The sequence below is a fragment of the Neophocaena asiaeorientalis genome, unplaced genomic scaffold, assembly GCF_003031525.2.
Source record: "Neophocaena asiaeorientalis asiaeorientalis breed wild unplaced genomic scaffold, Neophocaena_asiaeorientalis_V1.1 scaffold567, whole genome shotgun sequence".
Taxonomy (NCBI): Eukaryota; Metazoa; Chordata; class Mammalia; order Artiodactyla; family Phocoenidae; genus Neophocaena; species Neophocaena asiaeorientalis.
In genome coordinates, this window is record NW_020173728.1 from 20592 (window position 1) to 126762 (window position 106171).

The window sequence follows — 106171 nt, forward strand, 5'->3', positions numbered from 1 at the left end:
TTTTTTGCAGTACGCGGGCCTCTCACTGTTGTGGCCTCTCCCGTTGCGGAGCACAGGGCTCCGGACGCGCAGGCTCAGCGGCCACGGCTCACGGGCCCGGCCGCTCAGCGGCATGTGGGATCTTCCCGGACCAGGGCACGAACCCGTGTCCCCTGCATCGGCAGGCGGACTCTCAACCACTGCACCACCAGGGAAGCCCTCTGCTTTTTATTTGTGTTTTCTTTATTCTCCCTGTGAGTTTCTTGAACGCTTTTTTAAGAATTCCCCTTGCACGGATCTGTACTGTTTTTGAGTGTATCTCTGCATAGCCTTTTTAGTGGTTGCCTAGATATTACACTATGTATATATAATTTGGTCTACTGGTGTCAGTATTCTACCAGTTTGAGAGAAAGTTTACCTTCCTTTACATTCCATTTCTAGAAGTTCAGGCAATAGGCCAGCCTCAGCTGGGATGTTAGGATCTGGACAGTTTCCTTTGGAGGCTCCTGGCCTGGGATGTGGGGATAAGCTGCCACTTTATAGGGCTGTCAAGTAAGGTAGCGAGGGCAGCAGGCAGCACCAGGGCCCCAGGCAGCCCCCAGTGACGTCAGATTTGCAAAACCAGATGCTTCCAGCTTCCCTCGTTTTTGCACAAGAATTTTACCACCTTTAACCCTTCACCTCCATCCTCTGCTTTGCCTCAGGCCCCTCTGGCAAATGTGAGTTTCTGGTTTGTGTGTTTACTCTTCCCCCTCAGGAAACATTCTCTCGAGTTGCCAGTGTTACTGATGGTGGGACTGCTCCCTGGGGAGGAGGCCAGCTGGTCTGGGGGCACATCTCAGCCCACAGCCACTCCCTGGGTGTGGTCCAGGGCACACCTTCTCTGCTTGACTGTGAGTCACATGACAGAAGACACCGTGGGCCTCACTCCACCAGCAGTGAGCCCGTGAGCGGCTCGAGAACTCTGTCAGGAAGACCATCCCACGGCCAGCCCAAGACACAGGGTCCTTGGAAAGGCCTGCTTGCAAAGTCAGCCTTGGCTGGAGTCTGGGAACTAGGACGGTAAACCATTCCCGATATAAAACTTTCCCTAAGTGATAAGAGGGCCTCACTAGGTCTACAATGTTTATACAAACAATGGGATTTATGCTGAGCACCTGCTTTCTTTCCAGAAATCTGAAATTTCGGTACATGCTGGGCAGAGGCTGCCTATGTGAGCAGCTCCAGTGAAATCCTGGGGCACTGAGTCCCTGGGGAGTTTCCCTGGCACACACTTTATCTAATTCCTGGAGGAATGAGGCATGTCCTGTGTGGCTGCCCCCGGAGGGGACCCTGGTTTCAGGGACTTCTCCCCACGAGCCTCTTCCCTTGGCTAATTTGGTCCTGTATCCTTCACTGTAAAATTCACAGCCCTGAGTACGACTGTACACCTGCCAGGTCCTGGGAATCCTCCTAGTGAATTCCTGAGCCAGAGGGTGGGCGTGGGGACCCCTGACACACTCACAAAGACAGGTGTCAGTCACAGAGCTGTACGTGCGTGGGACAGAACCTGGGCTCTCCAAGCTCAGGCCAGAGTCAAGATGTGCCTGACTCGTGAAAAGCCTCAGAGATGTGGACTGGAGGTAGAAACTAAGTGATGAGCTTCCCCCAAAGGATTAACAACCTTCTGCTCCAACCACATCAGCCGCCTAAAGACCATTGGCTGTGGGCGTGAGTGCACACGTGTGAGGTTTGGGTGGCTGTGAGTGTGCATGCACGTGTGAGCGTGTACCGAGATCCTGATGAGGGATTCAAGGGCCTTTCAGATTCTACAATGCAAAGCACACAGCACGACCGTCCAACGTTTCTTCAAGGACCTTTGCACATATGCACCTAGGCATCCAGACAGGAGTTGTTCCACAGCTGGTAATGGTTCATCCAGGGCACAGTATATACCAGAAAATCACAAATGAAACTCTGTGGAAGGAGAAAGAAAACGGACAATCAGCTTTCAGGGAGATATTCTTTTTGAAGGCAACAAAAATTCCTGCCTCCACCACCAGCCCCTGCCTGGGGAGTCTGGACCCGGGCTGACACGTGGGCAAGGCCAGATCTACTCACTGACACATGCTGGGGGTGAGAGGGTCAGCCGAGCCAGCACAGGAATGTCACCCTGGGCCCCACCCTGCCCAGTCCTCCTGCACCTGCCAGCTTGCAGGAGGTGCTGCCAGGAGGGACCAGAAAGAGGACATAGGTTGGAAGGCAAGGAGGTGACTGGACAACCCACAGGGACCCAGCGGTGCAGCCCAGACAGAGCAAGGTCCCCGAGGAAGGTAAAGCCGCTTCCACCTAAGGGCCGGGGAGTGTGCCAGGTGGGTGAGGCATCCAGCAGCTGGGAGGCCTGGGGCCAGGGCTGTGCCAGTGCAGGGTGGGGAGACACCCAGTCAGAGGGCTTCCCTTCCCCCTCTCCCAGTCCCAGGCGCCACCGGTGGCATCAGGCAGCCCTGGGGCTGCGTCCTCGCTCTGTCCCAGCCACGCGGCTGCCAGAGCTTCCGACATCCTGTCCATGTTTCCTTGTGAAACGTTTATTCCCCCCTTGGCTGGAGAGCCTTCTCAGACAGCTGCCGGCACATACCTTCTGCAGTTTCTTCTTGCTCTGAATGGGGCACCAGGAGTTGTTCGTGCTGTTCCTCTTACACTTGGTCCGGCTAATTTTCACGGTGACTAGGTACTCCACGCCTGTCGTCAGCTACCAAGAAGCAAAGGCTATTAGGTTTGTTTGTTTGTTTTTGAAATATTTCTTTTGGCTGTGCCAGGTCTTAGTTGTGGCACATGGGATCTTTAGTTGTGTCATGTGGACTCAGTTGTGGCATGCACCCGGGATCTAGTTCCCTGACCAGGGATCGAACCTGGGACCCCTGCATTGGGAGCACAGAGTCTTACCTACCGACCACCAGGGAAGTCCCAAACGGCTGTTAGTTTTGACTCCAAGCATTGCTGATGCTCCCCAGGAGGAGCTGGGTTGGAGAGTGAAGTCCCAGGAGCCTCTGTCCCCATTCCCTCCTCCCCTCCTGGCTGGAGAATGCCCAGCGGTCCCCGGTCAGCACCCAGCATGTGCAGAGCCCGGTCCCTGCTCTGCACCGGCTCCACCGCTGCAGCCACAGGTCACCTGTCTCCCTCGCATCCTTGGGACCAGGGAGGCAGCTTGGCTGCAGCCCCATCGTACACCCTAGTCTGCAGAAGCGTCCTCAGAATGCATGGATGGAGCCTCATCGGTTCCCTGGGCTCTGCCTCTGTCCTCTTCCTCCCTCCCCACTGCCTTGTCCCAAAGTCAGTGGTCAAGCCAGTGAGAAGGCTGGGCACTCTCTGGGGTGGTCTCCGGGAGGACAGCTCCCCAGAAAACCTCAGGGCAGAGCAGCAGGGGAAGGGGCCTGGGGCAGGACCACTGCCCTGGTCCCAGCAGCCACTGGAAGGATCTCAGGATGCAGGGCTTCTGGCTCTCCATCGAAGGACGGCTGTATCCAGCTTGCAGGGCTGGTGCCAAGAGGTTTCACACTGACCCTCAGCACAGCCCGCATGTGTGAAGAAATTAAAACACTGGTGACAAATTTAACTAACATTTCAGAGTGCAGAGTGTTTTCTTATTCATTGTTAGGCTCGTTAGTTAAATAATAATAGGAATAATCGTGATGATACAAATGTTTTCACAGGTGCCGCTTCACTCTTATTCTGCCCACTTTGCAGGTCAGGAAACTGAGGCCTGGAGAGTATGGATGGTGCTTGACCAAGACTCCACGATTAGGAGGAGCTGGGTGTCAAACCCAGAAGGGGGACCGGGAGCCCAGCAGAGACGGCCACCGCATCCCCTCCCTGCCCTCTGTGAGGTACAGATGGACACAATCACGTGGCAGCAGGCGATTGTCACCCAGCTACCCAGGGGTGCACTCGCTCTGTCCACTAATCCAGCTGTATGACATCAAAAGTTTGCTTATAAACAATGATTTCTGTTAACTGTTAGTGACAACGGACCAACTCCACATGACTGGCCTCCTTGGGTTCCAGCTTCACCCCAAAGACTGATGGGGGAGAAAATGCCAACTTGGGCAGAATTTGGTGGATGGCCGCCACCTTGTGGCCATGTCACCTCAATGTCCTTGGTGCCGCGAGCCGCCGTCTTGCACCAAGAGTGTGTGACTCAGGCAGACAGGCTGCTGTCCACGCCCTGTGAGGCCCCTTAGTGTCACACTAGCACTGCCCGCCTGCCCTGCCCCACCCTGGCTGGTTTCTGTGTTCCTGCCATCCCTCTCTCTGGCCAGAACCCTTTTCTCCTAGTCAGTTTTTTTTCCAAATCCAGTTAATTGAACAAAGATGCATTATTGCCTCTTTCCTAACTCATATAGTTTACTATCTAAACTTGAGGGCAGGTTGGACCAACAAAAGTGGTTTTTTAACAACTTTTCTTTCCTCTATTATCCTTCAACTGATGTATTTCAGAGAAACTTTATATGTAAAACAGAATGAGAGATGACGTGTACCTCCAGGTTCCTACAGGACCCTGCTAGAGGTCTTCTGTGTCATTCCAGCTTTCTGAAGGACACGGCTAGAACATCGAGACTCAGAGTTTACACCCCTGGACATGGAAAAACTATCGCTGAGGGGAACCTACAGAGAACACTTACGTTTTGCCAAACGAGAGGAATAATAAAGGAGACGAGACCATCCTCATTTGCTGTCCTTCTGGCAAATTTCTGAATGAAAGCGATTCTTCCCTCGGAAGAGCAGCTGAGGAGCTCGGGGACATTTCCGTTCAAATGAGAGTAACCTCGGTGCTCAGGCGGCTCTGGGTCTGAACGACCCTGCTCCCAGGAAGGCGCCCCCTGGTCCTCTCTGGGAGACACACCTGTGCCCACGAGGCCCTGCTCACCCGCTCTCACCTGCACCTGGCTTCAGAGCAGCTGGTCCATGCGGAACAGGTAGGAGTCATCGCTGTTGTTGTTGTACGTCTCCATGAAGAAGGCGACGGTGGAGTTCACATTCTTCGGGCTCGTGGACTCCTGGAAGCCGCTCCACTGTTGCAATTGACCCAGCCTGGCCACCAGGGCCAGGGCCGCCAGCAACAGCAGAGGGTTCCCCCAGGGTCCAGCTCCCATCTCTGTGGCCTCAGAAGCCTCCTCTCCACCAGGCCTTCCAGGTAGAAAGGTGCCAGCCTCGTCCACTCACCCTCTCTCCCCGCAGCCGTCGCCACACAGGCTTCCCCAGGAGATGCCCGCCTGCCATAAAACAGAGACTGAGGCCCCAACCCCTTCCTTCAGGTCCTGCCCATGACTCGAGTGGAGGACCCGCCGGGGAGGTCTTCCCACGCGGCTGCCCAACCTGCCGTCAGCTCGTTCACCTTTCTTGCCCCTTGGGTTCTTCAGTGATTGAGGCAAGTGTGATTTCTAAACACCCACCAAGGCTGGGAAGACCCTCTCGTTACCTTCACACCCAGTGAGGACAAAAGCCCCCAGAACAGACCCCACAGGCAAGAAGAGCTGGTGTATCAGACAGAGAAGGCCCATCTGTGGGACTCAGGGAAGGCCATGGAGAAGGTAATGTTTGAACTGGGATGCAAGGAATCAGGGACACTGAACAGGATACATTCCACATTACCTACAGTGGGTTCCAGCCGTCCAGCCCGGCCATCCACTATTCCATACTTCCTCTAGACACTGGATCTCTGCCACCCACTCACCACAGAATTCAGCCTGCTGGATCCCACTGTGCCTGCACCCCAGCACTAGCTCTTACCATCTTGGTGTGACCCCAGTGGAGCTTTGTGAGGTAACCCCAGCCTCTCTGTGAGGGAGGAATGAGCTGTGGGCCTTATTCAGAGATTAATCCTGCAGACCCCTGAAGGTTAGGTGTTGCCCATACAGGGAAGGGAAATGTCCTCTCCCCTCTTTGGGTCTCTGGCTAAGCCTAAGACTTAAACTGACAGAAGGCAGGTGAACGGGAGACAAGTATACAAACTTTACTGGCTTTGATATGTACGTGGGAGACTTCACAAGAGAATGAAGACCCAGAGAAGTGACCAGAACAGGGAGCTTTCATACTTTGTAGATAGGGACACAATAAATCTGTGAAGTTGCCAAGACAAAGGGGTTGGGCTCGGGGTGCCCAGTGGGGAAGGGTTAACAAGTTAGTTTAAGCAGCCTCCTTGGCCCTGCCTTCCCGTCTCTGGTTACCAGGACATCCTCTATCTTCATGTGCAGAGAGGGGACCTTTCACTTGGGACATTTATCTCCTGCTTCAGGGAAGAAGGGCCAGTGGGAGGTCAGAGTGACCTTCCTGCTTCTGCCACTTTTTCAGACTCCTCCAGCTTAAGACAGTCCATAAGCCAAGGTGCCATATTTGGGGGTAGCATGTCCTGAACCCCATCACCTGCACCCAGAAGCCTGTAAGAGCTCCCTATTTTTAAGACAATCATTAAGGTGGGATCTTGAATGGGGTTCTACTCCAGAAAAAGAACATTAGTGGGACAATTGATGAAATGTGGATAAAGTCTGTAGATTAGTAGCATAATAAGAGAAAATGGGACCCTGGTGATTTCCATGGAATGAGAGGAAAATATAGACCCTGGCTATGTCTGTAGAATAAAACTAAAAGAAGCCTTGTCGTGTCACTCCCGGAGTTCTTGGGCTCGTGGCAGTGTCACTCCAATCCGTGCCTCCATCTTCACATGGCTTCCCCTGCCTCCCTTGGTCTCAAATCTGTCTCATCTTTCTCTTATAAGAACATCAGTCTTGGGGCTTCCCTGGTGGCACAGTGGTTAAGACTCCACCTGCCAATGCAGGGGACACAGGTTTGAGCCCTGGTCCAGGAAGATCCCACCTGCCACAGAGCAACCAAGCCTGCATGCCACAACTACTGAGCCCGCACTCTAGAGCCCGTGAGCCACAATGACTGAGCCTGCCTGCCACAACTACTAAAGCCCATGCGCCTGGAGCCTGTGCTCCGCAATGAGAGAAGCCACTGAAATGAGAAGCTCACGCACCGCAATGAAGAGTAGCCCCCGCTTGCCACAACTAGAGAAAGCCCACGCAGCAATGAAGACCCAATGTAGCCATAAATAAATAAATAAATTATATATATAAAAAAAAAGAACATCAGTCTTATATAATCTCATCTTAACATCCTTCACTTCATTAGATCTGTAAAGACTCTGTATCCAAGTCAGTTCCCATTCAAAGGTACTAGGGGTCAGGACATGGTCATATATTTGGGGGGTAACACACTTCTACCCACTGAAGCGCCCATGGTATAAGAGGAAAATTAAGAGCACAGGGTCATGTGTATTCGTTTCTGTGCCTACTATAACACAGCGCCACCAACTTGATGCCTTAAAACTATTGGGCTTCCCTGGTGGCGCAGTGGCTGGGGGTCCGCCTGCCGATGCAGGGGACGCGGGTTCGTGCCCCGGTCCAGGAGGATCCCATGTGCCGCAAAGTGGCTGGGCCCGTGAGCCATGGCCGCTGGGCCTGCGCGTCCGGAGCCTGTGCTCCGCAACAGGAGAGGCCGTGGCGGTTAGAGGCCCGCGTACCGCAAAAAAAATAAAAAAATAGAAACAACAACAAAAAACTATAGAAGTATATTCTCTTGCAGTTCTGGAGGCCAGAAGTCTGAAGTCATTTTCACTGGACCAGAATCAAGGTGCCGGCGGGGCCTGTCCTCCCCGAGAGGCTCCAGGGGAGAATCTGTTCCCTGGCTCCTCCAGCTTCTGGGGGCTGCCAGCGTCCTTGGCTCGTGGCCTCATCACGCCAATTTCTGCCCCTGTGGTCACGTGGCCTCCCTGCTCCTGTCTGCCTCCCTCTTAATGAGGATAGAGGGGAGACCCTCAGAGCCTGACTGGAGAATCCAGGATGTCTGCCCACCTCAAGATCTGGAGCTTCATCACTTCTGCAAAGTCCTTCTTTACCATTTAAGATTATGTTCACAGGTTCCTGAGGTTAGGATGTGAATATCTTGTGGAGGGACGTTATTTAGCCTATCACACTATGACTAGGGGAAAATCGGAGGCTGATTATATCCATGGAACAAGGGGAGGACAGGGGCCCTGGTCATGTCCCAGGAAAGGGAGAAGGGGAATGAACACATCTGAGGAAACAGGAGGAAATGGGAGGAAATAGGACACCCCATCAGTTCTATACCTAAGGGAAAAGTAGGAGTCCCGGTCATGCCTGTGCAATGAGGAAAAAGCAGGGCTACGGTTCTCCCCAGGAGTAATGATGCAGCAGGGCATGATCACGGACTAAGGGGGAAATGGCATCCTGGTCCCGTCCGTGGAAAGGGAAGAATAGGGGCTGGATGACATCCATGGGACAAAGATGAATCAGGCAGCAGTGCTGCGTCCATGAATCAGAGGGAAAATACAGAGGACGGATTGTTTCCATAGTTGAGGGGGAGACTGGGGTCTTGGTCATGTCCACGGTAGAAGGGGAAACAGGGGCTTGGTTAAGGTCATGGAATAAGGGAAATAGCTGGAACACGCTGCGGGGGAAGGCAACAACTTAATGTCCATAAAATAAAGGGAAACCGTGGGCCTGTCATGTCCATGAAACACGGTGGGAATAGGGGCCTCTGTCCACAAATTAAGAGAAAAATATTGAGACTGATAAAATCCATAGAAAGGGAGAGTATGAGGCCTGATTGCTTCATGGAGTCATGGGACAGTGGAGCCCTTGGTGTCCAGCAGTGAGAAGAAAAGGGAAGACACGGCTGTGTCCAGGGAACCCACGGCCTGGGCAAGTCCATGAAGTCAGAGGAAGTGGCCTGATCACATCCATTAACAGGGCAAACAGGGAACCTGGGCATACCCACGGGATTAGGAAAAGGAGGGTCTCTGGACGTTTCTACGGGAAAGGGGAAAAACGGTATAAAGGAAAAACTCAGCTTTCCACCTGTGTAGGAAAAACCCATTTCTCCCCGACTATGTCTTTGTTTCCCATGAATCTCCTTTATTACTCCCACTAAACACACCTTCTGACACTTCTGGTTCCCAAATAGGTGGGTGTTTTCCCCACAATAAGCAACTCCCTGTGACACTGCCTGGATGTCCTACAATTCAACTCCATTCCGACACCATCTACCTGGAGAAGGCATCAGACCCCACAGGGTAAGGGTTCAGGCCTGCAAGATGCCTCCCGCCCCACACTTCTAGGACACTTCTAGGGCCTGCACAGATCACCCTGGTCAAAACCTCTGCTCGTCATGTTACGCTCTGACTAGACATCTGAAGTGGGGTGCCATTGTTCCCCAAAGTGGCGGGGGCACCTGGAGGTCATGTAGCAGGTGGGAACCCATGCCCTAGGGTGCCCGGCATGCTCCAGGACAGGTAGCCAGGTACAGCATCCCCTGCCCAGCCAGGCTGGGTCCAGACATCCAGGCTGGTCAGTGGTCAGTCTGGTCTCACTGTGTGTCCTGGGCTGCTGTGAAGGGGGGCATTGCCCAGCAGGGGCCAAGGTGGGGCAGCCTTGCCACTGTGGCTCGGCCATTGCTTTACCTCCTGAGTCTCTTTCCGGGCCTGTAAAATTGGTGTCATAGGAAGCTGACTGTGAAAGTTAAATGATAAAAGGTACAGAAGTGCCAGCATGGTGCCTGGGGCAGGGCTTCAGCTGTTTTAATAAGAAGGAGGAGGTGAGGCAGGTGGACTGGCCCTGGGCTTCTGGCCATTCCCTCCCTCCATCCCTCTGCGACTGCCGGCCTGGGCCTGGGACACGGGTCACAGTGTCACACTCTTAGGGACCTGCGTCTGCTCCCAAGCCTCTTCTCCTCTATCTGCGGGAACAACTGAGCCCTTGCAAACAGCAGGCTGGCTTCCTCTGGGCTCTTCTCTCCACTGTCTTTCCGTTTTGTTTTGTTTGTGTTTGTGTTTGATAAGCTCCTCCTTTTCCCCTATATAGTCCTGATTTGGCCTGGCTGCTGACCTGGATGTAACCCAGGCAGGATGCCAATCTATTTGAGGCTCACCCTGCCACCAGAAACCCTTCAAAGAGAGCCCAGCAAGGAGCAGCCCCAGGATGGAGGGATGGCTGCCTCGCACGCTCCCGGCAGAGGCTGCAGGGGACACTGCCAGCCGCCAGCGGCAGCCCTGATCCCTGCGCTGTAGCAGAAGGACGTGGCTGACCCTGGCTGGAGAGGCCTGCTGGTCCCGGGGAGCAGGCCAGCAGCAGAAAGCCAGCCATGACGAGGCAGAGCTCCAGATGGCTTGAAGCTGGCACCACCTCCAAAGGCCCAGAGGACGTTTGCTTTTTCCAGACTAGGACAGCTGAGAAACCATGGGACTCAGAAGGTAACAGGGGCTGGCATTCTGTCTCCATGGGACTTCTACGTGGGGACCGAGGGTGGCAGGTTTGTCACACGCCATTGTCCTTTGTCACATTGCTTTTCTGCAGACGGTGTCCATAATCAATGTTGGTTTACCAGTTCCTAAGCACTTAAACAGCCATCAGGCCCCATCGTGAAAGCAAAGAAAAGGCACCCAGGCCCCGCAGGCCTCTGGCTACTTCCCTGCTGTCTTTCTGGTTTTCTATGAACAAACCGCTGTCCTCCTGAGGCAATGAGCAGCAAAAGCTGAAGAGGACCCAGACTTTGCTGTACCTTCAGTCCTTCAAGTCCTTTGCCCATGTTTTCTATTTGGTTGTTGGTCTTCCATTGATTTGTAGAATTTCTTTACCCTTAATAATAATTATCTGAGGGCAAATGTGCTGCAAATATCTTTTACTGGGTTGTGGTTTTGTCTTTTCATTGGAGTCAAAGTTGGTGAAAATAAATCTTTAATCTTAAGGGAGTGAATGTATCGATTTTTTCTCTTACGGTTTGCAGTTTTGATGTCTATTTAGGAAATCAAGGTCATAAATCTTCTTTCCTGTATTTTCACTTAAAACTTCTTAAAGTTTTAAAGTTTAGCATTTCACATTTATGTCCATAACCATCAAGATTTTTTTGCATGGCGTGTTTGCTAATGTTTGTTTAAAATTTTTGTGTTCATGTTCCTAAGTGAGACTGGCCTAAAATTGTCCTTTCTCACACTGACCTTTTCTGGTCTGGGTTTCAAGGTTATACTGTCTTCAGACAATGAGTTGGGGAGTGTGTCTGTCAGGGTTCCAGTAGTAAATAGGATACACTAGCAATAGGAGGGCTTATTTATGGGGTTATCTACAATGCTGCAGGGGCAAGGGAGCCCAGGGCATAGGGCCATCATTTGCTACGGGATAAGGGGAGCCTCAGCTGGCCGCCTGGTCAGGGGATGTCCCTTACCTTCTGCCCTCTACCACAGGCTGGGCACCTTTTTGGCCGACACAACAGGAAGTCAGAGGTCAGGGCCCCATTGATGGAGTCCGTACAGGTCAGCACCACAGGACAGACATCTCATAGATGGGTGGTGAGTGGAGCTGGGGGCAATGTGATCTGACACAGGGAGATTTCTCTGTCTTAATTCTCAGGAAGAGTTGCTAGATTTTTACTTTATCCATTTCTTTTAAGGAGTGGGAAAGAGAGATTCCCTGATCTGACTTCATTTCATTGTCTTTACCAGATACCCTCCTAATGTAGTCGATTCTCATCACTCGAGGTAGTTCCGTTCTGTAAAGTCAGCACAAATCCCTAAATTAACAAAGACCGAACCATCGCCATCCCAGGGCAACATAGGTTTGCTTCCCGTGAGTGTCTGGTCACCCATCAGTATGTCACCATCTTGTATATGAAATATATCGTTTTATTTGACATCTCGTTGACTCATTAACAGGGACTCACAGCCAACAGCCCTGTAACTCGTGCCTAAACAAAGCTTATCCAACAGACGTGTTTCCTCTGGAGGGCATGGCCCGCCTTCTCCCCTGAGGACGCTAGATAGCACTTCAGCACCATGCTCGGGGGCCAGTTTAAATAGGAAAATCGCCAACAGAAAGTACCAAATGTGAAAAACGTGGCACTAAATAGACTATGAGAAGGACAGTCATTTACAACATGAGACCAGCATGTGGACTTATCCTCGTGTGCATCGAGCACGCCAGTATCTTCTGCTCTGCACACGTCTGCAAATGACTGCAAACATGCCCTGGGTGTTGCTTTTGGTTACAAATAAATGTTAGGGAATAGGCACAGTTGCAGGCACAGAATCCGTGGACAACAAACATCACCAGTGTTTCCCGATGTCACCAGTACAGAGGGGCGGAGTGTGAAGAGCGGCCGGCACCACACCCTAGAGAAGCTGAGTCCACGTGACCGCTGCTGGGAAAACCCTTCTTGTATTCTGGGATGGCCCTGAGCGTTTTGGTAATAGCCAAATGTGACAAAACCCAACTATGCCACAATGGGGAACGGATATGTCAAATTCAGTGCAGTGAACTATTAGCCATGAGCAATCAATTACAAAGACTTGTAGCAATGTAGAAAATGCTTCTTTCCCAAACGAAATACAAATATACACCCTAATAATTCCTGCATATTTGTAGGTTTAAAAGATAAAGATTTTAAATATTTATTTTATTTATTTTTTTAACTCTTAGAGTATAGTTGAGTAATAATGTCATGATAGTTTCAGGTGTACAGCAAAGTGATTTAGTTATATATTTTCCCATTTAAGTTGTTACATACTATCGAACAGAGGTCCCTGTGCTATACGGTAGGTCCTTGTTGGTCATCCATTTTAAATATAGCAGTGTAAAAGACAAAGATTTGATAGGAAAACATATTTGTGAAAAAGAAAGTCTCAGGTAGGTAGAAATATGGGTGGAAATTTTCTTCCTAAAATTTCCTTTATTGTAGCATTAAATAATAATGTGAAAGGAGGGACTTCCCTGGTGGTCCAGTGGTTAAGACTGCACTCCCAACGCAGGGGTCACGGGTTCAATCCCTGGTTAGGGAACTAAGACTCTACAGCCAAATAAATAAATAAATATTAAAATAAACAAATTCCATTTAAAAAATAATGTGAAAGGATATCAGAACAGTCCAGGAAATAAACTATTTTTTCCCTTTAAGTCATTGTGCCTGTAGCTCAGAAGCATACTTTGAAAAGAATGATATTAAGCCGAGAGAAAAGAGAGGTCCTTGAACATATCATATGAATAAAAGTTGTGTCATCTTTGTTTTTATGCCTATTTGCCATATTTAAAAGCATCACACGTTTTAGAGTTTCATATAGATTAATTAGAAGAATAACATTAACAGTACTATTATTTCATGAGTATTTATTTTAACTTAAGATTTTCTGTTTCCTATAACAGACATTGTGCGTTAAATTAATTTTACCTTTTCTAATTCTTTGTTCTAAATTTTATAAAATAATTTCTTAAGGAAATGTTAAATAATATTAACAAAGCTGCCTTTGGGAATATTTCTAGAAATTTTGACATGGTGTGAAATGTCTCAAACATATACATACCCAAATGTTGTTTCGAAAAGTAAAAACAATTGTAATAAAAAACACAGATCCGACGATTCCTCTGAAGCTCCCCATTCAATTGCTCTTGCGTTTTGCAAGTCCTTGAGGAAAATGAAAAGAACCACTGGAAATAAAGTAATTAAACTGTATCCTAATGCTGCAAAAAGTACAGAAGCCCAACCTCATCAACAAGAATGGAGAATATTCCTTGTCCTGAATTTGTTACTTTGATGCTTTTGGAGGAAGGGCCTTCTGGAATGGCTTCCTTTTTCCCTCTTTCTAAAGGGGAGCAGTGGATGGGGCCTGGCTTTGACTGGCTACCAATGAGCCACTCATGCTGCAGATGGAAGCGAGGCCGAGATGTCCTTGGAGGAGGCAGCTGAAGACGGGGCAGAGCCTCTCAGGGCTCCAGGGCCCTTGGAGGAAAGGGCGGCTCCCAGCTTGGGGGCTCCTGGTTCCCAGCTTTGTCAGCACAACCAGAGGGGACCAGGGTGGGGACTGGCTCCCTGGAACTTAACTGTGGAGGTTTTAACATGTCTGCAAAGCCTTTGAGACCCTCCCCTTGAACACAGGTGAGTGATTTCCTTCCGGGAAACGGAAATGATGCCTGGAAACTTTGGAGACTAGGTTAAAGGTGATGGGGCTGTTGCCTGGGTGCCGGCCCCCAGCACCTTTGGCTCTTTGGCCGCCACGTGAGTCCAGAGAGAGCCTGCGAGGGGCCACATGAGTCTTCCCACCCCCGGCACCAGGAGAGTGGGAAGAGTCAACCCCAGCTCCAGCTACACCCTCACTGAGAGACCCCGAGTGAGACGCCAGGCAACCCAGGCAGCGCCTCGACCACGGGGGATGACAGTGACATATGGCTGTTGTGGTTTTATACCACGTTGGAAGTGGGAACCAGAGCCCTGCGTCTGCAGTGACCCACAGGTGAGAAGCTCGGCTGATGAACTTGCAATGAGCATGGGGGCTGGAACGCACCTACTGGTCCTCAGCGCACACTCTCCCTGTCCAGGCTGGTGTCCTCCCAGAAGCAGACCTCGAGACAAGGATTGTAGTGAGAGCAGTTTGTGGGCAGGTGACACCACTAGGCAGCACCAGTAGGGGTGTGGGGACAGGGCGGGGAAGGAAGCCAATGCAGGGCGCCGAACAAGCTACCTTCTCCTTTTGGCAACAGGGGCTCATTCCCACTCCCTCGGGGGAGAGTGTAGAACATTCCTCAGCTGTCCGACCAGAGGGGTATTTATCCTCCAACTTCTAACAGTCATTGATTGAGGGCTGCTCCCAAGGAGGCAAAGGGGCGTGAATTCCCCTGTTCATGAAGTTAATTACCTCCCCCTTGCCTCCCACAGCATCCAATCAGAGCAGGCTGGAAGGCCAGAGAGAACCGGCAGGAGAATTGCAGGTGCTGGCAGTCGGGAGCAGCAGGGACAGGAAGATTAAGTGCTAGTCACCGTCAGAAGTTTCCTACTGACTTTGGAACCAGAGGGTGACACTAGGTGAGCTGTACCTGGCAGCTGCCGCCTGGCCACTGAGCAGTCAGAGGCACCCTGAGGCAGGCCGCAAGGGCGCCCGCTGCCCCCGCAGGTGCCGGCTCCACACGGGACCCCCATGCTGCAGCCCCTCTGCGAGCACATGCAGACACCACACCTAGATTCCCACGTGGGTCGCATCCTGACCCGCCTTTCCTAGAGCTGCAGCTGTCACAGGGCCTGTGGCTGCCTTTGCAGACCACCTCTCAGGTGGGTGGGTGGACACGACATTCCATCTACTCCTGTGTGTCCGTCACCTGACCTGCTCACAGGCATAGGCCTGCAGCTTCTGCCTGGTTCTGTCTCGTTCAGGGTGAGGCTCCTCTTTCCCAACTCCATCTTCTCAGAAGCTCTGAAGCCGTCTTCCTCTTTTCTTCAAAGTGTCCAGAGCTGCCAAAACGCAAGGTATGCACAGGCCGGTGCTGTCCACTAGAACTCTGTACAGTGATATAACGGCAGCCACTAGCTACATGTGGCTGCTCAGCGGTTGAAATGTGGTGTGACTGAGGGGTGAAATTTACATTTCATTTCATATTATCTGATCTAAATTTAAGTGGCCACCATCCTGGCTGGCACAGGTGTGGGCCATGGCTCCTTCGGATCTACTCCAGGGCCTCGCCCCCTCCCTGGTCCACTACAGCTCCTCCTCCCTCCTGCTTTGAGGATCCCTCCTCCATCCCTCCGGTCAGTGTTCATTCTGAGAGGTCTGTCCCTCTGCCCTGCTACCTCCCCTCACTCAGCCACCAGGAGAAGAAAACACACACTTGACACAACAATGAAGGTTTGAAGTTTTTTCCCACAGGGGTGTGGTCTGGGGGGAAGGCTGGGAGTGCCCGTGAGAGAGGAGACTGAGCGAAATACCCAGAAACATCAAAACTGTCCCGATGTCCCCCTGCCACCCATCACTGCAAGTTCTGGTTTAGAGAAGGCAGTCCATCCTGCCTCCTTCTCCGCTGACTACAGATTTGAGAGTCTAGAATTGCATGCTTCAAAACAGTGGTGTTCTTCCTTAAACGCACACTTCCTAGACTCCAGCCCCACGCGATGCCAATACAAAGAGCGAGGAGCTCAGGGATCAGTATCTCTTGAACATCCTTTGGGAACTGCTTTAATCAACACATTCACGCTGCACTTGGAGTTGTCGAGTTGGACCCTCCACCAAATCCCTACAGACTGCTCTGCTCCCCGACTGCTCGTGTCCACTTTTTGCAGCTTTTCTGTTTACTCCTGCATTTACTTCCTCTAGTTTCCTGCTTCCTTCTTCACCAATACTGCTCCAGGTTAGCTTTTTGAAATTAGAATAATGCATGTAGTAAAAGTTAATAAACTCTGCCTGAGGCTCTGAGGCTTCCTTCCGTCTCTAGAGTGGCTGCACTGTAGGGACTCTGTGACATACGCTTTAGTGACCTTTCTTTTTAGGAGTTTCGCCCTTCTTACCTTGCTCTCTCAGTTCAGGCTTCATTGGCTTAGATGTATTTTGTGTGCCAGTGCCCACAGTGTATTTATTAATAGTTTGAAACTGTCACAAGTTCTCATTTGGCAGTGATTTTCATATTTGCTTCACCACCTCTGCTTTAGCATTACCAAATGTAAATGGCCTAGACTTTGCGTTAAAAAATAACTCCCCCTGTCCTTCCAGGACAGGCCTGGAAATCGTTGGCACAGGGTAGCGTCTATCTACGGATACTTCTCCTAGGAGATTATAAGTTCCTGGCAGGCAGAACTGTGTCCCAGGAGACCCACTGCACACTATGGCCAGCATTATGTAAAGAATAAGAGAGCTCAATGGCTCACATCCATTGAAAAGAATTCAGTCAGTAAAAACAGAGGATTATGCGCATATCCCGTATATGCAAGTCTTCTTTAACCAAGGAGGAGGACCGACAGAAAGTTACAATATGCAGAGACTGAAAAACAACTCTGAATTTTTTAAAAAATAAATTTATTTTTGGCTGCGTTGGGTCTTTGCTGCGTGCGGGCTTTCTCTAGTTGCGGCTAGTGGGGGCTACTCTTCCTTGTGGTGCACAGGCTTCTCATTGCGGTGGCTTCTCTTGTTGCGGAGCATGGGCTCTAGGCACGGGGGCTCCAGTAGTTGTGGCTCGCGGGCTCGAGAGCACAGGCTCAGTAGTTGTGGTCCACAGGTTTAGATGCTCCACAGCATGTGGGATCTTCCCAGACCAGGGCTTGAACCCGTGCGCCCTGCATTGGCTGAGCAGATTCTTAACCACTGCGCCACCAGGGAAGCCCCGACTTTGAATTTATATTGGGGCAACCGTTTCCCTCTTAAATGCCTTGCTCTGAAGATAAACGTGGTTCCTCCTCCTGCTGGAGCTGGAGGGTGGATGGGCGGGGCATCGCAAGGTTATTGCAGCTGCGTCCCTGGCCGCCTTACATCACGCTCGCGGAATTCGCGTGCAGTGAAGCTTTCCAGCCTGCCACCCGCCGTGTCCTCATCCACCCCGTTGTCCCCGCGTCCCCGTCCATCCCTCGGCCACGGTCGTGCTGGGCAGAGACTCCTGATCCAACGTGATGCTTGAGTTTGAGGCGGTCTTCTCTGGAAGACACGGGCTCCTTTCCGTTCCCCACATCCTTAAAAGATTAACGTTCTCCTTCGCAGAGGGCCCTACAGAGGGTCAGGACCCCCGCCTCGAGGCCCCCGACGCCCGCGGACTCTGCGGCCTTCTGGGTATGGTAGTGGACGCCTCGCTCGCTCCCGCCGCAGAGTGCGGCCTGGACTACAACTCCCGACAGGTTGCACGCTGCGCCTCCGCGCCCCGCAGCTGCGAGAGGACAGCCCGGGCGCGGCCTGGACTGCAACTCCCGACAGGCTGCGCGGCCCGCTGCTGCGAGAGGCGCGGGAGGCGCGGGAGGCGCGTCCGACTCGTAGAGAAGGTTGTGGCGGCGGTCTCGGCTGGCGACATGGACAACGCGGGGAAGGAGCGAGAGGCGGTGCAACTGATGGCGGAGGCCGAGAAGCGAGTCAAGGCCTCCCACTCCTTCCTCCGAGGGCTCTTTGGGTGAGCGCCGGACCGCGCGTGCCCTGATCGGGGGTCTCCGTCCCTGGTTGGCGGCCCCCCCCACTTTCATTGGGGGCCCCCAGAACGCCCCAGGGGCCCTCAACCTTCACACGCCCTCCAGAGATTTCCCTAGGGCCCCTCGGCGCCCCCTGGAGTCCCCAGAACGCCCATCCCCCGCCTGCCCTCCAGGGATCCCCTGGAACCCACGTAGCCCTCCCCACGCACCCCCTGGAACCCCACGGCGCTCCAGGGGCCCCCATGCGCCCTCCAGGGATCCCCTATGACCCCCGGAGGCCCCCCCCAACGCGGATGCGGTGTCCCACCGGCCGCGCGGGTGTGCGTGACCCTCGCCGCGGCGGCCACACCGGTTTGTTATTTCGCCACGAGTGAACCCACGCAGCTCGGGAGACCCGTGTGGGCGTGAGGCGCCGGGTCCCGGACCCCCAGCCCCAGCGCCTGGCCTGCGGTCTTTTGGGGGCGTCGGGCTGGCGGTGGGGCCGCGGCAGCCGCATTCCACCACCCGGTGCTCGTGCGCCTTGCGCCAAGTACAGGTTTAATAAATATCCGTGGGAGGAATGAGTACGTTTTCTCAAACTGGTGTCTTTTCTTCACTGGAGATTGATGTGATACCCAGGGCCTCCTGTTGGATTAGGGATAACGCAACTCCTCGAAGTCTGCGTCATTTGGGAATCCCGTTCATTTCCTATAATTCTTCTGTGCTCTCCTAGGGAAGGTCTTAAATTCGGATTTCCCAAGAAGCAGAGCCTGCATTGACAGTCCTTGGAAGAATTCTGGTCGGTTGAATATGTGAATGATTCAGCTGTTTAGGATGAGAGAGGCAGAAAGTTCGTGGTGGTTTACTCTTTTTCCTTTTGGAAGTGAAAGGTCCTCGGCCAACACCCAGAGCATGTTTTTATTCTGAGAAGGACCGGGGGTCCGTATTTAACTGTTGCATTATTAGATGCAGTTTTATTTCTGTACAAAATCGGTTTGGAATCTGCTAGTCTTGCCACCTTCGTTCTTTTGGTAATACTTTACCGTTGTTGATAATCTCCAGGAAATGCTCATATGCAGGTTTCATGCAGCGCACGTAGTGCAGGGTGCAAAGATGCAGAAAGGTAAGGGTTCCTGTCCTCAAAAATCTCTCGGGGCATTTATCCCAGCTGGTTTCTAAATTTCTCATGTGATGTGTGGTCTGCATTGTAGCAGTGAATTATAAATTTGTTCCCCTTTGAAAGTTATGGCAAGACATAAGGAGCACTGCCTAATACTTGATGCTAACACCAAACAATAGCTCCTTTCTCTGGTTGTTCACAAAACAATTACAGTTTATTTATATAAAATTTAATGTCATAGCACCTCACACTGGGAGGTGATCGTAAAGGCACAGCATTTCAAGTCCAGATGTGCTTCCCTGGAAGAGAATCTGTAATTGGCAGAGGAAAAAAGCCGGAGAGCACTTGATGCTTCTCAGGGGCGTGCTCCTTTCTGTGAAGAGGTGTTGCGTTATTGTTTTCGTGAAAGTATGCCAGATCTTGAATCAGTAATCCTTAAGGGATTTTAAAAAGGCCTTTTGTCTTTTTTCTCCTTGGCTTTTGATCACCTGTTTCATTGGCAGGCTGTGTAGGAAGACTTCATCCTCACCATTCACACTCAGTTTGCTTGAAAGTCATTGCATCCTAGGTCTGACCTGGATCCAGCAGGTCAGTTTATTATCCTCGCTTTGGGACCTCGGGCAAGTTCCTTAGCCCCTCTGTGCCTCAGTTTCCTCGGCTATGAAATGAGGGTAAGAGAAGTATATCTCATAGTGAGTGAGGGTTTTGTGAGTATATGTTTGTAAAACATTTAGTCATTGAAGATGGGGATTATGAAATATTAATTAGTATCTTCATCAAAATTTTCAGGCCCAGTTATTTATCAAGGAAGCAGCCAGACAGATCAAGTGACTTTGCCAGGATTTCGGAGCCGGAGACCTTTTGGACTGTATCATTGGTCTTTTAATGAAATAAAGTATTTGAAAGAGCTTTGCACCATGTAAGGGTTATTTATACTATGGAAGACTGTGTTTTTAGTAATACTTGGCTCCAGAAAAACTTGGGGAAGAGGGTACTCAGAGTTCTGTGAGGTTTAATAGCATTACATAATTCTTTGAAGCCAAAAACCAGGCCTAGTTTCTCTCTCAGTGACAGTGAGAAGACAGATTCTGTATCAGTTTCAGTTGTTCAGAATCTGATGTTACATCTAGCATCACTTGCCCCTGTCATCACCCTTATAAGCTGGGATATATGTTACTCCACCCTACCCCCACCCCCTTAGCCTGAGAATTTTCCCATCTACTTGTTTTCCTTTATTTAAACCACAGTGTAATCTGTCTTCATGTCAGGCTCCTTAATTAACAAAACGTACCTGCATGAGTATCACCAGTACCACCGAGCCCATCTGTTTAAGAGCTGACAGTGCTTTAAAGGGGCACGTGATGCTGTTTGGGGCTGTGGCAGCCATCACAAGGTGCTCAGTGTACTTTACTGCAGATGTTCCACACCACGGACTCATTAACCCAGCTGCAGGTTAAAACCTGTTAGAAGTTGGTCCCCTTCACTCAGTGTTGATCCACCACCCACGCTAGATTTGTGGCAATACTGTATTCTCACTACTGTTCTGTAGCTCTTCCTTTTTTGTTGCTTTCAGTAAAATTAGATGAAAATATGCATTGTGTATTCCCGAGAAAAAGTCAGTCATGCGTTCTTCTGTGTGTAAGGCACAAGTCTAGGCTTGTCTGCAAGATGTCAGTGTTCCTTCCCCGCGTCCCCCTGCAGGAAAGGAGCTGCTGAGGGATGCAGCCATCACAAGAAGCCCCTGTCGTGGTGGTCTGTCTTTCTGTTTGGCTGCCAGTTAAACAGTGATGTGTTTTTGTAGTTGTGGAATGAAATTAAAACTTATTCTTTTGCTGACCGAGCTTAGTATAGCAAAATTACCACCGAAAGAGTTGTGTTTTGGTTTCATTTGTTTCCAGAGATGAGCTATTGAACTTTGTAGTTAATTTCAAATTTTAATTTAGCATCTTAACTACTGGTATGATGGTTAGCCGACCTGGCTCTGACAGCAAGATAGCTTTGCATTTCTCTTGTTATAGGAGACCACACTGGGTACACTGCCCAGCGCACATGGAGAAAGTGGCTTAAGACAGACTGTGGGAAGATGTTCTGGATGGTTAATGCTTCCTTCTCGTGCTCTTGAATGTTCCCCAGTCTCAAAGCTTATAAGGAGCTGTAAATCTGGCAGTGTTGAAGTATATTTAATGAAAGGCCCTGTAGGGTTATCTTGAAATAACTATAAGTTTATAATTTCTTAGCTAGTTGTAAAAATTGGGAATATTTCTTAAGCATTATAGGCCATTATCAGTATTCTTCACTTAGCTTTATTTTGTCAAAGATTGTGTTTAAATTTTGCCAAAATATGGTGGGGGCATGTGAAAGCATTTATAAAGTATTTAGGTCTGCCTCAGTTACAGTAGATATTCAAATGCAGATTAAACTTTTAAAAAAAAGCATTAAGCTCAGATTTACTCAGAGACAGGTAGTATAGTATAAGAAATATATATGTATATTTACTCTTTATTTCCTATGTAATAAGAAATAAGAGGACTTTTTGGTGGCACAGTGGTGAAGAATCCGCCTGCCAATGCAGGGGACACGGGTTCGAGCCCTGGTCCGGGAAGATCCCACATGCTGCGGAGCAACTAAGCCCATGTGCCACAACTACTGAGCCTGTGCTGTGCTCTAGGGCCCTCAAGCCACAACTACTGAGCCCGCACGCCACAGCTACTGAAGCCCATGCACCTAGAGCCCATGCTCTGCAACAAGAGAAACCACCACAATGAGAAGCCCACACATGCAACGAAGAGTAGCCCCCGCTCGCCGCAATTAGAGAAAGCCTGTGCGCAGCAACAAAGACCCAACACAGCCCCAAAAAAAGAAAAAAATAGAATAACCTATATATTGAATAATTATATATTATATAAGGTATATTATGTATGAACTATGATAATATATACTATTATATGTAAGAAGACCAAATATAGATTCTAGTTTACTAGCTTGGTGACCCTGGCCAAGTAAATAATATTCGCAGCTTCTGTTTTTTCGGCTTTTGAATGAATGGGCAGAGGGAAAGAATTTACTTGTCAGAGTTGTAAGGATTGAATGAGGTGTCAGAATGCTTATTAAGCTGCACAGAGCTATATTACTGCTACTTATAATCATTTGGTTTCCTAATTTGAGTGTCAATGTCAAGTTACAGTTTGTATATCAAGTGATAAACTCTCACAAGATTGGCCTTTTTCTGTCTGCATTTTTGCAGTGTTCACCATATATTTTCTCATTCTTGTGAGCCCTGCGAGGTGCAGAGTCCTTTACAAGAAGTAGGGAGGACTGTGGTGGCCTGTGGCTCTAGGATGTAAGGTCCTGGGCCGTCTGCCTTAGTTGGTGGCTTTGGCCCAGCACCTCCCGCAGCACGTGGCTTTGGCAGGCACGCGTGGACTACGGTGAATGCGGTTACAGATGTTGATTTGTTTTCTTGTACACTTTTGTCTAGTTTCAAGAGCAAAGGTAACAAAGAGCAGGGGAGTTCATGTCACTTTCTTCTGTTTTCTTAAATATGTGTTTGTAGTAAATCCATATATGGTAGGAAAATGCAAGGAGTACAGAAGGGTTTCAGTTGAAAAGTAAAATTTTCCCTGAGTCCTCACTCTCCCAAATCTTACTCAGCATAAGTAACCATTTAACTTTCTTTTTGATTCTTTTGATGGTTATTGCCATAAGTCTAAGTAGTTTTAGAATACTTCTACTACCAGATTGATTAATTTTAGATAATATTTGTCGACCCTGCCACATAGCTTATGTGGCAGTGCATTTTCTCTTTCACCTCTTAATTTTAGTTAATTCTCAATCTCCAAATATTATCTTTTATATGTAAGTAACATTTAAATTTATAATTCTACTTAAAAATTTTTTCAGCTATTTCCCTATTTCTGTGAGTTATAGAGTGGCCGTGAGTATCATGTCCAAACTGGGATATTTTTGAGTTGCCAAGAAAACGGGTATAACGTAGGAGTGTCCCCGCAGCCAGGACGGAGGATCATCGTAGTTAAAGGCGACTCTATAATCTATTTTTATGCTTTCACTTTACATTCATTTGATTAGATGATAAAGTGGGTAAAACTTCCGTACCTTAAGCAGTTAGTGATGCTTGTGAGCGCACAGTAAGGAGCCTCTGAAAATAGAATCTCAGAGTGTTAATCACGTCTGTATTTGAATAGAGCTTATCGTAAGTAATGGTAATTTAATTAAAATCTAACAAAGTAATAGATCAGTTCTTTCTTGGGTTACAATATGTTTTCCACCGTAAGGAAGTATCTTCCAATTCGTTTTTTTTTCTTTTTCGCATAGGACCGAAAGGGCAGCGTTTATTGTGAGGCGCCATACAAGGAGTCCAGGACAGCCGATGCTCAGAAAGCCTGAACTCCTCCGTACAGTTCAGCACAGCCTTTTTATTTATTTTTATTTTTGCTGTGTTGGGTCTCCGTTTCTGTGCGAGGGCTTTCTCTAGTTGTGGCAAGTGGGGGCCACTCTTCATCGCGGTGCGCGGGCCTCTCGCTATCGCGGCCTCTCTTGTTGCGAGGCACAGGCTCCAGATGCGCAGGCTCGGTAGTTGTGGCTCACGGGCCTAGTTGCTCCGCGGCGTGTGGGATCCTCCCAGACCAGGGCTCGAACCCGTGTCCCCTGCATTAGCAGGCAGATTCTCAACTTCTGTGCCACCAGGGAAGCCCCCCAATTCGGTTTTAATGGGTGTTTTCATTAGGGATTGAATGAGGGCCTTTTCAATAGCTGTCAGGTAAGCGTGACTTTTTTTCTTAGTTATTAGTATATTAACTAATGGATAGCCTCGTATTGAACTCTGCTTGCATCCCTTGAATAACCCCTCTGGATTGCAATGTATTATTTTTACTATGGGATTCTGTTTTTAAATATTTTACTTCAAATTCCTTTATTTACAATTCTTTTGTGTATAGTCTTTCTCAGATTGAAGTATTGATGTCACGGCACTCATGTCAGAGGTACTGTCATAAAAAGAATTTGTAAGTTTTTCTTTTTTCCCATGCCCTGGTCTTTGGATTTTTAAATAGAATCCTCTTACAGTGAAATCATCTTGGGCTTTTTGGTGGGTATTTCTTTGATAACTTTCTCTTTTTTCCCTCTGGAATTTATAATGTTTAAACTTTCTATCTCTGCTGAGGTCAGTTTTGGTAAATTGTATTTTACAAGGAAATTATTCATTTCATCCAAGTTTTAAAATTTATTTGCAGAGTTGTGCAAAGGAGTCTTTTATGACTTTTAAAACGTTATTTCAGCAGTTATTTCCCTCTTTTTACTTCTTACTTATGTGTTAGGGCTTGTCCCCGTTTTGTCTTGATTCTTTTTCTTTAAACAACTGATATTTTGACTTATGCGTTTTACTAGTTTCCTGTTTTCTACCTTATTAATTTCTCTTTTGCCTTTATTACTTTCTTTTGTTTTTTTCCCTTGGCTTTTTTGGAGGGTGAGGGGTGGTATTTAATTCATTATTTCTGTTTTATTTATATGGATCCAAATATTCATGGATGACTTTTCCTTTAAAACTGTATTACTGTTTTAATTGCATCCCATAGATACTGATATATAGTATTTTTATTTTAATTTGTTTCACCTTTGACCCAGGAGTTCTTTGAGGGTTTTGTACCAGGTAGAAGGGCCTTTTTTGTATCTTATTAATTTCTAGCTTTATTTCATTATGATCAGAGAACGTACTGAGGTTTTCTTTGCCATCTAATGTGTGATTGGTGTTCATGAGTGGTCCATGTGCCCTTAAGAAGCAGTGGGTTTTCTCTTTTCAGAATGTATGACTTGCTAGAGATCCCTGAGATCTGGTTACTGATTATGTTGTCTAGGTCTTTCATGTCTATATTTTTTGTCCACTTCACCTGTTTTGGACTAAAAGGTTATATTAATATCTCCTTTTATGAGTGTATTTCTGTCTTCTTGGATCTATTGTAATTTTTTAAATTCTTTTTTTATTGTAAAATACACATAACATTTACCATCTTAACCATTTTTCAGTGTAGAGTTCAGTAGTATTAAAGTACATTCATATTGCCGTGCAGCCATCACCACCATCCCATAACTCTTGTCGTCTTGTAAAACTGAAGCTCTATACCCATTAATGACTACCCATTCTCTGCTCCCCCAGCCCCTGGAAACCACCGTATACTTTCTTCATGATTTCAGCTATGCTGACTACTTCATATAAGTGGAATCATACAGTATTTGTGTTTTTGTGATTGGCTTATTTCATCTAGCGTAATGTCCTCAAGATTCATCCATATTGTAGCATATTTCAGAATTTCTTTCCTTTGTAAGGCTGAATAATCTATCGTATGTATATACCACATTTTGCTAATCCATTCATTCACTAATGGACACTAGGGTTGCCTCCACATTTTAGCTATTGTGAATAATGCTGCTATGAACATGATTGTACAAATCTCTCTTCAAGACCCTGCTTTTCATTCTCTTGGGTTTATACCCCAAAATGAAATTGCTGGATTATATGGTAATTCTACTTTTAATTTTTTGAGGAACTGCTATACTGTTTTTCCACAGTAGCTGTACCGTTTTACATTCCCACCAACAATGCACACACAGGTTCTAATTTCTGAACATGCTTGCCAGCATTTGTTGTTTTCTGGTTTGTTTTTTTTTTTTAATGGCCATTCTAACAGGTGTGAGATGATATCTCATTGTGGCTTTGATTTGCATTTCCCTAATGATTAGTGATGTTGAGCATCTTTTCATATGCCTATTGGCCATTCATATATCTTCTTTGGAGAAATGTCTATTCAAGTCCTTTGCACATTTTTGAATTGGTTTGTTTTTTTTGTTATTGTTGAGTTTTAGGAGTTCTCTTTATATTCTGGATATTAATCCCTTATCAGGTATGTGATTTGCAGGTATTTTCTCCCATTCTGTATGGTGCCTTTTCACTCTGTGAATAGTGTCTGTGATGCATAAATTTTTTTTAATTTTCATGAAATGCAATTTGTCTATTTTTCTTTTCTAACCTGTGCCTTTAGTGTCATATCCAAGATATCATTGACAAATCCAGTGTCATGAAGCTTTTGCTGTTTTCTTCTAAGATTTTTTTGTTGTTTTAAGTATCACATTTAGGTCCTTGATCCATTTTGAGTTAATTTTTGTATAAGGTGATAGGTAAGGGTCCAGCTTTATTCTTTTGCAAGTCAGTATCCGGTTTTCCCAGCACCGTTTGTTGTAAAGACTGTCTTTTCCCTGTTGAATATTTTGGCACCCTTGTCAAAAATCATTTGCCCATATATGCAAAGATTTATTCATGCGTTCTCTATTCTAGTCCATTGGTCTATATGTCTTTTTGTATGCCTGTATCACATAGTTTTGATTACTGTAGCTTTGTAGTAAGTTTTGAAATCAGGAAGTATGGGCCCTCCAGTTTTGTTCTTCCTTCTCAAGATTATTTTGGCATTTAGGATTCCTGTAATTTCTGCTGTAGGAAGGTGGCTGCCAGGTTTTGGTACATAGATATTCACAATTAATATAATTTCATTTGAATTGTATCTTTAGCATTATGAAGTGAATTTCTTTATTTCATTTGATACTTTTGAGCCCAAATTTTACCTTGTCTGATGCCAGCAATCCCTGCTTTCTTGTTACTTGCATTTGCCTGTTTTACAGCTGTGTTAGGTAAGAGGATTATACCTGATGCCTGTTGCCATGTGGCCTGTGCTGCCTCGCCCCAGGGAGAGGGCACCTCCCCTCTCCGTTGAGTCCAGGCGCAGTGCCAGGCAAGGTGGCCGGGACTGACTTTGAGGTAGGAAGTGAGAGCAGAAGCTGCAGGGGTCATTTGTGCTTCCGTCATGAGAGGAGTACACCCGATGGGGCCGCATTCCAGAACAGAGAGAAGACCCACGGAGAAAGAGCCAGCAAAGTCACAACCAGCACAAGGTAGAGTGAGAGAGAGAGAGAAGCTTTGGGAAGACACGGGGATATTTCTTGTTGCAACAAATCTAACAAACGCAGGTTGACATATTTGGCAAACTCCCGACCAGCTCTTTATCTTGATGCTTTCAGAATAGCTTTATTTTAGTTGCGTCTGTCATACTGAGCACAGAGTTGGGCTTTGTTTGTATAGATTTGTGAGCAAATCTAAAAATCCTCAGCACATTTATATTATTGGTATGACTGGCATATGGTTGATTTTTAATTCTGCCATTTTGTTATATTTGTTATGTACAGCTGACCCTTGAACAACATGGGTTGGAACTGCGTGGGTCCACTTACACGCGGGTGTTTTTCAGTAGTAGGTACTGCGGTGCTGCCCGATCTGTGGAACGCGAGGGTGCGGGCGGGGGACTGCGTGTTTGGAGGGCTGGCTGCACCAGGGTCAGCGCACTGACCCCCCGCACTGATCAAGGGTCAACCGTATTGTGTTTTATTTGCAGTTTTTCTTCATGTGATCTCTTTTCTTTGCTTTTTATTTAGGAAATTTCGTAATTTTATTTTACTGGCTACCTTTATGCCATGAATCTTTTTTAATACCCTTCGCTTGGTTTTCTTACTTAGGCATCTAGTATTTTGTCTGCCCTGGAGAAAATCCATTACCTACCTATGTGCCACTCAGAGACGGTGTTCTGCTTACCCCTTTATCCAGGGTGTGTGTGTGTATCGGAGAGGTTCAGTTATTCTTCCTCCGCTTACAGTGGGGTTATGTCCTCATAAACCCCTCGTAAGTTGAAAATGTATTTAATACCCCTAACCTACCGAACGTGATAGCTTAGCCTGGCCTTCCTTAAACATGCTCAGAACACTTCCATTAGCCTACAGTTGGGCAAAACAATCTAGCACAAAGCCTATTTTATAATAGTGTTGAATGTCTCTTGCTATTCATTGAATAGGTACTGCAAGTGAAAAGCAGAGTGGGCCTCTGGGTCCAGAATGGTTGTGAGTGTGTCGGTGATCACATGGCTGACTGTGAGCGCAGCTGGTGTCCCTGCCAGACCCATCACAAGAGAGGGTCTGCTGCATATCCCTAACTTGGGGAAGGATCAGAATTGGAAGCCTGGTTTCTCCTGAACGCTCCGCCTTCTATCAGTACGTTAGTGCGGCTTCTTTGATGACTAGGGTCGTGGGTGTGGGTTGGGGCTTGCTGCCACTCCAGTTCTGCCTCCTCCCGTTTCCTAAGACCCTGAGTTTATTTCCATCTCCGCTTTCTTTCCCTTCACTGCCAAGCCTCCTCTCCCCCTCCCTGCCGCAGAAGCACGTCTTCTGGAGTCTGCCGCCTCTAGCCAGGCCACCCTTCCAGCGCTCCAGGTCTCATACCTGCCTCCTTGACCCCACTCTGCGGCCCCTCCTTGCTGGGGTCTTGTCTGTGAGCTGCTGTTGCTGGGACCCTGCCGCACCCCGTCTTGTGTTCAGGCGTCCCCTCCTGATTTCTAGCAGGGGCTGTGTCCCTGGCTCTGCTAGTTCAGGGTCTTTATTTAAATGAAGTCTCGTTGAATTCTGTCTGCTAGTTTTGCCGTGAGTGTATTACGGGTGGTTGTATCTGCTCCTTGTTGATCTGTGTGGTTCTCGAGGATGTGAGGACGCACTTGTATTTAGGCAGCCATCGTTGTCCTATGGGAATCGCAAGTCTGAAAGATTAAGTTCAGTTTAAAACTTGAATTTTTATAAAGATTGAAATTAAATATAAAAAATTCTCTTGGCAAGTCATGTTGTGTGTGTCATTTCTGAGTTTATCCAGTAATTCCTATTTTTGGCTTCTTTGTAATATTTAAGAATCTTGGTTTGTTTTACTAAAAGGTCCAATCTATACATATCTCTCCTCTTCAAGAGAGGTGACTTCCCATGTCAAGTCAAGGCATTGGGACTATTACAAATAAAGTCCAAGTAGCTTTCTTTGCTGTACCTGTTCTTGTAACTTTATTTCAGCAAGTTATGCTTAAATGCAGATACTTTTGTCAGACAGTCTTTAAATGTCTCAGATTGTTTCCCGTGTCTGAGAATCTGTGATTATTTTTTCTTACATAAATGGAAATAAAGTGAGATGTTCTCAGAAGTTGGAATCCCAGGCTCCAGGGCAAAGCACTGAGGCCACCTGTCAAGTATGAGGCCCCTGCTTGTCTCCTGCCAGCTGCTCTGGGGGCGGTGCTCTGGGGCTTGGAGCTGTGTCTGCTCTTGGGGGGCGGGGAGGGAGGGGAGCAGATAGATGCCTACGTTTGTTGGTAGGCAGTCCGACTCCAAAGCCTGCGTGCTTGCGCTACTCCTCCTGTCACTGGTTTGTGAAAAAGCAGAGGACTTCAGTCAAGCAGTTACAGGCATTTGGTATAAGAATTCAAATGAGCACCAAGAGTATCTCCCTGGGGCCTCTGCATTCCACCTGCTGCAGGCGCTCTGCTTCGTCATCAGGTGGAGGAAGCTGGACTGTTTACAGACATATTAAACCCGGAACTAAAATAACCCTGAAAGGGTTAAGTTTATCTAGGAAAACTCCCAAGTTTTAGAATCTGTGGAGATTACAGATATAAAGTATCAGATGAAAGTAAATTGCTTGTTGGAGGGTAAAAAGTAGAATAAATAGTTGTATATGGCTGTGATGTTGTGATATATGAAATATATGTATTTGTTCTCCACCCTGGGTTCCTGGCACGGAGCTGGTAAAGGCTTGTAAGACCCTGAGTGGTGAGGGTGAGAGGGGCGTGTTGTTATTCGTAATAAGCCCCTTTCAACCCTACCTGGGTTATGCTAATGAGGTGACTCAAGGTGGGTCCTGATGGCTTCAGGACAGGGGCTGGTTGTCAGAGGAAGCAGCCAGTGTTTAGAGGGCTGGAACTTTCCCACCCCCGAGGGGATTGAGTCAGTCACCAGGATAGTCAGTTCCTCTGCCATGAGCCTTGTAAAAAACCCTACACGATGGGGCTCAGAGAGCTTCCGGGTTGGAGACACATGGAGGTGCTGCTCCCAGGGAGAGGATGCTCCTGGGGGGAGTGGGGCTCCCCGGGAGAGGGGGGCTCCCGGAGAGAGGGGGGCTCCAGGTGCCCTCCTGACACGCCTGCTCTGTGCCTCTCCCATTTTGCTGTTTCTCAGCTGTGTCCTTGATAAGAAACCAGTGATAGGAATGTGTTTCTCTGAGTTCTGTGAATCCTTCCAGCAAATTATCGAATTTGAGGAGGAGGTTGTGGGAACCACTGATTTGTAGCCAGTCAGTCAGAAGAACAGTGGACCCAGCACTTGCAACGGGCATCTGAAGTGCGGGTGCTCAACCCGCACTTCAGGACATCCCGCTGGTGGCCGCAGGGAATTGGAGAGTTGCTTAGCATAGAAAACCCACGTTTGGTGTCAGAAGTGTTGTGAATAGAGAAACTGTTTCCTTTAATGATAGAGGTATTTTAAAGAGACTTTGAATTTTTCACTTCTTTTCGGGATGCTTTCTGTATTTACTTGTTTTGAGGGACCCGTGGGAGAACTTGCAAATCTGTGATGTGGGCTGTTTCTTCCATGCAGACGCTGGGTCTTCAGCCTCGTGATTGAGGCCTGTGAGCCAGGCCCTGTGCTGGACCCTGTCCCAGCATCGGCCTGGTGGCTGGCGTGGTGTCACTGGTGAACGAGGAGGAGGAGCCCCTCCCAGCCCTGGGAAACTCAAAGTGATCCCTGTGTTCAGTCTTCCACACGGTTTGACAGCCCTTCAGGGTGTTCTGAGGATGAAGCTGAATCTTGTCTCTAGTCCTGCTTTGACATCATCACAGCTCTGTGATTGTCACGTGGTAGGACACTTCTGAGCCAGATCTCGTGGGTTAAGAGCAGCGTTCTTTCCGCCTCAGCAGCTGCCCCACTTCTCTGGGGCATATCTCTTGGTGTGTGTCGTTGGTCCCCACGGCTCTTGATTTGGTGTCTCTGGCCCCCACCTGCGCACGTGCTCAGTTGCAGTTTCCCGCTGCTCCCAGATAGCTCTCGCTCATCATGAGGAAAATGCAAGGCTTCGGGTGAGTGGAGGATTAATAGGCTGGTCTGCGTGTAGATGTCACCGGAGCTCTTTGGAATAATGGGCTGTGATTTTTCCCAGGCTAATTTTTTTTCCTCCTAAACATTAAAATGAGAACAGGTGGGGGCTGGGGAAGGTAGTTAAGAGAGGCAGGGGATTGCAGGCAGGCTCTGGCCCAGCTCCTCTGCTCCTGGGGGCTGGGGGAGGCGTGTGACTCTCACCCCATCTCCTTGGAACCTGGGGTGGAGATGTTAGACACTCTCAGACTTCTCCAGCACTGAAGTTAAATACTCTTCTTGGCATTCTGACCTCCTCCTGGGTAAGGACTTTGTTTTCTTAGTGATTTCTGGCAGGTCAGTGCCATGTACTGTACTATATCACTTTATAATGTAGACTCCCTCAATGAAACTTGTTTCTGTTTTTGAGGATCTACCTCACTTATAGGGGCTCTGGGTAATGATCACTTGAATTATTTGAATGTGAATTCTGAATATTTGTCCTTAAAACTTATAAAAATCAGCGTTCATGGATGTAGAACACAGTAGGCATTTGGAGTGACTTAAAAGTATATATTTTTTCATGAATTCTTTAAGTTATGTCTGTTTATGACACATGAGTTCTCTGGTGCTTTTAACATGAGAAATTTTCTGGTGATTCTGTTTTAGGAGAGGTGAGGCAGGGTTCATTCATTATTTTTATAAACATCACTGAACCTGTTATCAGGTGTCAGCTCCACCACTGACCTTAGCTGGATGACCTTGGGCAAGCCATTGACCTCCAGGTACAGTTTTCTCTTCTGTAACATGGAGATCTTTTGTGGTCGTTGTAATAATGAAGATGACGTAAGGCATGTGGAAATATGCAGCATAAAACCTAGCATAATGTAGGTGGTCTATTATTCCTAGCTGAACCTGCTTCTGAAAATAATAGGATAAAGTATATTTTAATTGAGCTAGTTTTATTTGGAAACCTTTAATAAGAACAATTGCACTGGACTTCCCTGGTGGCATAGTGGTTAAGAATCCGCCTGCCAGTGCAGGGGACACGGGTTCGAGCCCTGTTCCGGGAAGATCCCACGTGCTGCGGAGCAACTAAGCCCATGAGCCACAACTACTGAGCCTGCGCCCTAGAGCCCGTGAGCCACAACTACTGATCCCACGTGCCACAGCTACTGCAGCCCACGCGCCTAGAGCCCGTGCTCTGCAACAAGAGAAGCCACCGCAATGAGAAGCCTGCGCACCACAACGAAGAGTAGCCCCTGCTCGCCACAACTAGAGAAAGCCTGCGAGTAGCAATGAAGACCCAACGCAGCCAAAAATAAATTAAAAAAAAAAAGAATGATTGCACTATAATTACAGTTCAAGATTCCTGGTACATGTTAGAAAAATAAGACACAGAAAGTGGCAAGCCTTTGTTAGCTCCAAGGAGCTGTGGCTAAGATTGAAAGCTTTCTCAAGTTGGGAATTTTCCATTGGGATAATTAGGTGTTTTTTTTCTTTTTTTTTTTTTTTTAAATGTAGCTCTGAAGTAGAGAAAAAGAAACATGAAGGTGTGAGTGAGAGAAGGCTTTGCCTATTCTGACGCTTCATTTTTGGTGTGGTTTGTTGCCATCCTATCATTGGCTGTGTGACATAGCTTCCAAAGGGGTTTTTTTTTTAGAGGGGAGAGGAGCAGCTTTATTGAGTTGTAATTCACATACCATACAATTCACCTGTTTAAAGTGTCCAGTTGAGTAGTTTTAAGCATATTCACCGAGTTTTGCAACTGTCACAGCAAGCAGTTTTAGAACATTTTCATCACCCCAGAGAGAAACTCCGTGCCCTCCCCCCTCATTTTTCTCTAGCACTTCCAGCTCTAGGCAACCACCAGTCTGCTTTCTGTCTTTGTAGACCGGCCTGTTGTAGACCTTTCATGTGAATGGTGTGCTCCTCTGGGACTGGCTCTTCACCGCACATTACGTTTTTCGAAGGCTCGTCTATGTTGTAGTATGATCAGTACTTCATTCCTTTTTATTGTCTGATCTCCTCCATTGTGTGTGTACCTCCTTTATCATGTGATGGACGTTTGGGTTGTTTCCATTTTTGCCTGTCATGAATAACGCTGCTGTGAACATTTGTGTACAAGTTTTTGTGTGGACGAGTGTTTTCATTTCTCTTGGGTATGTACCTAGGGGTAGGATTTCTAGGTCATATAGTAACTATGTTTAACCTTTTGAGCAGCTGCCAAACTGCTATCCAAAGTGGCTTTTTATACAATTTGCCACCTGTACCGGCAGCATATGAGGGTTCCAGTTCCCGCACATCCTCCCTGACATTTGTTAGATCTGTCTTTTGATCCTAGCCAGCCTAGTGGGAGTGAAGTGATATCTCGTTTGTGGTTTGATTTGCATTTCTCTGATGGCTAATGATGTTGAGTATCATTCATTCATTCATTCATGTTTTTGGCTGCGTTGAGTCTTCGTTGCCATGTGCTGGCTTTCTCTAGTTGCGGCGAGCGGGGGGCTGCTCTTTGTTGCGGTGCACAGGCTTCTCATTGCGGTGGCTTGTCTTGTTGTGGAGCGTGGGCTCTAGAGCGCAGGCTCAGTAGTTGTGGCGCACGGGCTTAGTTGTTCTGCGGCATGTGGGATCTTCCCGGACCAGGGCTCGAGCCTGTGTCGCCTGCATCGGCAGGCGGATTCTTAACCACTGGGCCACCAGGGAAGCCCTGGGTTTTGTTTTTACTTTTAAGTCTGAATAAACATAGTGCTGAAATCTTGGATGTTAAAAGTGTCAAGATGTCTTTATCCTAATTTCCTTTGAAAAATATACTTCTCATTTCTCAGAATGAGTAAAACTTCAGTTTTCAAGCATGGAAAAGACTCTGGTTGAGGGTGTAAGCCCTGAGTCCTGCCACATCTGTATCTGAGTCTCAGTTCTGTGGCATCCTTGCTGTGTGGCTACTTTCTTATGCTTCAGTTTCCTCATCTGGACAACAGGGATAATTAGAGTAACTCCTTTGAACAGCTGTTAAGGTTCTCTAATGCTGGTCTGGCATATAGTAAGTGCTCATTAAATGTTTATTGTTTGAGGGAGGAGGGGAGGATTAGGGATGTGGATGGTTGTTATAGTAAAACTTAACCTCACTTTTTAATTTTTCTCAGAGGAAACACAAGACTAGAAGAAGCTTGTGAAATGTATACCAGAGCTGCAAATATGTTCAAGATGGCTAAGAATTGGAGTGGTATGTATAAAGTTTTTGTTTGTTTGCTTTTTAGGCAAATAACTTTAAAATCACTTTGAAGGAGGAGATGACTGTCTGCCTTCCCCTTGGAAAAACTGCTGGCTGTGGACTGGGAGATGGGGGACCTTGATCCAAGGGAACAAAGCTTGAAATCCTGGCTGAAGTTTAAGCATAGAGGCCGTGTCTGTTTTAGTGTCTGTAAACCCTTTCATACAGTGGGCATGTGGTGATTAAAAAGACTTAAAGTTACTTGGATTTAAGAATAGTAATCTTTGCTTCTCGTTAATGCGCTGAAATAAATTCAGTACCGCAAGGAATGAAAGTTATAGTAAAACTTATTGAAAACAAGTAGGATAAACAGGAGAGTCTGCTTTTGTTTACCCAAACCTTGGTGGAGAATTTCTAACCATTTCTTACTCTGATAACTGGTTGTAATCCACTGAGAAATGCAGCAGTGGGAGGTGTTATTTCTGTAAACCCTGACAGACTCGTCCGTTTCTAACATAATGCTTTCTACTGGGGGAAATTACACAAAATAAAATCAGAATTCTTTTCGTTGTTCTGAGAGGGAATGGCTTTTTCTAACACTGATTTGAGAAACAAATTTATCCTCTACCCCTGGAGAAAGAAGTTCTGTGCTGGGGTTTTTCTGTAGTGCAGGTGGAGACAGCCTTTGACAGGGCAGGACATGGGTCTCCAGCTCCCTCGCACCTGCAGATGACCTGAGGCAGGGTCTTGCCCTCTCTAAGTGTGTCTCCCCGTGTGCTTTCCCAGCTTGATCGAGATGTCAGTGACACATCGCATCACGTAAGCGTGAGGTGTGCGGTGTGACAATTTCCCCCCTTGCTTCTAAGGCTGACACTTTAAAATCATTTCACTGAAGAAAATGCTGTTGAACTGGATGACCCTAAAAGGTCTTTTCTGGCTGTAAAATTCTTTTTATAGGTTTAGTCGTAGGTTAAAAAGGTATGTTCTGTTTCCGCAGTGCATTTATACCTGAATTATAATGTATTTTAAAATGGAGGAGAAAAGAGTATTAACATTCACGTCTTTTGTTTGGTTCAGGTCCTGTAACCATATGTAAAAAGTGAACTTATCTAAAAAGACCCTTTCTGTATTTGGTGACCAGATGTTCTAAACTTTGGAAATGCCTTTCAGCAGGGCATTACCGGTTATGTAACCGAGGGGGACGTGTGTGCATTCCCCACCCCGACCCCAGTGATCTCTTGCCTGGACTGTTACCTCCCTGCTTCTTTACTTTCCTAGTGTGTTTTAATGAAGAAAACAAAGTAATCCCGTTAAATCTTAAGTCAGGTCATGTTATTTCAAATCAGAACTACAGTCCTTCACGGTGCCCTTTAGGATCTACTCGATCTCCCATCCCCTCCCGACTCTGGACACTTCTCCTGCCCACCCACTCCTTCCCCGGCTCTTTCCTCTGAGCCTCTGACTGTGCTGTGCCGTCCCTCTGGCACTCTCTTCCCTACAGTAGGGCATGGCCAGTCCCTGTTTTTTCCAGGTCCTTCTACAAATGTCATCGTCGTCTTAGGTCTTTCCTGGCCGTCACTTTTAAAGATAGCAGTCCTCTCTTCTGGGAAGCCCCGTTCCCTTTTCTCCGATGCCCTTACCACCATCTAGCAAAAATAAATGAAGTACATTTGTTCATTTTTATTGTCTGTGCTTTTATTATGTGCTGTCCCTCACTAGAACATAAACCTTAGAAAGCCAAGGTGTTTCTGGGCTTTATCTCTGCTCTACCTACAGGCCCTGGACCAGTATGTGCAACACGATAGATACTCAGCATATTTGTGTAGTGAATTAATAAGTATTAGGTTCTTTGAATTTGGGATTAACAGATACACACCACTATACATAAAATAGATAAACAACAAGGACCTATTGTATAGCACAGGAAACTATACTCAATCTTTTGTAATAACCTATAATGGAAAAGAATCTGAAAATGAATAGATATATATATATAACTGAAACACTTTGCTGTACACCTGAAACTAACACAGCATTGTAAATCAACTCTACTTCAATTTAAAAAATGGTTAAAAAATGAAATAAACTGAAAAAAAATCAGGTTCTTTGAAATTACTTCCGTGTCCTAGTGGTTGGTGATCATGACACCACTGCATTTGTTTATAGTTTTAGAAGTTCTTTTATAAAGTAATTCATCTGCTACTCCAATTTTGAGAGGTCATCCTGGCAGGTATTAGATGTTAACAGTTGAGGAAATGGGCCTGAGAAAGTGTGTAACTTTGTCTTTGAAGGAGCATGTATTAAACCACTTCCAAGTTTGGAGAGACGGAGCTGACATTTTTAGCGGTGGTTGGAGTGAGTGCTCAGACTGAAAAAGTGAGCCAGCACCTAGTTTTGGAAGGTGGGAGTGTGAAATTGTAAAATCAAAGCTCTTACTAATGTCTGGGGAGGACTTCCCTGGTGGCGCAGTGGTTAAGAATGCTCCTGCCAGTGCAGGGGACACGGATTCGAGCCCTGGTCCAGGAAGATCCCACATGCCACGGAGCAACTAAGCCCGTGCGCCACAACTCCTGAGCCTGCGTGCCACAGCTGCTGAAGCTTACATGCCTAGAGCCCGTGCTCCACAACAAAGAGAAGCCACCACAATGAGAAGCCCGCGCACCGCAACGAAGAGTAGCCCCTGCTCACCGCAACTAGAGAAAAGCCTGCACGCAGCAACAAAGACCCAACGCAGCCAAAAAAATCAATCAGTCAATTTATTAAAAGAAAAAAGATCATCCGGGGAAGTGGAGCCAACACGGCAGAGCCTGGATGCCATGCTGTTACCCTCAGCCAGGGAAGGATGGACCACAATTGGTTCTGGGACGGCCAGCACAAATAAACTGTCAAAAACTAAATTATTGGTGGGAGAGGGAGGATTCGGTTGTAAAAGAAACAATGACACTTAAACACAGCAAAGCACAGGTGTTCTCTAAGGACATTTACGTGTGATAATGACAATGGCCAACGTGCGTGCAAGTGCCTGGGGCCAGGCTGTTCTGAGCGTTTTGCCTAGAAGGTCCAAGTGATGGCTACACGCTTCTGAGGCCGAGCCCATCAGAGCCACTCTTTGGCCGCTACGTTCCTGAACTGCCACCGGGAAGTTCACAGCTGCCCGTAGGACCTGGGTGCCTGCCCACCACCCTGACAGTGGCTTGGCCCCTCCTCTGGGCCTCTCAGTTCACGGTCCACCAAGGTAGGGGTCAAGGCCTGGCGGGCAGGCTTCTGCAGTCCCAGCTCCAGCCGCAGGCCAGTGTCTGCTTGGACTGGCAGGGCTCAGGCCACACTGGTGGGTAGATATTTTCAGAAGTGCCTGGGCACTCTTTTGTCTTGCACAGAGCAAGACTTGAATCTGGGCAGGCTGGCTCAGGGGTTTGTGCTGCCTCTTCTCCCTCCGGTGGAGATCCAGAAACCGCAGTGGGAATTATGTAGTTTCCTCTGGAAGTGTGGTTGGGACACGGAGAGCCACTGAAGCTTCAGTGGAATTGACTGTTCTGTTTCTGAAAAGAAATGTAAAGTAAATGTTTAATACCATCAGGGTTCTTAGGCGTCTGTCACTATTTATTATACTTTTCTGAATGTCTTTGAAACATTTATGACTGAAAATTTTTTTAAGTACCAGGAGGTTTTGTAATACTCTTGGTCGTGCCTTTCCTAATGGGGCGAGCTCTTCCTGCATCCCTGCTGGTCCTGACTTCCGACTCCAGACCCTCATCAGCCGCCCCCAGTCCTGGTTCTCCCCTGCGCTTGAGGACCTAGTGGTGAAGTAGGTTCATCCTCGTCCAGGTCCCATGCTGAACTTCACAGCCTCCTGGGTGGGCCTGACCTCTTCCGCCCCAGCCCGGTCCTTCCTCCTTCGTACCTCCATTTCAGCCCCACCAGAAGCCACATTTCCTGATCCAGAACCTTTTCTGGAAAAGCTGAGGGCATGAACCTCTCACGCTGTGCCCCCGGACAGCACCCGTGTGACTGCGGGGAAGTGTGCCAGTTCCACACCAAGTGGGACATGAGCAATTCAACCCCATGGGTCTCTGTCAGACTTTGTCATAAACTTAGGAAAGAGCTTCGACTTTAGAAATTGTGGGCCTCATCTTCACTCCTTGAGAGCCTGCTCTGGGAGCCTTTGTCGCTGTTTCTCCGGTGATGCCAGCTGAGCCAGTGGACACAGAGAGATGGGCGGTGTTCATCCTCGCCTGCGGACCCTCCTGGCCTCACGCCTCTGCGGAGACGCCCTGTTGGTGCGGGGCCTGTGCCGGGGACAGAGCTGAACACCCGCCGCCGGGCGGTCAGTGTGGAAGGAGGCCTGGGGCTGAGAGGAGCCCTTGTTGCTGTCCCCCTGGGTCCTGGGCGTCGTCATGGCCACCCAAGGTGCACTGGGTCACAGGCACGTGTGCTGCTGTCAGGGATGGGGCCTTCCCCAGGCGGGCGTGGGCCGGGCTCCTGGAGCAGGGCCGCTCTGCAGGGTGCTTGCTCCTCTGTGCTAACTGAGTCATTTGTCTTCTTCAGCTGCAGGAAATGCGTTTTGTCAGGCAGCCAAGCTCCATATGCAGCTGCAGAGCAAACACGACTCCGCCACCAGCTTTGTGGATGCTGGGAACGCCTACAAGAAGGCAGACCCCCAAGGTGAGCCGCGCTCTGTCCCGTGCCCCCCGGACCTCACGCAGGTTGTGCTGCTAGAGCGAGATGCTCGTGCTTCAGGACGGTGGAGATTTGGGGATTTTTAACTGCAGTCAGCTGAAGCTTTTATGAGGAGAAAGTCTATTAAATTCATCCAGCTTAGTGCTCAACACCATTTTCTTGAACTCCATTGTGGAGTTGCATTATGGACAGTTTTTTGGAAATTAGAGTTAATTTTATCTAAGTCTTACCTTACTTGTGTGAGTGTGTACATCGCTCACTAAAGGAAACGAGTGTTCCCTCGCTCCCGAATAGTGTGTGTGGAGATCCAGTTAATGGGAGGTCGTAAAATCCTATAGTTGAAAACAGCTTATTCACACAGCATTCATGTGACTTCTTTAAAAAGTGTTTTTCAAACACTTTAGGTCTTGAGGAAAGAATGATCTTGGGTATTTGAAGAGGTGAAGTTTTGCAGACGTTCTTTCTTTTTGAGTTAGAGGAGTGCATGCTTAGCGATTGAAGGCCTCATCTCCTCCCTCCACACGTGCACTGGTGGCTGTGGAACCTCCCTCCTTGTTTCAGCAGCCCGTTTTAACACAGAAATCCCAGCTCTTGTGAATATATCACACTGAAACAAGCTATTTCAAGGGCTGTGGTATAAGGATTCGCCACAGTTTATTTTCTAAAGGGGAAAAACTGGGCACAGCCTAAGTGCACAGCAGAATCACCTCACATCAGTATTTCAGAGTGTGTTGCAGGCTTCAGGGTGTCTCACTGACCTGGGAAATGTTCTCACGGCAGCTGAGGAACCATGGAGAGCCGAAATCTGAAATTCACAATACGTCAGTGCTCATAGAAATGCATCCAGAAAACACAGGGAGGAAAAGTGCATCAAATTCCTAGCCGGGGGTGTGAGCGGGTTTTGTGGGTAGCTTTTCTATTTTTCTGTATTTTTAACGGCATAACAATCCACATTTCTTATGCAGCTTAGGGGGAGATTGCTTTTATTTTCACTAATCTACTTATCTTTCTGCTCCTTCGGTCAGGCCTTTTTGCTCTGCTGCCTCTTTAGAGCAAAAGCAGTAAACTTGGAGCCGCCGACCGCTTGCCAGCGTTGTAAACGCCACCGTGTGGTGGGGAGCTGTCGGCTCACTGTTTCAGAAAATAAGTGTCATTAGCACTCTCGTTTATTAGATTTTTTCTTCCTATTGGTATTTGTCAGTACACCGAAAGTTAGTGCCTTGTGACACTGTACGAAAAGTACTGTCTTTCAAAATTAATACATACACGTGCTACCAGCGAGGAGTGCGCTGCACTTAAGGTTTTAGTGGATAGATTGACAGGTGTTGACACTTCCGTGGACAGGTTCCGCGAGGGGCTGGACGTGTGTTTGCTTTTTGCCAACCATCCTGCCCCCGCCCCGCCCCGCCCCAGCGGGGCCCCTTAGCCGTGTAGAAGCAGCCAGGAAGACAGGCTCAGCGAACCCTCTGACTGAATGGATTTTTCATTGTCTTTCTTGAATGCCTTCGCTTCAGAGGCTATCAACTGCTTAAATGCAGCCATCGACATTTACACAGACATGGTAAGACATGCCTTGCTTGAGCGGCCGTGGGGTGGAACCCTCGAGATAGCGCACAGTTAACCGGGATGTGACTGCTTTGTTTCCTCCCCAGGGAAGGTTCACGATCGCGGCCAAGCACCACATCACCATCGCGGAGATCTACGAGACGGAGCTGGTGGACATCGAGAAGGTGTGTGGACGGGGAGGCGGTGGGCCCTGTGGGCGCCACTGCAGTGGGCTCGTGAGGGCAGAGGGATGCGCGCGCAGACAGGGTCACGTGGAGACCTCGGGCTGGGGCGGGAGGGAGAGCCCTGCCAGCTCCCCAGGCTGCCTCCCTCCAACTGGGGACGGCGTTGATGTAAAACCGAGCGCCGTGGGAAGCAGGCGCAAGTCAGGGAGGAACGGCTTGCACTGTCTGGGGCGGACGCTGAGCTCTCAGAGGTCACCCTTCACCCCGTGCCTGCTGCTCGCGCTGGACCGTTGTCACTCTTGTCTCTCTTCCTCTCCTGTTTCACCTCTTCCCTCGGCCTCTGGAGCGCGGCCCCCGCTTGGCTCTCTGCCCCCCACCCTTGGCAGGTTCCTCCTCTCTCCCCTTGGGGCTGGCCCTCACCCGCCCTCACTGTGCTCGCTCCCGTGCTCCTGTCTGCTCACGTAGCATCGCAGCTTGAAGTGTCCCGTGTATGCTGGCAGCTCGCCATCCTCGTTCGCAGGAGATCAGGTGGTTTCTCCACTGTTTCCAACCTTGCAGGTGGCCTCCTGCGCCCCACGGATTGGCCCCTCACCCAGCACCTCTCAGGCTCCCCTCTTCCTCGTCCCCCCTTGCTCTCCTGCTTCCCCTGCAGCAGCCACCCTGACCTCTGCTGACCCTCGCACAGGTGTTCTCTGCCTCAGGGTCTTTGCGCTGCTTGTCCCTTTGCCCTGAGCTTTTCTCCCACACGTCGGTTGTCCTTCAGAGCTTTGCTCATTTGTAACTGTGATGAGAAGTGTCACAGCCACCTAGTTAAAACTGGGACCTCAGCCCTCACGGGGACACACCCAGATGCCCTCCCACCTCAGTGGCCCCCTTACAGGCGCTCTGATGGCCTGCTCACCGTCCCTGTGTTGCCGTCTCCCTCCACTGGAGCGGGTGCCCCACGTCAGCCCGAACCTTCCTGAGGTTTACTGGTGTGTCCGAGAGCCCAGGCTCTGATGAGTGAGCAGAGGATGCCCTCACTGTCACGCTGAACCCGCCAGAGCAGACGGAGTCTCAGGCGGGGAGGCCCTCTCGGTACTGCAGTCAGACAGGCCTTGTTAACGTCGCCCTTTGACTTCATGCTGACGCCCCTTGTGGTCACGCAGCTCAGAACTCTCTGGCTCGTTTCATGGACTTGGCTTTGAGCCGTTTTTGTCATACTGTGCCATGCTCTGCTGAGGCTGCCCTTAGACCTTGACTACATCAGGGCCGTACGCCCCGTCTCTGCGGGGAGCTTTTCTGCAGACCCAGGAGGAGGTGATGAGCCCCAGACCTGAGCCCTCCTTTGCCCCCGGGCGCAGAGTCGGCAGAGCAGGAGGAGCCGAGTCCGGGTGGCTGGGGTGGCTCCACATCTGTACTGAGCTGAACCACCTTGCGGGGATGAGCGCCGCTGGGCAGAGCGTTTCTCCAGCCGAGGCCGCTGCGTCCACTCCTGTCCTCGGTGGTCAGTCCTCTGTCTTCCGGGGTGGTCTTGGGCAGCCTCTTCACGACATGCATCTCCAGAAGATTCAGGGCGGATAAACGACCAGTGGCGAGCTCTTGTTTTCCTTCTTCTTGAGCAAAGTTGACAGTTCGTCACGTACAGGAGCTTCTGCAGCCTGTCGCCCGCGGTGTTCCTGCCATTCTGCAGGGTGCCCGTGGGCAACACCTCCTGACACTTACGTGGGGCCTGTCACGGTGCGTCGTAAGAAGCACATCACTCAGCACATGCGTGGGGCTCAGCCCGTCTTGCTTCCTCACGTTGGGCTCCTGTGTCTAGAAACGTCCTCACCCTCGCCTCCCTGGCGGGACTCTCCAGGCTGTGTTGGTGTGCATGATGTTTCTTTGAAAAATCAGTGACACTGAGGCATCTTATGTCTGATTCATGATGTTTCTTCCCTGTTAATGTGGCCACGATGTGTTCCCTGGTTCACTCAGATTTTAGCGGGTGAACAAGGAACGTGAAGTTCCATAAACTCACGATACTCCTTTGACTTCCAAGTAAAACATTAATATAATAATAATCAGTAATATTCAGTGACCCAGAGGAGCTCTGACTCGTGTCCGTCTCAGCCCCTGGAGAACGTGATTTCGTGTTGTCTGTTACAGTGTAGGGTAAGTGTCTGTGGCAGGTTCTCAGGGCGTAGGTTCTGAAAGAATGATCCCATCTGAAGGCTGTTTAAGGCTGTTTCACCTACAAAGTGGACTCTTGAGCTTGACCCTCAGCTGTTGCGTTTGCCTTGAGGCTCCGCTGGTGAGCGCAGTCCTAGAGTCCAGTCTCTGCCTTCAGGGCCCAGTGTTCTCCAGCACCGTGACGCCTACCAGACTCCCCAGGGAGGAGTACTGTGATTCCTTTGGCACGCTATCCAAATTACAGGATAATAACTGCTTTTTGTGTCTGGATTTATTGTTACATGTGCTGTTGTTATTGGCGGCTGTGTTCTACTTTTTTTTTTTTTTTTTTTTTTTTTGCGGTACGCGGGCCTCTCACTGTTGTGGCCTCTCCCGTTGCGGAGCACAGGCTCCGGACGCACAGGTTCAGCAACCATGGCTCACGGGCCCAGCCGCTCCGCGGCATGTGGGATCTTCCCGGACCGGGGCACGAACCCGTGTCCCCTGCATCGGCAGGCAGACTCTCAACCACTGCGCCACCAGGGAAGCCCTCTACTTTTGATATTTATTATCATCCTTGAAATTGTAAGATACTCTGGGCTGAATTCTAACGTGTAAGGGTTGACTTGTGCCTAATTAATGTCACTATGTGTTAAAATTCCACACTAGTGTGAACATCCAAAGATAACCCGTGCCCAACCTCTTTTCTCTGAAACTTCTCTGTTAAGCGCTAGGTAAGTTTCTTTTCAACTATTTTCTGTCAAAACTTGGGAATACCATGAAATTTGATTAGTGGTTTAATTAGCATTATTAATTATTAAAAACCAAACAGAATTTTTCTTTTACTATGATAACTCTAGCTGTAGTTTAGAGCTATAATGTCTTGATGAACCAGTGTCGTTATTTACTACGTGTCAGGTTACACCATATCATCCGCATTTGGCCTTTTTTTTTTTACCCTCCAAAACAGCAGTTCCACGTGGTTCAGCCCAGCACTGTTCCCTGAGTTCTGGGCGGTAAGAGCCAGGAGGGTGAGTATTATGTACGCTCCCTCCCTGGGAAGAGGTTATACAGCCTGGGTCTCCTCACACAGTGATTTGGTGTTGTTTCCCATCCTTAACCCCATTATTACGACGGGAAAGGGTGCAGAGTACTTCAGAGAATGAGGTTCAGAGGTAATGTTTGACTAATCAGAAATTCATGGGAAACCTTTCTTTGATAGGCATTCCCATGAGTCATGATGGTGCTGGTAGTGTAATCCGGACCACCTGTGAAATGCAGCTGCCCACGTCCCCTCAGCACCTGTTTGCTGAGCACCCACTGTGTGACAGGCGTCGCGCTGGGCTTGGGAGCAAAGCCACGTGGGCCTGCCTGCCCTCAGAGCTAATGGTGTAGTGGGAGAGTAAAGCATGCGCGCACGCGTGTGTGTATGTGTGTGTGTGAGGGCTCTGACTGTGCTCCAAAAGGGTGGATTCCAGGTGTTTCCTCCACGTGTCTGTATTTGTATATACTCTTTTCTGGCTGCTTTTATTTACTGTTTCATGAAGAACTTTCGTACTGATACTTTGTATCATTATTCTTCATCTTAGCCCGGTAGCCCATTATGTTTAACCACGGGGTCACTGCTCCAGCAGGCACGGTTCTGCTTTCTGAGCTGTCAGGTGCTTGATTTCACTAAGTCCTAAGCCGCAGCATGACAAGGGCTTCTAGCTTTCCAGGCTGCAGCCTGTTTCCCCTCCACTTGATTGTTCACAGCTCCCCCCATCTTAGGTGGAAGGCAACACCTTTATCCTGGATGACCCTTAGGTATCCGTGAGGATCGTCTGTGCTGCTGCAGGAAGCCATAGATCTGAATGGAATAGGGCCTCACACGTCTCTGAAATAACAGTCCACTGTCACTGCTTGGGGTTTGGCGGTCGTGGGGACATCACTTGGGAACCAGGCTGACAGAAGGGCTGCCATCTTCAGTTTGCGGCTTCCAGCATCGCTAGACGTGGCCCTTGCCTTCCAGCTCACGGGAAGGGGACAGGCCTGGAGAAGGCTGCAGAGTCAGATGTGTGGGTCACATCTGGAGGTGGCCCACAGCGTGTCTGCTTACATCCCATTGGGAAGGACAGGTCACCTGGCTGCCCCTAACTGCAGCAGGCCTGGGGAGACGGGGTGGCAGGGCATTTGTTGGGTGGGAGGTAGGGAAGAAGAGATTTTGATGGACAGCAAGGCCATCTGCTGGAAGCGCATGCTTTCTTCTGTTCCCAAAATAAAGCAGGCCGGGTTGTGAAAGATTTGCTGCTGGAAAAGGTTTATTTATAGGAAAAATATCTGTGCAAATGTAGTTTTTAAATGCAACTCTACAAACAAATAGTTTGAATAAAATGTGTGTGTGTTTGCAGGCTATCGCCCATTACGAACAGTCAGCTGATTATTACAAAGGGGAAGAATCCAACAGGCAAGTATTATTTTTCTTGATATAATTCAATGGGTTTTGTTACATGTAATGAAAGACAGACCTTCACTCTGCTCTGGGAGCCCCTTGCATCATACCACGTGAAGGTGCACCGAGATGTCTTGTCATTTCTCTTTGGGAGTGTTTTCTCTCTGCTCTGGTTCTCGGTTTCAGCTCGGCTAACAAATGTCTGCTGAAAGTGGCCGCGTACGCCGCCCAGCTGGAGCAGTACCAGAAGGCCATCGAGATCTTCGAGCAGGTGAGGCTGCTGTCTGCGCAGCTTCCGGCAGAAGGCATTCTGAATCTTCTTTTTAAATTCAACTTTTTATTTAGTAATGATTTTTATTGAGATCGAATTCACGTATCATGTAATTCAGCCTCTTAAAGAGTGCGCATCAGTGAGTTTGCGTATATTCACAAAGTTGTGTAATAAGCACCACTGCCTAGTTCTAGAATATTTCCATCATTGCACAAAGAAATCCCATCCTCCCCTCCTCCCAGTCCCGTGGTGTGTGAGTCCGTGGACGTGGAACCTCGGATGTGGGGGGCCGACTGTGGGATTTGAGCATCCATGGACTCTGGTATCTCAGTGGTCCTGGAACCAGTTCCCCTTGTATATCGTGGGGTGACTGTAATAACTCCACAGTTTGTTTAACCGTTTATCAATTAATGGACATCTGGGCTGTTTGCATTTGGGGGTATTATGAATAATGCAGCTAAGAATATTTGTGTTCGGGTATGGGGGGCATGTTTGCGGCGCTCTAGTTTATATACCTAGAATTGGGATTGTTGGGTCACGCGTCAAGTCCCTTTCTAACTATCTGGGGAGCTGCCAAATTGCCCCATTCTACATTCCCTCTGTCAGCGCACATGTTCCAGCTCTCCATGCTTCACTTGTTTTCTGTTGTAACAATAGCTACGCTAATGTGTGAAGTGATATCCCATTGTGTTTTCGATATCCATTTCCCTAGTGATTAGTGATGTTGGGAATCTTTTCATGTGCTTATTGGTCATTTGTATACCTTCATTGTAGAAATATTTATTGAGTTTCTTTGTCTTTTTTTATATATAATTTTTTTTATTTATTTATTTTTGGCTGCATTGGGTCTTCATTGCTGCACTCAGGCTTTCTCTAGTTGCAGCGAGCGGGGGCTGCTCTTCGTTGTGGTGCGCGGGCTTCTCATTGCGGTGGCTTCTCTTGTAGCGGAGCACGGGCACTAGGCACGCAGGCTTCAGTAGTTGTGGCGTACGGGCTCAGCTGCTCCGCGGCATGTTGGATCTTCTGGACCAGGGCTCGAACCCGTGTCCCCTGCATCGGCAGACGGATTCTTAACTACTGTGCCACCAGGGAAGTCCCTCTTTGTCCCTTTTTGAATTGGGTTGTTTTTTTCTGTTGAGTTTTAGAAGTTCTTCATATATTCTGGATATTAATTTCTTATTAGATGTGTGATTTGCAAATACTTTCTCCCAATCTGTGGGTTGCCTTTTTACTCTGTTATTAGTGTCGCTTGATGCATAAAGTTTTAAGTCCTGATGAAGTCCAATTTGTCTTTTTCTTTTGTTGCCTGTGTTTTTCATGTCAGATCCAAGAAATCATTACCAAACCCAATGTCCTGAAGCGTTTCCCCATGTTTCTTTTTAAGAGTTTTATAGTTTTAGTTCTTAGGTTTATGTTTTTCATCCATTTTGAGTTAATTTTTATATGTGGTGAAGGTAAAAGGTCCAACTTCATTCTTTCGCGTGTGCATGTCCAGTTTTCCCAGGACTGTTTGTTGAATACACTGTCCTTTTGCCATTGAAGGGTCTTGGCACCCTTGTTGAAAGTCATGTGGCCATATAAGTGAGGGTTTATTTCTGTGCTTTCTATTCTATTCTACTGGTTTTCTGTCTTTATGCCAGTACCACACTGTTTTGATTAGTGTGGCTTTGTGTGGTAAGTTTTAAAATCAGGAGATGTGAGTCCTCAACTTGGTCCTTCTTTTTCACGCTTGTTTTGGCTATTTGGGGTCCCTTGCATTTCCACATGAATTTTAGGATCAGCTTGTCAGTCTCTGCTAAAAAGTCAGCTGAGATTTTGATGAAAGTATTGTCATTTTGACATTAAGTCTTATAATCTGTGAACTCAGGGTGCTTTTGCATTTATTTAGATCATCTTTAATTTTGTTCAACAATGTTTTAGAGTTTTGTAGTGTGCAAGTCTGGCATTTCTTTGGTTAAGTGTACTCTAAGTATTTTATTCTTTTTGATGCTATGTAAATGAAATTGTTTTCTCAATTTTCTTTTCTGATTTTAATTGCTAATTTTATATACTGCAACTTTGCTGAACTTGTTTACTAGCTCTAATGAGTTTTTATGGATTCCTTAAGATTTTCTTTATACAAAATCACGTCCTCTGCAAGTAGCGATAGTTTTACTTCTCTGATCTGTGTGCCTTTTACTTCATTTTCCTGTCATTTGCTCTGGCTTGATCCTCCAGAACGATGATCAGTAGAAGTAGTAAGAGCAGACATCCTTGTTTTGTTTCTGTCTTAGAAGGAACGCATTCAGCCTTCCACCATTGAGTTTATGTCAGCTGTGGGTTTTTGCAGACGCCTTTTATCAGTTTGAGGACGTTCCCTTCCCCTCCCAATTTGTTGTTCTTATCATCAAAGCGTATTTGTTTTTGTCAGGTGCTTTTTCTGCATCTTTTGAGATGATCATGTGGTTTTTGTCCTTTATTCTGTTAACATGGTGTCTTTCATTGGTTGATTTTTATCTGTTGGCCCAACCTTCCATCCTTGGGATGGAACCTGCTTGGTTGTTGAAAAGTTTCAGGGTCTCCAAGAGCACCTTGAGGTTTGATAATTCTCTGGAAGGACTCACAAAACTCAATGAAAGCTGCTATATCACAGTTATGGTTTATTATAGCAGAAGGATGCTGACCCAAATCAGCCAAAGGAAGAGGCACAGAGAGGAGGTCAGGAGAGCCCTGAGTGTGAGCTTCCTGTTGTCCTGCCCAGACTGGGACTGTGGAGCTGTGCAGACAGCACTGACTTCTCCCAACAGTGATGTGTGAAAGCACATGTGTGAAAGCATGTGTAGGGTATTGCCACCGGGGAAGAAACTCACCTGAACATGGTTGGCCTTATTCTGCAGTCCCTCCATAGGTTGAGCTAAACTACATGGTCTAAGACCCCTGGGTAAACAAAAACACTCTTTCAGGCAGGACATTCCAGGGGCTTAGAGATTATCTACCAGGAATCATGGGCAAAGGCACTTTGGACAGAATTAATCCTTTACTACATAGTTATGGTGTGTAATCCTTTTTGTAAGTTGCTAGAATTAGTTTGCTAGTGTTCTGTTCAGGATTTTGCATCTGTGTTCATAAGGGATATTGACCTTTAATTTTCTCTTGTAATGTCTCTGTCTGGCTTTGGTAGCCAGGTAATACTGGCCTCAGAATGAGTTAGAAAGTGTTCCCTCCTCTTCCTTTTCTGGAAGAGTTTGTAAAGGATTGGTGTTAATTCTTTAGACATTTGGTAGAATTCAGTGATTTTGCTCTGTCGTTCTGTTTTCAGTTTCATTGATTCCTATTGTTATCCTGATTTCTATCCTATTTTCTTCAGATTTATTTTGCTCTTCTTTTTTAGGGTACTGAGGGTAGAAGCTTAGCTAATTGATTTTCCTCTTTGTTGTGTGGGCATTTTTAGTGCTCTCAATTTCCCTCTAAGTGCTGCTTTGACTGTGTCTCACAGTTCTGTTACATTGTTTTATTTTTATTTATTTTATTTATTGATTTTCATGGATTATTTATCAGTGTTTTGTTTACTTCCCAAGTGTTTGGAGATGTTCCTGTTATCTTTCTGTTGTTGATTTCTAGTTTGATTCTGTTGTGGCTGGAAAATACACTCTGTGTGATTTCAATTCTTAGAAGTTTGTTTTATGGCCCAGAATATGGTCTTGGCATATATTCTGTGGTTCTGCTGTTGCTGGGTGGTATGTTCTATAAATGTTGATTAGCTCCTCTTGCTTAATGGCGCTGTTGAGTTCTTCTGTACACTTGCTGATTTTCTGTCTACTTCTGTTGTTGAGAGTGGAGTGTTACAGTCTCTAACTATCACTGTGGATTTGTTTACCTCTCATTTCTGTCAGTCTTTGCTTCACAATATTTGGCAGCTCTGTTTGGTGCATACATACTTAGGATTGCTGTGTCTTCTTGTTGGGCTGACCCTTTTATCATTATATAGTGTCCCCCTCTGTCTCTGGTAATTTTCTTTGCTCTGAAGTCTATCTGATACTAATATAGCCTCTCCTGCTTTCTTTTGATTAATGTTTACATGATATATCTTTATGCATCCTTTTCCTTTCAGCCTGCCTGTATTGTTATAATTGAAGTGTGTTTGTTGTAAACAGCACAGAGTTAGGTCATATTTTTAATCTACTCTGCCAGTTTCTGTCTTTTAGTTGGTATGTTTAGACCATTCACATTTAATGTAATTATTGACGTATTAGAACTGAAGTCTGCCATTTTATTTTTTTGTTTTCTGTTTATCCTCTGTTTTTTGTTTTCCTGTTTCCTTTTTCCTACCTTCCAGGGGGTTTTTGATTACCTATAGTGTCTTGGGGTGTATCTCTTTAAATAGCTTTTGTAGTGATTGCTATAGGTATTATATTTACATAAAGTATCACAGGCTAATGGTGTCATCATTTTTTCAGTTCCAGTGAAATACAGAAATCTTACCTTTCTTTCTGTTCCTTTATCCTCCCCCATTCAATATATAATTGTCTTTAATATTTCCTCTACACACTTTTAGAAACACATCAGTCACTGTTACAATTTTTACTTCAATCATCCAACTTAATTTAGAAAACTCAGGAGGAGGAGAAAAGCCGATTGTATTTTCCCATATTTTGCTTAGTGTGTTCTTTCTTCCTGATGTTCCAGGATTCCTTCCTGTATTTTGTTCTACTTAGAGAACAGCCTTTCGCTATTCTTTTAGGGTAGGTCTGCTGGCTCAACATCCTCTTGGTGTTCCTTCATCTGGGAATGTTTTGAATTCCCCTTCATTCCTAAAGCATATCTTCCCTGGGTATACAATTCTGGGTTGACAGCTCTTTTCTTTTCAGTGCTTGAAAAATGTGCCCTTAAAACCAGCGTGGTTTCTAATGAGAAGTTTGCTCTCATTCAAGCTGTTTTCCCTGTAGGTGAGGTGGTATTTCTTTCTGCTACTTTCAAAAAGTTTTTCCTTTGTCTTCAGTTTTCAGAAGTTTATGTGGCTTAGCATGGGTATCTTTGCTTTTATGCTGTTTGTATTTCAGTAAACTTCTGGAATCTGTAGGTTTGTGTTTGTTTCTTGCCAAATTTAGGAAGTTTTCAGCCGTTATTTCTTCAAGTGCTTTTTTGGCCACTCCCTCTTTCTCTCCCCTTCTGTGGCTCAGACAGCCCAGATGTTATGCCTTGTTTTATCATCCTACATGTCCCGATGCCCTGCTCCTCTTTTCTGGGTCTGTCTGCTCTCTGTTGTTCAGACTGAGTAATTTCTAATGTTCTACCATCAGTTCACTGAGTCCTTCCTGTGTTCCATGGGATCTGCTGTTGAACCCATCCACCTTTTATGTCAGTTACTGTGTATTTCAGTTCTGAAGTTTCCACTCATTTCTTCTTTGTATCTTCTGGGGTTTCTTACTGAGAATTTTTCTTCATTGATGCTTTGGTTTTCCTCTGGTCTCAAGCAATTTTCTAATGGCTTGTGGAAGCATTTTAGAAAGGCCCCTTTAAAATCTGTTAGATAAGTCTCACATCTCTGCTATGTGAGAGCTGTTGTTTATTAGTTGTCTTTTTTTTTAATTTAATTTTATTTATTTTTTTTATACAGCAGGTTCTTATTAGTCATCCATTTTATCCACGTCAGTGTATACACGTCAATCCCAATCTCCCAATTCATCACACCACCACCACCACCCCACCGCTTTCCCCCCTTGGTGTCCATACGTTTGTTCTCTACATCTGTGTCTCAATTTCTGCCCCGAAAACCGGTTCATCTGTACCATTTTTCTAGGTTCCACATATATGTGTTAATATACGATATTTGTTTTTCTCTTTCTAACTTACTTCACTCTGATTAGTTGTCTTTTTTTCATTCAACTTGAGATGTTCCCTTTTCTTGGTATTGCAAGTGAGTTTTAGTTAAAAACTGGATATTCGTACATTGTGTTATAAGACAGGGTCTTGTTTAAACCTCCTCTCTCAGCTGGTTTTCTTTGGCACTGAAGGGCTGTGGCCTCGCTCCTGCCAGGTGAAGTTAGGGTTCAAGCTCCCCACCTGACCGCCTGGTTACCATCAGGTAAAGGTGAATCCATGCCCGCTGGGAGATGACGGGGCCTCTTTCTCACTGGGAGGAGGTGACGCAGTCCCCACGTGGTCTCCAGTGCCTCTGTGATGGGGGCGCAGGCTGGCTCCTGCTCTGCCTCCTTGGCAGGAGAGTGGGGCTCTCCCAGGAGGATGGGCGTCTTGGCTTCCTCTTTGGCTTTTGCCGCTGTGAGTGGCGTGGATCAAAGCAGGTGTCATCTAAACATTTTCTGTCTTGCTAGCTGCCCCTCTCCTGGTCCTCTGGCTGGAGAAAGCAGGCTTTCATCTATTCTCTCTCTTTCTTTCGCTGCACCCACCGGCATTTATGGGTTGCTGGCTTTTTCTGTTCCAAGTCAGGGATTTATGCAAGAAAAAGAAAAACCAGGGAACTCCCTGCCGTGTTTGCCCTGTGTCCCTGGCTTGTCTGCTCTTCTTTCCACCTTTCAGTCTCCCTATGTTAGTTTCATATAAAAGATCCAGGGCTTTTAGTTGTACTTAGCAGGAGGGACAGAGGACAGCATGTCTGTTCCATCCTCCTGGATGTGGAATTCTGCTGAGTCGTTTTTAACAGGTCAGCACTTTATGTCTTAAACATTGTTTTTTTGTCTAGTAACATTTCTGGTACAAGGCTTTGGGTTAGAAGAATGGATTTCATAGCTTAACTAACATAAGATGCAGAGTACTTGCTAAAGAGTAGATGAGGGTCAGCATGCCTAGTGTAGGAGGGCAAACCTTTTCACTCTGACCCCACTTTCTCTGCCTAGATTGGGGCCAACACCATGGATAACCCTTTGTTGAAGTACAGTGCAAAGGATTACTTCTTTAAAGCTGCCCTCTGTCACTTCATAGTGGATGAGCTGAATGCCAAGGTGAGGGGCCCTGCGGGGTGGGTTCTGATGCGCTTCACCCCTAAGCACAGGTGCTCAGCCGTTGTCCGTGATTCCAGCTCGGAGTAAGACTGTGCTGCGTACGTGGAAAGCAACATGGAGGGTGATACTCTGACCCTGTCCTGGCTGTACTACCGCAGCTGGGGTGACAGCTGCTGAGGCTCTTCTCTTAAGTGAACGCCCCCTGGGGGCCACACTTCCTTCAGTAGTTTTGGTTTAAAGAAATCAGGGGCTGAGGGGAGACAGTAAAAGCAGAATCGTGTCTTTTTTTTAAACTCAGAAATGGAGCTGGGGTGAGGGTTGGGAGAAAAGCAAAGAGAGAGCTGGAGGTGGAGGCAGGGACAGGGCAGCCTTGGTGTCCTCGGGGTCGGGGTTAGGGCCCCCCGGGCTCCGGGCAGAGCCTCCTCCAGCGCGTGAAAATAGACGCCTGCTCTGGGAGGTCCGAACATTGGATCTGGCTCACGTGGTCTTCCCTACAGCAACCTCATTCGGAAAAACTGGTTTAGAAGTTTATTCTTAACTGAAATTGAAATTCACAATCAACAGGTTTGATCAACACAGGTTGATTTTGATGTTGAGTCTGATAATTAAGTAGGATGTAAATAAATCATACCGAAGTTAGTAGAATGTCAGAGCTTCGTTTCCTGGTTCAGTGACTCAGATGTTAACGAGTGGTTTTCTTTCCCAGCTTGCTCTGGAGAAATACGAGGAAATGTTTCCGGCGTTCACTGATTCGAGAGAATGCAAGTTATTGAAAGTAAGTAGGTGGGGCTGGGATACAGTGACGTTTTCATCCTGTGAATCCGCTCGCCGAGCAGCCCCGTGCCTTCCTGCTCTTGCGCACTAGGCCTCAGGTGCCGTTAGGGTCAGCGCGCACTGCTCTTAACCTGGTGGGTCAGGTACGTTAGCACAAGGCTGGATCCCTGACTCGGGGTAACCCTTGACTTGTATTTGGAATTTTCCCGTTTTGTAAGTCATTTGGCAACATCAGTTAGTGTGATACAAAGGCTATTTTGCATTTAAAGTATCCATTCATAGACGGAACTTTTTAGCCTACCCAACTAATTTTTCTGTATTTATGTTCCCAGAAACTTCTAGAAGCTCATGAAGAGCAGAACAGTGAAGCTTACACAGAAGCAGTACGTTCGCTTTTGGGATTTAGCATGTTCTCTGAAAGTTTACGTTACAGAAACAACTCCTTTTCATCGTGTAAATGCTGAACATTTATTTGGACATTATTACACTATACCTACGTTGTGTTTTCCAAAAGGCATGTTTTTAGATCCCACCAGCCTTCACAATTAGACAGTTCTATGAGCCGTGCTGAATTTAGGTGTGAGGCAAATATATATCACATAATGTTATGACTTGTTTGGATGTTTTCTATGGAAAATAATCTGATCCATGAATAAGTGTCAAGTAAAATCAGTGAAATCTAATCACTTAAATTTAAAACATAAAAACAAAGCAATGAGAGTTTGTTATATTCTTGGCATAAAGTAAATGGGAAAATTATTTTTACATTCATCAGTTTCCTGTTTTCCCATCTTTTTCCATCTTATGTTCATAATCAAGTGAATTTCTTAGTGTCCTTCATTAAGTCATTCACCCTGGCTTTGAAGCAATAGTGGGAAGGCGAGGTTTCCCCTTTAACTTTTGCTGCCAAACCCTTTTCATCCTATGAAAGTCCATTCTTCGATAACTTGTGGAAATGAGTTAAAGGAATTCTGCTTCCACATGTTCCCTTGCTGCAAATACGTTTGTTTGTGTTCAGTGGATACTGGAGCCACATTACTTTTCCATGTCCCCTTGTTCTTATGCAGGGTCTCATGTCCTTTGTCACGCTAAATGTGCTCTTCGTCCAGTAGGCTGTTATGGAGTTTTGCCATTGCATGCTGGCATAAGAGCAATATAAAAAAAGTTTTTAATGAAGAAAGTTGCAAGCTGGAATGAATGATTTCAAATGAAGAAAGTTAATGTTTAGGCAGTGTGGGGCAGTGTAGTCCTGTGTTTGCTTGTACTTCCATGGAGTGAGTCCTGTTCCTCTTCCCTTAAACCAGGTGAAGGAGTTTGACTCGATATCCCGCCTGGACCAGTGGCTCACCACCATGCTGCTGCGCATCAAGAAGTCCGTCCAGGGGGACGGGGAAGGAGATGGAGACCTCAAGTGAAGCGCTATGTCTCTGGCGTGCCGCCGAGTCCTCTTTAGTTTCGTGTTAGGGCCGGTGGTCCTTCTGGGATGCCCATGCAGTGGCTTCGTCGTGTTGCACACGAGCCTGACGCTGTGTGTGTGTGTGTCTAAGCCGCCATGTGTGTCACCGTGCAGCGGATGGGTGGGCGGCTCCCGTGTGTATCGCGAGTGTGACAGGCTGTTTCCCGCTTGTCAGTCCCCAGAGTTTTCCGAGAACTGCTTCCGAATCTTACTCCTGTTCTTTTGATACGTGCAGAGCTCCTGTTTAATTTTGCCACATATTTTTATGTCCTTTGTCCTGGACTTGAGTACCCAACCCGGTTCTAATAGATGCTTTGCATGTTCTCCGTGAACCTGCACCTGGACGGATTCTCTAAACGTGTGTGTTTAGTGTAGGACTGTTGTTAGGAGCGCGTTTACGACTTTCCCCGTGAGAAATTATTTGTCCTCTTTGTTGTCTTGTGATTCTTTTCATGGTGCTAGTGACCAGTTTCTTTGCTTTTTATATCGTTCTGTAGGTAACGTGCATGTGAGAATTCAGCTCAGCCGGGCCTGCCAGCCACTTACAGTGGGAAAAGAGGGAGCTTCCTGGCACTGCCTGGTTATGTGTGTGGACGCGTGTGGAGGTGGGCCTGATCTTACATACAAGTGCACACACATGTAAGATCTAGCAGACTTGGGCGTTTTCCTTGCCTGGAGATGGTGTCCACTTCTAGTTGGGGCGGGACCCTTGCTTCATCTTATAGGAAGGTGTTTGAACTGGCACATCCCTCTACTTCTGTGTTCACACACTTTTCCGCGCTGAGAGGGCACCTCGTGTGCCCTCTCACATACATGCTCACCAGGGCTGGGAGGTTATCTCGGTCGAAGCTTGTGTGTCATTAATTTTAATTTTTAATTGTGTGTCATGTTCATTTTATCCATTAATTGGATGTGATGGGCTTGGTAGGCTGAGTACGGTACAGAGGTTTGCTGTGCTGAGTCAGGAAGAGAACCCCAGCTAGCTTCTGAGGGGACCTGCGCTTAGCCGATGGAGTTGTTTTAGCTTGTGTGTTTGAATTCTGTCCTATTATTTTGGCTTATATATGTGCTCTGTTGACCTGTGAAGTTGATCCCTGCGCGTTATGTTATGTGCTGACATCGTACTTTAGACGTGGTCTTGTTTCCTGAATCTCCTGTGTCCATATTTTTAGGCATAAATGATTTATGTTTGATGTGTGTTAATTGCCAGGTAATGACAGTGTTGACAGATAAGTGGAATTTCCTGTGCCCTGTCAACGTTAGCTGGTATTTGAATGGTGTTTGCATTTTTGGACGGTCCTCGACTGAGATTGGTAGCTGCTGTTGGGCAGAAATAGAGGGTGTGCCCAGGCTGAGGGCTGAGCGGGGAGGAAGGCTTGGGGATGGGGAACAGGTCTGTCCGGGATGAAGCAGAAAGTGGCAGGAAAGGAGGCTAAGAAGGGCCAGCTGGGACCCGGTCACGGAGCAAGCCCTGTGGGCAGCCGTGAGGATTCGGTGGCCGTAGTTGCGGGGTCACTTGTGCAGGCTGGGCTGGTGGAGAGGCAGGGCAGTGATGTCACAGTGTTGGCTGAGGGCAGCAGGAACGGACCGGGAGACGCAGGCGCTCTGACCCTGGGCCCTGGCATCCGATGAGGACTCCTTCCTTCCTTCAGAGGTCTGGGATTCTTAAAAGAAAGCTGGCCGTCAGTTACGGTGCATTTGGGGATGGAGCCGCTTGGCACTTCTTCGCTTCCTGTTGGAACTATGAAAAAACGCTTAGAGAGAAAAGTGGGGGTTTGTTGCTCTACCTAATCCAGTGCCAACCGGCCAGAAGCACTTGGGTGAGATGAGTGTGGGGCCTGTGTCCTCCGGCTGCAGATCTGTCCCACCTGAGGGGCTGTAACCCTCGCCGCCAGCGTGTGCGCTCTGTCGTTAGTCTGGAAGGTTTGTTCCCACTTGTTAAAGGAACCTGGTCTGACCATGTAAAGTAAAAAGCAAATGATGTCTTTTAAGGCCATTTATTAGCTTTTCATCCTGCACCCCTGACAGAAGACCTGTGGTTTTGAGAAATAGTATTGGCAGCGTTTTGTCACATCAGTTAGAGTTGCTTGTGTTGAAATGAACACTGGGATCAGTGCCTGGGTTAAGATGTTTTTGTCTTTAATATTTCACGTGAAAAAGAGTAAAATATAATTGTAATGGCTAGAGCAGACCTGCCAGAACATAACAGGAAAATGAGCAGAAAAAAGTCCCATTAACAGTACCCAGACTTTCTCCCTTGAAGTGTTCCATCAAAGTGGGCAGTGCTGTGACTCAGAGCCCGGGTCAGGTTTCCAGGACTTACAGATCGTTATTTATGACTATTTACGTTACAGTCCTTGTGTTTTAGCAGATCGTGTTTAGTTCATTGTCAGAATGAGTTAAAATTTCTTACAGGAAAGCTTTGCTTTTTGTGGCAGCGTTTTTATAGCTCATGTGAATTCCTTTTTTATTGAATGATTTGAAAACAGTATTCTTGCAGTCGTGACCATGTGTGATGATGCCCCTGTAAACCTTTATTGTCTCCTCTGATACTGTGCGTTTAAGATGCCCAGAGGCAACCCCCGTGGCTTTCTCAGGGCCTGTGGCACGCAGCCTGCCTCCCGGGGCCCCAGCCTGGCGCGGCCTCTCCTCCCCCCGCGCTGTCGGGGAGGTTGTATTATGAGAACTCATCCTGTGATGATAAACCCACCTTCGCAAAGAGCCTGTGTGTTTCATGTGAACCTGTACAGTAAATAAAGTCGAAGTTGTGAACGGTATGGTGAGTTTCCTGGTTGGTTTGCACAGGTCGGGAGTGGCTTCCTGTCCTGGAAGGTGTCCCCCGGGGTTCAGGGCAGTGGGCAGCAGCCGTCCGGGCTCTGCAGGCTCCCCGTTCCCATCCCTCCTGCTGCCTGGTCAGGGATCTCACTGGCAGGCTTGAAGGAGGAGTGGCCCCTAGGAGACCTCAGAGCGGGAGGCGGGGGGCCCGAAGCCCCATCTCCCTTGGTGGAGCCACGTTGACTTGGTGCTGTCAGCGGGCCTTGTTCAGGTCCCTCAAAGATCATTTGAGGCAAATTCAAAATGAATGGTCGAACAGGCCATCCCATCTAGGAATTCTGCCAGGTTGTTGATATTCAAGGTTACTTTCTCATTCAAATGTCTCTTCTGTTTCCTAACAGAAGCTCCCGTGGTGGGTTTTGCCAGCCTCGGTGAGGGTCCCAGAGGCCCGTGCAAACAGGTGGAGGGAAGTGGGCAGTTCCCGGGGCTCAGCTGGGGGGTGACGGATGTGCCAGGCGGCCCTGTGCCCGCATCCATCTGCCCGTCTTGGTGCCTGTGGACAAATGTACTTTCGCCTGAAATAATGTTACTTAGAGTGACAGGAACACCATCAAGTTCAGTCAAGGGGACAGGCACTTGCTTGGTCTCAAAAAATGTCCCTGCTCTGGCAAGATATACAACAGGTTAGAATTAAATGATAACTTACACTCAAATTGGTCAGTTTAGATGATCACCTTTGGCAAAACCACACATCTGTGAAGATCACCTTTAATAAAGGTTTTACCCCACCACTTGGCCAATTTTGTTTTCAAACCGTACAACAAATTTTGGTTAAAAGCAGAGGCAGGGGAGCTTTGGAGTCTGGGCTGAGGGCGTCTCCCACACGATGCTTGGAAGGCGTGAAATCGCCGCCTTGGTGTGGCCTGACCTGATCGTCTGGGGCTGACAGTCACGTGGCAACAGAGCACCTGGATGGGGAGAAACGGAGACGCCCCACAAATCCCCGAGGGTGAGATGCATCTTCGGCAGGGTTTGGGGCGGCAGCCCTCTTGTCCCCTCCCGGGAAGCAGAGAAGTGACCGTAGATGGGAGGAGCCTCTGAGGCACAGAGTCACCGTGGCTGCAATGAGGCTGGGCCCCTCCCCGCCACCTGGCACCAGCTACCGAGGCCGAGCGCGTGCGGGGCCAGGCCTGTCCCGTGTCAGGAACACACGTGCAGTGCACGGAGGTGGCGAGACTCCAAGTACCAGGGAATTAAGCTACCTGTACGAATCAGGAATCTTATTTCTGTAGAACCTAAATTCTAATAATGGAAATAAACTTACACTTGCGAAACTATTTTTACAAAACATTTATTAACACATTAAAGTTTTCTGTAGAATTTCTAAAGAAACAAATTCAAGACAAAAATTATTCCGATAGGTAACAAAATAATCTATTATTTAAATTTCTTCTCATTAAGATGACTTTACCCCCAAGAAACAGTTCATTAGCCGGGCAGGTTCATTCTCCTTTCGAGAGTAAATTGTGTGTGAGAGTCACTGTTTTGTTCTGTGAACACAAGTGGGTCACGCTGTCACAGCTGGAGGTGGAATCGGTACTGCCACCTGCAGCCCGTGTCAGCACCTGGGACGCCTTCGACACCTTCGGTACCTTCGGTGTTGACGTCACCGTCTCATGGGGAAGAAAGTGTCCTCGGTCTTTTTCTGGCATCTCGTGCAGCTGTGTCTTCTTCCCGGACTTGCATAAAGTACCCTTCCTCTTAGAAAACGAGGAAACAGCAAGTGTAATAAATTAAATGTAAGAAAAAGAGCAATTAGTGACAATTCCCCTTCTCTTTTTACCTGGGTCACGTGCGACCCACCCTCACCACTGGATCAAGAACCAGGCTGGGTGGGCTTCCCTGGTGGCGCAGTGGTTGAGAGTCCGCCTGCCGATGCAGGGGACGCGGGTTCGTTCCCCGGTCCGGGAGGATCCCACGTGCCGCGGAGCGGCAGACAGCGGAATTACCAAAGGCCAGCATGAGACAGGTGCATTTAAGACAAGGTTGGCGGTTCCATGGTCCACTCTTAAGGCTAATCAAAGAGGAGTGTACGGAGGCTTTTGGTCCCTTTTGCCAAATTCACTCATGCTCCCGGGGGAACACGTGCGCCAGTGACTTGCCTGTGTCAGCGTCTTGACATGTTAATGAGAAATGCTGGGTTTCTGAAAATCACAGAAATTGTCAAAAGAACCTAGCAAAACTACTAGTATTCTGTGTTCTTAGATTGGCTACCACCACCTCACTGCTACTCGTGGATAAAATAACTACACTATGTTTCAAGTGTTCTCATCAAGCCCCTGGCTTAATTTTTCACACCTCTTTGCAAAAACTACTATGCTGTTTTCTGCTAGTCTTTGGTAGGACAGCTTTTTTAAATTGGATTTTTAGAAATGAAACCTGTAGCCACATCTCAGGTCATTTTATGACAAACTTCCTAGTTGCATGTGTGCTGTGAGCAGCTACTTTACAAGTGTTCAGTTTAGTGCCTACAAACGGGGGCAGAGGGGGACAAGTGCAGTCATCTGTCTCTTTAGCCCCATTCCAGTGTCCCAGAGCACCTGACCGGCTTCAACAGGAAAGAAACAGCTGAAAATAAATATATGGTCCCAGTTTTACTTCAGGTTGGTAGAAAAATAGCTTTAAAGTATCAGAAATAAACTTCCACGAAGAAGCTGAGCAGTAACCCCAGCCTCAGGAATGTCAAGGTCATCAAGCATTAGGATAATTCCACCAGAATTAAGTGAGGTTATGTTAACTGCCTTGTTTGCTGATAAAGTGTGGCTGAGACCATGCAGATCAGGATTTCTAAGGGAAAGCATGAGAAATGGTTTGATAGAGACGTGCAAGTTAACAGAAATTCAAGAAACTGTGGAAGCCATCCTTGCCCACTTCTTTGCCCACAGTTGTTCTTGACCCCTGACGAACGCTCGCGTCCAGCCCTTACGCGTGCAGGTGCAAGGCTGGGACCGCGGGGCAGGTGACCCCGTGCTCTAGTCCGTGTGAGTCAGAGAGTGGAGCTGTGTGGGCCCGCGTCCGTTTGCGGCGTCAGCTCGCTAAGCTCGTTGATGGTGGTGGCCAGCAGCGTGTCCTGGGGCCCCACAGGGCCGTCCGACTTACAGGCCGGGTCCGCAGGACTGTCATCGTGCACGGCAGGCATGCTGCCCTGCACAGTGGCCAGGTTGTGAAAATGGCCATTTTCTGCGAAAGACAGCAATTTATCAGAGAGTTTGGATGGCGTGTACTCTTCATCGGGCTGCTCAGTCTTGTGCCCATCGCCATCCTTGGGAGAGCTGTCCACGATGACGAGGAAAGACTTCCATGGAGTTGTCTTATCATGGATCTGCGGACCAAACGCAGAACAGAGAGGTCACCCACTGTGTCCCTAACCAGGATCTGCAGAGCCCCCAATTCACAGCCACTGGTTACCAAGTACAACAGCCTTCTCCAACCGTCAGACACGTGGTCCCTGCCAGAAATAACTCAGGATGCCCCGGGCCCTGCTTCACACCCCCCTTGGCCGCCCTCGCTGCAGGGGAGGGAGAGCCCCGCCTTCCCCTGGGACCCCCTTACAGACTGAGGGCCTCAGGGAAGGGGGGCGGGTGGCTCTGCTGTCCGGCGGCCGTCCGTGGGGGCCGGCCTGGCCGCTCACCGAGGTGTGCCGCCGGAGCGTGGACTTGTCGGTGAATGTCCGCCCACACGCATTGCACATGAATGGCTTCTCCCCCGTGTGGATCCGATGGTGGCGCTGGAGCGCGTTGAGCTGCGTGAACTGCTTGCCACACTGGTCACAACAGTAGGGCCGCTCCCCTGGGAGGGAAGGGACGGAGGACACGAGAGCTACCGGCTGCTCTGGGCCGCCCGGCGTCCCAAGCTGCCATGGGGAGGGCGACACGGGCACGAGCAGCGGACCGTGCAGGAGCCCCAGGGGTCCGTGGCCTCACCCACAGCTTTCCAGTCGTAAGTGACCCTGCGCGGGTGTGAGTGTTCACAAGCACGTGCAGATCATCACCCCTAATTCTAATCTCAAGGTGTTCAAAGGTTCACACGTCCACATCCATGTGCACACATTCACACCTTTCCAGTTTGTCAGAGCCAGAAACTAGACACTCAAAAATGTTTAAATGCTATTAGGACGCACGACTTAAAGCTAAATTCCAAATAATTTTCCAGAAAATCTAAAACCTTCGGGATATTTTCTTGCCACACTGACCTCCCTTCTCTGGCAACATTCCAGCCATACCTGTGTGGACTTTGATATGCTGGTAAAGCGAATTCCGCTGAGCAAAAGTCCTGAAACAAACTTCACATTTAAAGGGTTTGGACCCAGTGTGGATCCTGTTGTGATGTTTTAAATACTCCTTGGAAGCGAAACTCTTGCCACACGTTTCACACATGAAAGGCCTCTCACCTACATGAAGACATGAGACACGAAGTTAGAAGAGACACGGGCGCTAGAACACGCGGAGCATGGGGTCCACCCTCCCAAGTGCCCTGGCAGGCAGCGCGTTCTTTTCTAGTTAAAACTGTCATAAAATATCTCTTTGTGTCCAGTGCTTGCTACCTGCTGAAAGCTGGTGTAAAATGTCCCTGGAAATCCCAAGAAAGATCCCAGTAGATGAGAATTAAAGAGCGCATTCAGCCAGCTCACGTTTTGGAAATTCAGTCATCCCAAACAAGAAAAACAGTTCGACAACTGGTTTGGTGGAGCAGCTGGACTTTTTCACAGGGCTTCTGTGGGTCTCCGTCAGAACAGAAGCCCCTCTTGAAGGGAGCGGAGTGAGCAGTGGACACGCGGGGCTGTCCTGGAGCAGCCCCCAGCCGCCTGGGGTGGGGTCAGGGCAAGGAGGGCGTCCACCCTTCACGCTGTGCAGCTGGGGCCCTGAGGGCCCACAAACCAGACTCCTCTGTCAGGCGTGCCCCAATTTCTCAAACATCAAAACAAAACTACTGGCTTTAATAAAATCCAAATATATTAGCATGTTCATCAAACGACCGATTCTAACTTAATCCTTCGGTGTGGCCTGACCTCCCCCGACCCCAGTCTTCCATCAGACACCAATCCTGCTCATTTTAGTCTATTAATTCACATCATTAAGTGGCTCATCTATCTCATCATTTGAACTTGAGGCTCATAGGACAGTCAAAGAAGTAAAGATTTTTAAATGGGAGCAGCACTGGGTTAGCGTGATAAGCCCAGTACCCGACAGCTAGACTCCACATGCCCCAGAGCTCTGAACCCCAGGAGCACTGCACAAAACAAAGAGCTTAAACGTTCTCCCTCACCTGATGAAATCGTACCACAGAAATTCTGAACACCTCACGATTCCCCCACCTTAACACATCATGTAACTACTTTATATTTCTGCAGGTTTTCAATAAAGCTGGGATTCACCGTATACTCAATTGTGCATTTTTCAAGTCAACAGCCGAACACAGGTGTTTTTCGTAATATTCAGAGACCTTAGTCAGAAGGGCCTGGGACGGGACAGGGTGGATTTACCCATTTACTGAACCACTTCCCTGGGCTTGGACAGTCAGGTTTTTTCTAATGCTCTGTTCCTAGAGATGGCAAGAAGCGGGATAATAGCATATATCTTTTCCCATACTCTGAGCAATTTCTTTCCGAGGTCATGGCCACAAGCACACAGCCCTGGAGGCAGCGGGCGGATTTTACTCATTTACTTATGCTCACTTATGAGACGGAAGAGCGTATCAGGGCTTTAACCTAAACCACTTGGCAGATGCCAACTTCTAAATGAAGAAAACTGCGGTTTTCCTCCTACAGCCAGGAAAGACGTTCAATCACCATGGAGTACTTACCTGTGTGACACCTTTTATGATAAATCAGCATATGGTTCTGAGTGAATCTTGCGCCACATTCATCACAGACAAAAGGTTTTTCCCCTGTGTGAATTCTGAAAGCACAACATTCAGAGGGTAACTCGGGATGTGTCAAAGCTCGCTCTGCATTACCATCTCCTCCCTCACCTGGGGAGACGCTTTGCCTGAATGCGAAGGACTGAAAGGCGGCGAGGCCCAGGACCCTCACCCCCAGTCTCTGCCAGAGTCAAGACCGCCACATCCCCGCCAGACGCCGAGTCCCCCCACGTGCTGCCCCCAGGTGCAGGCACAGGCTGTGCCTCTGCAGGCTGTTTACGACACCCAACAGCACCGTGTGGTATTTATAAAGCTCCCTCATTGAGAATAGCCACCCACAGACACCTTAGGAACCATGGCTGACAAAAGTACCACGTGATCCACATGTTTACCATCCTTTCCTAGTTTGACGTAACGGTCTAGAAAGAGCTGTTATCAACACATGAAGCCAGCCGGTCCCTGGGGTGCATGCGTAAGCACTGCACTTCAGGGCGAGGATGGAGTGGCTGTCACCATGTTTACTGAGCCTTTCCTGAGCCGGGCTATAAATGACAATAAAAGGACAAGAAACACCCAGCTCCCACCCCTGGACTGGCCCAGGATGATGGCAGATCTAGGGGAGAGTAGAAAACTGCTTTGTCTGGATTTCAAGCATAAGTACTGAGCACTGCAAGGGAATTTATTTAAAAACTGAATGTCACCCACCTACACTTCAAAAATCAGTAACTGGAGTCCCTGTCCGTCCTAATCCTGGAGCTTAGATTGGCGACAGGCACTCTCCAAGCCCAAAGAAGTGTCGCCCTGCTGAGGTCTTCAGGGGGACTCGCCACCCAGCCGGTCACAGGACTGCGTCCCAAATGAAGGATCAGGAAGGGGGACGGGGTCGTTGGCCCCACTCGGCAAGGGTGGCGGGAGGCCTCAGCACCAGGAGCGGGAGAGGCCCCTGCACCTGAGCGGGAGGCGCGGGTCCCCATCAGCCGGGCCCACGCCCAGGGAGCGCCATGCCCGCATCTCTGCCTCGAGAGAGAACCCAGAGGCTCAACACAGCCCCCGACTTTGAGAGGGAGCGAACTGAAAAGTGACCCATCCCGCGAGGCAGCCACACCGGCCACCTCCTGCACGCCCCCCACGTCTCCACGTGCGTTCTGGGGCTCGAGGCGGCCCGTGCCTACCTCAGGTGGGTCTTGAGGGCCGAGGGCTGCGAGAAGGTGGCCGGGCACTCGGTGCAGCCGTAGGGCTTGTGGCCCGTGTGCGTGCGCTCGTGCAGCCGCAGCGCCGTTTTGGAGCTCAGGCCCTTGCCGCACTGCTGGCACTGGTGCCGCTCGCCGCCGCCCTCGTGCACCTGCACCACGTGCCGCTTCACGTCCTTCTTCCTCTTGAACTTCTTGCCGCACAACTCGCACGGGAAGTGGCGCTCGCTGCTGTGCACGTGGCGCTGGTGGCCCTTCAGGTTGCAGCGGTTGGCAAAGGTCTGGCCGCAGGTGTCGCAGCGGTGGACCACCTCGGTGGCCACGCCGTGGTGGTGCCGCACGTGCTTCAGGAAGCTCTTCTCGTACAGAAAGGCCTTCTCGCAGCGCGTGCACCGGAAGCTGCTCCTCCGCCTCCCCGCGCCCTCCTCGCCCTCCTCGTCCTCATCCTCGTCCTCGTCCTCCTCTCCCTGCCCCGCCTTCGGCAGCACTGCTTCCGCCTCGGTCCCAGCCCCGCCGTCCTCCTCGTCTTTCGTGACTGTGACCAGCTCCTTCACCGTTGCCCCGGCGTCTGGGCTGGGCTCACGGGGGCCCCCGCGGTCCCCGGCATCCTGCTCAGCAGTCTTCTGCTGCTCTCGGAGTCGTCGAGTGTACTTCTTTTTAGGGATTTCCACGAACACCTTCCTCCCAGCCAGCCTCCCGCTAGCCCTTCTGAGCTTGGGGTAGGGGGACTTAGCGATCTCCTTTCTCTTGTCTGGCTTCTCCCTAGACTTTCTCGAGGGCAGATCTGGCAACAGGCTGTTGCCGATTCTTGCTGCTGGGGGATCCAAGGAACTCGCGACGCCGTTGGCCAGAGGGCTGTCCGCGGCCACACCTGCCCGAGCATCAGGGGAGACAGCAGCAGAGACCTGGGAACCGCTGCTCCCTTCTGCCTCCTGAGACTCCGAGAAATTCTGCAACTCCAAAAGTACCGACTCTAACATCTGTTTCTTCAACTGAAAACAAGTTTCAGATAAGTCCAAACATTTCAGCTTTTCTGCCATTTCCAGCATTCGCTGCACCCGATCTTCCTCCACCTGGACCTTTGCAGTGTAGACGAACTCAAGAAAAGAAGCAAAGTCAGCCACCTGCACTTCGTCTAAGTAGACGTTAGTCCTCGAGCCGTCTGCAGTCTTCTCGTTAAGAAACACTTCCTTAAAAAACTTGCTGGTGGCTGCCAGCACCGCCTTGTGGGCCATGAATTCCTCCCGGACGCCCTGGTACTCCACGCTGACAGTCACGTCGCACAGGTGACCCAGCAGCCGGAGCTGGTGCATTTCATGCAGAAGGTTAAGCGGGGAGGACTTGGATTCCAGCAGAACTGCACCACTCTCCATGTTTCTTCCCAGGAACAGCTCTGAAAACAAACCGAGAATTATTCACGCATGAGCAACCTCTGAAGTAGAAGGATTAACAATTATGAGGATTATGTCAGTTCTTTAGAGGATGTAAGCTGATTGACGACCTAAACCTAGCTTTTCTCATGTACAGATTCAAGTGACGCGTCACTTCTTAGCATTTTTCTGAAGCCCTGATGCACCTTCATGAGATATTTGCATGAAAACAGACTAAGACTGCCCTAAAGATAAAGTGATGATTAATGAAATACATTAAAGCAGTAATTGGCTTCTCTAGGTCATTTTGTAATTTACATACAGACCCAGACCCCCAAACTAACAGAATTTATAGCAACAATAAATAATGTCTACTACTTTGATCAGGAAACCAAATAAAACAAAATATAATACATGGCGGCCACGGATGAGAGCAAACCTTGTCTACCTTTGAAAACAACCAACTAAACTACTTTATATGAAGAAAATTTCATGGAAAGTAGCCCACAATTCACAATCATTCTCCAACCTCGTTAAGTCCCTCCTACTGGAGTCACCGTCACTGCAGCGAAGCGACGCGGGGCACTGCGCCGGGGGCACAGCTGCGCTACGCTGAGCAGGGCCCTCAACACCTCCGAGCCGCAGTAGCTCCCGTGCTGGAGGCTGACAGGCCGTCACGAGGGCTGCAGCCGCGCCGGCCGTCCCGGCGACCCTCGAGCAGGCGTCACGGAGGAAGCCCTGACAAGGTCACAGGGCGGCCGGGCCGGACTCGGGCCTCCCCGCGCACCACCTTCCCGCCGCCAAGCCCGGACCGGCCGGGGATCCGTCCTCCCGGACCCGGCGCGGACGCTCCCCCCGGCGCACCCTCCTTTAGCTCCCGCATCTGCCGCCCGCCTCCAGGCTCGGCCGGGTCCCTGAGGCCGGCCTCACCTGCCCGGTCCAGCTCCTCAGCGCCCGCCGGTCGGCGGGGCAATGGCCGCAGGTGGCCGCTTCTGCCCTCGTCCGCCGACAGCTAGGCCAGCCCCGACTCCCCGGCGGCCTCGCGGCCCGCGCGTGGCCCCTGAGCCCGACTCGGAACCCAGGCCTAGCGCCCTCTGCCTCGCGGGCCGCGCACACACAGCCCGGCCGCCGCCGCCGCCGCCGCCGCCGCCGCCGCCGCCGCGGTTCCGAGGACTAGGCCCCAGAACGCACACACTTCCCGATGGACGGGGGGGCGGGGCGCGGCGCCGGCGAAGGAGACGCCGATTGGCCGCGGTGGGCCTGGCCCCGTCCCTCGCGGGTAGGGGAGGACCTGCGCATGCACGTCCCACTGCGGAGGCCATTCGGGGAAGTTACGTGATCCGACACACGCTGCCGCCGTACGCCTGGCCGGCTGCGCAGGATTGCGTCACCCACCGGGAACCACGGTCTGCGCCTGCGCAGAGCACTGTGCCGGCGGCTCTGCGCTTCTCGCAACGCGGCGGGGGCAGGGCCGGCCCACCCCGAAAGTCACGTGACCTGCGGGGCAGGCACACCGTCTCACGCGGGTCCCGCCCCGGCTCCAGCCCATGGGCAGTACAGCAGGTGGGTGGGTCGCCGGATTGGGTGGAGCCCCTGGAGGAGCGGGGCGGAGAGAGAGGACAGGGAGGTGGAGGAGCAGGGCGCTGGAGGAGGCAGGAGGGGGCGGGGAGGCGGGAGGAGGTTGCAGGAGAGGGCGCGGCTCGGGGAGAGGGCTCGGCGCCTCCACGTGCCGCAAGAAGCGGTTGTTGGATACCCAGCGGCGCCTTGCAGAGTCGGCGGCTGTGTTCGTTCTGGGCACGCGGCAGGCGGGCGGGCAGTCAGGAGCTGAACCGGAGGCCGTCTGTACTCCGAGAGCCTCCGAGCCTCGGGCTCCGGCCGCCGCTCCCGGGTGTGTGCAAGCCGTCGGCCGTTCGCCGGCGACCCCAGGGTACGGGCCCTCGCGTCCCAGAGGCTTCACGTCGCTACTCCGAGCCTCCGTTTGTCCTCATTTCCCCCAAACGCCCAGCGGACCCTGGGCCGTTCTCTCATCCGGTGTCTTCTGGTTCAGTTTATGCAGTGTAGACAACGTCGAGAAATGAGACAGATCCTCTGCGCAGTCATCATCTGGAACAGCGGTCCCCAACCCTTTTGGCACCAGGGACCGGTTTCGTGGAAGACAAGTTTTTTTGGTGGTGGTGGGGTGACGGTTCAGGCAGTAACGTGAGCGATGGAGAGCTGCATATGAAGCTTTGCCCGCCGCTCACCTACTGCTGTGCGGCCAGGTTCCTAACAGGCCGTGGATCGGTAGTGGTCCACGGCCCGGGGGTTAGGGACCCCTGATCTAGAACAACCCGTCTCTTACTGTCTCTGTCATAGCCTGTAAAGCATCTGCCTGAAGCGGCTGGAATGCAGTGTGGACACGGGGAGCAGGGCCGGGGTGAGAGGGTCCAGGCAAGGAGGTCTCGGACAGCAGCCTCTTTTCAATGCTGTCAGGGGGGAAGGAAAGGGAGCATTTGAAAATAACTGTACTTACCATCCTTCAGCGTCTGTGTTTAGGGCTGTAAGCGCTTCTACAGAGTGGGAGGCCTTGCCCTGATGGACCCAGTGCCACTGGTAGAAGGAGCCTGGGGCCAGGAAGCCTGGAGGCGGCGTGGCAGAAGATGGTGCTCTGCTTGCCTGGGCCTGGCTCCTCGATGCAGGGCACATGCCACCCGCCCTCCCTGCCACCTATGGTGATACCTGGCACTGTGCCCACCTGACCTCCCTGGGTGTAGTCAGCACACAAGCCAGACCTTGGGGAAGTGGGTCGGCCGCTATTCACAGTGGAGCCCAAACAGGACAAAGCAGTTCTACCATCTTTCCCGCCCTACTTTCTAGCTTCTGATTTGTACAAAGGCATACAATCTCTACTTTCTGCTGCAGCTAAAAAACACGTCAGGACTCTGCTGGTTCCAGAACAGCCCTGCCCTCCTCACACACCTATGGGCTCTTCCTACCTCCAGGTGCACCCAGAAGTGGAGCCTGCTGTCACTCCCCATCTCAGGAGGATTTCCAGAAGCCATCTCAGTTCCTGGAGGCTGGGCTCAGCCCCAGGTGCACACGCTGAATTTAGTCTTTCTCCAGCCTAGGACTCTCCTGCCCTCCCTCACTTGGGGCCCCAACTTCCTCCTGCAAATGGATCTCCTCCCTGCAACTTCCCCCAAACTGGTCCCAAGTCTCAGGATAGTAAGAACAGAATGTGCTTGATGGTTACAGAAGGTGGGTCACTACTACCCACCCCCAGTTACTAGTATTAGTCACTTCTCACAAAACTCTGTGTGTGGGGGGGGGGTAGTATTATTACCCCCATTATACAGATGAGGAGACTGAGGCACAGGGAGGTTAGCCAACTTACCCAAGATCACACAGAGAGCAAGACAGAGCCAGGGTACAACCTCCACAGCTCAGCTCTGCGCAGACCACATGCCTCCCCAGCTACAGCAAAACAGAGCTGTCTCCTGTCAGATCAGGTAAACGTCAAAAGGGAACTAGAGAGGGTGTGATTAAATAGCATCCTAGAAATTCCATGTCTGGTTTGCATGAGTGCAAAAGTGAACACTGAGAAGTTGTGGTTTCTAAGATGCTGGGGGGGACATGGGAGAACTTCTCACAAAAGCCCAGGGATCTATGGGCTTCCCTGGTGGCGCAGTGGTTGAGAGTCCGCCTGCCGATGCAGGGGACACGGGTTCGTGCCCCAGTCTGGGAAGATCCCACATGCTGCGGAGCGGCTGGGCCCGTGAGCCATGGCCACTGAGCCTGCGCGTCCAGAGCCTGTGCTCCGCAATGGGAGAGGCCACAACAGTGAGAGGCCCACGTACCGCAAAAAAAAAAAAAAAAGCCCAGGGATCTAGGCCTACTGCCTGCCTGGCCGCATCACTTCCATCTCTCACCTCCAAGCTCTCCAGGGCCCGGGCCTGGGCACGGGTCTGCCAATGGTCACTATGAATACTGGTGTACAAGTATCTGAGTCCCTGCTTTCATTTCTTTTGGATCTGTATCTAGAAGTAAAATTGCTGGATCGTGTGGTAATTCTTTGTTTACCATATCTGTTTTCCATGGCAGCTGCACCATTTTCCATTCCCACCAGCAGTGCACAGGTGTTCCAACTTCTCCACATCCTCACAGGTGGACTGAAACAATTTTAAGCAAGGGATTTTTACACATACAGTGTCTTTAGCATGATATTTATTAAAACCCTAAATAGTTTCAAAAAATAGTCCTCAGTCTTCAGGATGTGAGCCCAAATAAAATGTCTCCTCTAAGAAAAGCCTATATGATAATTCATGATAGGAGATGGGAAACATGAACAAATAGCACCTTATTTTTGGAAAAAGTTCAAATTCCATTAAAACATATATTTTAAAAATACATGTATCTGGGCTTCCCTGGTGGCTCAGTGGTTGAGAGTCCGCCTGCCGATGCAGGGGACACGGGTTCATGCCCCGGTCTGGGAAGATCCCACATGCCGCCGAGCGGCTGGGCCCGTGAGCCATGGCCACTGAGCCTGCGCGTCCGGAGCCTGTGCTCTGCAACGGGAGAGGCCACAACAGTGAGAGGCCCGCGTACCGCAAAAACAAAACAAAAAAACCATATATCCTCTTATCATGAGCATCACATTTGGATAAACTTAATCTGGCCACAAATGCTTTGAAATCAACTTTGCTTCAACACAGAATGTCAAAATAGGTGATGCACCGCTTTTTATAGAACAATTTCATATAAAACGTAATACCACTGCAGTCTTACTTTGTCACTAACAAGGATCCTAAGTGTTTAAAAGAGCACACGAAGTATTTAGAATGTGCTAGAAGTCCAAGTAGACGTAGAAGCAGCATATGTGGAAAGGAGCAGCCAGGATTCTGTGTTCTGCCCAAGTTAGCGTTCAGTGCTGAAAGGACTTCTTTATTTAGGGTCATAATAGCTTTAGTGATTGACCAATTGAAGAAACTGGATATGATTATTTTAAGTTTTATCTTCAGTTCCCTTTAGAAATGCTACCTGATCAGGTTCCAAGGTAGGAAGTACATCAGGCTATTCAAAGAAGCTTTGGAAAACAAGGGAAAAAAACACCAACAGCCCAATGCAAAACTAACAAAGAACAAAGACAACTCACATACGTGTACACATGGCAGAGACAAGAGAATACTATAAAAAGCAATGATAAACCAATGAATACAACAAATTGACCCAAAGTTAAACGTAACCTGTGATGTTGCAGAAGTTTGAATGGGAAATGCAGTCTCAGGAGCAGTTGGAATAGATGTTTATCTCCAAGTAACGCCCTGTAGCCATCCTGAGGAAGTGGAGCGAACAACTTTCAGGTAATTATGTTAGTGAAAATTTGGAAACCATCTACTCGCCCAAAAGGAGACAACTGAATATAATATATCCATGCACATTTTAAAAAATGTTTAATGGAACTTGTGGGAATCATTCCACAATGTATATGTTTATCAAATCATCATGTACACTTTAAAGATGGACAATTTGTCAATTATACTTAGAGCTGGAAAAATGTTGAATTGTTTGATGCAATGCTCACTATATTATAATGAATAAAGAAGGTACGGTATTTTACCCAGGAAATGATCTGATTTAAAAGCAAATCTATAGAACCAGACCGGAAGGAACTCGCCACATCAAATTCTAAACTGCCCAGGGAAGATGGGGGAGAAGCTGTGCCCCGCCCACCCGACGCTGAGGAGGGGCGGGGCTGGGGCCTCAGATTCCGGGGCACTCACCGCCCACTGGCTGTCATAATCTCAGATTGTCACAGTTAATCTTCCGATTGGTCCTGGGCCGTCGCCTGATGATGATGTCAGCCGCCTTGCGTGCGCGCGGAAGCGCGCCTTAGTGGCCGGCGGAGGTACGGAGGCAGCTCTTGCGTCCAGACCTCGGGCTGGTGGTCTCACGATTTGGGTGGGTCAGCCCGGCCTTCCCTCCAACCCTCTGGGCGGCGTCGCGGCGGCAGGTCGGGCGAGGTTTTCTTGCGCGGTCTCGGCTGTGCGGTGCACTGCGAGGTCAGGTTCCGGTGGGTCAGGCCAAGCGTATTAGGGCAGCTGGGGCTCCATCAAGAGTCTGAGTTTGGGCACGTCTTCACCTGCCTTCAATGTGGGCAAAATATCCGGACTTTACACTAACTTCTCACAAGCCTTGGTGGTGATTTTTAAATGTTTAAAAACATCCATTTTTGCGAGAACTCAGGATGTTTCAAAGCAGCATCTACTTGGAGACTTCACCGGTCAGGTCAGGCACAGGTTGGCCACTCTGTGGGGGAAAAGGCCACTCCTCGAGGTGCCCACAACTTGAATACCCCTTACTTCTGGCAGCGAAAACAGAGTCCTGATTCTTAAGTGAGCTTTTAATTTAAAAAACAAGATGGGCACACTGTATAAAAAATTAAGTCCAAGGACCTTCGGCAGCGAATGCCTTGTCTCCACGATAGAACCCTAGAACCCGATCCCTAAGGGCAGCTGTCCTTACGTTTTTGCCAATCCTTCCAGAAGGTCCGTGCAAACAGAGCAAGCCTATATGGAATCTTCTTAAAAAAAAATAAATAAAACACAAAGCAGTTTCCTCATCTGTAAAATGAGGTTGAAAATGGTGCGAAGTACCTTGAGCAGTTCTTGGGATGTTGTTCTCGCTGCCTGTGACAACTGTTGTCAATATTCCACAAAGTGTTTGAACTTCGTTTTCTGACTACCAAAGAAACTCAGAGATTGTTTCATATTCGTATCACGGACCGGTCTGCCTCTTCTTTTCAAGCCCCCTTCTGAGGGGCTGCGAGTCCCTGCTGTGCTGAAGTGCAGGCCTGAATGCAAGCTTTTAACAATCTTTCTTTGTGCTATAGAAGGCCCTGGTTCTGAAATTCTGAATAAAACCACAACAGGCTTGTGTGTTTGCGGTTGGCTGGGGGAGTGTTTGAGGGAGGGGACACCTGGTGGGAGGGGAGGGCCCAGTTGCCTTGGCTGGGCCTGCAGGAGAGGAGCGCAAGAAGAGCTGCAGCAGGCGTGCACACACACATACGTGCACACCGTTCCTTAGAGAGACCGTGAAATAGCTCATCTTCAGGCTAAAGCAGGAGATTTAGGTTAAAGCCTTGTCCTTTCCCCTCCCCTTGCCTTAGTTAGAAGGCAATGTTCACACTTCATACAAGTCACGGTAAATAAGCCGACTGACCCATCCCCTGTCACACCTGCCTCTCCGAACTGGGAGGCCACAACTCAACAGTAATTGCAAGGCCGCAAGCAGGATGGTGGCAGAGGACAGGCAGGGAGTGTCTTCATGTCTGGATCCAAGTTGCATCTATATTTACTTTAGGGTGGTTTTCCCGGAGAAGTTTCAAGCCCATCTTGTGCCTCATTTCAAGGAGGAAGCAGGTGAGATCCTGATGTAAGCAGCTTTTGGCAGGAAAGAGCTCGCACCCTTTTGTCTTGTCACTTTAGCAAAGCTATATTGTCACTAACCTTAAACTAGGCGCCCCCATGTTCTACTCATCTCCTGCCCTAGCACACCTATCGAATTCTGATCACACAGTACCTTGCCTAACCTGTTGGTTCTTTCCGTAGATCAAAGAAATAAAAATGAAGAAGAATTAACAGGTGTACAGATCTATTCCCTAACTTCCCCTCCGTAATGGCGTAAATAAACTGTGAACAAGACAGCATCTAAAGAAAAGATCACGCTGGGAATCCCCTGGTGGTCCAGTGGTTAGGACTTGGCACTTTCACTGCCGGGACCTGGGTTACATCCCTGGTCGAGGAGCTAAGATCCTGCCAGCTGCATGGTGCAGCCAAAAATTTTTTTTAAATAAAAAATAAAGATCATGAGGAGTTGACAAGCCTGCACACTGTGGGAGATGGCTACGAGTCTGATACCCTAGCTCCATGATTAACTGACATTACGTCCCCTTTTCTCTTTAAAACTTTCATGGCAGGGACTTCCCTGGTGGTGCAGTGGTTAAGAATCCACCTGCCAATGCAGGGGACACGGGTTTGATCCCTGGTCCAGGAAGATCCCACATGCCGCAGAGCAACTAAGCCGGCGTGATACAACTACTGAGCCTACGTGCCACAACTACTGAAGCCTATGCACCTAGAGCCCGTGCTCCACAAGAGAAGCCACTGTGATGAGAAGCCTGTGCACCACATCGAAGAGGAGCCCCCGCTCGCTGCAACTAGAGAAAGCCCACGCACAGCAACGAAGACCCAACACAGCCAAAAAAATAAGTAAATAAAAAATAAATTAATTTAAAAAGAATTAAAAAAAAAAACTTTCATGGTGGAGCAGCATCTTTAGAGGTGGATTTCCAGGACACGAGTCTGCCTTCTCTCCAGATTGCCATCTTTCTGATCAAAACAACATTTTCCGGGGCTTCCCTGGTGGTGCAGTGGTTGAAAGTCCGCCTGCCGATGCAGGGGACACGGGTTCGTGCCCCAGTCCGGGAGGATCCCACATGCCACGGAGCGGCTGGGCCCGTGAGCCGTGGCCGCTGAGCCTGTGCGTCCGGAGCCTGTGCTCTGCAACAGGCGAGGCCACAACAGTGAGAGGCCCGCGTACCGCAAAAAAAAAAAAAAATTTCCATTTCTACCAACACTTCCCTCTCGAGTATTGATTTTCAAGCATTGAGCATCTGGAGCTGAGTTCAGTAACACTGATGTGCTTGGGAAGTCGAGGAACAAGTTCTTTCTGCTCTCACCTCCTGATGGGCAGGACAAAATTCTCTCCTTAGGAGACGGCAGCGGGGATCTGTGCTTCATGTCAACCTGGTCAGTTCTGAGGCCCATTCCGGCTAAGAAGGGGCATGTGTCCCCTCTGTCGCCTGGGCCTGCGCCTAGGCCCCGGCCACACTCATTTCCGGGTTCCCAGCCACCTGTCTCCGGACCAGCATTCCTCTTTATCTCTGCACCAGTACAGTAGGGACCAAGCACCATGGCTATTCAAGTTGAAATTAACTAGAATAAAGTATACACCCAGTGCCCCTGTCACACGAGCCACACTTCAAGTGGCTGGGGGACATGTCCGCTCACCAGGCCCAGTGGGACAGCCTGATGCCCTCCTGCTCCCAGCGCTAATGGGCCCACCACACTCTGCTCCTCGCCTATTTCTAGAAGCCACCATACTGTTTAGAGTTTACTAGTCTGTGGCAGAAATTGGGCTGAGGGTAAGGTAACCAGCTAGTTCCGGTTTTCCTGGGACTTTCTTGATCATAGCATTGACGGCCTCATCTGGGAAGCCCCAGTCCTGGGCAAACCAGGGTGCTCGGTCTACCCACAGAGTAAGTGATGTCTGACCGAGCTCTCAGTGGGATGGGGTCAGAGGGCAGTTCATGCCCTTCGGTGGGGACACCCTGATGACACGTGCTCACTTGTAGATAAGACAGTCCTGCATTAACCTAAATACCCCCGAAGCCTCAAGTGTTAGAAGGCTCTGTGCCTGGACCCCCTCAGCTGGGCTGGAGCCCCTCTGGCCCCCGTGCCCACCTCCATCACCCCTGAGTTTCTCAGTCATTATTAGCCTTTGGAAGGGAGCATTCTGTAAGGGGAGTTGGCTGTCACTGAACCTGGGATCTTTTCTCTCCTGGGGCACTTGAGTGGGTTTTCTGAGGCCCCCAACACTGCTGAGATCTGGCCTTGGAGGATGGACCTCCTGCTCTGGGGGGGTTCTTGCTCCCCTAGCAATTCTATGAACCCTGAGGACCATGTCCACCTTCCTCTTTCTCTCCCAGGGGCCCAATCACCCAGCGCCCAAGACAATCCCCGGGCAGGGCTCCAGGCTCAGGCCTGCATCTCAGCCAGGGAAACTGACCAGGGCTTGCCCTTAAGTACAAGCTGCCCCCCGTACAGCAGCCTCTGTCCTGCCTCCTGCCTGTTCCTGTCCCACCAGCTCTCCGTCCAATCCCCAGGGTCAGGGCCCTTTGCTCTATCAGAGGGGAATGAGATCCTTCTCGACACAGCAGCCATGTCCACCTTGCCCAGCCATCCCCAGCGGACGCCACAGCCCCAGGGTAGAGGTCCCTGCTATCTGTGCAGCCTACACATCAAATTCCCCCATTCCTAATCCTAACCCACACCCCTAGCCCAACCTTTTGTCACAGATTTACCTGGGGAAGCCATGTGTCCACAAGATCTCATCTATTAATCAAAGGATGATGGAAACTTCTAGTTTTCTTCTCTCTTTACTTTGGAGAAATGCAGTTAGGGTTGGTCCTCAGGGTCAATAAAACCGGCATCCAATTCTGATGCCCCCCAGCCGCACCTCAGTACTTCTTCCTCTTAAAAGCAGTTCTCCTCCTTCTCTTTGTAAGGGAGTAGTCAATGTAGCTGCTTCACTTACAAGCAATTATTAGCTAACTCCAGGTATCTCACCTGTTCTCATCCATGTAACTCCCAGCGCAGGTGCTAAGGGAGGGCCCAGCACCTCTTTAGGGGATTCTAATGTGCTCTAAAGTGTCTTAATGGACAGCTAAGTTGTTTTTGTAAAATGCCAACGCCAGCCCCACCCTCAGATATTCACAAGTATTTGGTCCGGGATGTGCAGCCTGGTGATTTTTCAAAGTGTCCCAACGGATTCCTGTGTACGCAGGCTGTGAGCCCGGTTTCCGTACACCTGTGTGCACACCTGTGCCTGGGGCAGGTGCTCGGCCCTGGACCTCAGCCTCTGCAGTGCCTTCTGCTGAGCTCGTTGCCTTTAACCCTCCTTCTCTTGCTCCCCCTCCCCAAAACCTACCAAACACATCAGGCGAGGGGAAAAGAAGCAACGTTCATATTATCATTTTATTCGTCAGAATTTCCAGAGACAGGGTCTCTACTGAGCAAGTAGAAAAATAGAGAATTTTACTACTTTGAAAAGGCAGCTATGACAAACAAGTGTTCGCCAAGAAAAGCGCCCCTGGGACTCGAGGGAGCACAGGGTTCAGTCTGGGGGTATCTCCCCACGCCACTAGCAGGCCCAGTCCTGGAACCGGAAGCAGTCGCTGGCAATCTTCCACACCGTGTTGCTGGGTGAGGCCTGGGCTGTCAGGATGAAGTTCTGGTTGAAGTCCCGCTGTTTGTTGCCCTCAAACTTCACTGTCCCACAGATCACCACGAGGACCGTGGTCTGGCTCGGGGTGGCTTCATCGTGAACGGGCTGGCAGTCTACCACGTTGATTTGGAACTCACTGGAAGGCAGCATCTCAAAAAACTCACTCAAGGACTCTTGTCCCGAAACGGCGTTGCCGTTCCACACCAAGGTGGCCGTGCCCATGTACAGGCGGGACAGCAGCCGCCGTCTCTTGTCCATGGTGGTGTAGTACACGTTCACGAACTCCTCAGCGGCACGGCAGGCCTGGTCCACATAGGTCTTGAAGTCCACGGACGCCATCTCTGGCCCCGCTGAGGAAGACCTCCACCCACGTGCTTCCTGTACCTGGGGGAGCCGGGCTGTGGGGCAGGAAGGTGAAAGAGACCCTGTGTGAATGCCATTGCCCATCCTGCCGGACAAATGAATGTCCTCCTCCTCTGGTGGTGGCAGAACAAGTACACATGGTGGAGACATGATTCTAGGCGCACACTGGTGCTGACACCTGGTCTGACTAGGCCTCAGTTCACTCACTTTAAACGGGACCATCCCCAGCTGTGCATAACTGCAGCGTTGGGTGAAAAGAAGCCGTGTACACCACGTGCTTAGTTAAAAAGCCTGAGACCCACATGGTCCGCAGTGGTAGCTATTACTATGAATTTTAACGGTTTCGTTTTATAAGCTGTAGTACAACTGATAGTGGAAGGCCGCTTTTTTCTGGAAGCATGGAACAGCTGTGACTGCCCTAGAGAAGCGGGTAAAGGGACTTTCCTGGCGGTCCAGTGGTAAGGGCTCCAAGCTTCCAATGCAGGGGACACGGGTTCAATCCCTGGTCGGGGAACTAAAATCCCACATGCCGTGCGGTGAAGCCAAAAAAAAATTAGAGAAGCGGGTAAAGACGCTGCACCCTGGGGAAGGGAACAGTGGCCCAACAAAGGCCAATCAGTCTATCCTCAGCTCACCTACAGGGTCTGTGAAGGAGGAGGTAGGTTTCCTAAGAGGGTAAGAGAACAAATGCCATGAGGACAGGACGGGACCAACATGGTGGCTACAATCCTCATGACGGGCTCTAAGAAGCTAAGCTGGTGCTGACTGGAATGAGAAGCTAAGCTGGTGCCAAGCTCCTGGGAGCACAGGGGAGCCCCGTGAGCCTAGGAAAGACAGGCCAGATGGAAGAAATTCTATGGGGTGCAGGGTGGTGGCAGCAAGTTAGAATTTCAACTGTAGGCGAAATGTCACATTTCCCTAAAAAAAGGTCCAAAAGCACAAAGAAAAATTATTATTACCTTTTTTCAGGGTATGGTACAACTATTATAGCTGTATTCTTTTTTGTACGATTAAAATATTTCACTAAACAAAAATCCAACAGAGGCCAACATTACTAAAATAGCAGATGGGTTTAGATTTACAAACTTAAATACTGAATATTTTATTTAATTTCAACAACCTTTTAAAAAAAAAAATCATCTTATGAAAGAGATAAAAGATCCCAGGCAGGGTTGGGAAGGAGTCAGGCACTCTTAAGGGCAGAGGAAGGTGTAGGCCTGAGCCTCCAGGAGAGAACTAGCCAGGCTGGGCGGGAGCTCCCACCTAGAAAGCAGCGCTGGGTGCCGAGCGCTGATGCGGGGTCCTGTCATCCCCTCGGGGACCTTAAGTCCAGCCTCCCAAACACTCACTCCGAGCTCCTATTTCCTAGTGTTTTACATTCGTACACCACGTCCTTTAATAGTCACCGAGAACGGATGAGGGTGTTACTATAACAACTTCGCTAATGAGAAAAGAAAACTTACGTGTGGATGGAGGTCACACCCCTGATTTGTCACTACAAGAACTTGTTGCCGGTACGACGCGGTCCTCTCACTGGCTCCTGCCCTTCTGGGGTCCAGTCTGGGGCTCAAGGTTCCGGGATAGCCAGTTTGTCATTTCCCGCTGTGGGCCCGTCTCCCTCGCTGGACTCCCCATCAACCGGCGTCCACGCGATTCCCCAGCACCTCGGGCCTCCGCCTCCCGAACGCAGCTCAACCAGCTGCCCGCCCGGGCGTCCGCAGGGAGGGAGGTCGTTCCTGAGGGGTTGCGACCGGCCCAAGACCCGCTGCGGGACCAGCCGGCATCCCCACCACGCGGGGGCCACCTACCTGCGCTGGGGGGTACCGACCTACGTGGGGGTCACCTACTTAAGCAGGGGGCACTTACCTGCACGGGGTCACCTACCTGAGTAGAGATCACCTACCTGCGCTGGGAGGGGATCACTTAACTGAGTCGGGGGCACCTACCTGCGGGGTTCACCTACCTAAGCGGGGGTCATCCATCTGCGCGGGGGTCACCTACTTGAGCAGGGGGCACTCACCTGCACGGGGTTACCTACCTACCCGCCCGAAGGGCACCTACCTGCGCTGGGTGGGGGTCACCTACCTGAGTGGGGGGCACCGACCTGCGTGGGGCACCTACCTGCGCGGGAGTGACAGCGGGGCGGCGGCCCTAGTCAGCACCGGACAGCGTGGGCCTCAGTCAGCCGGGTAGGCGTGGGCGAAACGACTCGGGTCGGCGCAGGTCGGCGTGGGCGGCTCCGGTCACGCGGGCTGCGGCACAACGGACTTTTGGGCCGGGCCCGCCGAGGCTCCGCGCTCCTCCGCTGCTCGCCCGAAGAGGCCCAGGAAGAGCCGCCTCCAACGAACCCCTTCCTCCCAGCAACCGCCTGGTCCGGTCGGCGCCTCCGCGGGTTCCCGCGCGCCGCCCCCGAGTCCGCGCAGACGCGAGTGCCCGGCCTCCGCCCCCGCCCCGTGACGGGCAGCTGTGCCAGCCAGTGGGACGGCGGACCGCAGGCTAGCCCCGCCCAGGTGTGGCAGCGGCGGGCGGCTTCCGGGAGAGACGCTTTCCCAGAAGACCACGGAAAATCCGCGCTCGAGTCTTCATTGGTCAATCTGGGTCACAGACTCCGGCCCGACGTTAGGTGGGGCCTCTGATTGGACTAAGCTTCGCAAGTCCCGTCCCCGACTCTCGGGGCGGGGCTGTCTCGCGGCTGCGCGAAAGCCGCCGGGCATGAGAAGTTTATTGATGCCGCCGCGATTTCAGGGTGTGTGCGTTCACCCCAACTTGGTTACGCTAGGGCGCACCTTTGTCTGCTTTCCTAAGGGAAAGCTTGCTCTCAGTGTTCAGGACAAGTTTAGAAACTGGGTGGGGTCTTCCATATAGGCGACCCTTCCGCCCCCAATGAAAAGTGTGGATTATAAACAAATACGTTGCAGGCTAAGTAGAAAGGTGAATTGAACTCGCATCTTTGGAGACGTATTCACACTTTACAAAGCCCGAGCCAGTGAAATTGGAGTTTAATGTACAAAACTCCGAATCTCTAGAATGAAAATGAGATTGACCTGCATGTCCACTGGGTTGGATGTCGCACTGCTTTTAAGTTTCCTTATGTTTCCCATGTAAGCACTTGTCATTTCATTCTCATAGCTTCGGGGGAGGTATCATTATTCCTGATTTTATAGACGAGGAGGCCGAGAGACAGAAATTAAATGACAGCCTGGAGTCACAGAGCCACTTCAGTCCTAGAAAAGCTGGTTAGGAGGACATTAATCCAGCGCTAAGTTCTGGTGAAAACACAAGGCTTTAAGCCTGAGAGGCAGCAGAGCCAGCAGCGGGAGGATGGGAGGGCAGGAAGCTTTCAGATTTGTGTCTCCAGCATCTAAATTGTGCCTGACCCACAGCAAGGGCGCGATAAATACTGTTTGAATGAACAGACAGGGCTGGATTCAATTCATTGCTCCACAACATTCTAGTTGTGATGACTCCTCTCTAACATTTAATCCATTGCTCTTGGAAGCAAGCCTGTTTTTTACTCCCCCTGTGGTTCTTGAGTTTGGGAGGTTAGTGACACCGCTGGCTCCAAGGGCACAATTCTGGAGTGGTGGGATGTCTGGTTAGGGCCACTGAGCCTAGAGGAGTTTGCCAGGGGATTTTGGAAAAGATGATGTTTGTCTTTCTCCTGGACATGTGTTGTGTGCTGCTGCAGCCATCTTGCCACGCTGAGGGGGGCGCCCTTGTACCATGAGGCCGACCGGAGAGATGGGGAGAAATCAAGAGTTTGCTGACTCTTGGGAACCAAATCAACTCTGAAGTTTAGACTTTCTAATTTCAAGAGCCAGTAAATTCCCTTTTTTTTTAATACTATTAAAAATTGGGCATAAACAAATGTATTTGTAAATTAGTATACTAGCAGAGTGATTGTGCAAGTGAGTTAACCTACCTGAGGCTCAGTGCCTCACCTGTAGAAGAGGGATAGTAATGCCATCATTTCCTCGGGTTGATGTGAGGAGCTAATGGAGGAGGCTGTGGTCAGCGCTTAGCCCAGGGTCGAGCACAAAGCAAGCATCCAGGAAACGGTGTATTTTGACATTTTACATCGACAGCAGCTTCCTTATTTGCCAACAATCCTTCCAACACCTGGCTTTTAAACTTGGGACAAGTGTACTGACAAATTGGTAGGATTTGTCACCAAAGCACATGGGCGCCTTCTGGAAGATGAGCCTGGTTTGAGCAACTGTGGAACCAATGGCCCATTTGCCTCGTGGAGTCTCTCCAGGGAGGAAGGACACAGCTGGTCAGACACGCTGAGCTGCTGGCAGCTCTGAAGACAGGCTGGGATCTTTGGGTCTGTAAACACAGGGCCGAGCTTTCTGAGTTGTCAGCGTAGTTCTCTGATGACGTTTGTTTGCTGCGAGAGGCTGTGTGACTTGGAGCTGATCTCCTGTGGTCTACGGTGATGGCTGGGCAGTTGTCCCTCCAACACGTTGCCTCCAAAACAATCATGTGTTGTTTTTTCCCCTGCCCTAGAGGAATCATCTGAGCTGCTGCTGGACCAGGGTGAGCTGGGGCTGCATGTCTGGAAGGTCACTTGGGATGAGACTTTTAGGGAGATTCTGGGAAGGCAGGGAGAATGGAGGCTCGTTAGCTTAGGAGCTGAGCTGTGGCCGGAGCCCAGAGGGGAGATGTGAGCAAGAGAGAGGGAGGGACGGAGAAGGGCAGCTGGAGTGAGATACATGTGCACACACCTACACACACACACACTCACACACGCACGTACACAAACCCCAGAGAGGAAGCAGCTGAGCCTCCCCAGTAGCCAGCAGTGGGGCAGGGGGCTGCCTTGGAAATAGACCCTCCAGTCCTGGTCGGGCTGCCAGTGCTGGTGTGGCTCAGGGCGGAAATGAGCCTCCCTGCCAAGCCCTGCCCCGATGGATCTCAGATTCCCGAGCAAATAAATGGGCGTTGCCTGCTTATGCACCGAGGCTCGTGTGGTCGGCTGTGCAGCACCCTCGGAGCCCCGCTGAGGCCCGGTCCTGAGGCCCCAGGAGAGCTTCCAGCCCAGGATCTCCCTTTTTAACTTACACCTCTATGACCTGGGTGGGCCACTTGCTGTTAAAGGGACCCTGAAGACCCCACCAGGTCTTCCACTGGGACACGGCCTCGAGGAACTGCTTGCACGGCTCCCTCCTCATCTCTAAAATCAAGCCCTGAGAGGGAGGTTTGTTCATCTGCAGCCAGAGCCAGGGTCCCGGGGGCTGGAACACCCCTCCCCGCTTTGAGACTAGCATGTTCTCGTGTGAGCAGGGGAGGTGGGAGCCACAGCAATGTGGACGGTGTGGGTGGGGTGCGCCGGCTCTGGAGCAGTGACCAGAACAAGGAGAGGCAGTGGACGATATGATCCCAAGGGTCTGCGTTCCCAGCAGGGAAAGTGTCACCAGGGGGACCGGACAGAGTCCCATGAGCACAGCTCCTTCCAGCAGCACCACCCGCCTTTGCCCTGTGAGCTTTCCCACCTGCTTCAGTGTTTCCCACTTGGCTGATAGATCATACATAGCTGGGCTGGCCCGAGCCTCGTTTCTCTTAAGGATGACATGGCCCCTGTCTGCTCCAGTCAGTGCCTCGCTGACTGAACTCTCAGGGCCATCTGATTTCTCTGCTTCTTGGCAGCATCCCTGAATGTTGCGTATGAATTGCTGGTGTGTGGCAGATCCAGAGCAGAGATTCAGTGCAGATTGTAGATTTGGGAGGTGTGGGAGCACCGCTGGGGAAGAGGACCGTTGAGACAGGGCGGGTATGATACTGTGATTTACAATAAAAGGTACAGATTTGGTCTTCATCCCCTTCCTGGCATAGAACTCCGAAAACCCTTGGAATTTCCTAAGTGATAAGAGCAATAAAGTTGTCTTTTGTTGTGTTAATGAGGTGACTTTGGGGACCACACCTAAGGGTGGGGCTTGTTTGCAGAAGAACCAACCTGGTGATGAGAGGATTAAAGGGTAGAACTTTCAGACCCTTGCCTGGATCTCTGAGGAGGTGAGGGGCTTGGAGGTTGAGTTCAATCACCAATGACCAAAGATTAACCAATTGTACCTGTGTAATGAAGCCTCCATAAAAACCCAAAAAGTAACGCATGTACGTGGAACCTAGAAAAATGGTACAGATGAACCGGTTTGCAAGGCAGAAATAGAGACACAGATGTAGAGAACAAACGTATGGACACCAAGGGGGGAAGGGGGTGGTGGTGGTGATGGGATGAATTAGGAGATTGGGATTGACATATATACACTAATATGTATAAAAGAGATAACTAACAAGAACCTACTGTGTAAAAATAAATTAATTAAATTAATTTTTTAAAAAAAAACAACCCAAAAGGATGGGGTTCTGAGAGCTTCTGGGTTGCAGAACACCCAGAAGGAGGAAGCTGGGAGGGTGATGAGCCTGGAGGGGGCATAGAAGCTCCACGCCCTTTCTCCACACCCTGCCCTGTGCATGTCTTCCATTTGACTGTTCCTGAGTTACAACCTTTTATAACAAACCCGTGATCTAGTAAGTAAAGTGCTTCCTTGAGTTCTGTGAGCTGCTCCAGTGAATCTAACAGGGGGTCGTGGGAACTTCTGATCTCCAGCCAGTTGGCTAGAAGCCCAGGTGATGACCCGGACTTGTGACCTGGACCTGGCATCTGAAGTGGGGGGATCTTGTGGGACTGAGCCCTCAGCCTGGGGGATCCGGCACCATCTCCAGGTAGATAGAATTGTGTTGAACTGTCGGACGCCAGTTGTGAAGACCCCCACTTCAGTGAACCTCAGGGATGATAATGTTGACCTTTTCTGACCCTTGTGACTTCAATCAACTAAAGCTTGGAGTCTTTCCACCTTTGCCCTAATTCTATGCTGAGGTCTCCTGCCCAAGCCCCTTCATGAACATGCATATACCCTTAGCTTAACACTTCCCCAGTCTTGCTGCTGGGGAGACACTCCTTTGGGAAAGATCTTCCGTGTTCTCTTTACTTCCTGCAAGTAATACATCCCCCTATCTCCCGCTCTTTGGCTTGGTTGTGTCTTTTGGCCTGATACCCACCAAGAGGTGGACCCAGTTTTTCAGGTAACAATCCCACCTGGAGGCCAGAGAGGGGGATAGAGCTGAGGTGTCTGCACCCAACTCCTGAGGGTCAAGGGCTGAGGGGAGGGCGTCATTTCCTGGTACCATGGTCTAAGGCAGGTGTTGTAAGGGGTGGGGACCCCCATGCCCAGTGTCCTTCACAGGCCACCCCTTGCGGGCACGGGGTGGACCTGTGAGGTGACTGGTGCCAGTGTTATCGCCCCCAGACACACAGCCGAGTGTGCTGTGTCCCTCCTTAAGCCATGGCTGCTCTGAGCTGACCACCCTGGGAAGAGCAGAGCATTTCCTGGTCCCTGCATTCAGTGAGCTGACCATCAGCGTGAGGTCCTCAGGGAGCGGTGGCCTCGTAAAACTGCCTGTCCCCTGGGGCCCCACTTCACACCCACACCCACAGCATGGCCCAGAGTCTGTGGAGACGTGTGTCTAGAGAGGCAGCGCTCCACCTGGAGAGGCCGAGGTGTCCAGGGAAGACGGGACCAATGCCGAGGAAATGAATAAGGAACCAGAGTCTTAGAACTTTCCTCCCCTCGGCAGCCTGGGGAAGATGTGTAGGGCCGACAGTAGGGGTCTCCATGCTCTCCTTCCTGGATGAGGGTCCTCTGGCCACAGACTCCAGCTTCACCCAGGGCAGAGCGGGACACCCCAGGGGTCAACACCCCAGAGCTGCCCTCAACAGTGACAGATGGAGGCTGGAGGATAGATAGCCCAGCTCCTGAGCCCCGGGAGGGACATCTCTGAGGATGCCCACACCGTCCCCAGTTGCCCTTGGAGCCGGGCTGCCCTCAGCCTTCCCACGCCCAGCACGTGCGTCCTGTGGCCACCTCCCCATTGCCCTACTTGCACGGGAATGATTGTTGGGGTCACTGCTGGGGGAACCCAGCCTCAGCAGTGAGAGAGAAGACAAGACTGCCTCAACATAAGATGTCCTGGGGAGTCTCCAGGGGGTCCTCCGGGCACCTTGCCGGGTCAGTACCTTGGCTACCAGGTACCTTGGCTACCTGCAACAGCAATAAACAGAAATAAACAGAAATAAACGCAAACATACCTAACAGACCACAAGCATCAGGACCCTCTGGAGGGCTTGTTAGCTCACAGAGGCTGGAGCCTTTGCCTCGGTTTCTGCCTCAGGAGGACGGAGTGAGGCCTGGGGTTGCATTTCTAACTAAGTCCCAGGGCTCGCTGGAGCCGCCAGTGCTGGTCCAGGACCACAGGGAGAACCACCGCCCTGACCAGAGGACAGTGCCCAGGGATGGAGCTCCGAGGGGCTGCAGGGTGAAAGCTGGGAGAAAAGCCCCTTGAAGCAGAGGCTTCCTAGATTCTGCTGATGGAAGTAACCCCGCAGCCCACACCTGGGACCCTCGTGATTTTAGCATCTGAAATCGGGCATTACTTTCCATTCCTCTGGCGGTTAGCTCAGACCTGACTACGTGCGTGGTTTCCCCACCTTTGACGCTGTCTGAACTTTCCTGCCCTTGGATTCTGAGCTGCTATTCCAGCAATGGCCACGAGAGTGTGGTCCAGACTTTGGAAAGAGCTTCTGCACGCACGTCTGCTCAGCTCAGCTGCTCCAGGGCTGCGAGGACAAAGCAGCTCTGTTTTTCCCAGATCAAACCCGGGAAAATGTGACAAAGCCCAGGACTATCTCTTGTGGCTTGGCAGTGGGTGTGCCGAGGGGCTTTGGGTTTTCTTTACGGGGAAGAAGTGTTGGGAGCCTTTGGGAAAGCGGATGCCCTGTGCGCTCCTGGAGCCGGTCCCATGAGGTGATATCAAGCAAATGGTCCACCAGGGCTGGGGTCCGCTGCCTCCGGGAGAAGGAGGAAAAGGTGTCCCCAAGGGAGAGGGCCTGATGGTAGCCGGTGGCCGGCACACTGGGCCACAGCTTATTGTCACCAGCACAAGCCCTGCGCCAGAGATCTTCCCACAGCGCGGGATTCTCTCTGTTTTCGTCAGTTTTTCTTGAAACCTGTGCTCGTTGCTTAGGAACGAACCTTGCAATTTGGAAGTCAGATCAGATGATGCTTTACTTTAAAGAGCTGTGCAGCAGGATCGCAAACGTATCATCACTCACTGTCAGGGTCATGACTGGCAGCAGCTCCCAAATTGCAGAGATTTTGTGGGGGGGGGGAGGTGGGAGGGGTAGAGGGGGGAGGCAAACGGATGCTCCTTACCAAAAACTGTTTTTCAAGGTTCTGAGTGAGGAGCTGTTTTTACTGTCCCAAAGAATAACTACTTCCACCTGTGTACGGCTTTATCCAGAAAGCTCCACAACAATTCTGTGAGGGAGGTTTCACGATTATTTCCATGTTATAGAGGAGGAAACGCAGGCTGGGAGGGTGAGGTACCAGTCAGCTTGGCCGCTGTAACAAAGTACCATGGACTGGATGGACTTAAACAACAGAAATCTATTTCTCCCACTTGTGGAGGGATGGCTGACACCACTTAAGAGCTACTCTCTTAGCAACTTTCAAGGGCACAGCACAGTATTAACTACAGTCGCCACGCTGTACATTAGATCCCCAGAACTTATCCAACTTATAACTGGAAATTTGTGCCCTAGACCAGCATCTCCCCATCCCTGCCCCACCTCCAACCTCTGGTTCATCATCATTCACTCTCTGTTTCAGTGAGTTTGGCTTTTTATTTATTTATCTATTATTCTTTAAAAAGTCTTTGAATTCTTTTCTTTATTTTTTAATTAATGTTTATTGGAGTAGAGTTGCTTTACAATGTTGTGTTAGTTTCTGCTGTACAGCAAAGTGAATCAGTTATCCATACCCATATATCCACTCGTTTTTAGATTCTATTCCCACAGAGGTGAGTTTGGCTTTTTGAAATCCCATATATAAGTGGCATTATATGGTATTGGTCTTTACCCGACAACGTAATGCTCTCAGGGTTCAGCCATGTTGTGGAAAACGGCAGGATATCCTTCTTTTTTTATGGTTGAATAATATATGAATATTATTTACATTTAAATAAATTTATAATTTATATAAAATATAAAGCATCTCCTTTGGTTCCATCCTCCCCCTCGTTGTTAGCTTACGAGTCGTGCGTTTAGAGGAATGGGGCAGTTGAAGGAGAAGAGAGGATGGGAGTGGAGTGAGTTCAGATACAAGCAGTTTGCAGAACAAGCCCACTGTGAGTGGCCCCTGCCAGGCACCCGTGCGATGGGCTTTCACAGCTTCCCAGGGAGGCTTGGGCAGGTGATGTGAGTGGGTTTTCACGCTGGGCTTGGAACACAAGCAGAAACACTGTAGGGACGTCACGGGCCGTCCAGAGACACCGTTCAGGTGGGGTGCAGGGACAGACATGCAGGTTTGCTTTAGGTCCTCATTTGCAGGCAGGGCCTGGCCCCCGACAGCCTGCTCTGCTCCAGACCTGCCCGAGGCCTGTCCGGCATCCAGCGAGCACAGCGAGGTCTGGGAACCCGAGGACACTCGCAAAGTATTTTGGGAAGATCAGTCGAGAGGGTGGGGCCCGAGCTCCTGGTAAGGCTAGGAGAGGAGGGTGCCTCCAACCTCGTTATATGATAAGCGTGGAACATTTTCCTTGGGGAAAACAACGCCCGCAATGCGGCTTTGCATTGGGAAGAGTGGAAACACAGAAGGAGCCTGAGAAGCCCAGCCCCAGTTTTGATTCTTTGTCTGTTGACTCCTCCCTCCTTCAACTGTCAAGTCTACTTCCTGAGCACTTTTGAGGGGTGAGTGGAAGAAAGCAGGCAGGTGCACAGACAGGTAGGGCCTTGGTTTCCCTATCTGGGTGGCACCCGACGTTGCCCGGGTGGCCTCTTTGCCGCCAGTGGACACCCATCCAGGTGCTGGGGCTACGGCCAGCTTCCTGGTGTGTGACCTGGGCCGTCACACAGGGCCCTGTGCTCAGCAGGCCCCAAGCTTGTTTCCATGCTTTGCGGTTGTGTCTTGGAATCTTAACAACTTCTGAGCAGGGGACCCCAGGTTTTCAGCCTGCATTGGACCCAGCAGATCATGTAACCATTCTGCCTGGGGCTTTGGTTTTTCTACCAGTGGAGGAAGAGGGGATTGGATTGGACCTGGGGCCCTGAGAGAGAAGGGCATGGCATCTGAACTCAGCGCCGTGGACGGGCTTGAGCAAAGCCAGAGGCCAGGGATACTCCTCAAGAGAGGAACCTGTACGGACCGTGGGCAAAGGCCCAGCTGCTTTGGGGGCCAAGCGACCGCATGTGGGATATGGTTGGAGAGAGGGGCCCCTCACAGCACGGGCGCCCAAATAGTGTGGGAGGCCTGGAGTGGACTGTGGGTGCTGGCCAGGGCTCCTCCCGAGTGGCAGGAATAGCCACAGAGGGGACGAGGGGCATAGTGGGCAGATGCTGTGCCCCACGGCCTGTGGGCCACGTGGGGCTGTCTGCTGTGTGTGTGTGTGTTTGTGTGTGTGTTGCGGGGTATTTGAGCCCTTCTACTGGCACATTGGTACGTTGGTACCCTGAGAGCTTTGAAAAGCCAGAGACTTTGGGGACAGGTTAAGGGAATCCGGGGCTGCTGTCTCGTGATCGCTGGGGGACTCAGAGCCTCAGTGTTGAGATGATTAGGCAGGAGCCGGGCTTTGTAAATGCTCAGGAAACAGGAGCTGCCGTGACGACTGCCCTGCAAAACCTGGCCGTGATCCTACAAAGGTGACATCAGAGCTCGGAGAGCCTGGATTCTCTGCAGCCAAATAGGACGTAAGACAGGACCTTCAGAGTCGTCAGGAAGAGCTGCTCCCTTACATGGAGGGAACTGGGGCCCAGAGCTACGTGGTGTCATTCCCGGGCATCCCGGACAAAACTCCCCACCTCCTGGCCCCAAAGGGAGCTCTTCCCCGCACCCCCGTCCACCCTACCCCCCAATGAGAGCAAACTAGGCCACCGAAGTCACTTTTAGGCCTGCAGGCCGGTTTTCTCTTGTTACAAAGTCCAGTTTGAGGGCGCTAGTGGGCAGGGCTAGTGGGCAGGCCACTCGGGTTCATCCTCAGGTCTCAGTTCTGGGATCTTTAACTGGGAAGCTTCCCTGAGCCTCTCAGCCGCCAGGTGGTCCTGAGAGTAGCACGTGAGACCACCGTTCTCCGCTTCCCATCTGTTCCTTGAGCTCTGGTAGCCTTCCACGAAATTTCCCCTTTTGCCTGTTTTGTCCGGCTTCAGATTCTGTTGCTTGCAAACCAGACCCCTGACTGTTTCCAGTGGCAGGGAGGGCCCTGGAGGGGGCGGGGGTGCGTGGGGTTGGATATGCGGACACGCAGCAGCGGGCTCGGCTGGCGTGGGACCTGGGGCTGGCGGCGCGGAGGTCCGGCCGGGGAACCGTGGTGAATGAGGAGTCCGTCTGTGACTCGCAGCGTGCTGTGGGCTTTGGCGAGCCTGCCTGGGAAGCGGGGCGAGGTCCCCGATCCTGTAGAACTGTCTGGTTGGGGCTCAGAGGCGGCGATGGATGCTGCGTCTCACGTCCTCGCCAGGTGGCACGAGTTGTCAGGAAGGGCGAGTCTGTGCTGGTCAGACCTCTGGCTCTTCTGCAAGTTTGCTCAGGAGTCTTGAGCAATCTCCCCCGTGGACCGAGCCTAGAACCAGGGCGTGAAAACGCTCACTCCAGAGAACAATCTGCAGAGGTAGGAGTTTTTGGTACGCCATGAACAGCGTGTTTGAGCGGATCAGCCAGGGTCCGCAGGCGCCTGGGGCGGCCCCATTCTCCCCCCGAATAGCAGGGAATGACCTGACCTTCACCCCAGAGCCAGGCCAGGAAAGCACGCTTTCTCATAGACCCATTCACTGGGCAGGAGGCTGACACCCCCTGGCTGGGCCGAGTCTCCTGGACCAATGCGTTTGCAAGCGCACTTCTGAGCTATGGAGTCTTGGGCGAAGCCACGGGAGGTGCCCCTCTGGCCCTTTGCTCAGGAGTTTGAAGGAGCCGCTAACACGCCTGTGAGACGCGGGGCCAAGGAGTGGCTTTGACATTGGGCCAGGCTCCCCTCCAAGGTGTAGCGGCCCATCCCCTGGGCACTGGAACCCTCTCTGTGGACATCTGCCTTCCTATAAACCTCCAGCAGAGTGCCACACGTGCTCTGTGCTCTGCTTGACGTGAGAGAGGTGGTTACGACGAGGGCCCAGTGAATCTCGGTGAGTTGCCGCCTTGCGTCCACACGCCTTTGGGATGTGGCCCTGCTCCCCCTGCCCCAAGGTAGGGGCCTGTTTCTCTGTCCCCTCAATCTGGGTCACTGTGATCTGCTTGGACCAGTAGAACGTGGAGGACGTGACACTGGGTAAGTTCTGGAGCCTCAAGGACCCTGACAGCTCTGGCTGTTGCTCTCCTGGAGCCCTGAGGCCTCCAGGGTGGGAGGACACCTGGTCCAGAGAGGTCATGTCGAGGAGGCTGAGTTGCCCCGGCCGACGGCCAGCACCACGTGCCGACCAGTCCAGTGTCAGCTGGATGGAGCCTCGCAGGTAAGCCCACGCGTTAGGAGAAATAGTAAAGCACTATTATTATTATTTTTTTTTTCTTTTTGCGGTATGCGGGCCTCTCACTGTCGTGGCCTCTCCCATTGCGGATCACAGGCTCCGGACGCGCAGGCTCAGCGACCATGGCTCACGGACCCAGCTGCTCCGCGGCATGTGGGATCTTCCCGGACCGGGGCACGAACCCGCATCCCCTGCATCGGCAGGCGGACTCTCAACCACCGCGCCACCAGGGAAGCCCAAAGCACTGTTATTTTAAGCCACAAAGTACTGGCTTGGTTTGTTACGCAGCAGAAAAAGATACACACTTGACTGTCTTTCTGGAGAGAGGCTGGACGGTTCCATGTGGTCATTTTTTGTACTTTGAATGTGGCATCAACTGCTGTATATCGATCACAGGTGAATAAACCACAGTCTACCTTTACACAGAATTATCCAACTCGTGAAATTCACTCTCCATATCAACACTCGATAGTTTTTTTAAACTTAAAAGTTTTGGACCAAAAATCCGGTTCCTTTCACATGTTCTTTCTGAATCAAGGTTGACAATGAAGAATTTATTTTTTACCGGAATCAGTTGTGGACATGTCTTCATGCCAAGTATTTAAGGGTGACATATCATGACATCTGGGTGTTGCTTTATACATGTAGTGATTATTAGAAAAGACTCCACTGCATATTCTACAGTTATCACAATCATTAAAATCGTTTTTCAAGAGTTTATGAATATCTGCTAAACGTGTTGATGATGCGAAGGTTATTGTGATTTGGGGGCCACGCTCCCCGAATGTTCTCTCCATCTCCTGAGAGTGTGTTCCCTGTGAAGGTGCCATAGGCTGGAGTTTAGGAGAAAGGACAAAGGTGGAAAAGAAACTCACCCAACAACCACTCTGGCATTCCCGCTAAACTCTGCGTGAAGGAGGCCTTAGCCTCCAGGGCTGCTCGGTTCTTGGACCCGCGAGGTGACGGCATCCTCACCTTCGTGCCCTCACACCTGCCCTGGGTCCCGGCTGGGTTTCTCCTCACAGATGCTTGGGGGACCGTGCTGAAGGAAAGTGCCCCCCAAGTTCTTGTGAAGAGGGGACATAACAAATAAGACTGAGTCTCCGCTGAGTGCCCTCCAGAGAGAAGGTGAGAGACCCTGACAGAGGCGAGGGTTCCTGCAGATGCCAGTCCTGGAGCCGAGAGGACTCGGGTGGTCCACTTAACCCTATTCCCCGTCTGCCCAACCCTGACGCCACGAACCTCCACCCCAGATGGAGTTTTCTGAAGCCCTTCCCTTCGCCTCCACCCTCGTTGCCCTCGCCAACCCTGCGGGTAATGCCAACTCCATGTACAGACAAGTTCCTGGAGAGCAGGGGGGTGTCTTGGTCACTCCTGTTTCTCAGGCTGGAGCTCAGTGCTTGACCCAAGGCAGGTGACCCAACTTGGAGACATTTGAAGTAGCTGAGGAAAGAGGTCACAGTGTCTGGGGGAGGCCGTGGCAGTGAAAACGGGGACAAGGGGCCATGGGTGAGGTGCATTTGGGGATCATACGGACAGGACTTCCTGATGGGCCAGGATAGGGAGGTCTCAGGGTCTCTGCTTTGGAGGAAGCGGGAACCCCATCTGAGCCCGGTTGGGGCGTGAGGTCCACGGGGCACCCATGTGGGTGGTCCCGAGGCAATCAGACAATGAAAACTGGAGGTCGGGGGAGAAATTGGCCCTGAGTTCTCATGGTTAACAGGGTTATTCCCATTCACAGAAGTAGATTAGATTGGCTGTAGTGGGAATCTCAAGGGGTAAGAAAGAGTGTTCCAGGCGAGGAGGCTGAAGGGCGTCTGGCGTCTGGCTGAAGCTCCTACTGATGGAGCAAATAAGCTGGAGGAGAGGGGTGGCCGTCTAGCCTGGGGCACCCGAATTGGACTCAAATGCAGTTGAAGTTGTGGCATGGAAAGCATCCCATGGGGAGACTTCTTTCTAGAAGTCACTTCCTTGTCATCATAATTACCCCCGGAGAGATGGGTGCAGAGGCAGAGGCCCCCTCAGGCCTCCCATCCGAGATGTTGTCTCTAATTGGGATGCTGGACCACATCCGGCTGTGGGACAACGGCTGCAGGGACACCGAGTCTGGAAACGACATAACCAGCTGCACACGGACCTGCAGACTGAGGGGGACAGCGCTGGGCCTGGGAAGCGGGGCCTTCTGGCAGAGGGGGCAGGGTAACTGCCCTCTGCCCAGGAAGTTGTCCATTACCACATAACACATCCCCCCAAACCTGGGCTTCGAAACAGCAACGACCCTTCACCGTCTGCCACGGTATCCCCGAGTCAGGAATTCAGACTCGACACAGCAGGACGGCTTATATTTGTTACAGGACGAGACCTCAGCTGGGAGATGTGAGGGCCAGAGACTGGAGTCACCTGAAGTCTCCCACCCACAAGCCCCCAGGGGCTGTTGGGTCTCAGCAGGGGCCCCATGGTGCCTCCACGTGGCCTGGGCTTCCTCACCGCGTGGCCAGCCATTCCCACGGGTGAGCCTGGGGGTGGGGAGAGAGATTGAGAGGGAGAGAAAGAGAGACAGAAAGAGGTAGAGAGACAGAGACACAGAAAGAGTGAGAGTGAAAACGAGAGAGAGAGAGAGAGAGAGAGAGCGTGCATCTCTGCAGGGTCCACGGGAGGTTGGGGTATGTGTTGCCTGGGGTGGGGACACTTGGGTTTTCACTCACTGGTCCTCGGCTCCTGGAAAACCCATGTCACTCTCAGCGTGGGGTTAGATGGCTGATTTGGGGTGTTCTTTCCTTCTGTAGCAAATACGTGTCTGGAAAAGACCTGTCAGAGGATGCCACTAAAAAGCAAAGCCTTTTGTCATTTTGCAATACTTTCTGTAATGCAGTGGTTTTACAGTTTTCAGAATAAAAAGCTTGCCGTACTTTTAAGTCCAGATTCTCCCGTGTAAGAGTCACACAGTCTGGGACATCGTGCTGATAAAGGAGGTCCCTTTTTCTATCCTGTATCACGGATTTTATGTGACAGAGATAGGGCACCGTGTTTGGATCCGTGCATCAGTGAAGCTGCTACTGCCGGTAAAAATCCAGGCCTGATGGGTCACATGGCTACCCCGCAAAAAATGCAACAGTGAGGCAAACGGCTCCCTTGGGATTTGTTGAGTAAATTGGGATTTTTGTATGTTTCAGATATTTTTCATATTTTTCATATATTTCGCAGTGATGGTGAAAGTTCCTTGGACTCTGGTTCTGGTTTCAAGGCATTGAGTGGATATGCAGTGATCGCCAGGGATCTGCAGGCTTGGCGTGGGGAGGGCCACAGTGAGCTGGAAAACTAGTTTTAACCACAAACAGTCGGTAGAATGAGGCGGGCTCAGGTGGTCCCTGACTTCTGAAATCAGCAGCTGTCAACAAGAGTCCACAGGGTTCTGTGGTTTGGTAAACATTTTCAGGCGGTCAAGGGTTTCCACTCAAGATACAGTGTGTGTGTAGGGAGACGAGTTCAGGGTCCCCGTCGGTGCCACACCCTCCGTCTGGCTTCAGCTGATGGCACGAGGGGACACGGCGAGGGGTGGGGTGTGTTAGGTGGAGACCCCTGTGCGTCATCACGAGGCCTGGAGCGTGAACCCAGAGCCGGCGGGGAAAGTGTGAAAGTGAGTATTAGGCTGAAACGTAAGAGGAGCTACTGGGGGAATCATGGGTCGGATACAGAATGAGAACAGCAGCAGGGGAGACGCCCGGGAACCCACAAGTGGGCACTAAGGAAGGGACGCGGCAGTTTGGTGCATGGATGCTTCTCTCTGCTCGCCCCTCCTGTCCATCCCCGTCCTGCCCAGTGCCCAGAGGACTGCAGCCCATGCCCCCTCCCTGCCTGGTACCACGCTGCATAGTGGCTGCACCCTTGTGGCTCCAGTCCCATGGGGCTGCAAAAACACAGTCCTCCCTTCAGCCTTAGGGTGTAAAGAGCTTCAGGTTTGTTGGGGGAGCCTCAGGTACCTCATCATCCCTAGTTTGTTTCCTATCCCTACATGCATCTCCCTCCACTAAAGGTTCCATCTGAACCGTCCATGAGGAAGTCTGCTTTCTGCCAGCACGGCAATCAGATGATAAGCGAGCTCTTTTCATCACGTCAAAGCAGAGCAGGCTTCCTTGTGACCTTCCGCAGTTAGAGATGCTCAAGGTGAACATGGGTCGTGCGTCAGCTCAGGAAGCAGATGCCAAGATTGCGGAGCAACTTGTCTGTAGAGGAGATGGGACTGAGGGGGCCTGTGCAACGTGGCTCTGACACCCATGAAAGGCGGGAGGCTTCGGGACATGGACCCCTTTCCCTGCCTCGCCTTGAGGTCCCCGCAGTTCTGCAAACCTGCTTCTCAGCAGAGCCGTAAACACGGCTTCTCCTCACCCTGTTGGACTGCAGACGTGGCCCCTGGGAGATGGTCTTTGCAGGGACCCTGAGGTCTTAGCTGCCACTTCCTGTGGGGAAAACTCTCCTCCTTCCTTCTCCCTTCAAGCTCTCCATCATCCGCCACGTGATTTGTGCTATTTTGTTCTTTTAAGGTAATATCTGTAGGGTAAGGAATCAGAGGTCCTCCAGGCATTTTGTCCAAACATGGTTCAGCTGCCCGGGTGGGTCAGCTCCCTGGAGCGTGCTGACTCCCCAGCCCTAATCTTGGGAGGAAGGGCCTTAACATCTGTTGGAAGATGAGCCCCAGGGTCATGGTGGTCTTAGCTCACCGGGAAGGCTCTGGCCAGCTGATTGTCACACCAGAACCTTGGCTCTGAGACAGGCAGGATCCAGTGTGGCAGCCCTGCCCCCACGAGGGTGGGCCGGTTCAGGCAGAGCAGGTGGGTGAGCGCCCACCTCGCTGTTGTTTTTCGTGAAGGGAAGAGTGTGCAAAACACACGGACTGAGCAAGACACCGGAATCCCTGGACACGCCTGGAGGTGGTGCAGCTCTTGTTAGTGAGAGTCCCTGGACACGGCCAGACTGTAGGGGTTTCCGGCTCTTCCACCACTTCTGTGGCCCATTCCTGTTTAACAGTGTTTCCAGGAGGCTACATCTTAGCTCATCAAGTTTCTTCAAGCGTAGTTCATGTCCCTGGACCTTTCCCTTAAAATAGCTGTCCCGCTGTGCCCCTGGGGGCCGGCCCCTTTTAGGTCCCAAGTGTGGAGAATCTGTCCTCGTGGTGGGAGTGGATTCCTCCCGTCTCCTCTGACCTCGCTGTCTTTCTGTCGTTTTCTGCCAACAGCAACACTTACGACACAGCACAGACGCACAGAACATGCAAAGCTCGTGTGGCTGATTAGAGACGGCTGGGCACTCTGCTGCTCTTTCCACTGAGAGGTGGGGTCTGGTTCCCCTCCCTGGACTCTGGGCTGCTGGACCTACAGATGACAGCGTGTATTTAAGTACGTTTTAGGCATGCTTTAGGTACATTACGCACATTTTGCATGATTAGAATGAGGGGCAGCTGGCATCCAAGACAGGCTTCTTGCTATGGAAATGTGTCAGAGAAAGTGACAGAAACCACTTGAAATCATAGTGGGACAGGTATTTTTGATTCAGAGAAATAAGGTTTACACAGCTTCCCTCAGAGTAAAGCACAATGGAGGGCTCCTTCCCCCACCCTCCCAGTGGTCCCCAGGGACTCAGACGTCATTTGGAGGGGCACATTGGACAGACACTGGGGTCCTTTTCCACGGAAGAGAGTGGAACTCTGGAAAGTTCCTGTTCAGATGCTACCTGCCAGGGGAAGCTCCGATCCCCAGCACTCCATGACTCCCGGGGCACAAGTGGTCCAGAGGTCACGCCCTCCACATCTGACTGGGGGCTCATTGCAGGTCTGCGTTAGCTTAAACACACCTCATCTTTGGGCTTCCCTGGTGGCGCAGCGGTTGAGAGTCCGCCTGCCAATGCAGGGGACACGGGTTCGTGACCCGGTCTGGGAAGATCCCACATGCTGCGGAGTGGCTGGGCCCGTGAGCCATGGCCGCTGAGCTTGCGCGTCCGGAGCCTGTGCTCCGCGACGGGAGAGGCCACAGCAGTGAGAGGCCCACATACCGCAAAAAACAAACAAACAAACACACCTCATCTCTCAGGGACTTAAAAAGTGGGTTTCATCACAGATTTTTTTTTTTTTTTTCCAGTATATGCTTCCAAAAGCTACCTGCTTCTGAAGGAAGAAATCATTATTTCCTCGGAGCCTGGCTGGCCTCTGAGCCCCATCACCACCATGTCCCTCTCCCCCAAGAGTGCTCCCTCTGCACTGGCGCCCCAACACTTGGACCCTCTCTGCATGGCTCAAGGGCCCCCCTTCCTTCTGTCTCCAGTGCCCTGCAGCCCAGGGTGGAAGGGCCGGGCTGAGGCCTGTGTGTGGGCACCCGCCCAGGGGCAGCCCAGCTCCAGCTCTCCCAGAACAAAGAGCCTTTCCTCTGGCTGCCATCACTCCCAGCTTCCTCGTCCACCAGGCCAACAGCTGCCCCAGGCTCGCTCCTTCTGATTCTTTGCTGGGGAGTTTCTCTGAGGGGTGGTGGGAAGGGAGCGGGTAGAACCTTGGTGACCCCGCATGGAGGCAATCAGACTCAGGGGCATAGCTGTTGGAGCATTCAAGCCAAGCATCCCAGGACAGCCTCAGGGATGGGCACCCAGGTTGGGGCCTGTCTCCTGGCTGCATGACCCATCCGAAAAGATGTGCAGGGGCCAGAAACCGGACCCCTTCAGGCCCCTCCTTGCTGTTCCTCCTCTGGGGCTCTGACAACCCCCTGTGGCTGCCCTGACTCGTCCAGTTGGGCCCTGATCGAGGGGGCCTCCCCGTCCCAATGGGGCCCTTCCTGCCCAGGGTGGCCCCTTAGCGGCACACGGAGACCAGGCCTGGCCTCTCCTCACCTGGTCCAGCTCCTTTCATCGTGTGGGTGGATCGTTGCCCAAAGGTCTAGCTCCAGTGATGGAGGCAACGCCCCAAGTCTGCCAGTTTGCTGGCAGGGAGGCTCTGGGAGAAGGATTGAAAGTGACAGAGTTCTTGTTTTGTAGAGTGGCTTCTGGGGTGCTGTCCTGGGTGCAGAGCCCAGTGGGGAAGCTGTTCTACTGCTCTCGCTGCTAGGGCTGGGCCAGGCTGGGTTAGGGTCCAAGGCGGAAGGCAGCACCCAGGAGGGAGCAGGGGGCTGGTGGGATTCAGGGCTGGATGGATGTACAGTCAGGAAGGGGAGCTGGCTGAGAGCAGGCCCAGCCCTGACCTGTCCTGGAAACAGGGAACCTTGCCTTGTCCTCCGGGGTCCTCTGGGAAGGGGACTTGGGCTCTCAGATCCTGTTTCACCAGGTTCCTCTGAGGAGTGAAGGTACCTGCTGAAGGCCATAGGCAGTTCTCATGTGACACACGTGACACGGTGGCCATAATGGGTCCTCGTGGTTGGCAGCAGAGTCCCTGTAGGGGAGAATGTTCTTTGTTGAGGAAATGCTTGAATCAAGGCTGAAACCACCTCTGTCCCTGTGATACTGTGATTTATCATAAGAAATACACGTTTGCTCTTCATCCCCCTCCTGGCCCAGAGCTCCTAAACTCCTGGAATTTCCTAAGAGATGAGAAAGATACAGGCGTCTCGCCATGTTAATGAGGTGACTTTTGGAAACAACTAAGGATGGGGACCTGACCACGTGATTGGGTCCTGACCTCTGACCTCAGGGAGGGAAGACAGGCTGGAGGTTGAATCCATCACCGATGCCCAATAACTTAACCAATCATGACTACATAATGAATCATCCATAAAAAACCCAGAAGGACAGGCTCAGAGAGTTTCCGGGTTGGTGAACACGTGGGGATTTGGGGAGGGTGGTGAGCCTGGAGGGGGCACGGAGGCTCGGCACCCCCTCCCAACACCCGGCCCTGTGCATCTTGTCCACCGGCTGTTCCTGAGTTACACCCTCTTATAATAAACTGGTCACCTAGTAGGTGAAGTGCCTCCCTGACTTCTGTGAGCCACTCTAACAAATGAATCAAATACAGAAGGCGGTTGTGGGAACCTCTGATCTATAGCTGGTTGGTGAGAAGCACAGGTGAGGACCTGAAGTAGAAGCAGGGGCGGACAGTGGGGAGTGGGGAGCGTCTTGAGGGACTGACCTACTCTGTGGGATCTGACACCGTCTCCAGGTAGATGGCGTCAGAATGGTGTTGAATTGTAGGGCACCCAGCTGACATCAGAGAATCGCTGGGATGTGTTGGGAAGAAACCCTCTCGTTGGAACTGGGTGCAAGATATTAGTCCCCTTCCCCAAGGCCTGGGGGTCTGCTGGTTCTAAGACTTCTCAGCAAGGGAAAGGAGTCTGGGAGGGTGGGATGAGGGGGTAAAGGGAGGGCCAGGTGGGAGGGCCTGGGAGACAACCCCTGGGTGCGAGCGCTTAGGCCCCAAACCTTTTCAGAGTCCTGTAAAATTTTGTCCAAAGACTACAGGAATGGCCCACAGGCACGTGAAGGGGTACTCGCTTTCCTCAGACATTGGGGAAATGCAGTTAAATCGCAATGAAGTTCCTCCACATGCCCGCTGGGACAGCTACAGCTCACAGGCCGGGCCACGGCATCACCGCAGAGGGGCCTCCTCCCACTTTGCACCCTCGGCCCAGCCTGACTCTGACAGCACTGATCAGTAGCACCCCACTCTCCACACTTCCCCAGCTGGGAAGAGCGCCTCAGAGAAGAACGGTGGCCGTGGTGTCCCAGGACTGGGAGACGTGGCTATGGTGCCGATGAGGGTCCCCCGGGTTCGTGTTCTGGGCCTAGCGTGAGCCACCTGTTTTGTTTTGTTTTTCTAAAGGTAACTTTATTTTTATTTATTTATTTATTTTTGGCTGTGTTGGGTCTTCCTTGCTGCACGGGCTTTCTTTAGTTGTGGCGAACGGGGGCTACTCTTTGTTGCGGTGAGCAGGCTTCTCATTGCGGTGGCTTCTCTTGTTGTGGCTCACAGGCTCAATAGTTGTGGCTTCCAGGCTGTAGAGCGCAGGCTCAGTAGTTGTGGCGCATGGGCTTAGTTGCTCCGCGGCATGTGGGATCTTCCCGGACAGGGGCTCGAACCCGTGTCCCCTGCATTGGCAGGCAGATTCTTAACCACTACACCAGCAGGGAAGCCCGAGCCACCTGGTTTTCCTGTGACCCTGGAGTGGCCGGTGAGCCTAATACCATCGAAGTGGACTTTGTACCTGGCTAAGTGAGGTGGGAGCTGGAGTCAGACTTGTAAATATTTGAGAAAATAAAGCCTCTGTATTAGTTTGTAGCTGAGTAGAAATACCTCGGAGGACAGACAGGAAACAGGTGGTCTCCAAGGAAGGGAGCTGGGTGTTGGGGAGCTGGAGAGGGAATGTTCACTGTGTAGCTTTTTGAATCTTCTGCCATATAAATGCATCACCTATGAAAAGATCGACACAATTAAAGTTAAAACGAAAATAAAGAAACATGACTTTTTTTCACATGCACCTTTCTGGGCGTAAGATGTGAACCAACCGCACGAAGGCTGGGCCTTTCAAATGCCTGCTGGAAGCGGCTACCAGAGCACCTTTAGGTCCTTTCCTTTCCTTTTTTGTGTTTGTAGCACATGACACTGTGCCTTACACACAAAATGGGCGGCATTCAATCATAGTTATGGGGTGTACATAAAAGCTCCTCGGGGGCAGAAGCCCTTAGCAGGGGGGCTCCTGCAGGAACCCGGGAAGAAACGCCTTGTGGAATGACTCTCCACACTGGTCCCCGGCCCCCGTCTGCCGGTGTGGAGCTGGGTGCTAACATCTGAGTGCAGGCAGGGAGGAGGGACAGACAACAAAGACGGACGTAGGCGAGGCGTGTGTGAGCCACTCAGGGACACAGACACCGAGGGGCAGGTGGAAGCTGTGCAGAGCTCACCGGGCAGAGGGGGCATGGGGGAGCTGTCCGGGGTGGGAGGGCAGACACAGAGGCCTGGAGCCTGAGCCTGGGCTTGATGCAGGGAGGGTGAGAAGGCGGTGGGCACACAGCCACGGCGAGGGCGCTGGGAGGGGCAGGGTGGCCATGGGCTGCAGGAGGGGGCCCGCGTGCCCACTCAGCTTGTCCACCTTTGGGCTGTTCAGAACTGAAGGGAAGTAGAACAACTCCACGAGGGCTGCTGGGCCACGTGAGCTGTCTGGCTGGGGCCAGAATGGCCCCTCCTCAGCGTTTCCTTGGAAAGACTGGGATTCTGCCCAGGATAAGGCCTTTCCAGGACTTGTCAGCTTCCTCTTCTTGGGAAAGTCAAGTCATTTGTTGGTGGTTTGGAGAACATCCTGCTGTCTTCCATCCGCTCAGCCCTGGAGGCCCCAGCCTTCTGGCTGAGGTCCTGGAGACCATCGGACGTTAGAAATCTCATGGGAGCAAGGATGCCACCTCCGGATGGGAGCAGCTTTGAAGGGGGACGGGGATGGTGGTGGCGGCTGGGATGAGGCCGGGAAGGCCAGGGCAGAAGGAGCTTGTTTGCTTCCAACACAGCATTAGGTGTCCACGGGGCGGAGGGGACGCTTGGGCACACTGCCCAGGTTGCGTCCCTCTGGGACACACGAGTGTCCCTCCCACCCCACGCTCCCTAGACATTTGCCAAAGAACAGACTTCTTCTCCTTTCTTTTTTTCTTTTCTTTTTTTTTTTTTTTTGCGGGTCACAGCTAACCCTGTGGGTTGGGAAGTGTTCTGTGGGGCAGGGAGCAGGGTGGGGAGAAATGTGCAGAAGACGCGATGTGGCTTCATGACAAGCCTTCCCCTCCCACAGTTGGGAGACAGGAGGTCGAGTGGCTGGTTAGACCTGGGGTTGGGTGGGCGGGTGTTTGCAGCCATCCTGACACTGGTGGTGGCCATGTCTCACTTTCATGTCAGCACTTGTTGGCCAGAGTCAGGAACAGAGAGTTTCCTCAGCCCAGCACTAGCCCGCGGCACCGTCTCTCGCCAAGGACTTTCTGGAAGTGAGTGACCTGTAAGGCCAAGAGTCCCCGGTCTCCCTGCCGGCCAGGTGGCACTCCCTCTCGCCACGGTACGTCCCCACCTTCCCTAAGTTCCTGCAGTGCTCCTTCGGCCAGGGAGGAGCCTGAGGGGGCACAGACCTGACAGGTCTCAGTCCGTGGAGCTACCTCAGCAAAGAACCTTCTGGCCGGGGAGTGACCAGGTCTCCTTGATGGGGGGACCCTGTGGCTGTTTTCAGGGTCTCTCCTGAGAGGAGGACCCACGCTGCCTTCCTTACCCAAGGTGCAGCCCGTCCTGGAGTCTCACTGAGCCTATAACAGGACCCAAAGGAGTTACGCTCCCTATTAGTAGGAACCGAGACTAAGTCGAAGCCACTTGATTTCAAAAACCAGAAATTCGAAGAAGAGAAAGAATATCTGTCCAGCCCCTGGCTCAGGGTCCAGCCTGCAGCAGGTGCCATGAAATGCCAGTGTCCCCTCCTTGTCAGTTACCAAAACGCTGCCAGAAACAAAATTCTCCCAAAGTTAGAAGCGGAATGCACCCGGGATCTCACACTTTCTAACAACGATAGTCCATAATTGAATTATTATCATATTTGATAATTGACTTCTCAGGGAAACGTACTTTAAAAAATTATTTTATTTTTGTATATGTTTTTTATTGAAGTAGAGTTGATTTACAGTGTTGTGTTAGTTTCCGGTGTACAGCACAGTGATTCAGTTGTACACACACGCACGTTATTTTTCAAATTCTGAGAAATGTACTTTTGAATTACTGGGGCAGTTCTAACAAATTTTATCCAGATTTTCTAGAGTTTTCGGTTACCAGATTGAATTTGTCACAGCCTCGTGGATGGCGGATAGATGAAGTTTTGCTATGTTCCCCCAAGTAGCACAGCCCACTCATCCACTGTCTAACTGTAGAGAAGGTCAGCTGTTTCTTGCTTCTCTGTTTTAAGGGGGAAGGGGGAGAGGCCTCTTGAAAGCCCACCCCCTCCATGAAGGACCAGCCTCAGCTGGTCAGTCAAAGCTGGAAGTCAGTATTTTCGGCTTTGCAGGCTGCTGGTCTCATCACAAGGACTCAGCTCCGCTCTGGGTGATGTATCTTCAGACCTGCAGAAGTGCGAGGCCAGGGCTGTGGTCCAGCAAGGGGCATCCGGTCGTGGCTGTATTGCTGTCTCCTGCTCCTAGGGAGGTGCTATTCAGTAGGAAGATAATACGAGCCACCCATGTAATGGTACCCTTTTCAGTAGGCACTTTAAAAGCAAAAAGAAAGAAGTGGAATTAATTCTAATAATAGATTTCACTTAACCCAGTACATCTCGAGTATTATCATTTCAACACGTAGTCACTGAAAATGAGATATTTCACACCCTTCTCCAGCACAGTCCTCAAAACCTGGCGTGTGCTTTACAGGAAGGCACAGCTCATGCTGGAGTAGCGTCTAACGGGTAGAATGTGTGTCCAGGGGACCACGCTGGACAGCACAGCCCAGCCTTGGAGAGGACACTTCACAATGATGTGAGGCTCATCTCTGCTGGCCGAGGCTCCCATCAGCTTTCAGCTTCTTTCCTGGTTGGAAACACATTGCTAGGGGCTTCTCCACATGGAGGGCCAAGGGGGTGTGCTGGGGTGGAGTTCTGTGTGCGTGTATGTGCGTGCACATATATGTGGGTACATGCATGTGTATGTGGGTGTGTGCATGCACCTGTGTATGTATGTGTGTGTACATATATATAATATGTGCATGTGTGTGAGTGTGTAATTAGCAACCGTCTCCGTAGGAGGCGGGATTATGAGGACAAATCCCTGAGCCCAGGGAGTTACCAGGATACAAAGCAGGGTGGAAGGAATGCTCATAAAATACAACCTGAGGCGCGGTGCCTAACGGGAAGGGTGGACAGGGCCGCGGGGCTGCAGAAGTGAGAGGGGGCACCGGACCCGGCAGCAGCTGTGCGTGCAAGTTGAGGCCGGGGCTGGGAGACCACGTTGGAGGCTCCTGGGCAACCCAGCCAGCCCAGGTCTCGAGACCTCGGGGAGGAGGGGGCAGGACAGGTGTGATCAAGGGGCAGGCGCAGAGCAGGTGGGCCGGGAGGGGCAGGGCAGGGTTGGAGAGACAGGTGCATGGGGGCCGCAGTGCTTTTCCTGGAAGCAGACCATTGAGAGGATGGGGGCGGGTCTCGATGTGGCTCCATGGAGGGTGACCCAGTTGGCACAGATGCGTGGCTTCCTCTGGACACGCACCATGTCCTTAACTGGAGGAGGGACGGAGGCAGAGGGAAGACGTCAGTTAGACTCCATCGGCAAAGGAGAAGGCTGGCGCCGTGGGTGGGAGGGAACTTCACCTGAACTTCTGCTCCTCAATGAGGCGACTTCGATTTAATTTAAAGGTCACGTTAGATTCCTATTAATGAATGGAGATTAATTCCTGTCTCTTTACTTAACACCCTGGCCTTTGTTATCAGGCACCTTCCTCTGACATTTTCTAAGGTCAGATGAATTTCTGAACTTTCTCAGATACTGCAAAGTCTTCTGCAGGTGTGGGTGTATTGCAATATTCCCTTTCCTCACCTGCATCACGGTTTAAATAGGACTGTGCAATTACATTGGGTAGGATTTTGTTTGAAGTCCATGATGTGGGCGACTTCATCCACTGTGTTGTCCTTTAAGAAGTGCTTTCGGTCAGTCTGGTCAGTCCGAGAGCAAGAAGTCTCTGGGATGGTTCCCCGCCAGTGGCAAGCTGTGTGTTGGCCAGGAACCCCTGGCTTTGCTGGTCTTTTCTGAATGTGCCAAATGGGGGTGGGATGTAGACCCTGTCACCGGGTTGCCCCCTCTGCTCCATGGACAGAAGGCTGAGGCTGGTCCTTCGTGGAGGGAGTGGGCTTTCAAGAGGCCTCTCCCCCTTCCCCCTTAAAACAGAGAAGCACCCAGTTTAGGGTTCTATGTAAAGGTTAATTTGGGGGAAAGCAAATGTTTCATCATGTGACAGTCAATTCTCCTTTTCTTCCGGTAACAGCATGTGGGTGTAGAGGCAAGTCATCCCAGGTTGTTGAAGCCTGCTCCACCCTCCCATCTTTTTTTTTTTTTTTTTTTTTAATTTGTTGACAGTGCCATGTGTCATGCAGGATCTTAGTTCCCTGACCAGGGATTGAACCCACACCCCCTGCAGTGGAAGCATGGAGTCTTAACCACTGGACTGCCAGGGAAGTCCGCACCCTCCCACCTTTTGCTGCAGCCATGGTAGCCACGGGGGAAGCTGGGGATAGGGGGGCCACAGAAACACTCCCCTGAATCGTTGGGTCACTGCTGGAGGACAGCCACCCGAAAGGCTCTGGGAGGAGAAGCAGGAGGTAAGTGCCCTCTGTGTGAGGCCCTGGGGTCTGGGGCATTTGTCTCTGCCTCATGGCTTAACCTAGTCCTCCCCTAACACTGATGGAAACCACCCTACTGGGGCCAGCGTCCCTCCCAGCTCCACAGGCCCCTGACATTCAGCTTCCTTTTCCACAGACAGCATGGTTATTCTTTGGTTGCAAGTTGAGAGACAGCCCAGGGCTGTGAAGGCAACAAAATGGTCCTGATCAGAGGCAGCAGAACCAAGAAAGCAGAGGGCTGTGAAGGCCTGGTGGATAACCCAAATCAGTCCTCGCTGAGGAGGGTCGCATGTGAAGAGGCCAGAGGGCCTGGGAGCGGGGAGAGGGCAGAGGTCTGGGTCTGGCAGGGGGTCTGGGCCTGGGGACCAGTTTGTAGCAGGTTGTGCTGGGATCCGGAGAATGGAGGAAGGCAGGTGGGGCTCCGTCCATCAGTGACTGGTACCAGGCCTGGCCTGCGGGGCTTTCTCTCCCAGGACAGGGGAGTGATGATAAGGCCTAAAATTCATAATGGTGTTTCCTGTGGGCTAGGTTTTTTACCTGTGCCATCTCCTTTAGCCACACATCCCTGTGAAGTAGGGAAATTATCTATTTTGCTCATAAGAGAAAGGCCACTTGGCGGGGTGAATAATTAATGCGGGTCCCTTTCTTCCATTACAAGCTGCCTTTCCAGGGACGGACCCCCAGACTGGGCAGGGTGGAGGCATGTAGGCAGCAAGATGGGTTCGAGGGTGAGTCGGAGGTGTCCCGCCAGGGGTCTCAGCTCTGGGACACCAGGTGGGACTCTTGTTGGTCCTGGCTTCTCCGGCTGGGGCTTTGGGGCTGAGCCTGGCTGGGGGGTCGTCATCTCCTATTGACCTGGGGCTTCGGTGCAGTGGTGGGGAGCCAGCCCCATTCACCATCTTTTGATGGAGTAGAAACTCCTCCTTTGGAACAAGGGTGCAAACTAAGAGACTGAGCAGCACTGGGACCCCTGGAGGCCTCCCCTCCCCCAGCCCGGGCTCC

At 50.5% G+C, this 106171-nt stretch overlaps 4 protein-coding genes across 9 annotated transcripts; 1 reads left to right on the plus strand and 3 right to left on the minus strand.

The window, feature by feature from the left end:
- Positions 1 to 1851: 1851 nt before the first annotated feature.
- On the minus strand, positions 1852 to 5108 carry CSTL1 (cystatin like 1). The gene is given in 3 exon segments (XM_024750780.1): positions 1852 to 1935; positions 2594 to 2707; positions 4893 to 5108. Coding segments are annotated over 3 exon segments (414 nt in total).
- Positions 5109 to 17779: 12671 nt separating this feature from the next.
- Positions 17780 to 57404, plus strand: NAPB (NSF attachment protein beta). Of its 2 annotated transcripts, XM_024750789.1 has the most exons (11): positions 17780 to 17927; positions 34171 to 34250; positions 38784 to 38900; positions 40430 to 40476; positions 40568 to 40645; positions 45169 to 45224; positions 45396 to 45480; positions 52314 to 52418; positions 53125 to 53193; positions 53525 to 53575; positions 54497 to 57404. In XM_024750789.1, exons 1-11 carry the CDS (start codon positions 17830 to 17832, stop codon positions 54605 to 54607), a joined length of 897 nt encoding a protein of 298 aa, XP_024606557.1. In that variant the 5' UTR covers positions 17780 to 17829; the 3' UTR covers positions 54608 to 57404. The 2 variants fall into 2 exon arrangements, with proteins under 2 accessions (XP_024606557.1, XP_024606556.1); XM_024750788.1 differs by lacking the exon at positions 40430 to 40476 and having other exon boundaries at positions 17873 to 17927.
- Positions 57405 to 59424: 2020 nt separating this feature from the next.
- On the minus strand, positions 59425 to 67067 carry GZF1 (GDNF inducible zinc finger protein 1). The gene is made up of 6 exons (XM_024750785.1): positions 66833 to 67067; positions 64515 to 65925; positions 63286 to 63380; positions 61706 to 61873; positions 61115 to 61272; positions 59425 to 60805 (listed from the first exon to the last, which is right to left on the minus strand). Exons 2-6 carry the CDS (start codon positions 65903 to 65905, stop codon positions 60470 to 60472), a joined length of 2148 nt encoding a protein of 715 aa, XP_024606553.1. The 5' UTR covers positions 65906 to 65925; positions 66833 to 67067; the 3' UTR covers positions 59425 to 60469.
- Positions 67068 to 76667: 9600 nt separating this feature from the next.
- NXT1 (nuclear transport factor 2 like export factor 1) lies at positions 76668 to 79737 on the minus strand. 5 transcript variants are annotated; one of them, XM_024750794.1, is made up of 3 exons: positions 79430 to 79735; positions 78772 to 78874; positions 76668 to 77343 (listed from the first exon to the last, which is right to left on the minus strand). In XM_024750794.1, exon 3 carries the CDS (start codon positions 77282 to 77284, stop codon positions 76862 to 76864), a length of 423 nt encoding a protein of 140 aa, XP_024606562.1. In that variant the 5' UTR covers positions 77285 to 77343; positions 78772 to 78874; positions 79430 to 79735; the 3' UTR covers positions 76668 to 76861. The 5 variants fall into 5 exon arrangements, with proteins under 5 accessions (XP_024606562.1, XP_024606560.1, XP_024606559.1 ...); XM_024750792.1 differs by having other exon boundaries at positions 76668 to 78874; positions 79430 to 79737; XM_024750791.1 differs by having other exon boundaries at positions 76668 to 79044; positions 79430 to 79737.
- Positions 79738 to 106171: the final 26434 nt, after the last annotated feature.

What these genes read in the sequence shown, in the direction of transcription:
- NAPB (XM_024750789.1), top strand. Translation starts at nt 17,830, where the DNA reads ATGGACAACGCGGGGAAGGAGCGAGAGGCGGTGCAACTGATGGCGGAG. An exon ending in GATGGCTAAGAATTGGAGTG is followed by an intron (nt 34,251 to 38,783) that starts GTATGTATAAAG and finishes TGTCTTCTTCAG; the next exon opens with CTGCAGGAAATGCGTTTTGT. An exon ending in CAAGAAGGCAGACCCCCAAG is followed by an intron (nt 38,901 to 40,429) that starts GTGAGCCGCGCT and finishes CCTTCGCTTCAG; the next exon opens with AGGCTATCAACTGCTTAAAT.
- GZF1 (XM_024750785.1), bottom strand. Translation starts at nt 65,905, where the DNA reads ATGGAGAGTGGTGCAGTTCTGCTGGAATCCAAGTCCTCCCCGCTTAAC. An exon ending in GCCCTCAAGACCCACCTGAG is followed by an intron (nt 63,381 to 64,514) that starts GTAGGCACGGGC and finishes TTGTGCTTTCAG; the next exon opens with AATTCACACAGGGGAAAAAC. An exon ending in TCATAAAAGGTGTCACACAG is followed by an intron (nt 61,874 to 63,285) that starts GTAAGTACTCCA and finishes GTCTTCATGTAG; the next exon opens with GTGAGAGGCCTTTCATGTGT.
- NXT1 (XM_024750792.1), bottom strand. Translation starts at nt 77,530, where the DNA reads ATGGTCCCGTTTAAAGTGAGTGAACTGAGGCCTAGTCAGACCAGGTGT.